Source organism: Cetorhinus maximus, chromosome 15 (assembly GCF_964194155.1).
Source record: "Cetorhinus maximus chromosome 15, sCetMax3.hap1.1, whole genome shotgun sequence".
In the NCBI taxonomy this organism is placed as follows: Eukaryota; Metazoa; Chordata; class Chondrichthyes; order Lamniformes; family Cetorhinidae; genus Cetorhinus; species Cetorhinus maximus.
This window is the reverse complement of record NC_135893.1, coordinates 39,111,326-39,255,504: the sequence shown is the minus strand read 5'-3', so window position 1 is coordinate 39,255,504 and position 144,179 is coordinate 39,111,326. Positions and strand designations below refer to the sequence as shown.

Genomic DNA, 144,179 nt, shown 5'->3' with positions numbered 1-144,179 from the left:
GTGGGGAAGTGGGTGGTGGAGGGGGGAGGGGGGAGTGGGTGTCCGGGGGAAAGTGCTGGCTAGCCTTGGAGGCAACCGTTGTCGGTAATGGGGAGGTCAAGTGCTGCCCTGGCGCTGCATCCCACGCACAGGCAATCGAGGTGGGGGGGCAGGGTAAGCGAGGGGAGTGGCCACATATTCGGGAGACCTGTATAAACTGACCATATCTCTGCAACTGAGGCAAATCAGACGCAGCCACAGTGATATGATTGGGGTCGGGCTCCTAGCCTGCCCACCCATGCAAGCAACATGGAGGCACCAAAGGGCCACCAATTGCTTCATATGTTACCCCCACCCCCCCGACCCTACCGCACCCCCCGACCCCTAACCCACCCCTGGCACAGACCTCAAGTCCACCACCACTTTATTGGACCACGGAGCAGTGGCACTGCACACGTACAATCTCCTCACCAACGCTGGCCATGTAGAGTCACTGCTGGAGGTGCTCATAGCCCCTTGCAATCTCAGCAACCCGGTTAGGACCTGTCTCCCCCATGTCGCAGGCTGACAGGGCAGCCATGCAGCGCACTCATCTCTGGCCTTCCGATGAGTGACCAGCACTCTCCGGGAAGCGGTAAGGGGCTGTCACACAGGGCCAGGAAAGGTGCGAAGTACAGCCATGATAACCACGTCTCTCTCTCTCCTTCATGCTGCAGGAGGACCACGTCAGGATCATGGATCCTGGTGACCTAGCTGTATACCTGATGGCCTACAGAGACTGTTCAAAACTGAGGAGAGAGCGACTGAGGCGTAAAGGCAGGAGCAGCAACCTCATGAAGCAGGGGCAGCAGGGGCCCCCACTCACGCTGCCCAGGAGTGACAGCGAGCCGTGGCTGGTCGGTGCCTAGCGACACCCAGCGTCTATAGATGCCGCCTGCAGATGATCAATAACCAGTGTCGCCGACGACTGTGTCTGTCTAGGGACCTGGTCGCTCACATCTGCCACTTACTGCAGGACTTGACACCAAGGGATCATGGAGGGCATCCACTGCCAGTGGCTGTGAAAGTGACCATGGCGCTCAATTTCTATGCCAGTGGCTCCTTTCAGGGCTCCACAGGTGACCTCTGTGGGATTTCACAATCCACCACCCACAAATGCATCCAAGAGGTCACGGATGCCATCTTCTCCATGGAACACAACTTTGTGCATTTCACCTGGAACCGGGACAGCCAGGATGCAAGGGCCATTGGATTCACCCTGATCTTGGGATTCCCACAGGTGCAGGGTGCGATTGACTGCACGCATGTGGCGCTCAGGTCTCCATCGCTACACTCAGTGGACTTCATCAACCGCAAGGGCTTCCACTCACTGAACGTGCAGCTGGTATGCGACCACCAGAAACATATCCTGCAGGTGTGCGCATGGTTTCCAGGGAGTGTGCACGACGCTTACATCCTGAGTCACTGGCAGATCCCTGGAGTCTTCCAGGGTCCACAGAGGCTGCAGAGTTGGCTCCTTGGGGACAAGGGCTACCCACAGAAGCCGTGGCTGATGACCCCCATGCGGTGGCCTCAGGCTGCAGCAGAGCGATGGTATAATGAGGCTCATGCAGCAGTTCACAGCTTGGTGGAGTAGTCTGACTTATGGCAGCACAAATACCCACTCCTCTCATTCCTGAGAATGCTCCTGTCATGGAGACACAGTGGAGGTCCTAATGGTCACTCGATCGCAGGAGGATAATGACAACTCGCAGTGAGGACACTCCATAGATCTTCCCATGGTCTCTAAGAATGGTTGACTCCTGTCTGGCTGAGGGCAGCTCACTTGCACTCCATGATCAGGGCCATCTCAGAGACGTAGCCATGAAACTTTAGATGCATCTGATGCTGTGTCCGCCTTCAGCACCTCAGGAGGTGTCAGCTGTGGCTCAGTTCATAGCACCCTCGCCTTTGAATCAGAGAGTTGTGGATTCATGTCCCACTCCCGGAAACCAAGAACTGTGATTGTACTCGAAAGAGTTGCAATCTGTGACTGTTGATAACTTGAAAGAGTTTCAGCACCTCAGCCCTTCAGGAGCTGGTGCACAGCATCACTGGTCGCAGATGCTGGTGTGATGGGGGCCATCCCCACCTTAAAGGTGTTGAAAGCACACAGAGAGAATGACAGAACTCTGTGGCACCTGCCCACCACATTCTGGCAGCAATGACCAGCACTGCCAAGGTGCAGGCATCAGTAATGTTTCCAGGGAGTGTGAGGCTGGACCATCACTTTGGTCTGAAGGCTGCACAGAGCACAGGGAAGAGGCCCTGGACTGAGACACTTGCCTTTATCATGTGCAGAAAGTTTTCACATCTGAGTGACAAGAACACTGCTCATCAGAACAAGGAGCCACAGGCAGGGAGACATTCTTTGGAGTTTATTGTCAATAGTGAACAGTAATAACAAGTGATCAGCACCTGTGCCCAGACTGTGCAACTACTTTTACTTAACTTTCCTAACCCTGCCGCTATGTCTTGGTGCTCCCCGGGCATCCACAGCAGAGGTGGAGGCAGCCTGCTGATTGTAACACCCTGTCTGTGATGAATTTGACAGGCGTCCTCTGGAGGGCCGAGACTTGGAGAGCCCCGGCCTGCTTTCGGGTTCCTGCTGTGTAGCTGTGACACCCTCCTCATCCTGTGAAGCTGAAACTGCGGAGGTCACAGGAAGAGGGAATTTGGATGGATGGTCACTCCCAGGGTCACCTGGGTGGATGGCCCTGGAGTATGCACCTGCCGATCCTCCTCCCTATGGGTGCCCAAGGGCCCCTGGCTGACTCCGTGAGTGGAAGGGGATGCTGGAGTGGGATCGAGCTGCCCAGCACTCCTCTCACATACACACTGTTAGAGGCCAACTATGGCATCAGCGATGAAGTTCAGCCCGTGCAACAGTGACGTCCTAGACCAAGGTCTCCATGGTGGCCACCATCCTGCCAGTGTTGACCTGGGTGCATTGCAATGCCAGCGCTATCACCTAAGCCTGAAAACGGACGGACTCCTCCCTCGTGCCTTGCAATCTGAGGAGTGAAGCGGACATCCCTTCCTGATGTTCCTGAGCTTGCCTTTGCAGCTCCAGCAACTGTGATATGACCGAGTCCAGAGGCTCATCATCTTGACCCGGACTCAGCAACGTTCTGGCCTCCAGCAGTCCTCCAAGTGCAGGGGACCTGGGAAGTCCCTGCCGCCGCCTGCTGTGGATCAGAGGGTGCAATGTGCTCACCAGATTGTGATCCCGAGGCTACTCTAAAGCTAGGTCCCACCAAGGTGTGTGTCTCTGCACTGGTGGAGGGTGTGGGTGAGCGCTGTGATGGGACTTCAGGGAGGTTGCCTCCAGATTCCTCTTCAGAGGTTTCTTCGGGGCTTGACTGGAGGCCCTGGGTCATTGGCTCCGTCGGCTGTTTCCTGGATGTGCCTGCGAAAGCAAGGGGAGATAATTAGTGCATGGCAGTGGTCTGTGAAACAGGACCCATCACTCACAGCATGGTTGTCTGATGGATGTGGCACTGTTGAATCTTCACTTAGTAGAGCAGCACCGACCTCACCATCAGCACAGGATTGGTCCCCGGTCATCGCCAGAAAACAGATGACTCGGTTTTTGAATTCTGTCAGAACTTTGATCTCTGGCATCCCTCCACCTGTCTGTGTCCTTTCCCTCCTGTTGTGAGCCAGTTTGTCCTGCATGGATAGAGATAGAGAGAGTGTATCAGGACGCCTGCCAGGCCAGATGATAAGTATGCCTGGCCTGTGTGGGTGGTGAGTGGTCCCATGGAACGGAATGAGGACAATGAAGGTGAGTGTGAGAGAGTGAATGGTGATGTCCCTTGAACTGGCAGTGAGTGAGGGCCCTGTGGGTGTGCGATGGGTTTGTGAGTGTGTGAGTTGACAGTGATGAGAAGAGTGACTTACCCTGGCGGAATAGAGGAGATCATTCATTCCCTTGCGGCACTGGGTGGCTGTCCTCCTCCACAGGGCGTTGGCGCTGACCACCGCTGCCACTGCCTCCCAAGCTGGGTTGGTGACTTTACTACTTATCCTGCAACTAGAGCAGGGGTAGAGCATACCCCCAACGGGCCTCCACGACATCCAGCAGTCACGTCGTTGAAGTGGGGGCCTGGAGTCTGTTTTTCTTTGCTGGCCATGTCTCCCAGGCAGCGGTGGTGAGCTGGTAGCGATGAGCTGGCAACTGCCTTTTAAACATGGCGGCCGGTGTGATGCAACAGCGGGGTGATGGCAGGCGGGCGAATGAGAGCCTGCCCGCGATGGAAATGGCGTTGTTTGCAGGAGTGAATAAATAATGAGGCAGGCTCGGGACAATACAGCGTGAAAACCAGCCATTTTTGCCGGTGGGTAGGACTCCATTTTACCCGCCCGCTACCGCACTGCAAATCTGGGAAAATTCCGCCCAATATTCCAGCTGAGGCCTAACCAGTGATTCATAAAGGTTTAGCACAATGTTTTCACTTTTATACTCTATTGGAGTAATTATTCTTTCCCTCTACCACACTCCATGATGGGCCAGAGAGGAACTTTATTAATTTAACAGTTGTGGGGTGCATTTCCCAGGACTCAGGGATCCTGGTAGCTGAAAGGAAGTGAGAACTGCAGCAGGTAAGTGCTTTTCCAGCACTTCTTGTGGGCCAGGAGAAGGACTGCTTCCTCCAGCTCCCCAAGTTAACCTGATGTCACAATCAACCTCCCTCAACACAACCTCTATACTTCCCCATAATCTATCTCCCCACCAATCTCTTCCTCCCTGTAATCTCTAAAACACAATATCTCCCCCTCCCATGATCTCTCCCTCCTCACAATTCCTCACGCCAATGTCTCCACCTGTGATCTCTGGCCCCCGTGATTTCTCTCTCCCCACATTCTCTACAGCTTCTCTGAAAACAGGAGCATAAGGAACATAGGAAGCGGTATAGATCTTTCAGCCCCTCGAGCATGTACTGCCACTCAATTAGATCAACATTGATCTATATCTCATCTCCATCTGCCCACTTTGATCACATCACCATTAATCCCCTTATTGGACAAAAATCTATCAATCATTGTTTGCAAATTTCCATTGGTCCTCAGCCTGAACATCTTTTTGCAGGAGGAAGTACCAGATTTCCAGTACCCTCTGTAAAATATATTTGCTACAACCACCCCTGAATAACCTAGTTCTAATTTTATTCTTATGCCCCTTTGCTCTGGAATTCCCCCAGGAGAAAAACTCTTTCATGTCCTTGAATTATCTTAAAACACCTCAATTAGATCACCCTTTAGTCTCCTATATGAAAGGGACTACAAGAAGTGATGGCTGTGGCACTCTAAGGACAGGAATTCTGGTCCATAAACCCAATGTGAGACATTGCACCTACCCTATGTGGCACCATGTAATACCTTGACATGGCAGCAGGGGGTAGGAACTGGGAGCTATACGTTAAATTTCTTCTGCCATGTGTCTGACCATTTCACCAGTCTGTCTACTCTCCCTGAAGTCTGTTGTAGTCCTCCTCACTGTTTACTACATTTTCGGGAGATAATGGCACGGTGGTAATGTTACTGGAATAGTGGTTCAGGCTAATAATCTGGGGACATGTGTTCAAATCCCATCACAGCAGCTGGTAGAATATAAATTCCATTAGTGGAATTGAAAGCTAGTCTCAGTAATAGTGACCATAAAACTATCAATTGTTGCAAAAATCCATCTGGTTCACTAATGTCTTTAGGGAAGGAAATCTGTCGTCCTTACCTGGTCTGGCCTACATGTGACTCCAGACCCACAGCAATGTGGTTGACTCTTAACTGCGCTTGGAAATGGCTGAGTCAGCCACACAATTAGGCGTGGGTAACAAATGCTGGCCCTGCCAGCGACGCCCACACCCCAGGAACAAATAAAGAAAAAAAAAACAAGTTGCCTGTCAACTGCAATATTTAAATCAGGCCCTGTTTAACCAAGCTCGGGTTATTAATATGCATCAAAGAAAGCAGTGATCCTAATCCCAACCACTGGGAACACCACTGTGTACTTCCCTGCAGTTTGAAATACAACTGCTCACCTCTCCGATTTCTGTCACTCAGCCAATTCTGTATCCACTCTGCCCCTTTTATCCCATGTTCTTCAATTTTGTTAGTAAATCTGTAATGTGATCATTAATCAGATTCCTTTTGGATAAAAACAAAAAACTACTGCGGATGCTGGAAATCCAAAACAAAAACAGAATTACCTGGAAAAACTCAGCAGGTCTGGCAGCATCAGCGGAGAAGAAAAGAGTTGACGTTTCGAGTCCTCATGACCCTTCAACAGAAGTTGATATATCCAACATTAACTGCACTGCCCTCATCAGCTCTCTACATTTATTTATCAAAGAATTCAATCAAGTCAGTCAGACATGATTTGCCTTTAACAAATCCATACTGGCTTTCATTTATTAGCCAATATTTTTTGAAGTAATGATTAATTTTGTCCCAGGTTGTTGTCTCTGACAGTTTCTCCACCATTGATTTCAGGCTGTCTGCCCTGTAGTTGCTGAATTTACCCCTTTGCCCTTTTTTCGAACAGGGATGTAACATTAGCAATGATCCACCACTCCCATGCCTAACGAAGACTGGAAGGTCGTGACCAGAGTCTATTTCCACCCTTACTTCCCACAGGGACATTGGGCCCATCCCATCTGCATTAGGGGACATTTCTACTTTGAGCACTGCCAACATTTTAAGTTCCTTCTCTTTACCTATTTTTATCCTATCCAGTTTCTGTACTACCTGTAACATTGTCAGCATTTTCCTGTCTAGTGAAGACAGATACAATAGTCATTCAGTACCTCAGCCACACCTTCTGCCTCCACAAGAAGATCTATTCTTGTCTCTAATTGGCTACTCTCCTCCTTTGACTCTCCTTGTAGTAGTTATACATTTTAACAGGCTTTTATGTTATCTGCTAATCTTTTCTCATACATTCATTAGCCTTCTTATAAAGAACAATATAAAATGTTAAGTAAAACAGAAGAAATTGATTAAATGAGAGAGACAGAGAGAAGAGAAGAGGACAAAGATTTTGAGCTTTAGTGGTAAGAGAATGATGAAATAATCAAAGTAGAAAAGAAAACCTGACTGGGGGAAATTAATAAATCAGAACATCTAGACTGACAAAAAATAATTAAAACAAAATGCTGCAGGAAGGATTATAAAATACTTGAGCTTTATTTGAGTTTATGAAAATGAATAATTAGTTCTGAGCTAATATATTTTCAATTAATTTATCATAGTTAGCCTTTGTTCCCAAATGAGTGTTATTCAGCATCTAGCTTATGATTTATTGTAGAATGAATTGCTATTAATCTGATTTCCTATAGGAGTGTGTTATTTAATGTGACTTATTAGACATATTATTAAAGTTAATTTGCCTCTGAAGAATGCACACTGAGAAAGGAATATATGATTTTATATGATTGGCAAGTAACCCAGAGGCTGCCAGCAGGACTCAGGTTAATAGCAGGAGTTGTGGGCTGAACACTCACGCCCTCTAAATCCACCACTGACTACTTTCAAACAACAAGTGCTGATCTTTGCCTTTCCCTCATATATAACAAACACTCACCGAGGGAAAATATAACCTGAGCTGTTACATAATTTCTACCCTTAACCCAAAGTAACGTATCTAAGATTCAAGAACATCTCATCAACAATAAACTTCACCTTTTGGTTAAAGAGGAAGGTTCCCCAGTGACGTGCTGGGTCAAAACCTGGTCTCACCACTAAGCCTTAGGGTCTAGAAGGTTCCAGGTTCCAGTTCAGTGCATGCTGGGTTGGTTGAGCTCAGCCAGGACACCAGTCGGGAGCTTTAATTGGCATCAGTGCTCCTGGGGCAGAAGGAATCAATGGTGTAATGCCAACATGCTATGTTATCACAGTCTTGGAATTTAACACAATGTATGCCATTGCTTCTTTAAATGGGTTATTTTTTCTGTCAATTTCAGATACTGGCTAGGGTTTGGTAGCTCCATGATACATGATCCAAACAGTCATTCTTCATGGTTAAGCGTCAAGAGTGAGAGCCAGCTGTCATAGACAGACAGTAACAGTGGAGCAGTCCTGTCATTTCACAACATAAATAGGGTCACTGCATACTGAAAGAGATAAGAAGGGACTTAGCCATAGAGTCATTTATGGCATGGAGGAAGGCCATTCGGCCTATTGAGTCTATGCTGGCTCTTTGTGGAGCAATCCAGTCTCTCTGACACCCCAACTCTACCTTGTGCCCTGCAAGTTTATTTCTTGCAAGTGCCCATCCAATTTCCTTTTGAAATCAGTGACCATCTCCACTTTCACCACCCTCATGGGCAATGACTTCCAAGTCAGTGCCACTCGCTGCGTAAAAAAAACTTCCCCACATTCCCCCTACATATCCTGCACAAAACCTTAAATCTGTGCTCCCTAGTCTTTATGCCATCAGCTAATGGAAATAGTTTTTCCTTAACTATCTTACCCAAAACTGTTTTAATCTTGAAAGCCTCTAGAAAAATTTTCTTCAATCTCTTTTACTTCTTCCCCTCCTTATCCTTTACTCTAACAATCACAACTTCTCCAACCTAACCTTGTAGCTAAAATTGCAAGATTATAGAAAGCTTTTCCATATTCTGTAACCCCTGCTTCCTTTAGAAACCCTCTCAATTTTCACCCCATCCATTACTTCAAACATTTCCATTTCTACTGATATTTTGTCAAATTCCTCTTCCTTAGTAAACACCAACACAAAGTATTCGTTAAGTATTCTAGCCTTGCCCTGCACCTCTAAGCATATAACACCCCCTTTTCCCTAATAGAGCCCACTCCACCTCATACTTACCCATTTACATGCTGGTAGAAGATTTTTGGATTCCCTTTTATGTTAACTGCCATTCTATTCTCACATTCTCTCTTTGTCAGTCTCATTTTCCTCTTCACTTCCCCTCCCAACTTATTGTCTTTGACCTGGTTCTCACTTGAAGAATTTACCTGACATGCATCATACATCCTTTTTCATTGCATCATATTCTGTATCTCCCTCATCATCCAAGGAACCCTGGCTTTGGTTCCCTTACCTTTCCCAAACTGTTCTGCAATAGGCCAGTCTGCAAAACTTAAATGCAGACCTCAGCGGCAGTTGTAACACTGCTACTTTCTACAATTATTACACCTGCATGGTCATGCATGGAAACATATACTACATCCTCACTCAAGCTGGTGTGTGCCAAACAAGGAAATGGATTCCATTGCATCATTTGAGTTTGTGTCTGGCACATGATGAAACACATTCTCGAGCCAACACAGGACAACTGGCAATGTGCATCCTGCTGCATCACTTGAAGAACTGGAGCAAATAAGCAGTGCAGACATACATTGGCCATTTGACACACTTCCTTTTCAATGTGGGAAGCAATTTCCAACATAAGTGCAATGACTTTGCAACTTAAAAAGCCTGAAAAGACAGAAAGCACCAAGGCTGACAAGAAAAGGAGCCTCTATGGGCGGGATCTTCCAACCCTGTCTGCCGCTGGGATTGTCCTGTCTTGCCGAAAGTTGGGCAGAATTTTCCCTTGGCATGTGGGATTGGAGGAGGCGGTCGGGAAGCTGACCACCACCCGCGATCGACAATGCACTGCGATTTCACAGTGGCGGGCAAATTAAGGCCCACCCAGTGTGATATGCGAGCGGCAGTACTGAGCGCTGCCTGTGCGGGCGGGGGGAGGAGAGCGAACAGGCCTAGCACGAACTTCGCACATGCGTGTGAAAGAGCACTGAATGATCTCCCTGAAGCATGGAGCTGCCTCAGGGAGATGAAGAAGATATTGAAAAAAATTAATAAACAGCAGAAAAATGTAATAATAGATGTCCCCACATGTGACTCTGTCACATGAGCAGGGACATGTTTTTAATTTTAAAAAATAATGTTTTCATTTGATTTGCATTTGCTTTTGGAAACCTCATCCCGCCTGTGGATGAGGTTTCCAAAAAATGCAAAGGCCACTTGGCCTGTTCGCCTGCCCGCCAACCATTAGGTTGAACGGGCAGTGAAAAATTAATGACAATTGATAGCTTAATGGCCTTAATATGCCTTTTAGTTGCAGCAGGCAGCTGCCGGCTCTGGCCCGTGCATGCCAACCGAACTATCGCGCGACTGTGCGATGACGTCAGCGCTCCCGCTCGCCAAGCTAAAAATTCTGGCCAAGGACTTTTGGCTGGGCCGCTGAATCTCCCGCGGTGGGACCCGCCACAGCGGAGCTGGGAAATCTCGGCCTATGGTTTATAAAAATAATTTGACCAGGACACATTAAAACATAACAACACCTCTTTAATGAGTTAGTCTAAGGCCTTAATGAATCCATCCAGAGATCAGGCCTTCTGGCATTCAAAAGGAAGCCTCTGCTTTTTGAGTAGCGATGAGATGGTAATATCAGATTTTTATTTTCTAATCATTAATGTGAAGTTCTGGCTAAGTGACATTACAAATATTTTCAGATTCTTCCTCTATAAAGAATACCGTTGCTCAATTTAAGTCAGAGGTTGTGTTACTGCACATGGTGTACTTGATAGAACCTATTTCAGCTTGGTTTAACTCCAACACCAACAGTCTTTCAATAACAGGTTACAATCTTTGAACAGTCACTCTGGGCTAGTATTGTGTTATGACCAGAATTTATGTCTTGTCTCAAAAAAAAACTCAAAACAATCTTTGTATGATGGGTGATGGAGCTGAGGGTGTAGTTCAGTATTCCCATGTCAAAGTCACAATGCTGCAGCAACGGAGCAAGTTCAAGCAGTTTCGTCTGTCTCCATAGCTTTAAGTGCTTGATCAGATGATCTGGTTTGTTGCCTGCGGCATAATGCTCCCACATCTGTACATATAGGTGCTCCAGATCCATAGTGTATTGTTTGGTGTTGAACAGGGGGCTACTTACTCTTTGCTTCCACACCTTTCCTCGGGGCTGGTGTCCTCACGAGCTGCATAACAAGGGAAGTAGAGAGAGTTTTAATGGGGGCAAGGGATCAAATTTGGGAAGATGTGGTAAACCAAAGAGTAGAGACAAGGCAAGAGAGAAAGGTATTAATGTGGGAAAGGATAAACAGACCCCCCATCACAGGAAGGGACAGAGAGTACAAATCTAAGAGTAAATCAGACAAAACTAAGGGCTCTGTATCTGAATGCACATAGCATTTGAAACAAAACAAATGGACTGACGCTCAAATAGAAATAAGTAAGTATGATCCGATAGCCACTACAGGAACATGGCTATAGGGTGACCTAGATTGGGACCTGAATATTGAAGAGTATGTGACATTTAGGATGGGCAGGAAGCTAGGAAAAGTTGGAGGGGGTGGCTCTGTTAATTAATGATGGCATTAGCACAATAGAGAGGGATGAGCTAAATTCAGGAAACCAGATGTAGAAGCGGTTTGGGTTGAGATGAGAAATGATAAAGGGAAGAAGTCACTTGTGGGAGTGGTGTACAGGCCTCCTAATTGTAACTACATGGAAGGACAGAGTATAAAAGAAGAGATAATGGGAGCTTGTCAGAAAGGTACAGCAATAACAACGGAGGATTTTAATCTACATATCGACTCAAAAAATCAGTTGGGCAAAGGTAACGTAGATGAGGAGTTCGTAGAATGTTTTCAAGAAAGATTCTTAGAACAGCACATTCTGGAGCCAATCAGAGAGCAGGCTATACTAGACCTGGTATTGATCAATGAGGTAGGATTAATTGATAATCTCATGGCAAGACAGCAATGATCATAATATGATTGAATTTTAGATTCATTTTGATGCAGAAACGAATGTGCCTAAGATTAGTATTTTAAACTTCAATAAGGGCAATTATGAGGGCATGAAAGCAGAGCTAGTTAAAGTCAACTGGCAAATGAGATTAAGGAACAGGTCCATTGAGGTTCAGTGGCAGACATTTAAAGGAATATTTCAGAATACACAGAATACATACATCCCAATGAGAAAGAAAAATTCCAAGGGGAGGGCCCACCGTCCGTAAGTTAAAGATAGTATCAAACTTAAAGAAAAAACCATATAATTATGCAAAGACAGGTGGCAGGTCAGAAGATTGGGAAGAATATAAAGAGCAGCAAAGAAATACAAAAGGATTAATAAGGAGGGAAGAATTAGAGTACAAGAGAACGCTAGCAAGTAATATAAAGATGGATATTAAGAGTTTCTATAGATATTTAAATACGAAAAGAGTTAACAAAGTGAGCATTGGTCCTATAGAAAGTGAGGAATTGATACTGGAAAGCAGGGAGATGGCAGATAAATTAAACAGGTATTTTGCTTCAGTCTTCACTATGGAAGACACAAGTGACATCCTGGAAATAGCTGTAAATCAGGAAATAGAAGGGAGGGAGGAACTTGGGAAAATTACAAACCCCAGGGAAGTGGTATTAAGCCAATTGTTGGAGCTGCGGGCTGACAAATCCCCAGGTCCGGATGGACGTCACCCTAAGGTCTTGAAAGAAGTGGCTAGTGAGATAGTTGATGCATTGGTTTTAATTTTCCAAAATTCCCTAGAACCAGTGAAGGTTCCATTAGATTGGAAAATAGCAAATTTAGCTTCTTTATTCAAAAATGGAGTGAGTCAGAAAGCAGGAAACTGCAAGCCAGTTAGCCAAACATCAGTCATAGGGTAATTGTTAGAAGCCACTATTAAAGATGTTAAAGATTATAGCAGGGCACTTAGAAAATTTCAAGGCAATCAGACAGAGTCAACATGATTCTGCGAAAGGGAAATCATGTTTAACCAATTTATTGGAGTTCTTCAAAGGAGTCACATATGCTGTGGATAAAGGGGAACTGGTGGATGTACTGTACTTAGATTTTCAGAGGGCATTTGATAAAGTGCCACATCAAAGATTATTGCGGAAAATAAAAGCTCATAGTGGGTAACATACTAGTATGGATAGGAGATTGGCTAGCTAACAGAAAGCAGAGATTTGGCATAAATGGGTCTTTTTCTGGTTGGCAGGATGTGATGAGTAGTGCGTCACAGTGCTGGGGCCTCAAATTTTTACAATTTATATAAATGACCTAAACGAAGAGACCGAAGGAATGGTTGCTAAATTTGCTGCTGACACAAAGATAGATAGCAGTGTAAATTGTGAAGAGCACCTAAGGCGCCTTTGTGGCCAAGGTGACATAGATGGGTTAAGTGAGTGGGCAAAGATCTGGCAAATGGAGCATAATGTGGGCAAATGTGAAATTGTTCATTTTGGCAGGAAGAATAAAAAAGAAGCTTATTATCTAAATGGTGAGAGATTGAGAGCTCTGAGATTCAGAGGGATATTAGTGTCCTAGTGCATGAATAACAAAAGGCTAGTATGCAGGTACCACAAGTAATTAGGAAAGCAAATAGAATGTTATTTATTGTGAGGGAATTAATTACAAAAGTAGGGAGGTTATGCTGGTGAGACGACATCTGGAGTAGTGCGTGAAGTACTGGTCTCCTTATTTAAGGAAAAATGTAAATGTATTAGAAGCAATTCAGAGAAGGTTTACTAGACTAATACCAGGAATGGGCGGGTTGTCTTATGAGGAATGGCTGGACAGGTTAGGCTTGTATCTACTGGAATTTAGAAGAGCAAGAGGCAACTTAATTGAAACGTTTAATATCCTGAGGCTTTTGACAGTGAATGTGGAGAGGATGTTTCCTCTTGTGAATGCGTCTAGGACTAGGGGTCACTGTTTAAAAATAAGGGATCACTCATTTAAGACAGAGATGAGGAAAAATGTTTCTCTCAGACGGTAGTGAGTCTTTGGAACTCTCTTCCTCAAAAGGCAGTGGAAGCAAAGTATTTGAATATTTTTAAGGCAGAGCTAGATAGATTCTTGATTAATGAGGGGGTGAATGGTTATTGGGGGTAGGCAGGAATGTGGAGTTGAGATTACAATCAGATCAGCCATGATCTTATTGAATGGCAGAGCAGGCTCGAGGTGCCAAGTGGCCTACTCCTGTTCCTTGTTCGTATGTTGATATGTACTTTTCATCCTTATGGAATGTACCTAGCCTGTAGCTGAAACATCGCCTCCTTAAAGATCACCCATTCTTTCACTGCAGTTTTTCATATGTGTCTTTGGCTCTATTTTACATTGGCTAGATCACTTCTCATCCCAATGAAGTTAGCCCCCTTCCAGTTTACACCTTCTACTTTATATTGTTCCTTGCTATTCTCCATTATTAATCTAAACCTTATGATACAATAATCACTCTTACTTAAATGTTCCCCAACAAACACTTGGTTCATTTGGTCCACCTTATTCTCCAGCATCAGATCCAGCAAAGACTGCTTTCTGGTTGGGCTGAGAACATACTGGTCAAGGAAGTTTTCCTGAACACCATTCAGAAACTCCTCCCCCTCCTTACCCTTTACACTAGCATTATCCCAATCGATATTTGAGTGTTTAAAGTCCCCCAATATCACCATTCTATAGTATTTGAATATCTCTGTGATTTCACCTATCTCTCTCTCTCACTATTTGGAGACCTGTAGAAAACCCCCAGATCATCCCCTTTTGGCTCCTCAACAATCCCCAAATGGATTCTGTCTTTGCCTCCTCAAGGACATCCCCGCTTTCCAACACTACAATGTCTTCCATAGTCACTATTGACAACCCACCTCCTTTCTAGTCCTTCCCTATCTTTTTTGAACAATTTTTACACTTGAACATTAAGGACACAGTGCTTACCATTTTTAAGTCATGTTCCTGTATTGCCACTACATCATACCCCTACATAGCTATTTGTGCATGTAGCTCACCAATTTTATTCACCAGTGCTTTTACGCACATGCATTGTAAACCTATCTTTGTATTCCTCATAGTCCTTCTTAGTCTGCATCTATTCAAATGGAACTATCCCCTTCTCTAGCACGATTCAACACTATCACTTCATCTACCTTATTCCTCTTTTCCACTTCTATATGCTTGTGCCCAAACCCCTGCCAATTTAGTTTAAACGGTCCTCAACTAGTGAACCTCCCAATGTGACATCGGTCCCAGTCCTGTTGAGGTGTCTCTTTTGAATAGGTACCTCTTCTCCCACAACTGGTCCCAATGCCCAAGTATCTGAAGCTGTCTGTTCTGCACCGTGCCTCAAGCCATGCATTCATCCTCCCTATCTTTATACTTCTACTCTCATTAGCGTGTGCCAGGACGACCCTCAAGGGTCCTTCTCTGGCTCCTGAAAATCTGACCTTAGGACCTCAATGCCTGCTCTTTCTATAATATTGGTGTTGACGTGTATCACAACTTCTGTCTCACTACCTTCCCCCTGCAGAATATTCTGCAGCTTATCCCTGGTGTCCTTTACCCTGGCACAATTACAGAAATGTCTGTCTCTCCCTATGGAATCTCCTATAATGATTGCATTTCTCATCTTTGTTGTTCCCTCCCTTGCCCATTGGTACCATAGTCTGTACTGCACTCATTCAGGGTGTGTCACTCCCAGCAGTCTCCAATGCTGGGCATCTATTTGAGAATAGCACACACCCCAAAGACTCCTGCACTTTCTGCCTCTTTCTACTCTTACAGATGGCCACTCTTCTAGTACCCGGAACTCTCACTGCCCGTGGGATGGCCATCTCCTGGAATGGATGATCCAGGACAATCTCATCCTCCCGCAGTGACTCTAGATGCCTTAAGCTTGGAAGTCCTGATCTCAAACTGAAGCAGCTGGTGGCACTTCCTAAACATAAGGTTCACCCAGGACACCTGAAGTTCCACGTGGCACAGGAATTGTAAGCAACAGGTCTCAGATGCCCATCGATGATCGGTAAAAAAACCCTCTATTCCCTTGTTAACAATCTAGTTAGTACCTTGTTTAAACTATTCGTTTTAATTTATGACTCTGAACCTGTTTTGTGCTTATACTCTTATTAATGCAATTAATATTATTATTATTATTATTGTAATTATCCCAGCTGAAATTTTTCATTTCCCTGTTCCTAATTTGAACAAATGACCTAATTTGGAAATGAAAAGGAGAAAAATACTCTCCATCCAATCACTTAACTGCTTCCCTGTGATGCCACACTGTGTCTTTTATGAATGCAGTATTTTGGCTCTGAACCCATGCACCCCCTGAGCTCTTTCATTTCGCTGACTTCTTGCATTTATATAGCATGTTTCACAACCGCAGGACCTCCCAAAGCACTTCACAACCAATGAGGTACTTTTGAAGCGCTGTTGTGATGGCAAAGTCATGGGGTAGAATTTTGCTGTCGGCAAGCGGGAGGCGGGGCCTACTCACCGACGCATAAAATTATGCAGGATGATGTCAGGCGGAACCCCCGACATCACCCCGCACCTTTTAAATTTTCAGGAAGGCGGGGGTGCAGCAAAATCAGCTGCGGGCCCGCCAACCTGTCAATGGTCAATTGAGGCCATTGACAGGATCAATTAACCAATTAAAGGACCTGCCCATCCAACCTTAAAGTTGGTGGGTCGGCCGGGAACCCCGGCAGCAAATAAATAAAACATGAAACCTCATCCACCGGCAGAATGGTGTTTCATGCAGGGTTTTAAAAATTGTAATTAAGTTGTTCTGTAAATTATTAACATGTCCCAGCTCATGTGACATTGTCTTTTCTCTATTTTTAATATTTTGAAAAGTTGAGGCGATCTCCCTGAGGCTGCACTTAGCCTCAGGGAGATGTGTGCTCTTTCGTGTGCATGCGCGAAAGAGCGCACTCTCGATTTTAGGGATTCCCCCCGCCCGCACAGCGAGCACATAGCGCTTCCCGGCGGAAGTCACCCTGGGTGGGCCTTAATTGGCCCGCCCACGCTGTGGCCCTGATCGCTGGCGGCGATTGGCTTCGCACCTGCCCGCGATTGGGTCAGGCCCACCCGCCCGACAAACGGAAAATTCTGCCCATGGAATGGGATAGTCATAAACAGGCATGAGATAACTAACTAGATAATTTGTTTTTCACCTATGTTTGTTGAAGGGTAAATATTTACCTTTATTCTTTCGTGGATGTGGGAGTCGCTGGCAAGGTCAGCATTTGTTGCCCACCCCTAGTTTCCCTTGAACTGAGTGGCTTGCCAGGGCATTCCAGAGGACAGTTAAGAGTCAACCTGATTGCGGTGGGGTCTGAAGTCACAGGTAGGCCAGACCAAGTAAGGACGGCAGATTTCCTTCCCTTAAGGACATTAGTGAACCAAATGGGTTTTTAATGACAATCAATGAAAATTCACATGGTCACCATTACCGAGGCTAGTTTTCAATTCCAGAAATATTAATTGAATTTAAATTCCATGATGGGTTTTGAACCCATATCACCAGAGCCTCTGGATTACAAGTCCAGCAATGCTACTACTCCACCACAATCTCCCCATATATTGGCCAGAGCTCTAAGAAAACTGCCCTACTCATCTTTGAATAATGGTTTGGAATCCTTTATATCCACGCGAGGGACCTCAGTTTAATGTATCACCCAAAAGTCAGCGCTGCTGGCAATGAAGCACCCTCTCAGTATTGCACTAAAATGTCAGTCCTCCCTACATGTTCAAATCTCTGCATTGGGCTTCAAACCATGAACTCCTGACTCAGATCCAAGGCTGAGGAGCAAGTGTGGTGGTTAATTTCTCCTTTCATTAAGGTAGTGGGAGTACTGCAGAGTACTGTACTATCCCCATCACAACCTAACTGAAAACAACAAATTCAATATAGACCGGAGATCAAACTTGTAAGGCCTTCTGATCTCCATGTCTGTGCGCTATACTGCTAATACACTTAACCCCTCGCCCATTAGGGGCGGTAATTCATTCCACGTCTTAAACAAATATGGTCCCATTAAGAAAAAAGTAGGACTCATCAGTCACAAAGATAGACCCCAGACATCCACCCCTGAAATTTCAAGAGCATGCAGAGTAGGATAAGTCAAAAAAGAAAGCATATGTCAGATGCAAAGAGCTCAATGTTGCAGGAATTGAGAAAATCTAGAAATTAGGAAGGAAATTGGGAAAGCAAAGCTAGCAAAATCAAAGAGAACGCAAAGATGTTTTATAAAGACATAAAAAGCAAGAGGCTAACTAAAAAAAGAGTAGGGCTAATTAGAGATCAAAAAAATAACATGTGTGGAATCGTGAGACATGGGCATTGTTCTTAATGAATACTTTAGATTTGTTTTAACCAAAGAACAGGATGATACAGGCCTTGTAGTTAAAGAGTTGGGATTTGAAATATTGGATAGGATAAACAGTGAGGGAGGAAATATAATTGGGTTTAACATCTTTGGAAATCACCAGGCCTGGATAAAATATATCCCAGGTTGCTAAGGGAAGAAATAGCAGAGGCTCTGACCAGCATTTTCCAATCACCTCTGACTACAGGTATGGCGCTAGAGGACTGGAGGATAACTAACACTACCAAGATTTTAAAAGGGAGGAAGGGATATCCTGAGTAATAACATGCCAATGAGCCTAACCTTGGTGGTGGAAAATTATTGGAAAATATTCTGCAAGACACAAGAACTCAAGAAATAGGAGCAGGAGTAGACCATCGAGCCTGCCCTACCATTCAATACAATCGTGACTGATCTTGGGCTTCAACTCCATTTTCCCGCCCATTCCCTATATCCTTAAATTCCGTGAAAGACCCAAATTCTATCCAACTCAGTCTTAAATGCATTCAACAATGGGGTATCCACAACCCTCAGGGGCAGAGAATTCCAAAGGTTCACAACTCTTTGAGTGAAATATTTTCTCCTCATCTCAATCCTAAATGATCAGCCCCTTATCCTGAGACTGTGCCCCCATGTTTTATACTCACCAACCTGCAGAAACAATCTTTCAATGTCTACCCTATCAAGCCCCTTCAGAAGTTTGTATGTTTCAATGAGATTGTCTCTCATTCTGCTAAACTCCAGAGAATATAAGCCCAGTTAACTCAGCCTTTAATCACAGGACAACCCCCTCATCTGAGGGACCTAATCTAGTGAACCTCCATTGCAATTGTAGCAAGATTTCTTTATTTTTGTATTCCAATCCCCTTGCAATAAAGACCAATGTGCCATTTACCTTCCTAATTGCTTGCTGCACCTGCATGCTAACTTTCTGTGTTCCTTGTACAAGCACACCCAAATCTCTTTGAACATCAACACTTAACGATTTTCTCACCTTTTAAAAAAATATTCTATTTTTCTTTCTTCCGACCAAAACTTCATTATGGTCCGTCTGCCACATTGTTGCCCACCCACTTAACCTGTTTATATCTCTTTGTAGCTTCTCATGTCCTCCCCACAGCTTACCTTCCCATCTAGCTTGGTATCATCAGCAAACTTAGATACATTACTCAGCCTCTTCATCTAAGTCATTAATATAGATTGTAAATAGCTGAGGTCCCAGCCCTGATCCTTGCAGCACTCCACTATTCACTGCCTGCCAACTTGAAAAAGCCCAGTTTATGCCTACTCTTTGCTTTCTATGCATTAACCAATCATCTATCCATGCTAATATATTACTCCCAACTTTATGAGCCCTTAACTTGCCTATTAACCTTTGTGCGGCACCTTATCGAATGCCTTTTGGAAATCAGTATAAATCATTAAGGCATGGATTAATCACATTCAATATGTATTTGTCATGTCAGACTAATTTAATTGAATTTTTGAGGAAGTGCCAACAGGAGTCAAAGAAGGTAGTGAGTTTGATGTAGCCTACAAGAATTTTAGCAAGGCTTTTGGAAAAGTCCCACATGATAGTCTGGTCATAAAAGTAAAAAGTCATGGGATTCCAGAGAAGTGACAAGTTTGATCCAAAATTGGCTTAGTGGCAGAAAGCAAAGGATTATTGTCAATGGGTGCTTTTGTGCCTGGAAGGCAATTTCCAGTGGCGTTCTGCAGGGCTCAGGATGCTCATGATATATATCAATGATTCAATCATAGGCCTGAATTTCCACTCCCAACCGGGACAATTCCAATCTCCTCAAACCCGATCCCAAGATACATACCCCAGAAGTTGATTTTCGGTCTGATGTGGAGTTGGGCTGGGGGGTGAGGTGGTGGGGGAAGGCAGTTGAAAATGGGGGTTATGGCGAATGGCCTGGAAAGAGTTCGGAGGTTGCCATGAGCGGAGGCAGGCAGAATGAAAGGCTGGCCTCGGTGCTCTGGCACTTTGTAGAAAATATGAAAAAAGGAATAAAACAAAAAAAAAGCCCTCCAGCTCTCATCCCTCACACCTCCTAATCCCCCCAACACACTCCTCATGCCCCATCCATGTCAACCCATGCCATACCATACCCCACCCCACCCACCCCTATGGCCCTTCATAACCCTTATGCCAAGCTATGCATAATATAATTAAGCAGAGTCAGCATGGCTTCATGAAGGGGAAATCATGCCTGAAAAGTGTATTAGAATTCTTTGAGGAGGTAACAAGCAGGATAATAAAGGGGAACCAGTAAATGTAATATATTTGGATTTCAAAAAGGCATTTGATAAGGTACTGCACATAAGGCTACTTAATAAGATAAGAGCCCATGGCGATGAGGGTGGTATATTAGCATGGATAGAGGACTGGCTAACTAATAAAAGACAGAGAGTTGGAATAAGGGGGGCATTTTCAGGATGGCAGCCTGTAACTAGTGGCGTGCCACAGGGGTCAGTGCTGGGGCCACAATTATTTACAATACATATTAATGACTTAGATGAGGGAAGTGAATGTACTATCGCCACGTTTGCAGGTGACACAAAAATAGGTGGGAAGGCAAGTGGTGAGGATGACACAAAAAGTCTACAGAGGGATATAGATAGGTTAAGTGAGTGGGCAAAAACTTGGCGGAGGGAGTATACTGTGGGGAAATGTGAGATTATGCACTTTGTCAGGAAGAATAGAGGAGTTGAATATTATTTAAATAGAGAAAGACTGCAGAAAGCTGTAGCACAGAGGGATTTGGGAGTCCTCGTGCATGAATCCCAAAAAGCTAGCATCCAAGTTCAATGGGTAATAGGGAAGGCAAATGGAATGTTGGCCTTTATTTCAAAGGGAATGGAGTATAAAAATAGGGAAGTCTTGCTAAAACTATACAAGGCACTAGTTAGACCACACCTAGAATACCATGAACGGTTTTGTCCCCCTATCTCAGGAAAGATATACTGGCACTGGAGGCAGTCCAGAGAAGGTTCATTGGGTTGATCCTCGGTATGGAGGGATCTTCTTATGAGGAGAGGTTGAGTAGGTTGGGTCTGTACTCATTGGAGTTCAGGAGAATGAGAGGCGACCTTATTGAAACATATAAGATTCTTAGGGGGCTTGACAGGGTGGATGCTGAGAGGTTGTTTCCCCTTGTGGGAAGGTCTAGGGCCAGAGGGCATAATCTCAGAGTAAGAGGGTGCCCATTTGAAACAGAGATGAGGAGGTATTTCTTCTCTCAGGGGGTAGTGAATCTGTGGAATTCTTCACCGTAGATGGCTGTAGAGGCTGGGTTGTTAAGTATATTCAAGGTTGAGATAGTCAGATTTTTAATCAGTAAGGGAATCAAGGGGCATGGGGAAAAGCCAGGAAATAGGAGTTAAGGATTATCAGATCAGCCATGATCTCATTGAATTGGCAGACTCAATGGGCAGAATGACCTACTCCTGCTATTACATTTTATGGTCTTATGGCCTATACTCCTCCAACCACCCCCTTTGCCCTCATACCCTCCTTGCCAATCTATGCCCCTCCACTCACCCATGTGGTCTTTCATAGCCCCTATGTCAACTTAGTGCCAATTCATGCCCCCCACCCACCACCTTTTGTCCTTACAGCCTCCATACTAACTCACTAGTATGCACCATGAGTAGACTTCAAGGCCCATGCTGAGTTTAAGTAAAGTTCTTAAATGTCTTTTGATGAATCCACTACTTAAAAAAGACACTCTCATTCATAAAAATCCATTAACTATGTTTAACTTCCTTCAAATACTTAATTGTTTATAACAACAAGCATTTGTATTCATAGTCCCACTTCAAAGACTATATAAGCACTTGGATCTGTCAATCAAACTGTGAACTGACAGACACCCCATTGTGATAATGATAGCTTTTAAAAAATCAGTCATGCAGCTCTGATTGTATAATGCTAACACTCAGACACATGTCAACAGAGAAAGTAAAATAACAAGCACTATTTTTAAAAACTGCAAACAGTTTTTTTTCAAATATTTAAGGGGCAAAGGATTTAAATCCATTGACAGCTTGACAGTTCCATTTGATATTTCCATCAGGTAGCTCAATCTGACAGTTCCAATGAGCTTCACAGTTCCAATAAGTTTGTCCACTTCTTACATGCATTCATGTCTAATTTTAACAATCCCAAAGGGCACATTACATCTCCCAAAGGGAATCTTCCTGCTTCCAAAGGTGTCCTAGGATCATATCCAAAAGGATACCCTACCTATCCAAATAACTCCACTAACTTTAGACTTTCTCCCAACAAGCCTAAAATGTACAAGTCATATTTTGTACATCCCACAAGCCAAAATCAGATTAGCCGGAAGGCAGCTGCACTTTAACATATCCAGCTGCCTCCTTAAACTGCAGATGTGCAATTTAGAACTCACGCCCATTCCCGCCCCACCCCCTGGGAAAATGGTGGAAGCCAGATTCGGTGGCAGGACCTCTAGATCCGGCTCTCCAGCGCTATTTTCACAAAGACAGAGAGCCATAATTTTTATATGGATTAGCGCAAAAAATTATGGCGTTAGTGTAGGGGTCATGATTAATGAAAATTGGCTGTGTGGTTGATAGCAAAGAGGATAGCTGTAGACTACAGGAATATATCAATGGTGAACAGAAAAGTGGCAAATAAAATTCAATCCAAAAAAGTGTGAGGTAATCCATTTGGGAAGGGCAAACAAGGTAATGGAATACAAAATAAATGGGAGGATTCAAAGCCTTGTAAAGGAACAGAGGGGCCTTGGAGTGTATGTCTAAAGATCCCTAAAGGTAGCAGATCAGGTAAATAAAGTGGTTCAAAAGGTATAGGGGATACTTCTCTTTATTAGCTGAGGCCTAGAGTTTAAGAGCAGGGATGTTATGCTAGAACTGTATAAAACATTAGTTAGACCAGTCTAACTGCATACAGTTCTAGTCACTGTCATACAGGAAAGATGTGATCACATTAGAGAGGGTACAGAGGAGATATGCAAGGATGTTGCCAAAAATGGAGAGTATTAACTATGAGGAAAGGTTGGATAGATTGGGGTTGTTTTCTTTGGAACAGAGGGAATTGAGGGGAGATTTAACTGAGGTATATAAAATTATGAGGGACCTAAATAGGGTGAATAGGAAGGTCCTATTTCCCTTAGCAAAGAGGTCAATAAGCAGGGAGCAGAGATTTCAAGTAATCAGTGGAAGCATTAGAAGGAGTTGATGAGTAATGTTTCACTCAGAGGATGGTGAAGACCTGAAACTCATTCTTGAAAGGATGTTAGTGACAGAAACTCTCATCGCATTTAAAATACATTTAGATATGCACTCGAGATGCCATGAGCTACAGGGCTAGAGACCAAGAACTAGTTGGTGTAATTAGACTGAATAGCTCATTCTTGGCTGACACAGGGGAGGTGGTGGTTAGTGGTATTGTCGTTGACTAGTATGCCAGAGACCCAGGGTAATGCTCCAGACACCTGGGTTTGAATCCCACCATGACAGATGGTGAAATTTGAATCCAATAAGAATCTGGAACTCAAAGTCTGATGATGACCATGAAACCATTGCCAATTGTTGTAAAAAAAACCCATTTGCTTCACTAAAACTGCCATCCTTGCCTAGTGTACAGATGACTCCAGGCCCATAGCAATGTGGTTGACTTGCAAGGGCAATTAGGGATGGGCAATAAATGCTGGCCTAGCCAGCAATGCCCACAACCAATGAATAAAAATAAACAGATGCAATTGGCTGAATTTATGCCATAAATCTTTCTGTAATTCTATGTTACCTAGGCTAGTTAAAATTAGTTAGTTTTTCCTTTGATTTGTTTCATATGGGCAGCATTTCCCCACCCCCCCCCCCCCCCCCCCCGTCGGGGGGGTTGTGTGGGAGCGGGCATGAGCGTGCGTGTTCCCGATTGGTGCCCCTGGTCGGGGGCACGCCACCATTTTACGTGGGCGGGCCAATTAAGGCCCGCCCAGCGTGACATGCGCCAGGAAGTGCTATGTGCTCCCTGTGTGGGCAGGGGGGAGTTACCTGAGCTGGGAGTGCGGTCTCTCACACATGCTCACAAAAGAGCCCACAGATCTCCTTGAGGCAAAGTGCTGCCTCAGGGAGATCAGTGTTACTTTCAAAATGGTAATAAACAATGAGAAAAATGTTATTGACATGTCCCCTCATGTCACATGAGCTGGGACATTTCAATTACTTTTATTAAAAATGTAACACAAATTTTAAACCCCTCATGAAACCTCATCCCGCCCGTGGATGAGGTTTCATGTTTTTTTCTGAAGGCCGCCTGGGCTCTTCGCCTGCCCGCCAACCTTAAGGTTGCACAGGCAGGTCCTTTAACTGCTTTAATTGCTTTTCAATAGGCCTTTGACAGTTCGGCCCGGCTGCGCACCCACCAAACTGAAAATCTAAATGACACGCAGTGACGTCGGGACGCCTTTCCGACGTTACCACGTGTCATTTTACGTGTCGGCGAGTGGGACCCGCCCTCGCTCACCGAAGGGAGAATTCTGCCCATAGAAACAAATCAGTTACTTTCAGCTCAAAAGTGTTTGTGCAATTTTTTTTTATTCTTTCACAGGATGTGGGCCTCGCCGCTCATCCCTAATTGTCCGTGAGAAGATAGTGGTGAGCCGCCTTCTTGAGCCACTGCAGTCCACATGGTGTAGCTATACCTACAGTTTACTTTCTGCAGAACCTATTTGTTGCTGAAGAATGTTATTCAGCTCGCTTTCCTGTTTTGGAATGTACATGGACTGCTGTTTAACAACAGTAGCTGCACTTCAGAAGTAATTCATTGAATGCAAATGTCTTGGAATGTCCTGATAGTGGGATAAGGAAGGTGTACAAATTCAATTCAGATACCTTTTTGGATTCTGTGGTGTCAATCACTGCTCTAGGTGATTTGAGCATCTTATTTTTATGAGCTCACTGTCTAATATCTTTCACATGTGTACTTCATCCCAAAATTCGTGAGTCACTTTACTTCACTGAAACCAAATTATGCCTCAGCAGCTGTTATATTAACATCACATAGTTAATATTAAAGTCTCATAAATTTAATGCAACTTCTGCATTATTGCAGAGCTTTATTCTAAAAACCACCTCTATGTATCATTTTGGCCATTCTGCCCTACTCTCTTCTAATCCCACAATTAACTGTGGAAAAGAAGCTACTCAATTTTTTTTATATTCATTCGTGGGATGTGGGTGTCACTGGCTAGGCCAGTATTTGTTACCCATTTCTAGTTGCCCTTGGGAAGGTGGTGGTGAGCTGCCTTCTTGAGCAGCTACAGTCCACGTGAAGTAGATACATCCACAGTGCTGTTAGGGAGGGAGTTCCAGGATTTAGACCCAGCGATGGTGAATGAACGGCGATATATTTCCAAGTTAGGATGGTGAGTGGCTTGGAGGGGAACTTCCAGGTGTTGGTGTTCCCATGCATCTGTTGCCTTTGTCTTCCTAGATGGTTGCGGTCACGGGTTCAGAAGATGCTGTCGAAGGAGCCTTAGCAAATTGCTGCTGTGCATCAGTGGTGGATGGAGTGAACATTTAAGGTGGTGGATGGGGTACCAATGAAGCAAGTTGCTTTATCCTGGATGGTTTCAAGCTTCCTGAGTGTTATGAAAGCTGCACTCATCCAGGCAAGTGGAGAGTGTTCTATCACACTCCTGGCTTGTGCCTTGTATATGGTGGACAGGCTTTGGGGAGTCAGGAGGTGAGTTACTCCCTGCAGAATTCCCAGCCTTTGACCTATTCTTGTAGCCACCATATTTATTTGGCTGGTTCAGCACTCTAACAGATTTAATAAAGGTTTACAAAAATGGAGGATTTTGCTTGAGTGAAAGACTTTTACTTCTGATGCGGGAGTTAATAATAAACAGGTCAGTCAGTTTAAACTCGGGGTGGAAAAGTTTTTTAAAAATGATAATTTGGGATAAAATTAACACTCACTTTGAGAAGAGCAGATTAAGGAAAGCTACACAGATTTGTTAAAGGCAAATTGTGTTTAACTAACTTGCTTGCATTTTTAGATGAGGTAACTAGAGACTGTTGATGAGGGTAATGTGTGATGTGGTGTACATGGACTTCCAGAGGCATTTGACAAAGTGTGGCACAACAGGCTTGTGAGCAAAGTTGGACCTCATGGTCTAAAAGGGAGAGTAACAACATGAATATGAAATTGGCTGATTGACAGGAAACAGAGTCATGGTGAATGCTTCTTTTTCAGTCTGGAGGAAACTTTATAGTGAGGCCCCCCCAGGGTTGGTGTTAGGACTCCCGCTCTTCTTGGTCTATATTAATGACCTAGACTTGGGTGTATAGAACAAATTTCAAAATTAGCAGATGACATAAAGCTTGGAATAATTATGAACTGAGGGTAATATTAAACTTCAAAAGGACTTAGGCTGGTGGAATGGGCCAACATGTGGAGATGAAATTTAATGCAGAGAAGTATGGAATGATTCACATTTGGAGGAAGAACACAGAGAGACACTATAAAACGAAGGATACAATTCTAAAGGAGTTGCAGGAGGAGATAACCTGGAGGCATACGTGCACAAATCATTGGAGGTGGATAGGGCAGATTGAGAGCGTGTTTGATGAAAGCATTCAGAATCCTTGGCTTTGTAAATAGAGGCCTAGAGTACAAAAGCAAAAAAGTTATGGCAAACCTGCATAAAGCACTAGTTTGGCCTCAACTGGAGTACTGCATCAAATTCTGGGCACTACACTTTAGGAAGGATGTGAAGGCATCAGAGGAAAAGATTCATGAGAATGGTTCCCGAGATGAGTAACATCAGTTACTTGGATAGATTGGAGAAGCTGAGGCTGTTCTCCTTAGAGAAGAGATGGTTGAGAGGAGATTTGATAGAGATATTCAAACTTGAAAATGGGTGCGGGCGAATCAGCAGCCAGGTAAAATGGGTGCTAGCGAATTAGCAACCAGTTAAAATGGGTGCTAGCGAATCAGCAGCCAGGTAAAATGGGTGCTAGCGAATCAGCAGCCAGGTAAAATGGGTGCTAGCAAATCAGCAGCCTGGTAAAATGGGTGCTAGCGAATCAGCAACCAGTTAAAATGGGTGCTAGCAAATCAGCAGCCTGGTAAAATGGGTGCTAGCGAATCAGCAACCAGTTAAAATGGGTGCTAGCGAATCAGCAGCCAGGTAAAATGGGTGCTAGCGAATCAGCAACCAGTTAAAATGGGTGCTAGTGAATCAGCAACCTGGTAAAATGGGTGCAAGTGAATCAGCAGCCAGGTAAAATGGGTGCTAGCAAATCAGCAGCCAGGTAAAATTGGCGAGCGAATCAGCAACCAGTTAAAATGGGTGCTAGCGAATCAGCAACCAGGTAAAATGGGTGCAAGTGAATCAGCAGCCAGGTAAAATGGGTGCTAGCGAATGAGCAACCAGTTAAAATGGGTGCTAACGAATCAGCAGCCAGGTAAAATGGGTGCTAGCAAATCAGCAACCAGGTAAAATTGGCGAGCGAATCAGCAACCAGTTAAAATGGGTGCAAGCGAATTGGTAGCCAGTTAAAATGGGTGCAAGCGAATCAGCAAACAGGTAAAATGGGTGCTAGCGAATCAGCAACCAGGTAAGATGAGTGCTAGCGAATCAGCAACCAGGTAAAATGGGTGCTAGCGAATCAGCAACCAGGTAAAATGGGTGCAAGCGAATCAGCAACCAGGTAAAATCGGTGCAAGCGAATCAGCAACCAGGTAAGATGAGTGCTAGTGAATCAGCAACCAAGTAAAATGGGTGCGAGCAAATCAGTAACCAGGTAAAATCGGTGCAAGCGAATCAGCAACCAGGTAAGATGAGTGCTAGCGAATCAGCAATCCCTTTCACATCGCTGCTGATTTTTATTTCTGTTGAAGTTGACTCTCAGGCAGGGCTTCTAACTCTGGCCTGGTGTATTCCACTTGTTCAAATAGCTACTTTTACACATCTTTCATATTTTTATAACTATTAAACAAAAGAGCCTCTAAGAAAATGTAAAAAAAACACATTTCTTTAAAGTGCCTGAATTTATGTCTCCCAAGTTTTTCATACCAGTGTTCCAAGAGATTCACCTTCACTTCAGGATAATCCGGAAAGGTTGGTGCTTGGTAAGGTTTCCCTCCGTAATCTTCCACTAGGGACCTTTCCCAGGAGGCGTGCAATAAGTGCAGTCGATGGTCACATTAATTTAAAAAGTTCAACAGATTTTCCTTAAATGAATCCTTAGAGGACATTGAGATTGAGGCTTGTGGTAGATTGTTCCAGTCTTTAATTAGGTTTTCAATCCTTTCCTAAGGCAACAACAGAAGGTTATTACAGAGAGAGAGGTCCTTGGAGTAAATACCTCACTCACTATTCTGCACTAAGTCATTCATCAACTTTTAGACAATGGCTCACAAAAGCTTTCTCCAGATTCTCAGGATATTTCTATTCCTTTAACCATGGTCCTCTCTTTGTGGCCTATTAGATTTTCCTGGGCAGCAGGAACAGACCCCTTCTGTCTGTTGTACCCTCCAGGAGCCCACCATACACAGGCAATGATCCCTGACCCAAACAAAAATAAGGGTCATAGGGCAGAATCTTCCGGTCAGTGTGCGGGGGCAGGCCCGGCACGTCAATGCATAAAATGACGCGCAATGACGTCGGGTGTACGTCCTGATATTTCGTTTGGCGGGCGTGCGCCAGAGCCGGCTGCGCGCCTGCCAAAACGTAAACGGCCTATTAAGGCCATTAAGTAATCAGTTGAGCCACTTGAGAGCCCTGCCTGTCCATCTTAAGGTGGACAGGCAGGCGAAAAGCCCAAGCGGCCTTCGCGTTTTTCAGGAAGCCTCATCCCTGAGCGGGATGAGGTTTCCTGAAGCTTTTATTAAATTAATTAATTGATTTTCATTAAAAAAAACAGGTCCCCACAGTCACATGAGGGGACGAGTTTAAACAAATTTTAAAATCAATTCTTTTATTATTTTAATATCTATTCAATCTCCCTGAGGCAGCTCCGTGCCTCAGGGAGAGTGCTGCGCTCTTTTGCGCACATGCATGAAAGAGCACTGGCCCTGACTCTCCCTCCTCCCCCCCGCCCCCCCACCTGCACAGGTAGCGCTGAGCGCCAAGGATTGTATATTATGCTGAGCGGGCCTTAATTGGTCCGCACTTGTGAAATGGTGGTGCAGAGCTCCGCCCCCGACCCCGCCCGCACCCGCTCAGCCCTCCCGCCATAGGAAAAGTGCTGGCCATAGTGGGATCAGAACAGTGTGTGGAATGTCAGCCCGGAAGCAAATCCAAACAGGATTACGGATGAACTGTATTATTGAGTACTGGACAACGGCAGACTAATTGCTGCTTGGAAAAGCTCAGTGGTTGAAACTAACCAAGACTTGCTGAACTATATTTTTTATCCTTTAAAATGAAACAAGACATAACTTCAGCCAAAGAGAAGAAGCTGGCCAGTGAGATCTAGAAAAGCTGGAACATCCCGCAGGGGATGGCCTGGGCAGGGAAGCAAATGAGGAAAGATTGCTGATGGGGGCACAAATATACTGACACCAATTGTAAGCTACAAACTCCACAGAATCCCTCCACTGTTACTATTCATATAGGCCTGTCCCACAGTGATTAGCCAAGGCGATTCCCCAACTTTGGCCAAGTCACATGATGATATCACTGGGTGCACAGGGAAGGTGGTCTGAATTGAAATACTTTCACAGAATCATAGAAACTTACAGCAAAGAAGGAGGCCCTTCAGCCCATTGTATCTATGGTTGGATCTTTGAAAGAGTAGTCATGCTTAGTCCCACATGCCCACTTTTTTGTCCATAACCCTGTAAGTTCCTTATCCTCAAATACCTATGCAATTAACTTTAAAATGATTGATGGATTCAGCTTGTACCACCTTTTCAGGTTGTGCATTCCAGATCCTGACAACACTCTGAGTGAAAAGAATTCTCCTCATTTCCCTGTTTGATCTTTTGTTAATGATTTTGAATCTATGATCTCTGGTTATCGAACCACTCACCAAAGGAAATAGTTGTCTCTACTTTATCACAACCGCTCATCATTTGGAAACCTCATTAGGTCACTCATAACCTCTCTGTTCCAAGGAGAATGTTCCTAACCTTTCCAACCTCTCCTCAGAACTGAAGCTCCTCATCCTTGGTAACGTCCTGCTAAAGCCCATCTGTATCTTTTTAAGGCATTTGAATCTTTCCTGAAGTGCATTGCCCTGGATTGTCCCACTGAGGCCTAACCAGTGATTTTCAATGATCCCTTTCAAATATAATGGAAAACATAATGGGCTCTGGTGAAAGTTTGATGTCAACAGGTCTGTTCCCAGCATGGAGCAGTCACCTCCATGTTTTTCTAATGGTGTAACGATAACTCAGAGAGAAAGTGTGCTCTGCAATCTGCTGTATGGTGAGCTGTTCCCAAAGCAACTAAATTAATATATATTTTAATATTTGTTTTTCTTATAAAAAAGATCATGATCCTGACGCATTGTGAGTGTGTTTAGTGTGGGCATGCAGCATGACATCTCACAAAAGGGATATCAGATTTTCAAAAATGGTGGAAACATTATTACAAAACATAGTTTGAAGGTAATCATTACCAAGTCGAAATGTTCACTATCATTCTGAGTGTGTAATGGGAGACTGAGATGATCAAGATTACAAATAGTCACATGGGATCATATGTTATATATATATATCATATATTATTATATATGTTATATATACATTATATATTATCATATGTTACTGCAAGCTCAATTGAGGCATTCAAGATGGCAATAGATGATTATTTGAATAGAAACAATGTGCAAGGGTACAGGGAAAAAGCAGGAGAATGGCACTAATTCTTGTTCTCATTTAGAGAGCTGGTGCAGACATGATGGGCCAAATGGCCTCCTCCTGCACCATGACAATTCTGTGATTCTGTGGTTCTGAATTCTCAGTGGAGTGTTTCTTTTTCCTACAATTTTTCAGTAAATTTCTTTACTAACTTTCTGCTCAATCTCTTTCTTGGAGGCCATTTCTTTCATTTCCACTCTCATCAAGCCACATCCACACGTCAGTTTAGAACAATGATTATCTCCCTCATCACAACATTGTTATGGCCACATGAGGGGAATAAAATTGGCTCCCCTATCGTACCGCTCCTAATCTGACCATAACAAGTGTTTTTTTGTGAATTTAAAAGGATGAAGGTATTTACTCAGTGTCTGTGCTTAACCATTTACACGCTGATTGCAAATAAACTGGCCTGGCAGACTTTCCTGAGTTTAAAACAAAGAGGGGTCAGTTTTTAGTGGTCAAAAACCTATTCAGATAAAGTTATAAAAATATTTATATTTAAATATAAACCCGTGTCTTGACCTTCACAATTCACATTCACACACACAAGCATGCAAAATTTTCAAGTTTTACTGTAGGTAGCTACTTTCTTAGCCAAATTAAAGTTCAGTGCTGAAAGGTTAAAAAAAAGGGAGTTCACTGTTTATGAGTCCTTTGCTGAAATCTGTGGCTGCGGCAGAAATTTTTTTACGATGGTCTTGAAGTTCCAGGAGTGGAAGCTCATGTATAACTGCTTTGCCAGAGACAATTTCTTTTTAAAATGTAATTCATCTTTTCCAGAAGTCAATGATTTCTGCACCTGATGGTCCTTTCAGTGGAAATTCACTATCTTTGTGCTTGATGTTTAAATGTAAAAAATAGGGTCTTAGCTTGGGAGAGAAGAAAAGGGAGCCTGTCACTGCTTCATTGGCAGCTGTTCCAAACTACCAACTACTTCTTAGCAGCATGCTAAGATTAAAAGATTTCAAAAATGATTACTTCAGTCTCATAATCTCTCTCTACCCATAATGATTTCAGAAGGTGTTTGATTAGCTGATGTCTGAACCAACGTGGCTGTTGTTTCATGGCTGGGGATGATTAGATTCCATAATGCCCCAAATATTAAACCCTAATCGAATCATTATCCATCTTGATGAGATAGGAAAACATCTTTCCATACATCTATTGTCCTAGTAGACTTTCTGTCTCCACTTGAGAGGTAGCCTTATAGATGTACAAATGAGGCCTAGTGCCATTTTCAATAAAGCCTTTTGAAGTAGTTCTTGACATAATCTTGGGGTGAAATCCCAGAGAAGGATGCCATGACTTGTCTAAATTGTAATTTAGTAATTCTTGCAAAGACCAGAAATCTGGTCAACTTATAATTCCAGACATCAGGTGACTTGTGGCAGCCATTTAAAGTCAGTGTCTTTTCCTGCTTTTAAAAGGATCTTTTTAAACAGCTTGAACACTACTGTATACCTCAAGTAATTCATTTAGACCAACATTAGCACTGCACTGTTGGAGCTGCTATCTTTCAGAGGAAATATTAAATTGAGTCCCTGCCTGCCCTCTCAGGTGGATGTAAATGAAAAAAACATTGGATGACATTATTTGAAGGCCTAGATGTTCTAAAGTAGAAAATCATTCAAGGATAAGCAACTTTTTGAAACAGCCTGAGGATGTGCAAGGCTCTAAATAATTTCAAATTCTTTATGCAAAGGAACAATTTGTTTTTCAATTTCATTCTCACTTTCCAGAAAATGGTGGAGTTCACCAGACATGGACAATTTTTCAATATCCCAAATATTCATTCTTCATTTATAGAGTCATATAGGCCTGGATTTTCATCCTAGATGTGGGATAGCGGGAGTCAGGAAAATTCCAGGCTCAGCCAGCCCACCTCGGGGGAAAGTGCCCGCCTGGGGGCAGGTTTAGGCTGGAGCCAGGCCAGCTACCCTGGAAGAGAGATCAGAGGCAGCCACAGTGTCTGCCAGGTGCCAAGACGTCTTGGTTAAAAGGCCCAACTCGGTTCTGTGGGACATTTCACTTGGTTGGATTCCCGCTTGAGGGATTCATCTGGAGGTGAGGGTGGAGGGGGCAGAGGGAAGGAAGGAGATGATGACATAGTGGTATTGTTCCTGGACTAGTGATTCAGGGTAATGCCCTGGGGACCTGAGTTCAAAACTCACCACGGCAGATGGTGGAATTTAAATTCAATAAAAACCTGGAATTAAAAGTCTAATGATGACATGAAAAAATTGTCAATTGTTGTAACGGTCGTGGGCAATTAAACAATTCACTCCTCCTCTTGAGCTCAAGCAGCCAGAGACATTTCCTACACTTGGTCCTCCAAAACACATGAAGGGCAGCATTTTTATTGGGAGTGAAAGGGGATCTGAGGCAGCAGGCATGTAATTTCACGCCACTGTCCATCACGCTGGTTCACCCTCACCATCCAGCACTGAGCTATTTTTGTGATGACTGAATAGGGGGAGGATTGACCCCCCTCCTCCCACTGGCAGCGAGTAACTTGCTAAGGTGATTAAAAGGCCGATTAGAGCAATTGATCATAAGGCAGGCTGAAATTTTCCACTTGGCCTGCAAGGGCTCCTGCAAAGTGGGAGTATAGCGGCTGCCTGGAGCCTGCTTCCCGGTGGCAGACCAGAGGACAATTTATTATTCTTGAAATGGTTTGCAATTGGCCAGCTTTTCGTTGCCCTGGTTGGTTCACCTATCAGTGCCCTAATTGGCCATTTCATTAAAATGTGCTCCAGGATGTTTTTGAGGACACCCTTGCCTACCTATACCTTGGCCTGTGGGCACCCTGTGGAGAATGGAAGCTGTGGCCAGTTCTTCAAATGTATTAAAAGTGCTGAGAGGTCGCCTCAAGGTGGAGGTGCCTTCTCCCTCTCTCTTACCAGCTCTGGCAGGATGAAGCTCCTCACATGCTGAAGGGCTTTCTATTGGCTTTTTGAGAGCCCACCCACCATTCTTAATTGGATGGCAAGTGCACCCTCTGGCCAATGGCTTGCTGCCCCTGACACAATGCCAGTTCAGTATTTGCATTTTGATTCCGACGTTGGGGTCCAGGCTCAAGTGCAAAATTCTGCTCCCAGTGTCCTGGAAATCCCACAAGGAACAGGAATTTAAAATAACTGGTCTCGGCTACTCATCCATGTTCCAAAAAAAAGTCTCTAATTCCTTGTTTTAGAATCTAGTTAATACTTTGAACTAACAATTTTAGTTATTGCTGCTGGATCTCAGCTCTTACTTCTCTCTATCTCCCATTCCATCTCTTGGACCTCCCCTTGTTTTTATTAAGCCAGAAAAGCATTACTTCCCTCACTGCACTGAATTCCCTAAGCTTAGCACTCTGTGGTAACTCCCTGCATGAGCAAAAATCTCCTATCTTTATTTTCCTTTGAGTTCTCTGCCTGAAGGCAGGGTCTGACCCATGAGTAGGGCAAGGAGGCAAGTCCCAAATCCACCCCAGCCAGAATGGGGATCAATCCCATACTTCTGACAGAAATCTAATCCACTGAGCCAACCGACCCCCTAAGGAGTTGCTGTGGCATCATGCACTATTACATTCATATCGTCAATATGATAGTTATGGGAAAGGAACCAATGTTCTTTCCACATGGCTGACCAAGAATCTCCTGCTCTTATCACCTGCCATTGGCGTATGTTGAAAGGATTGTCAACCTGTTTGGCCACATTGTGAACACACCTTCCTTGGCCATCAAATCCTGAGGCTGAAGAATACGCAGCAAAAACGAGTCTGGACTGCGCCCACGCTGATGTATTATTCAGTGCGATGATGTCTGGTCGTGTGCCCGACGTCATCACGACCAAACATGATAATACAATCGGCAAGTGGGCTTCAAAATTGGATGAGCCCACCCACCTTATTTAAATTCAATTTAATTGATTAATTAAGCTTGTTAATGAGTCAATTGGCTGGAATAATACGTGCTTGGAGCAAGAAAACGCACCGGTCAAACAAGTACCTAACTATTCTAATCCCATTTTCCAGCACTAGGTCCATAGCTTTGTATGCCATGGCATTGCAAGTGCACATCCAAATACTTCTTAAGTGCCTCTACCACCCTTTCAGGCAGTGAGTTCCAGATTCCCACCACCCTCTGGGTAAAAAAAATGTTTTCCTTACATCCCCTCTAAACCTCCTGCCCTTTACTTTAAATCTATGCCCCTGGTTATTGATCCTTCCACCAAGGGGAAAAGTTCCTTTCTGTCGACCCTATCGATGCCCCTCATAATTTTATACACCTCAATCATATCCCTCCTCAATCTCCTCTGCTTCAAGGAAAATAACCCCAGTCTATCCAATCTCTCCTCATAACTAAAACTCTCCAGCCCAGGCAACATCCTGGTAAATCTCCTCTGCACTCTCTCCAGTGCAATCACATCCTTCCTGTAATGCAGACTCCAGAACTGCACGCAATACTCTAGCTGTGGCCTAACCAGCGTTTTATACAGTTCCAGCATAACTTCCCTGCTCTTATATTCTATGCCTCGGCTAATAAAGGCAAGTATCCCATATGCCTTCTCAACCACTTTATCTACCTGTCCTGCAACCTTAAGGGACCGATGGACATGCACACCAATGTCCCTCTGATCCTTGGTACTTCCCAGGGTCCTACCATTCATCATGTATTCCCATGCCTTGTTTGTCCTGCCCAAGTGCATCACCTCACACTTATCTGGATTAAATCCCATTTGCCACTGATCAGCCCATCTGACCAGCCCATCTATATCCTCCTGTAATCTAAGGCTCTCCTCCTCACTATTTACCACCCCACCAAATTTCATATCATCTGCAAACTTACTGATCAACCCTCCTACATTCAAGTCTAAATCGTTTATATATATATTACAAACAGCAAGGGACCCAACACCGATCCCTGTGGAACCCACTGAACACAGGCATCCAGTCACAAAAACACTCCTCGGCCATCATTCTCTGCTTCCTGTCGCTCAGCCAATTCTGGATCCAATTTGCCAAATTGCCTTGGGCTCTTACCTTCGTTACCAGTCTCCCATGCGGGACCTTATCAAAAACATTGCTGAAGTCCAAGTAGACTCCGTCAAATGCATTGCCCTCATCTACACACCTGGTCATCTCTTCGAAAAATTTAATCAAATTGGTCAGACATGACCTCCCCTTAACAAAACCATGCTGACTGTCCTTGATTAATCCCTGCCTCTCCAAGTGTAGATTAATTCTGTCCCTCAGAATTGCTTCCAATAGTGTCCCAACCACTGAGATTAGACTGACTGGCCTGTAGTTCCCTGGTTTATTCCTTCCTCCCTTCTTGAATAATGGTACCACATTGGCTGTCTTCCAGTCCTCTGGCACCTCTCCTGTGGCCAAAGAGGTATTGAAAATTATTGCCAGCGCCCCTGCTATCTCCTCCCTTGCCTCACTCAACAGCCTGGGATACATTTCATCAGGTCCTGGATATTTATCTACTTTTAAGCCTGCCAGACCACTTAAAACCTCCTCCTTTTCTATGCTAATTTTTAAAATTATATCACTGGTAGACAAAAAAACACTGTTCCCATTAGCTGATGGTGCAAATATTAGGGTGCACAGATTTAAAGCTTTGGGCAAGAGATGTGAGGGAATGTGAGGAAGAGCATTTTTACGCAGTGAGTGGTAATGACCTGGAACTTGCTGCTTATGAGGGTGATTCAAGTGGAGATGATCAATGATTTCAAAAGGAAATTGGATGGACACTTGAGGGAAATAAACTATGGGGATGGTGGGGATGGTGGGGGTGGGGGGGTGGGACTGACTGAATTACTCTACAGTCAAGTGGAAAGGACTCGTTGGCTGAATGGCCTCCTTCTGCACTCTCTACTCCAGTCACCTGATGATTCTATACTGATGGAGCCATCAAAACTCTCCACAAATTCCTTCTTAAATTTCTTGAGACTTGTGGACATTTAATCCTACCCCTTTCTGAATTAACCATTATTCACAAAGCTCTGCAGGGTTCATTCTGCACCCAGGCGCTTCCAGTCGGGCTGGTATTCACAGAGAATGCAGATTGGGAAATCATGCATCCCAGGCCGAGCATTCTCCAACCCGTTCTCCCTGTGGTTTGGGCTTTTCTCTAGGAGTGGCCCATCACACAGCAAGTGCTATCTGCCTGATTGGTCATGTAGCCCCAACATCCCTCCACTGCGAAAACTGATGCCAGGAGCCCGCACAATGTTTCTGCCGCTCCCTAAGTTCCAACCAGTTCTGCCTCTGGTTGCACTTGTACATGAGAAACTTGGACAAAGCAGTCATCCAATATGATCACATGGCAGAAGTGGCAAAGATCAACATTTTCATAAGGCCTTACTGCAAAGGAATCATTTGCCTTTCTACAATGGCTGGACCTGCTGACATTCCTCTCCAACAATGTCTTCCCCATCCCCCCACCCCTCCATCCCTTCAGCCTCAGAACCAGCCTGGACTGAGTTTCAAAGGAAAGGTAGCCTCCCTCCCCACCTTACGCATGGGAAGTGAGTGCGGCAGGACTGGGCTTAGGAAGTGACAGGCCCTGGATAACTCACCAGCCTCACCCTCCACAATGGTGGACAGTAACTGGACTTTCCAACCACATAGGTCATTCCGGCAGCATGTCAGCGTGAGAGGCCAATGTCCATGTCACGTCACAAGGGGTTTTGGGTACCTAGACCCGTGATGAGTCAAAAACAGAAAATGCTGGAAAAACTCAGCAGGTCTAACAGCATTTGTGGAGAGAAAAACAGAGTTAACGTTTTGAGTCCTTATGACTCCTCTTCAGAGCTACAGAGAAGTAATGAGTCTATCACCCCAGGGGGATCTACTCTGGAAAGATGGCAAAAAATTCAGTGTGAACTTCATTCGAGAGCTGATAAACTCGTATAAAGCTTGGGATACAGTAGTAATGAGCATCAAGGTCTCATTTCAATATCCTTATTTAGAAAAATAAAGAGAAACAATTAGTCTAAATCCTTTGCTTAAGGCGTAAACATTCATTAAAAAAATATTGTTTCACCAATCATTTCGGGTGAAATGAAACAACCTTTTAATGCATACTCATTCTGTTCTGTCTACTTATCACTCTCATGTTCTTTCAAGAAACACCTTCAGAGTTTTCCTGCACAGTTGTGTCGGCCTCTGTATATTAACTAACGAGATTGAGATAATTTTAAACTAATTTGTCAGCTTATGATTCGATCTGTAATTAGCAAGTGGTGTAATCAAACCTTTTCCTGCTAATGTTTTCTATCTAGTATAATGGGCCAGGGCATTACTTTACATCAGAGAGGTGGAGCCGGCACTTATTTTGAAGTAATCATACCCTTGAACGACAATAATTGCCTTTATTCCGTGTCTAACATGGTGGATGTTCCTTGTGATATTAATTGCCTGTTGTACACACTAACCACAAACAGCTGCAATAACAAGCATTGATTCATCTCTGAAGCTCATTATTATTTCCCTTCCTCTGAACGCTGGAGGCTATGTGGATTTGTGCTTGCTAAGCTTTGTAATTGCAGCCTCTCGGTGCCACAGTAACCTTAAACTTGCGTTCTGCATGCAACCTTTTACTGTGTATCTACTATTTTTGTAGATAGAGGGGTCCTTTGGACTGAAATTCAATTCAAAGGCATGAAGAGGCACAAAGAGCGATGAAAGTGCTCAGATTAAGAACAGTGAATCAAAGAATCACTTTAAGGCAGTCGTATAAATTGATCATTGAAATAAAATGCCAGGTTTGAAGTGGAAAGCAATGAGCTCAGGAAGCAACACAAACTTCACAGCACAGATAAGCAGCAAAACCTGTCATCTAATTAGAACAGCTTTGAGAGGTTTTTTTCGCACGAGTTTATTTATACTTCTTGTTTTGAAAATCTGCAATTACAGAATCCCTGCTCCCAATACAGCAACTGCATGATCCAGGGATGGTATAATACAATAACTGCATGATCCAGAGACAGTGTAATACAACAACTGCATGATCCAGGGACAGTGTAATACAACAACTGCATGATCCAGGGACAGTGTAATACAACAACTGCATGATCCAGGGACAGTGTAATACAACAACTGCATGATCTAGGGACAGTATTAGCAGTGTTCGCATTTGTAGTGTGGGCTGGGTGGGAGGTGGTTCAGAAGGCCCGGGTGTAGGAAGATATTTACCAGGTGGGGGGAATTGGGGGGGGTTGCAGGGGTACAGAGATGTTTCTCAGGGTGGGGGAATGGTGTGTGCTAGGTTACAAGGATGTTTACTGTGGGTGAGGTAATCAGGAGTGTACAGGGGTTTGAGGATGTTGCCTGTGGGTGAGGTTTAAGTCTGTATAGTTTGGTTTTAGAAATTCTCCACATTAATTGCCAGTATTATTTGGCATTGAGTTGGATCTGTTTTTATTTGGCTGTCCTGTTAGCTAAACCACACTACTGAGTTTGATTTGTCACTCCAGCAGTGGATAGTTCAGGACAATGCAGGGGTTTCTCCTGCTGGGAATTGTTAGCCAGGGCAGTCATATTTAAGTTGGGCCAGTAAGTGTGATATAGGGTTGGATTGTGTGGGAGGTAGTGAGGGTGTCAGCTGCGGGCTGGAGAGCTGGCGAGACCCCCCCCACGTTGACTCTTTTCGGGAAGGGTCTCTGCATCTTGTGCTACTCAGGCACTTGACAGGCCACAGGAGGAAGTTCCAGTCATACTGGTACCATTTGGAACCAGTTCTGAACTGGGAAATAAAACAGTTCAGAGCTAATATTATAGTAGAAATGACCAGTTAATAGTGGTGATTGGACCAGTAAGCCAGATGGTGGTGCCAGTAACAGTGGCAGGTCAGTAGGAAATACCAGTGATACTAGTGATGTAGCTAGTAGTGGTCCAAATTGGTTATTTTTACAGTTTATTTGCTGTTCTACATATTTCGTTTATATTTATTGCTTATGTGCATTTATTTATCACGTTTATTGCTGGTGCAGACTTGAGCATCAACTGATGTCAATAACTCCCCCTTCCAATATGTATTTTTGGGTTGAAATGCTCAAGATTAGTAAACATGATTCTGCAGGTTGTCAGGATGAAAGTGTGCATAAAAACTGTGCAAATTTTATTGTGAAAAATGCCAAGCATACAAAATTAAAATTCCTCATTGGTCAAAGGTAAAAAAAAAACCTCAGAATGAAGGTTTCAGTAAAAGGTCAACAACTTTATTCCTGGAAAAGAAGTGAGAAAACAGAAATAACTCATGCACAATATCAAAATGCTGATTAATTTCAGGTTGAATTTGCTCACGGTTCAGATCTATTATTTTCTCTATTGTATAACTGATCAGCTTGCTTTGCTCCTTCGAGACCTTATCCTCGTTCAACCCCTCCTTCTTCAAACGATGAGTGAAGCATGCTGTAGATGGGAAAGGAAAAGGGAAAACATTAGGTTGGACTCACTGAAACTGTTAAAATTAAACAAATAGTGAGTTTATCCTCTGGCCTGCCACGCTCGCCCACTGCCGCTCACTGAGCTCCAGGCAGCCCTGCAATTGAACCTGTAGGGGGAAAAAAAGGAACATATCAGTGGGCCTGCAAACAAGATCTGTAATACAGACAAAACTACAGTGTACAGACTGCTTGAAGACAGATGACATGTATCACCCTCTCTGATGTCCATCACTTTTAAGGATGCTTTGTGCATGAACCTGCAAAGTTTTTATCTGGAACATGCAGAAAATCATACCTTGCCATCTATTAGAGTGTAAAGCATCTCTGCCCGTGTGCTTGCCCCGACCGTGTGAATCAGTGCAGGTATGGCTTCAATCTGTGCAGGCCTGGGTAGGGCTGTTGCTCTGAAAGACATGGTCATGGGCTGCAGTGCCCCACACATGATTGTGGTGGTCCTCAGGCTGCAACAGAAAGCGAGTGAAATGTTTATGCTTATATGAATGCTCAGCACTAAGATAGCTGTTGCTTCAGGGTTGCAGTTATCTAAATGCATATTACGCTGCATGCAGGTGCTTAAAAGTTGGTCCTGGAGCCTGCAGTTGAACCACGAAAGCTCCTCCAACCTTTCCTGGAGGCATTCAATTGATTCCGGAAAACTCCTTCAGCTTCTGCTTTGGAGCTGCCTTCTCTGCCTCCGGCTCCTGAATGGCCAATAGGTCTATTCAGTTCTGGGCGGGTTCCGCACAATACTCTAGCTGCAATGCTGCCCTGGAAGTACTAGCTTTATTACTCTTGGTCACTAGATGTTGGGACATCAGGCTTCTCGACTTCTTGCGCTGGCTGACATATGTTCAGGAAACCTCCTCCTTCTATCAGGGAAGAGGAGTTAGATATTGACGAGGCTGTTGGGATTTTTGGCATGAGCAGGCTGACAAGTTCCGTGCACTATTTGCTTAGGCAAATAATTGTTCGTGCAGGAGTGTGTGAATACAATATCCAACAAACACAATGATAAACAGTGAGCACAGAGCTGCACAAGTACCTTGGTCGCAGTCACACCTTCCAATGCACTCTTCACTTGTGGGGTTGTGAGGGGTACATCGTCAGCACTGCTGTCACTCTCTAATGAGGTGTCCCAAAATTTTATGATTTGCATGTGTGTCGATTCCTTCTGCTCCTCGAGGACTTCGTGAGACTCTACGGACGAAGAAAGAAAACCTCAACATGTCTCAAAGACATAATTAGTTTGCAACAGCCATGAGCACAAAGTTTCAGCTCTTTCATTGAGATTTACCTTGAGGCAAAAGGATCTGTGCCTTCTGAAAGACATCGTCCTCCAGCCAGTTCTCCTTCCCTGAATCGTAGTCAGTCGAGACGCCGACACTCACCTGGACCCACCTTATCTTCTACGCCTTTGAGTTATGGTGGCTCTTGGGATCAAACTTTTTAACGTCCTCTTTAATTGACACAATTCTGCAGACTTGCTTATCACCCAGGAATCAGACTTTAGCGGACTTTTCTGCACCAGCCATCCTTGGTTCCGAGAGATATGGATTGGATTAATTTAAGAAATCAGTGCCAAAAACAAGCCTTTTTCTCCGAGTTGCGAAAGCATGTCTCCATTGTCCCCACTCTATGGTCGAAATTTTCCATCCCCATTGGCGTCAGGCGTCATGGCGGGCATGAACGGAAAATATGGCAGGAAGGCCAAAAATTGGTTTCACGAGTTTGCGATGGTCCTCTCCGCCCCTCAATGGCCTTCCCCACTGCTGCACATTATGAACTTCATTGTAATACAGCTGCATCTAATTATAAGACCAGCTCGCTGGAATCACACCCCCACGTCAAATTTACCATCCACATCGGCAGGAAAGTGGGCCGGCCCACAGCACGCTTGACGAGTGTTACATGCAGAAGCTGGGACTTACCGTTAGGGTCTTGCTCAGATCACAGACATCCAAGGAGCAGAAGATGCTGGAACCCTACAGCTACTGGACCATGGAGGAACACTGCGTCGTGTGCTGGGCAGATTCTGAACAACATGGCTCCACCGCGAAGCAGCTCACAGAAGGTGGAAGGTCACCGTTGATGTCTGGGATCTGCTTTGGGACATCTGTCTTGGCCATTGTCTGCTACGGATGATTGTTGAGGGGGTGGAGAGGAAGGTCTAAGTTTGACTTAGAGAGGAAGGTGTACTGGGAGCGGGGTAACAATGGTGTCAGGGGAGGGTGTGAGGTGGGGGAAGGGGTATGGGGGGAGGAGGGTGTAAAGGGGGAGAATGCAGCAACTGAGGAGGCATGTGTAAGGGAATGAGTTCGTAGGGGGGAAGGAGTTCGTAGGGGGGAAGGAGTTCATAGGGGGGAAGGAGTTCGGAAGGAGAAAGGAGTTCGGAGAGGGAAAGGAGTCTGGGGGACGGGGTAAAGGAGTCCAGTGGGAGGAAGGAGTAAGGGTGGAGGAAGGGGTATGGATGGAAGAAGGAGTAGGGGTGTGATGTCCTGTTGAACATGCAAGGGAGGGGACTGTGGAGTTGATGACTACCTCCTGGAGTGAAATGCGGGTGAGCATGGTCAGAGGGAATTGTAAGAATGACCAAGTGCAGAGTGAGGTGGTAGGGTGGGAGGGTGAGGGTGCAACAGTCGCAGTGGAAGGGACAGTGAGGGTGGTTGGTGGGGACTCGGAGGCAGACACGGGCCCTGGTGGTGGGAAGGAAGAGGTCAGAGAAGTCACTGTGGATGGGGGTGGGATCCTTGGGAAGATGGTGAATGTGCACATTCACCTGGACATCCTGGAAAGAAAAGGGTTCTGGTTGGTAGGTGACAGTGGGGAAGTGTAAGGTGATGCCAAGGGAGTCAACAGTGATGGGTGGAAGGACATGGGTGACTGGGGAGAGGAGGGGACAGGGGAGCTGAAAACATACTTTACAACCACCATGCTCCTGAAATCAAAAGTGAGCAGAGCCTTGTGTTGGGCGGGCACAGGTGCTGCATGGGAGTGTGATCAGTGGGTGGGCGGAGATGCAGATCAGCTCAGATGGACAACTGAAAGAGAACCCCAGCAGGCAGCATTGAAAATGCTCAGGACATTGAGATGAGTGTGATGGAGGAAGGATCCACGTGCATGGGAGAGTGCTTGCTTGAGGCTCCAAAAGGTTCTACCAAACACACACACACACACACACACACACGCACTTCTCCCTCCAGAGTCACTCATGGTCCGGCTGCATGCAGCTGAACTGCCAATGAGGGGGCGAGGTGGGGAATGCAGGGGGAGGACTTGCGAAGCCTATAAATGCAGCTGAAAGACATCATTAAATATTATTCAGTAAAGTGAATATATTTTCAGATTATAAAGTGGCGAAATGTGTTCACCCGTGCAACCAACTGTGATCAGAAATTCTTAACTTTTCTAAGCCTACCACTTCTTCTAGGTGCTGCCCTGACATCCGCAGCAGAGGTGGAGACAGCCTGTGCAATGGTCGGCCCTGTTGCCTCTGATGACTCCGGCTTGTGCCCTCTGGAGAGCTGAGGCTTTGAGGGTCCTGGCTTGCTTTGGCTGTCCTCCTGTGGGCCAGCTGCTCCCTCTGTGGTGACAGAGGACAAGGTTGAAGGGGTCACAGGCAAAGGGGAGTCAGCAGAGAGGGAGGACAGCCTCTGAGAATCCTGAGTGGATTACGCAGGGGTGTCCACCTGCCCCTCATCCTCCCTTTGGGTGCCCAGGTGCCCTGGCCTGACTCCTTGAGGTGAAGGAGCACCTGGAGGGACATCAAGGTGCCCCGTTTCCCTCTCACGTTGCCACTGCAGGAACTCACCCGTGGCTCCCGCGATGGAGTGCAGGTCTGTGCGCATCTCTGCGTTCTGCTGGACCATGGTCTCCATGGCATCCACCATCCTCCCCATGGAGACCTCCATACACCCACACGTGGGCACCACTTCATCAGAGAGCAGGTGGGCACATTCCTCCGACTCGTGTGCCACTCTGTTGAGGGCTTCCAACAGCTCTGCATGATGTTCCCCCTTTCTGCTGACTCTCCACAATGAGTTGGAAGGTCGAATCCAGGGGCCCATCATCTGACTCGGACCTCACAGATGCCTCTCCCCCAGCAGTCCTCCGAATGTGAGGGAGCTCGGCTGAACCTGCTTCATCCTGTTACAGACACGTGTCCATGTGGTGACCACCAGATTGTGAACCCGAGCCTGCTCTAGATCTAGGGCCCACCAAGGTGTGTGTCTCTGTGCTGGTGGAGGGTGTGGGTAAGCGTTGGGACGGGTCTTCCAGGCTGCTTATTTATAGCTCTTCAATGGAGGAGGTGTCCTCTTCGCTGGAGCTGAGGGACTGGCTGGCTGAGGGTGTAGGTCACTTGGCAGAGCTCCCTGTGAACCAAAGTAGAGATAATTAGTGCATGGCAGCAGATTCAAAAGCAAGAGAGAGAGCACTTAGTGTTACGCTGAGAGAGGGATGATGTGGTGCAGGATCCTCACGTGGGTGTTTGCCGCCGACCTCACCGTCACCACAGGCACAGTCCATGCCCCCACCAGTCAGCGCGATGGCACGCTCCTCAAAGTGAGTGAGGGGCCTAATGTGGGCCACGCCACCCCCAGTCTGGGACCTCTCCCTGCTACTTTGAGCCAGCTACTCCTGCATGAAAACAGATGGAGAGAGTGTGAGCAGGACACATGGCACTGTGTGGAATGTTTGTGTGGTGAGCGGAGACATGGACAGGATAAGGACGCAAACTCAAGAGGGTATGAGCCTGATGGAGATGTGAGGATGTGTGTGAGAGTTAGTGGTGTTGCCCCATAAGTGAATTAAAAAAATATTAATTTATCAGGAAACTGACTAGTATACATCAACAAAACAAATAAATGGTTCAAGTAGTTATTTTAAAAAAGCAATTTTCAGCAATTTAAAATCAGGTTGGAAGATGGGACACCCTTTGTAAAATATTATTATTTTTGGTGATGAACCCATTTTTGACAGATTTACTAAATCCCCACCAATTTAGCCCTTTTAAATACATTAAAGAGCGCTTAACAAAAAAAAATCCCATTCTGTTTCACTGCTCAATTGCACTGGTTCATGGAATAGTTTACATTTGTGATTATGCAAATTAATTGTATCCGAATCTTGAACTTTAATCTAATCAAAGCAATCTCCCAACTTCACCCGAAGCAGAAATTCTATCCTATCATTTTTTTGTCCATTTGAGGAGTTGGACACTCCCTCCTTTAAATGGGGGATTAAATTATACAACTGCTACTTAACTGCCTGTTCAGCTATTTTTAAGTAAATTCATATAAGCATTTTGAATTTAAAATGGGGTCTGAAGGTGTCCCCATCATAGATGAGAAAGACCCTTTGGTGAGACCCGCTAAAATGGAAGCTAATCGCAATTAACAGCCTGGACTCTCTGATTTGGTAATCTGATATTTCACTGACATCTAATCTGAATCTTTGTGAGATTGATCGACAAGAGAGTTAGGAAGACCTGGGGCAGGGTTTTTAGGTCAGTGTGCAGTGGGCCTAGGAGCGGCCGGGGACTGCCCACCGTGATTGGCTCCCGACCTTGACTTCACGCTGGCTGGCCAATTAACAGCCTGACAGCATGATGAGCATGCCTAAATGCTCAGCGCTGCCTGGGTGGGGGTGGGAGGAGGGCGAGCGCTGATGTAAGTGCAGGCGCAGGCGAGCGCTGAATGAAAGCTCCCTGAAGGCAGAGAGCTTCACTGGCTGGGCCAGCATTTATTGCCCATCCCTAATTGCCCTTGAGAAGGTGGTGGTGAGCTGCCTTCTTGAACCGTTGCAGTCCATGTGGTGTAGGTACACCCAGAGTGCTGTTAGGGAGTTCCATGATTTTGACCCAGCGTCAGTGAAGGAATAGTGATATATTTCCAATTCAAGATGGTGAGTGGCTTGGAGGGAAGTTTGTAGGTGGTGGCGTTCCATGCATCTGCTGCCCTTGTCCTTCTAGATGGTAGCAGCCATGGGTTTGGAAGGTGCTGTCTAAGGAGCCTTGGTGAATTTCTGCAGTGCATCTTGTAGATGGTACACACTGCTGCTACTGTGCGTCGGTGGTGGAGGGAGTGAATGTTTGTGGATGTGGTGCCAATATAGCGCGCTGCTTTTTCCTGGATGGTGTCGAGCTTCTTGAGTGTTGTGGGAGCTGCAGTCATCCAGGCAAGTGGAGAGCATTCCATCACACTCCTGACTTGTGCGTTGTAGATAGTGGACAGGCTTTGGGGAGTCAGGAAGAGAGTTACATGCCACAGGATTCCTAGCCTCTGACCTGCTGTTGTAGCCACAGTATTTATATGGCTAGTCCAGTTAAGCTTCTGGTCAATGGTAACCCCCAGGATGTTGATAGGGGGGATTCAGTGAATGTCAAGGTGCGATAGTTAGATTCTCTATTGTTGGAGATGTCATTGCCTGGCAATTGTGTGGCACGAATGTTACTTGCTACTTGTCAGCCCAAGCCTGGATATTGTCCAGGTCTTGCTGCATTTGGACATGGACTGCTTCAGTATCTGAGGAGTCACGAATGGTGCTGAACATTGTGCAATCATCAGCGAACAGCCCCACTTCTGACCTTATGATGGAAAGAATGTCATTGATGAAGCAGCTGAAGATGGTTGGGCCTAGGACACTACCCTGAGGAACTCCTGCAGTGATGTCCTGGAGCTGAGATGACTGACCTCCAACCATCGCAACCATCCTCCTTTGTGTTAGGTATGACTCCAACCAGCAAAGAGTTTTCCCCCTGATTCCCATTGACTCCAGTTTTGCTGGGGCTCCCTGAGGCACACTTGGTCAATTGCTGCCTTGATGTCAAGGGCAGTCACTCTCACCTCACCTCTGAAGTTCAGCTCTTTCGTCCATTTGGACCAAGGCTGTAATGAGGTCAGGAGCTGAGTGGACCTGGTGGAACCCAAACTGAGCGTCAGTGAGCAGGTTATTGCTAAGCAAGTGCCGCTTGATAGCACTGTTGATGACCCCTTCCATCACTTTACTGATGGTTGAGAGTAGACAGATGGGGCAGTAATTGGCCAGGTTGGATTTGTCCTGCTTTTGGTGTACAGGAAATACCTGGGCAATTTTCCACATAGCCGGGTAGATGCCAGTGTTGTAGATGTACTGGAACAGCTTGCCTAGGGGCACGGTAAGTTTTGAAGCACAAGTCTTCAGCACTATTGCTGGGATATTGCCAGGGTCCATAGCCTTTGCAGTATCCAGTGCCTTCAGCTGTTTCTTGATATCATGTGGAGTGAATCAAATTGCCTGAAGACTGGCATTTGAGATGCTGGGGACCTCTGGAGGAGACCGAGATGGATCATCCACTCGGCACTTCTAGCTGAAGGTTGTTGCAAATGCTTCAGCCTTGCCTTTTGCACTGATGCGTTGGGTCCCCCCATCATTGAGGATGGGGATATTTGAGGAGACTCCTCCTCCAGTGAATTGTTTAATTGTCCACCACCATTCACGATTGGATGTGGCAGGACTACAGAGCTTAGAACTGAACCGCTGGTTGTGGAATTGCTTGTCTCTGTCTATCTGTTGCTGCTTATGCTGTTTGGCACGCAACTAGTCCTGCGTTATAGCTTCATCAGGTTGCCACCTCATTTTTAGGTATGCCTGGTACTGCTCCTGGCATGCCTTCCTGCACTCTTCATTGAACCAGGTTGGATTCCCTATCTGCCAGGCCATGAGGTTATGGATTGTGGTAGAGTTCAGCTTGGCTACTGCTGCTGTTGGCTCACAGCACCTCATGGATGCCCAGTTTTGAGCTGCTAGATCTATTCAAAGCCTGTCCCATTTAGTAGTACCGCACAACACAATACCTCAATGTGAAGGCAGGACTTCTTCTCCACAATGACTGTGTGGTGGTCACTCCTACTGATACTGTCATGGACAGATGCATCTTTGGCAGGCATGTTGGTGAGGATGAGATGAAGTATGTTTTTCCCTCCTGTTGGTTCCCTCACCACCTGCCGCAGACCCAGTCTAGCAGCTATGTTCTTTAGGACTTGACCAGCTCGGTCAGTAGTTGTGCTACCAAGCCAATGATGGACATTGAAGTCCCCCACCCAGAGAATATTCTTTGTCCTTGCCAGCCTCAGTGTTTCCTTCAAGTGGTGTTCAACATGGAGGAGTAATGATTCATCAGCTGGGGGAGGGTGATATGTGATAAGCAGCAGGATGTTTCCTTGCCCATGTTTGACCTGATGCCATGAGACTTCATAGTGCCTGTAATGTATGTTGAGGACCCCCAAGGCAATTCTCTCCTGACTGTATATGACTGTGCTGCCACCTCTGCTGGGTTTGTTCTGCCGGTGGAACAGGACATACCCAGGGATGGTGATGGTGGTGCCTGGGACTTTGGTTGTAAAGTATGATTCCGTGAGGAAGACTATGTCAGGCTGTTGCTTGATTAGTCTGTGAGATAGTTCTCCCAAATTTTGGCACAAGCTGCAGAGGTTAGCTGTTGTCATTTCTGGTACCTAAGTCGATGCCAAGTGATCCATCCTTATTGTCTTTGTAATGGTTTGATACAACTGAGTGGCTTGCTAGGCCATTTCAGAGGGCATTTAAGAGTCAACAACATTGCTGTGGGCCTGGATTCACATATAGTGTAAAGACAGCAGGTAAAGGACATTAGTGAACCAGATGGGTTTTTCATGGTCACCATTAGACTTTCATTTCTAGATTTTTATTGCATCTTTTAAATTCAAATTCCACCACCTGCTGTGGCTGGATTCGAACCCAATTCCTCAGAGCTCTCTGGATTACCAGTCCAGTGACAATACCACTATACCCTCGCCTCCCCTTTCCCCTTATAAAGGAACTTATAAAACATGCCTTAGAATCTTAGAAATTTAGTTAACTTGAGGAGCCTTCCCAAACCAGCACAGTGGGTGGAATCTCACAATTGTGACCTGGGGACGAGGCCATTTTGTGCGCATGCCCAGAAGCAGGCGAAGTGAATCTTGAATGATCCTAGAAATCACAAACATGAGCAGATTTGGAAGTAATTTTAAAAATTTCTGGTACATTTGGCCAATTCCATTTGAATCAGGCATAAAACTAATTGAAATTCTATCTTCCTGTTGTAATATGCCTTAAGGGATTGCAGCATGATATCACTAGAAGGGAAGTGTGTCATGCGATCCTGTTTTAGTTTCACTTTTGCTTCAGAGCAGAGCACACAGCAGATAGCTCTGCTGCTTTCACTCTGCATGTATATATGTTCTTGGTGTGCCCGGTTTAAATAGATGATCCCATAAAGTGGTTATACAATACCTTATGAGTGATTGGTACCTTTATATCATTATAAAAACACGACACCTACTAACTCTAAGAATGGAGCTGATCTCTAATGACTTTCATTTCTCTCCTTTCATGGACATCGTCTGGTGACAGTAGAGTTAATTTCCATCTTCCTCAAGATACCACGCTTTAAATTTTATCACAGGTATGTGTGGGACTCATTAGCAGAGAAAGATACCGATAGTTTTTCATTTTGCAAGGATTCTCGAGGCAAATGTGTTACACTTCCTTTTACACTGCAGAATGTTCCACAGATTAAAATGAAAGCCCAGTGTAGGTACAGCATGTGACTGGTAACTTCTGCTATGTGTATTGCCACTGATTAAAGAAAAATAAAGAACACAAGGCTCTGCTGTTTGGGATATAGGCAATCTCTTTAACGTTCATGTTTTGAATATTTTTCAGTATACGTATTTGTGCTTTGTTTTTCAATTAGGGAATCACAGTTCTAATCCAATCTGTTTGAGATTCTCGACTTTGTGGAGGGCAGGTGGAATGATAAATATGAGAGATCAATATCTCTTTCTTGCTGAATCAAAGTATACTCACACCATGAGTAATTGGTCCATTACATTAGGAACTGGACCAGGCAGATTTCAGGGGCTTCCTCACTGGGAAAGAAAGAGAACCAAAGTCTTCCACCCCTTACAACATTCCATCGCAGCCTGTGCACAAATTGGCTGCTATGTTTCCCTACAACTTATAGCCCTTGGAGATCCCAAAGGTAACAGTGCCAGGTAATTTTTGGGCTTTGATTAGATGGATAAGAATGGATCTAGGCAAGGGCATAATGGGGGAGAAGGTTTGGAGGAGGCTGGTGTGGTCTGCTTTGTCAAAGGTTGCAAAGAAGCTGAAAAGGATGAAAAGGGATGCCTTACCTCATTCACAGCTCCATAACATGCCCTCTGTGATTTTGATAAGGGCCATGTCGGTAGTGTGGCAACTGCAGAAATCTGATTGGAAGGATTAGGAACATAGGCGGAAACTTTCCCCTCGGGGACTAAGTCCGACGGAGGAAGCGGGAAGTCAGAGCGACTTCCATTGGACAGCGAGGTGGGAGGGTATGGCTGAGAGGCAGATGAGCCAAATCTTGTGTTGTTCACCTGATTAGTTATGCAGCTGCGAGGTTCACATCAAATCTCGTGAAGAGACGGGCAGGAAGTCACACGCTGTCCCGCCGTGTCTGGGCACCCGGACAGCCATTCAGTCATTGTGCCAGGACCTTCGGAAACCGAAAATGTCTGAGAGAAGTGCAGCAAGCTCCGGCTCCACACTTCACTGGTGCCTCCCTGGAGATTCTCCTCCAGGCCGAACAGGGAGGTCCTCTTCCCGAGGGGTGGGAGCAAAGGGTGCTCCCCTCTGACCACAGTGGCCTGGGAGGAGGTCACCAGCCTGGTCAGTGCCCATGGGGTCCAAAAGAGGAAAACCCTGCAGTGCAGGAAACTGAATGATCTCATCCACTCCGCTAGGATATGTGAACCTTCTACTCTCCAAACTCACATCAGCATTGATTTCTTTTTCATCTTTCACAGGATGTGAGCACCGCTGGCTGGGCCAACATTTGTTGCCCATTCCTAGTTGCCCTTCAGGAGGTGGTGGTGAGCTGCCTTCTTGAACCACTGCAGTCCATGTGTGTAGGTACACCCACAGTGCTGTTAGGAAGGGAGTTCCAGGATTTTGACCCAGCGACAGTGAGGAGACAGCGGTGCAGCTCCAAGTCGGGACATGTGGCTGGGAGGGAATCTTGCAGGTGGTGGTTCCTATGTTCCCTTGTCCTTCTAGGTGGTAAAGGTGGCGGGTTCAGAACACGCTATCTAAGGAGCCTAGGTGAGTTGCTGCAGTGCATCTTATAAGTGGTACACACTACCGCCACTGTGTTGCTGCTGAAGGGAGTTAGTGTTGAAGGTGGTGGGTGGGGTGCCAATTAAGTGGGATACTTGATCCTGGGTGGTGTCAGGCTTCTTCATTGTTGTTGGAGCTGAAACCATCCAGGCAAGTGTATTCCATCACACTCCTGACTTGTGCCTTGGAGATGGTGGACAGGCTTTGGGGAGGCAGGGGGTGAGGTGCTATCTGCAGGATTCCTGGCCTCTGACCTGCTCTTTCATCCAGCGTGCTCACACTCAATCCATCTGTCTTGATGCAGGACAAGATGGCCCACAGCAGGAAAGAGAGGGAGAAGATGAGAGATCGACTGGCGGAGCTGCGACACCTCACGCAATTTGAGGTATGCAGAGCTGGCAGGGGAGGACAGAGGCCATACCTGCACTGATGGCGATGTCGACTGCTCCCAACAATCCAGTGAGGAAGAAGAGATAACTTCGGACAAAAGCGTGCGTGATGTGTGTACTGTGCGAGCCAGCCTAGGCAATCACTCGTCCTCTTCCCCATTCCAGGTGCCAGCAGGAAGAGGGAGAGACCAGCCTCCTCTCTTGACAAAAGCCCCAGCCCCTAGCTCACCCCGGAGAAGGAAATGGACCCTTTCACACCTGTGGAGCCATCACAGCATTTATCTTCACCCTCCACCCGCGCAGAGACACACACATCGATGGGTCATAGATCAAGAGTAGGCTTGGGGTCACTCACTGGTGGTCACTGCACTGACATGTCTTCACAGCAGCAGGGGGAGGCAGTGAGAGTCAAGGACTCTGTCACTCGGAGGACTACTGGAGAACAGGCCCCTGCAGAGTCCGAGTCAAATGACGAGCCTCGACAATCGGCCCTAGGACATGTGCTGCAGATTCAAGGAGATGCAGGGGAACATCAGGCAGAACTGTCAGAGGCCCTCAACAGAGTGGCATGAGAGATAAGAAGAGTGCCACCGCATACTCTCTAATGCTGTGGCTGCGGAATGCAAGTGCCTCGAGGTCTCCATGGGAACGGTGGCAGCCGCCTTGGAGACCCAAGTCCAGCAAAAGACACAGGGCAGAAATATTCCCCCGTCAGGGGAGGGTTGTGTGGGGGCAGGCGGGGGCGGGGGCGAACTCAATCGGCGCCTCCGATCGGGGCCGCACCGCCATTTTACGTGGACGGGCCAATTAAGGCCCACCCAGCGTGACGCGTGCCCGGAAGCGCTGAGCGCTCCCTGTGCCGGCGGTGGGGTGGGGATTCACTGAGTCGGGGCCTGCGCTCTTTCATGCATGTGCACGAGGGAGCGCAGAAATCTCCCCAAGGCACGGGGCTGCCTCAGGGAGATTAAGTTCGGAATGAAAGTTTTTATTAAAGTAAAAAATTATTTAGACATGTCCCCTCATGTGACAGTGTCACATGAGCTGGGACATGTTTATCAAATGTTTGAAAATTCTTTATTTAATTAATAAACCTTTCATGAAACCTCATCCCACCCGTGGTTGGATGGGCAGCTCAGGTTATTGTTTTAATTGATATTTAAATGGCCTTAATAGGCCTTTGACAGTTTGGCAGGTGTGCAGCCGACTCAGCTGTGTGACTGCCGAACTGAAAATGTAAATGACGCGTGGTGACATCGGGACACCCGCCCATTGTCACCGTGCGTCATTTTACATATCGGTGAGCGAGCCCCACCCCCGCTCACCAACCCAAAAATTCTTCCCACAGTTCCTGCTGGATATGCGCTCCGACCTGCATTCCATCGCCCTAGCCATGGCTGCGTTTCAGCAGTGACTAGGCGAGAGAGGAATGGGGCACCTTGACCTTCCTCCAGGTGCCCCTTATCTGAAGGAGCCAGGGAGGGGCCCTCGGGCACCCAAAGGGAGGAGGAGCATCAGCCAGAGACACACGGGCCATCACCCAGGAAATTCCAAGGGTGTTCTGCTGCCCAAATCCCCTCTGCCTGTGACCCCATCACTGCAGCTGGTCAGGACAAGGAAGATGCATCTGCCCCATAGCAAGAGACCCTTAGCAGGCAGGGGCTCTCCAGGCCTCGGACCTCCAGAGGACGTCTGCCAAAGTCATCTGAGGCAACAGGGCATAGGCAATCAGCAAGCTACTTCCACCTCTGCTGCAGATGTCGGGGATGCACTCAGGCATAGTGGTAGAGTTAGAAAAATTAAGAGGTTTTGAATGCACACTGGTGGCACAGGTGGACAATCGGTGTATATAGTTTGGCACTTGTAAATATATATTAGTTTGCACTGACTGGAAGTCTCCTGGATTCATTCTTGCTGCTAGTTGCTTTAATGGTCACACGCACTCCATCCCCTTCCAGGTGAAGGACATCCTCAGGGGAAAGGACAAGTGTTCCTCCCCTAATAGATGCTTGTGCATGGAGACGTCGCATTTTGAGAAGGGTGATGAGGGACATATGCGAGAAGCCTTCCTCTCACACTATTCCGCTTGCCTCGATTGTCCTCGAGACCCCATAAAGAGGCCTTTGCCTTGCCACAATAGAAAGACTAACCACGTGTGCCCTTGTCAGGCATGGCCATTCCCCCGGGAGGATGGAGGTTTTCGGACACGACTTGGCTGTCATTCACCATTCAAGGCATCCACCTCCCTCCCTCCCTTCACTCCTAACTCTGACTGCAGCCAATGGTGAATGCCTCAGACAGGCAGGCAGATCTGCACCTTGCTGGGATCTCACGGTTGTCAGAACCCTCTGTGCCAGACCTGCTGCCTCGTGACCTTCGCCAGACAGTGAGGATTTCAAAAGAACAAAGCTCTCATACAATGTCCCCATGATTATTAGGGTTTCCCTTTAGCTGTCCAGTTGTGCTGAGCTTCAGCTCCACCCACCCGAGAGGACCCTCCTCCTGCTTCGATGTTTTGCAGTCGGACATCGAGACCATTGCCTTCCTGGTAAGTTTCCTTGGTTCAATGATGGCGCGTGTAACTTTTCAAACTCCACCCCCTCATAAGACACTCTTCCCCCAACCCCTTTCCCCGCTCATTCCACGCACACCAGCCCCCCACCATCGCCCCCCCCACACCAATCATGCCTTCCGCCCCAATTTGTGTCTTCCACCCACCCATGCGTACCATCTCCTGCGGTCCTCACCAATGGTGTTGGCAGCATTGACTGGCCAGTAAGCCCTGAAAGTCTCCCTCACTGGGTGCACACCATGTTTGTTAAGACGTGAAACAGAATGGTGTAAGTTCCCACTCGTGGAGGGCATGATCCATTGGGGCCATAAGATCCTGGTCTATTAGCCTGGTAATGAGCATTCATGAGATGCAAAATAGTTTCCCAATGTTCACCAGCAGGAAAGTCGACCCATCATTAGCCCACCATGAAAGTCGGGAGAACATGATTCCGACCTAATTTGCCGATGTTCGGAAACAGGTTTTTGGACTCCTGCCACATCTTCCGTCCCCGCCAGCCATGATTCCCACCGCTGGTGGGTGGGAACGATTCACCCGTAGAAACAGGGGTAGATCTATTAAGGCCCTCGAGCCTGTCCCACAATTCATTGAGATCATGGCTAACCAGTGACTTAACTCCATCTACCAGCCACTGCCTCATATCATACCTTTGGCTAACTGTTGGATCCTAGTCACCAGTTTGTTGGGACTTATGGATCTGGGTTGCACCCTTGTTCTGGGATGGCTGAGTGGGTACAATAGACAAAGTTGATCAGCAGACATTTCTTAGGTGGAACACATTCTGTTTATTTACCAAGGTACTCAGCAGCTACACTTGTGTGCTTTCAACTCACACCCTGTCTCCATGCTTCTGACTACTATCTACAGAATACTGACTACATAGGTAGCCTATGCTACTCCTCTATTGGTTACATAAGATCATGTGATCTTCCTTTATAACACCCTTCTTAAAGGTATACTACCTAAAATAACATAAAACCATAATTACTGCATTCCCCCCGCCCTTTAATCGAAAGCACATTTTACATTTACAATTTTCTCAAAACAGCAAATTGCTTACACAGATAAATAGTTTACAAATTCAGTCTTTCTGGGGGTTTCCTTATGTGTGTAGAATGTCTCAGCTCTACAGCTTCAGATGCTTTGTTAGGAGCTTCTTTCCTGGAGTTGTCTGAACATCAGGTTCTTCAACAGGCACCTGCAAATCTGTTTCCTCAACTCTTGCAAGTACAACAGGCACTTCAGGCACATCTGCACTCGGTTGTGTTCTCTCAACAGGAAACGTTGACTTGGCCATGAACATTGGTGGAGTCAATTCTTGGTGACCTGTTTCTCTCTTCCTTAGATGACCCACATGTCTCCAAATGACTCGGTCTTTCACCTTCACATGGTAAGATTGCGGTCCAGTCACTGCACTTATTTCACCCAGTAACCACTTTGGTACTTCTCCAAAGTTCTTTACACACACCGTCTCTCCTACGGTAAACTTCCTCTCACAACTATGCCAACCTTGTCTAGTTTTCTGACTTCCCTGACTCCTTTCCACCTTCCCCCCTAAATTCATCATTATAAAGCTCAATCTCGTACTGAGACAGCGGTTCATCAATAATTCCGCAGATGTGCCACCTGTTGTTGTGTGAGGAGTGGTCCTGAAATGAAAAAGAAAGCTTTGTTGCCAAGGAATCTCCAGTTAACATTTTCATGCCTGGCTTGAATGTTTGAACCGCTCTTTCAGCTAGTCTTTTTGAGAAAGGATGAAGTTTTCACATGAGTGGTACCGTTAAGGCTCTTAAACTGTTGAAACTCAACACTTGTAAATGCTGTGCCGTTATAGGATACAACTGCAAGTGCCCCCAAGTTCAGCGACAGAGCGCTGGGACTTCTGGACACCGTGGGAGAGCACCAGGACATCCTCTACTCCTGTGATGCCCGAAAGAGGTCCATCAAACTCACCACTCCAACTTGGGAGGAGGTGGCCAGGGCACCACACACCTCATTGAAGATCGGCCATCCAGTGCAGAAAAAGGATGAATGATCTCATCCATTCCGCCAGGGTGAGTCAACCTTCTCATCACTCTCAACTCACACTCTCACAAGCCCATCAGACACTCGCAGGCTGACACTCCACAGGGACCTCACACACTACCAGCACAAGCGACATCACCACTGGCTCTCTCATACACACCCTGGCATCTCCATCTGGGCTCACATCCTCATCATGTACACGGGTTCACTCAGCACCCACACCAGCCTGTCTTGGCATGTGCCCTGCTCGTAGTCTCCACCTGTCGCTATCCAGGACAAGCTCACCCACAATAAAAGGGGAGACCCCAGACGGGTGTTTGGCTGCCAGATCTCAAGGTCCTCTGTCCCTATGAGGAGTATGCTGCTGAGCACCCCGGAGAGGAACGGGACTGTGCCTGCAGCGACGGTGAGATCAGTGGCTCAGACTTAAGTGAGGACCCCACACCAGTTGATCCTTCAGACAGCGACACTGTGAGTGCATCGTAATGTTTTGAAGTCTGTAGCTATTCAATAATTCTCTCTACTCTCTTTGATGGGCACCGGTGTAAAATGCCCGAGGGGCACTGGGAGCCAGCCTCTGAGCCGCAGCCCTGAAACCGCCTCGGATGAGCATCCTGAGGACTCAGTGTGAGAAGATCCATCACAGTGCTCACCCACACCCTCCACAGCACAGAGACACACACCTTGGCGGAACCCAGACCTAGAGCAGGCTTGGTCACACAATCTGGTGAGTGCAGCGCTGATCCTGGTCCACAGCAGGTGAAGGCAGGCCAATCCAAGGTCGCTGGCACTCGGAGGGCTGCTGGGTGCCAGGATTCTGCTGAGTCCCGGTCAGATGATGAGCATGTGGGCTCAGCCCTAACACAGATGTTGGAGCTGCAATGATAGACACGGGAATATCAAGCAGGATTATCAGATGCAGGCAGCAGATTACATTAGATGGGGGAGTCTGTCACATTTGCTCTGAGGTCATAGCACCGACATGCCAGTGCAATAAGGTCAACACTGGTAGGACTGTGGTCACCATGGATACCTTGGTCCAGGACGCAGGTTATGTGCTGCTGCAGGAGCTGCACTCCAACGATGTGGGCATTGGTGGCATCTAGCAGTGGCTAAGCGAGAGGGGCCAGAGCATCTTGTTCTCACTCCTGGTTCCTCTTCTCCTCAAGGAGTCAACCAGGGGTCCTCAGCTTACAAAGGGACAAGAGCAGCAGCTGGGCACTTTGGGGCCATCCACCCAGGTGACTTCGAGAGTGTCCAGCCAATCCCAATCCCCTCTGCCTGTGACCCCGTCAGCTCCAGCTCCACAGGCCGGGAGGAGTGCACCTGCCCCACAGGAGACCCAAAACAAGCCAGGGTCCTCCAGGTCTCGGGCCTCCAGAGGATGCCTGACTCTACAGTCAGCAGGCTGCCTCCACCTCTGCTTTAGATGTTGGGGATGCACCAAAACATAGCGGTAGGGTTAGGATGATCAAGAAGTATGAGGAGCACAAAGGATGCAAGATGTACATAATTTCCAGCAACATAAATAGAGTTGCACCCATTCCACTTCTCCTTTTGTGTTTGCCTCTTCTGCCTGATGAGTTATTCTGTGGTCAATCAAGCACCGCACCATGTTCCCCATCCCTCCCAAATTCTCGCAGATGTCACATCATGTGCCTCTACTCAATGTTGTGGGCATCCATCTCAGAGTGAGAGGGATAGAGAGACAAGAAGATGTCGGGCGAGGGTCTCGACATCATCCCGCACACGCGCAATATTCAGATCGGCGGGCACGAACAGGAGTCGAAGCCCAATCCACCATCAAAAGGCCTCTTAACGCCATTAAAAACCCAATTGAAGCCGATTTTATGTTGCCCATGTGATTTTGTGCTCGCCGCACAAGCAAAACAGGCGGGCAGCCCACATTTTGCAAAACCTCGTCCAAGGGTGGGATAAAATGGGCCAACAGCATCGCCATTGTGAGTAGTGAGGAGTTTAGGGATAGTTTGCTGCTGGTTGTTTATTTGAACTTGAAAGCTTCATCTCTATTCTGAGCTTCATTCTTAGCATTTCCAGGCTTCATTTAAGGGCCCATTGAGGCCAGCCAGGCTGAGCCAGCCAGAGGGTTTGCAGTGATTGCTGGCTTCCCCCGAATCCAGGGTGCAATAGACTGTACACATGTGGCTATTAAGGCGCCAGAGGGTGAGCCGGGTGCCTTTGTCATCAGAAAGGGCTTCCACTCCATGAACGTGCAGAGGATGCAGATTCTGCAAGTCTGTGCAAAGTACCCTGGCAGCTCCCATGATGCTTATATCCTCAGACACCGACAGACGCTGAGGCTATTCAGTGCTCCACCCTGACTGGGTGGATGACCGCTGGGTGACAAGGGCTATCCATTGAAAAGGTGGCCTATGATGCCTCTCCGTCACCCAAGAACAGAGGTAGAGCAGCGTCATAATAAGAATCTTGCCTCCACAAGGGCGGTGATAGAGAGAACCATAAGTCTCGTGAAGATACACTTCTAATGCCTGGACCGTTCAGGGGGCGCACTACAATACCCCCCAGAGCAGCTGTCACTGATTGTGGCTGTATGCTGCGCTCTCCACAACCTGGCTCTGGCAAGGGGGGACCCACTGTTGAAGAGTCATACGGACTCGAAACGTTAACTGTGTTCCTCTCTGTGAAGGAATTTATACTGTTTAAGAGGAGCTGGAGCAGGTGAAGTGGATAGAAGGTCGGCAATAAGTGGGGGCTAAGGAGAGACTGACAAAGATGGCGTGGACACAAGACAGCGGGTGTGGTAAGGGTTAAAGAAATTGCTGAGAGTGGCAGAATGTGTTCATAGAAAAAGGTGAAAGCACAACATGGAAACAAGTGACAGATGGCCTTGTAGGGGTGGGTGACGGTGTAAGGGGGAAAGGATAAAGAAATGAATGAATAGATAAAAATAAATAAATGAAAAATAAACATGAAAATAAATAAGAATAAAAATTAAAATTAAAATTGAAATTAAAGAAAGAGTAGAGATGGAGGAGAGTTGGTCTGAAGTTGTTGAACTCAATGTTAAGTCCGAAAGGCTGTAAAGTGCCTAATCAGAAGATGAGGTGCTATTCCTCCAGATTGCATTGAGCTTCACTGGAACATTGCAGCAGGCCAAGGACGGAGATGTGGGCATGAGAGCAGGGTGGTGTGTCTGGGTCATGCTTGCGGACAGACCAAAGGTGTTCCGCAAAGTGGTCACCCAGTCTACATTTAGTCTCCCCAGTATAGAGGAGACTGCATTGGGAGCAGTGAATGCAGTAGACCAAACTGAGGGAAGTGCAAGTGAAGTGCTGAAAGGAGTGTTTGGGCCCTTGACGGTGAGGAGGGAGGAGGTAATGGGGCAGGTGTTGCACTTTCTGCGATTGCATGGGAAGGTGCCGAGGGAAGGGCATGAAGAGTTGGGTGTGATTGGGGTGTGGACCAAGGTGTCCCGGAGGGAATGGTCCCTACGCAATGCTAATGGGGGGGAGGGGTGGAGGGTGAGGGGGAAACGCGTTTGGTGGTGGCATCATGCTGGAGTTGGCAGAAATGGCGGAGGATAATCCTTTGAATGCAGAGGTAGGTGGGGTGAAAAGTGAGGACAAGGAGGACCCTATCATGGTTCTGGGAGGGAGAGGAAGGTGTGAGGGCAGAGGTGCGGGAGATGGGTCGGACACGGATGAGGGCCCTGTCAACCACTGTGGTCGGGGATGGGGTACTCTTGGTTCAGGAAAAAGGAAGACATGAGGATGTCAATGCATGTGCCCTCTACAGCATTTAGTGGGCCAATTCCATTTATTTTCATTTTTATTATTTATTTACTTTTATTTATTCATTCATTTTTAACTGCTTTTTTCCTCAATCTCTCCCCCCACAACTGCACAGTCCCTCCCCTTCCCCCCCTCCGCCCAGAGGGCCATTTGTCAATGGTTTCTATGTTGTGACTTCACAGAGCGCTGACTCTCGTTCTGCTATTAACACATTCTGCTATCTTACCTTTATACTACAATCAGCACCTTCTTTCATCCTTACCACTACCATTAACACTCACTCTGTCATGTGTCCATGATATCGTTGTGAACCTCTGCTTAGCTTCCACCTATCCCTGACCATCTATTTTGCCCCACCCATCCCACCCCCTCTTATACTGTATAAAATCCATCACATTTCTTACTCCTCTTTAGCTCTGAAGAAGAGTCATCGGGACTCAAAACATTAAACCTGTTTCTCTCTCCACAGATGCTGCCAGACCTGCTGAGTTTGTCAGCATTTAATATATTTTTATTTCAGATTTCCAGCATCCACAGTATTTTGCTTTTATCATCAGTGCAAGTTAAGCTTAATCAGCATGCGAGATCAGAGATTGCAGGAGTGCCTTTTGGTAAGGTGGCACATTTCATGAATAAATCCAAATCTCTACCAAGCTCTGTGGGATAGAGATGTCAAGTACCAGGGTTGGCATCTTGGTCACCTAGATCTGTGAGTGTGTGTCTCAGCTACAAGGCTGTATCAGCAAAAAGCTAGTAGCGCAGATGCAGCTTCAGGGCATGACAATGGCTTTCTGTGTGCGAGTGAGGATCTACTATATTTACTCAGTGTTCATTAATCTGTTACATCTATCAGTCCACAGGCAAAAGGAGGATTGACTAATGGAGTCAGTGCTCAATGCTGCCTTCTTGCCGACAGTTCTTCTAATTGAGAAGGAGGATAAGCTGCTGCCTAGCCCAGCTTCGAGAGGAGGCCCAGCCTCAGGTCCATGGTCCAGTGGAGCCTTAGCGACACCCAGAGGACAAGGAGGTTAGAGCCATCCCATGGAGGTGACTCACACGACCAAGAGTCAACTGTAGAAAATTTTCCTACCTGGAGATGAGCGACAGACAATGCTGTGCACGTCTGCACTTGTCAAGGAATCATTCTGCCATATTCTGCGGGAGCATAATGCCACAAGGAGTGGGAGATCATCACCTGCTAGTGCCCCTGAAGTCAACACCACGCTTAATTTTTTTGCCTGTGGATCCTTCCAGGGACCTACAGGGGCCCTATGTGGCATTTCACGGTCTTCAACGTATAAATGCATCAGTGAGGTGACAGATGCCCTCTGCAGTAAAGCTCATCATGATGTGAAGTCCACACTCAATGAAGCTAGCCAGGCTGCTAGATTTCCTGTGGAGACCTTGAGGCAATCGCATGTTGGAGCTACAACATCGTACGGAACACAGACGGGCTTCTCCATCTTTTGCCCTAGTCTGTTGGCTGCCTCTTGTAACTATCTGATTTTCCGCCGCCAGTCTTTGCATCTGCAGCATGTTAGGTATGGCCACTTGCAGCAGCTCATCACCTGACTGGGACTCAGCGGGCACTTGTTCTCTAGCAATCCCCAGAGTGCCAGAGACCTAGGCTGTCGCTGCTTCCGACTGCTGTGGAGACTGTGTGTCTGTGAGGTGTTCTGCAGAATGTGACCCCGAGCCTAATCCATGTCTATGAGCCGCCGGGGTGTGTGTATCTGCACTGGTGGAGGGTACAGGTGAATGCAGTGACTGTTTTTCCTCTGATGTATCCTCAGCATCCTCCTCTGGAGATCTGTCTGGGCCTGCTGGTGCCTGTAAGAAAGACAAGATAAATTTAAGCCATAAGCAGGCAGGATACAACATTGCACGTCGCTCACTGGCCTGAATTTTACCCTTGACGGGTGCGCAATTGGTGGGCCCGAGAGACATTGGGAAACGGACCGCCGATCACGATCAGCCCCCGACCACGATTTCACACTGGCTGGCCAATTAACAGCCCTGCCAGCGTGAAGTGCACACTGAAATGCTCAGCGCTGCTGGGGTGGGGGCGGGAAGAGGGCGGGCGATGACCTTTCCGTGGGCACAGGTGAGCGCTGCAAGAAAGATCTCTGAAAGCAGGCAGCTGCCTCAGGGAGCTCCAGACCTGAAAATCATCAAACAAAGTTTACAAAGCGGAAAAAAATAATGTCCATGCATCACAATCAGGCGCTTGAAAATATAGCTGTTAAAAATGCTGTCCACAGATTTTTACTTTTGTTTTATTTCACAACAGAAATCTCATCCTGCCCTTGGATGAGGTTTGATGAAAAATGTAAAGTCCGCCTGGCCAATTCACCAGCCTGACAACCATCATGTTGGACGGGCCATGAAAAATTGGAGACAATTGCGCCATTAAGGACCTTGATTGCCTTATTAATTGCCGGCAGGCGTGCTTCCAGCTTTCGCGTGCGCCCGCCGAGTGAAATATCACGCGAGTGAGTGATAGCGTCGGGACGCTTGCCTGATATCTTCTCGTGCAATTTTACGCCCGATCAAGTCCCCTCCACGGGACATAAAATTCTGCCCACTGTGATTATCAGGATGTGATCAACTCATGGAGAGCTCATCTGTACTGGCTTTCTGGGAGAGGCCGATCTCACCTTCCCCACAGGAGCGATCTTTGTGCTCACCTCCCAGCTCGAGGGCACCTTCCTCAAACTGGCACAACTCCTGGACGTCCGCCATCCCTCCTCCCATTTGGGATACCACCCTCCGGTTGTGTACAAACTTAGACTGCATGGGGACAAATGAAGTGGAAAGTGATGAGAAGAGATGGAGGAGAGGTTGGGAAGCATGCACACCTGCTGTGTGTGCTGAGCCCTCCCCAGTTAGGGCTGAGGATGGAGTTTGTGCAGCATGATAGATGAGATGCTGGTGATGTTAAAGTGAGACAATTAGTGCTGATGTCTCCCCCACTAATATTGTGTGAGATCCCTGAGCAGTGTAACCCTCTGAGTGCATGATGAGAGTGTGAGATTGGAGTGAGCTGAAGGTTGACTTACACTGGAGGAGCGGATGGGATCATTTATCCTCTTCCTGCACTGGATGGTGTTTCTCACGTGGGTGCCCGACAAGCTGACCCCCCTTCCAACCGGCTCCCAGGCCGGCAAGGGGAGGCTGGCGGGTCTCCTGGAGCCATCCCTCGGGTAGCGGACACCCTGGTGCTCCACGGATGAGGGCCTCAAGGGAGTCATTACTGAACCTGGGAGCAGCTTTCTTCCTCGGTGGAGCCATATCAAGAAGTTTCCTGCACACAGCTAGCCTGCTGAGAGGAATGTGTGTGTTCGGGTGGCGTTTAAATATGACGCCCAGACCTTTGACCCCATTAGGTAATGGCGGGGCAGATGAATCTGTGCCCACCCCGCCAGGTGATTCAGGGAGCTATTTGCTGATGTATAATTAACGAGCTTCTAAGCGTGAAATCGGGCCTGATTTCCCGCCTTGCCTCCCAGCAGGAAATGTGCCACTAAGCCCATCCACCACCGCACTTAGTCTCCAGAACAGAAAACTCAGCCCATTGCTTTAGTACGAGGGTCATAACTGTAGTATTTGTAAACCATGTGCCAGTGAAGACAGTCTCGATTGATAATCATAGCGAATCAGTCACCAATTGACACTCCGCCAATCATCTTTTATATTGAAGTACATGCAGAAGGAAATCAAGCAGAATGTAAAATCTTTGCTGGTTTGCCTTTGCCTGTCGTGCCTTGCTGCCCAATGCCAATTTAACACATTATGTTTTAATGACACCCCATTAGACAGGGATTTTTTATGCAGTCACTCATAATGTGAGACATATTTACCATCAAGAGTCATTACTGCTGTTAAGAATAGACCAACATAATTCAAATTTACTACAAAAAATATTCAAACGATTTCTAACAATTACATGTATGACAGAAATATTGAACTCCACGCATCTTCTCAGCCAATAATTATTGGTTACAATTACAGACTGGGAACTGAGGCAATCAGGAACACGCAACATTCTAATACTTGTGAATGGTCATGATTTTATTAAATAGATACATTAATAACAGTTTGGTGCTGTGATTCCCAGAGGTAAATTAGAATATTTTTTCTGTTCATTATGCAGAATGTTGTACCCTCAGTTGGGTTACAGTTTCGATGTGGTAAGCATGTGTTGCATACACTTAACACCTCCCCCAGCCAATTAATACTCACAACATGGTACCAAATTGTCATGGAGATGGAAATTTAGTTTTTCTATCACATCAACAGATTTCAAAAAATTATGCCAAAATTCTAATGCTGTTTTACGCATCGGAGAGAGTGGCATATATCTGTGTGCCGACTGAATATTGCAGTATGCGCCAGGCACTATCTGAGGGAGGTATAGATGTCAGGCACTGTCTGAGAGAGGTGTAGATGCCAGACACTGTCTGAGAGAGGTGTTGACACCAGACACTGTCTGAGAGAGGTGTAGATGCCAGGCACTGTCTGAGAGAGGTGTAGATGCCAGACATTGTCTGAGAGAGGTGTAGACATCAGGCACTGTCTGAGAGAGGTGTAGATGCCAGACACTGTCTGAGAGAGGTGTAGACATCAAGCGCTGTCTGAAAGAGGTATAGACACCAGGCACTGTCTGAGAGAGGTGTATATACCAGGCACTGTCTGAGAGAGGTGTAGACATCAGGCACTGTCTGAGAGAGGTGTAGACATCAGGCACTGAGAGAGGTGTAGACGTCAGGCACTGTCTGAGAGAGGTGTAGACGTCAGGCACTGTCTGAGAGAGGTGTAGACATCAAGCGCTGTCTGAGAGAGGTATAGACACCAGGCACTGTCTGAGAGAGGTGTATATACCAGGCACTGTCTGAGAGAGGTGTAGACATCAGGCACTGTCTGAGAGAGGTGTAGACGTCAGGCACTGTCTGAGAGAGGTGTAGACATCAAGCGCTGTCTGAGAGAGGTATAGACACCAGGCACTGTCTGAGAGAGGTGTATATACCAGGCACTGTCTGAAAGAGGTGTAGACATCAGGCACTGTCTGAGAGAGGTGTAGACATCAGGCACTGAGAGAGGTGTAGATGTCAGGCACTGACTGAGAGAGGTGTAGACGTCAGGCACTGTCTGAGAGAGGTGTAGATGTCAGACACTGTCTAAGAGAGGTGTAGACATCAGGAACTGCCTGAGAGTGGTGTAGATATCAGGCACTGTCTGAGGGATGTGTAGACACCAGGCACTGTCTGAGAGGGGTGTAGATGTCAGGCATTGTCTGAGAGATGTGTAGATGTCAGGCACTGTCTGAGGGATGTGTAGACATCAGGCACTGTCTGAGAGAGGTGTAGACTGTGCCGTCTAATTTTGGTCTCTCCCAGAAGGGGAAATATCCTTTCCGCATCGACCCTGTCAAGTCCCCTCAGGATCTTATATGTTTCAATAAGATCACCTCTCATTCTTCTAAGCCCCAATCTATCTAACCTTTCCTCATAAGATAACCCCCTCATCCCAGGTACCAGTCAAGTGAACCTTCTCTGAACTACTTCTAACACATTTATATCTTTTGTTAACTAAGGAGACCAAAACCGTAAACAATACTCCATATGTGGTCTCACCAACGCCCAGTATAACTGTGGCAAAACTTCCCAACCTTTATATTCCTTCCCCTTGCAATAAACAACAACATTCCATTTGTCTTCCTAATCACTTGCTGAACCTGCATACTAACTTCTTTGTGATTCATGTTCCAAGACACCCAGATCCCTCTGTACCTCAGAGTTCTGCAATCTCTCTCAATTTAAATAAAATGCTGCTTTCTATCTTTCCTACCAAAGTGAACAAGTTCACATTTTCACACATGATACTCCATCTGCCAAACTCTTGCCCACTCACTTCGCCGATCTATGCCCTTTGCTGACTCCTTATGTTCCCTTCACAACTTACTTTCGTTATCTCTCTTTATGTCATCAGCAAATTTAGCAACCATACATTCGGCCCCTTCATCCAAGTCATTGATATAAATTGTAACTAATTGAGGTTCCAGCACTGATCCCTGTGGCATCCCACTCATTACATATTGCCAACCTGAAAAAGACCCATTTATTCCTACTTTCTGCTTCCTGTTAGCTAACCAATCTTCTATCCATGCTAATATGTTACCCCTTACATCATGAGCTCTTACTTTGCATGGTAACGTTTGATGTCACACCTTGTCAAATACTTTCTGCGAATCTAAGTACAGCACATCAACAGGTTCTCCTTTAGCTGCATTGCTAAATAGAAATCCATGTTTCTAGATAGTGACATTGGGCTCTCAATGCGCCCACAATCTAGGTGTGCATGGTCATCTGTGTTCTCCTGATTGTCTTCCCATCACAGTTCTCATCTCAATCCCCTGCAGCAGACCCAAGGTGAGACCTCACCCTCTGGGTAGCTGGCTAAGGTTGCCAACCGAAACAAGATATATTCCTGGAGGTTTCATCACATGACTTGCCCCCATGCTCCAGCCATTATTTGGCCAACTCATCCATCCTTGTGAAGCACTGCCTTCTTTTGCCATTGGAAAGCAAAAAGATTCACTGGATGATGCTTGACTATCAGCTAAACTGTCTTTATTCCCCATTTTCAATATTTTTTTATCTGGTAGAGAAATGTTTAAAGAAAATGAAGAAAACAATCAATCTTTTTTAATGATATGTGATATTTCTCCACAATTGCACACAGCAGTGTCCTGGAAATTGCTCTCAGTTCCTGGCGACGCCAGGCCAATCCTGAAGGGTTGGCAACCCTATAGCTGGCACATGAACTATCCGTTCCCCTGGCCTTGCTGCAACCCACTCTGTCCTCACTGTGTGCCAACCCCAACTCTGTACCAGCCTCTAAAGATTACACAGCGCCAGCATCTGAGCTGAGGGCTGCATGTGTCAGATCAAGGGGCTGCATCTCTTCATCAGACTGTGTTCATGCTTGCCCCATTCACTGGGAAGCTGTACTGGCCAAACGGCAGTTAGCAAAAAGTAGAAACACAAATGGGAAAGGTTCGGGTAGGGAGGTGGTGGGGGGCAGGTTGCGGTGCTGATTGGCCATAAGCAAGACCTCCATGGTCACACAACTTGCAGCTTGTACTTCCTACCAGATATCAGGAAGAGGCTGAAGTCGGATTTGAGAAGGTGCGTAAGGCAGGAACATATCATCACCCTGAATGTCCTTGGTTACTCTGGGTGAAATGGACTCAGTAGCTGCCGGTCCCATAATACTGGGAAAAGTCTCCTCCAAAGGGCTCAGGAGGAATCGGTGTACCTGTCCTTCATCAGTTCTCAGAAACTCCCTCCAGACCTGCAAAGAAACATTGTGTGTGTGTGCATTGCAATGTGTTTGGGTGGTGTGCCTGTCATAGCTAGATGTTTGTAGTAGATATACTACATGGGTGTGAGACTTGCAGTGTTGTTAAATGTGAGAAAGTGAGGTGGAGCATCTGAATGTTAGGCATGACTCTTGAAAGCTGGAGATTGCTCATGAGCATGTGATAGGGCATTGAGCAGCTAGAGAGGTCGGGAGTGCAGTGGGCAGGAATGGAGATCCTTCACTGATCTTGATTATTCATTTTGACCTCTTGGGATAAGGCCTCCAGTGCCCCATCAGAGAACCCAGGAGCCCTCTCACTGGTCTGTTGTTCCATTGGCAGTGTTAGTCCTTCCCTCAGCACCTGTCACTAACAGTTCCACCAGCTGCTATAGCCTGAATGAATCTGGTCTCTTTAAGAGGAGCAGGCTGCCTTTAAGAAGGGCAAGCTAACTAACTTGTGTTAGCCACGCATACACCGGGGTTCCCTGCTGAGTGTGCAGCCAGTCAGTGGTGTGTCTCACGCTAGGCTGCACTCCACAATCAGTGAAATGAATAGACAGTGCAAAGTTTGCAATGCTCTTACCTACTTCCTTTAAAAGGCCATTTGGATAATCATGGCAATAAGTGGCTGCACTTAACCCCAAGCAGCAAGTCTAAGTGAGGTGAGAGTGACTACCTTTGACATCAAGGCAGCATTTGACAGAGTGTGGCATCAAGGAGCCCTAGCAAAACTGGGGTCAAAGGGAATCAAGAGAACACTCTCCACTGATTGGAGTCATAGCTAGCACAAAAAAAATTAGTTGTACTTGTTGGAGGTCAATCATCTCAGCCCAGCACAATGTTGCAGGGATTTGTCAGGGTGTCCTAGGCCCAACCATCGTCAGCTGATTTATCAATGACCTTCCTTCCATTATGATGTCAGGAATGGGGATGTTTGCTGATGATTGCACAATGTTCAACACCATTTGTGACTGCTCAGATACTAAAGCAACCCATGTCCAAATGCAACAAGACCTGGACAATATCCAGGCTTGGGCTGACAAGTGGCAAGTAACATTCGTGCCACACAAGTATCAGGCAATGACCATCTCCACCAAGGGAGAATCTAAACTTCATCTCCTGATGTTCAATGCCATTACCATCACTGTATCCCCCACTATCAACATCCTGGGGGTTACCATTGACCAGAAACTAAACTGGACTAGCCATATAAATACTGTGGTCAGAGGCTAGGAATCGCGTGATGAGTAACTCACCTCCTGACTCCCCAAAACCTGTCCACCATCTACAAGGCACAAGTCAGGAGTGTGATGGAATACTCTCCACTTGGATGAATGCAGCTCCCGCAACACTGAAGAAGCTCAACACATTCTAGGACAAAGCAGCCCACTGGATCAGCATCCCCTTCCACCAGATTAAACATTCACTCCCTCCACCACCAATGCACAGTGGCAGCAGTGTGAATCATCTACAAGATGCAATGCAGCAACTCACCAATTTCTTTCAACAGTATCTTGCAAACCCGCAGCTGCTACCATCTAGAAGGACAAGGGCAGCAGATAGAGGAGAACACCACCACCTGGAAGTTCCCCTCCAAGCCACTCACTATCCTGACTTGGAAATATATCGCCGTTCCTTCACTGTCGCTGGGTCAAAATCCTGGAGCTCCCTCCCTAACAGCACTGTGGGTGCACCTACACCACATGGACTGCAGCGGTTCAAGAAGGCAGCTCACCACCACCTTCTCAAGGACAGTTAAGGATGGGCAACAAATGCTGTCTTAGCCAATAAGGCCCACATCTCATGAATGAATAAAAAGAAAAATCAGCAGATTACCTGAGACAACAGATAGCCATGAACTGGTGTTACTTAAATCTACAACCCGAATAAGAGACTTCATGTATTCTATTGTGTGAAAAATGCCATCAACTTACTGGCAACACAGGCCAGTAGAGATCAGGAGACACAGGTGACTGTTTTTCTGAGCCCATGCCATTTAAATTGAATATTCACAAAATATTTCCTTCTGAGGTGAGTATACGTTATTGATTGCGATAATGTATTCTGTTGATTGAGCTCATAGCTGATTGTTTAAAATGAGTAATCTGGTAGCAAAACTCACTGACCATGACTCGACCCAAAGAGAGGGGATCTTCATGTGGAGACAGTGGACTTGGCTACTCTGCATCTGTCTACACAAAGTAGATGACGTGAAGGTTACATTAAAAAGTGAGAGGGAGTTGTCAACAGTATGGTACTGCTATCCCAGCTGTTTCACACTCCTCACTTCCTGAAAAATGGCAAGCTGAACAAAAATCTGCTAAGTGCAAACCACTTTCTCATATGAAGGCATGTAATAAGGGTGGATTACATCCCTGACCTATAATTTGTAGATTAAAAATCCCAGAAGGCAAACCAGTAAAACGTGGAAATGACTGGTACTGGTCTGAACTGGGGCTCCATTTTAAGGCATGAAAGACCAGTTCAGACCAGGAGCAATCATTACTGGTTTTTCTTCCTGGGATTCACTTTATGTATTAATTGAATGCATTTTGAGCCTGGCTATACAAGATTGTGGTTTCATTCCTGTAATGAAGTTGCCTAGTTTACAGGGTTAGATGGATTCTTCAACAGGAGGAGGAGGAAGGACATTTAAATCATGGCTCCCTCGAAGCTGCCTGGTCCTAAAGTCCTCTTTCTATTTGTGCTATTATTTGAAGCAGTTCTGCAACTGCTTCAAAATTCCACCCCTCCGCCCAGGTAACAAAAGACTTTTTTTAAAGAAGAAATCGAAACCCGAGTGCGCCCACTAGCTCTATGCATGCCTGATTCTTTAATAGTTTTGGAAAAAAAAAAATTTGCCTGGTTTGAACGGTTAGTTAAGGGAGCTCTGGTACCACTGCCTTGTTCTAAAATCAATTGAGTTTTAAAACTGACTTCAGGCCTTGAGCTGCTATTTGTATTTTCAGCAAACTGAAGCCATCTTCAGCTTCAGATGAAGCACACCAACAACTGAAAAGGAAAGCACTGAACTATGATCTCATTTGGCTCTAGTGTACTGTTGTAGACTGTGAGTGAACGCAGGCAGTTACCGAAGGGTTCTTGTGTGCTAAATCGAAAATGAAGGCAGTGCTATTTGTGTAAATCCCGTACTTTTCAAACCGTGCTAAAATGAAAATGCATTACTGGAACACACTTTAACCAGGAGATGTCTGCTATAGATAAAGATGGACTGAAAAGAATAACATTACTGAAAGTTGGTAAGTCACCGTATGGAATGCACCTTAGGTTGCTTAAACAAGCAAAGGTGGAAATCGCAGAGGCAGTGGTCACATTGGACACAGGAGTAGTGCTGAAGAACTGGAGGATTACCAATGTGATACCATTATTCAAGAAAAGGGAGAGTGATACACCAGAAAACTCTCATCCAGTGAGCTTCAGTGGTGGGAAAGCATTATCATGGACAAAATAGATTTGCATTTGACAAGGCAAGGTGTAATCAAGGTGAACCAACAAAAAATTGTGAAAGGACCATTCTCCCTGACTAACTTGATTGAATTCTTTGATGAGGTAACAAAGGATGTTAATGTAATTAGTGCATTGGTGTTGCATATATAGACTTTTGGAAGGCATTTGACAAAATGCCACATATGAGGCTTACTAAGAAGATGGAATTAAGGATAAAGTGGGAGATGTTTATTAACATCTTAGATTTGGGGACAAGGAACAGCATTATAAAGTTTGCAGATGATATAAAACTTAGCAATCTAGTAGGTAGTGATGAGGGTAGTTGTAGATTCCAAGATGACATAAATAGGATGGTGAAATGGGCAGAAAGATGACAGACGGTATTCAATATAGAGGTTTGTAGTGATGGACTTTTGGAGAACTAATATAGAAAGACTAAATACTCTAAATTGTACAATTTTGTAAAGTGTAGCTGAGCAGAGAAAACTTAGTGCCCATATACACCAGAGTAAGTTGATAATGTGGTTAAAAATATATATGGGTATATAAATAGAGGTGTAGAATGTAAAAGAAAAATGATCATGCTAGAACTTTATAACTCACCAGTTAGGCCCCAGCCGGAGGTAGTGGACAATTCTGGGTACTACACTTTAGGAAATATGTAAAGACCTTAGAAAGGCCCAGAGATAGGTTTACCAGATATTACCAGGAATGTGGGACTTCAGTTATGAGAAGAGGTTGGGAAATTTCAGGTTAGGTTAAGTGACCTAATAGAGGTTTTCAGGATGATGAGGGGTTTCGATAGAGTGGAGAGAGAAAAGAGATTTAATCTGGCGAGTGGGTCAATAGCTCGAGTCAAAGATTTGACATCATTTGCAAAATATCTAGGGGGAAGATGAGGAGAATTGTTTTTCCCACTCAGAGAATTGTCAGGATCTGGAATGTTGTACCTGAAAAAGGATGAAAGCTGATTCCATAAATAATTTTAAAAGGGAATTGTACAACTTGAGGATGAGGAACTTAGAGGTTTCTGGACAAAAAGCATGAGTGCAGGATTAAGCGTGACTGCTCTATCAGTGAGCCAACACAGTCACAATGAGCTGTGTTGTGGTCACTTTGACAAACGGACCACAGGAGTCTTAGGTACAGGTCACGATCATTTATTCGAGCAATTGCAAGGGGAGAACCATCTCAATGCAGCTTGAGATAGCACTCTGCTAAATTAAAAATGTTCAACATATTTATACATTATTGGTCACAGACAAGAACAGTTTCCAGATTCCGATCTCGTCAACATATAGGTTTACATTAAACAGACATCTCGTAACAGGTACATGCATCGTATGTCCCTATTTTCCACCCAGGCAGAGACCTTCCCTCCTATCTAAGCTGGGACCATCTGTTTTTCCCCTATCTGTTGAAGAGCACACTTAATCTTAGTTGTTATTGCCAATGCTCTGACTCCAGTCTGGCTCCCAAGGCCTTTCTGTTGTTTGCAGGCCCTAAGGCTGTGCAAGGTTCATCTGGTAACCTTTAACTGTTAATGTGCTTGGTAGCCCTGGTCGCCTGGAGATTTAAGTAATTCATTCCTTTTCAATAAATTCTCCCTTACCCTAAATTCTTACCTACTTTCTTCCCCCTAACAAGTGAATGATTGTTTTCTGTCTGTAAGTTTCTATGGGAAGAATTTTCCAGCCGGCGAGCGGGGGCGGGACCCACTCACCGATGCGTAAAGTGACACGCAGTGACGTCGGGCAGGCATCCCAACATCACTGCGCGTCATTTAGATTTTCAGTTCGGCGGGCGCGCAGCCGAGTCAGCTGTGCGCCCGCCAAACTGTCAAAGGCCTATCAAGGCCTGTTTAAAACTAATTAAATCAATTAAATGAGCTGCCCGTCCAACCTTAAGGTTGCCGGGCAGGCAAAAAGCCCAGGCGGCCTCCGCATTTTTGATGGAACCTCATCCACAGGCAGGACGACGTTTCATGAAGTGTTTATAAATTAAGTAAATTTTTAAATTAATGTTCCTTGATATGTCCCAGCTCATGTGACACTGTCACATGAGACAACATGTCTTAAAATATTTTCAATTCTTTATTTAAATGTTTGAACCTTAAACAAAGGTTCTGCATGCGCAAAATAATGCAGGCCCCGACTCAGGGTCGCACAGGGATCGCTCAGCACCTCTGGGCGAGTGTCACGCTGGGCGAGCTTTAATAGGCCCACCCACGTAAAATGGCAGCGCACACCCGATCGGAGTTCACGCTCGCTCCCGCCCGCCCCCACACAACCCCCACCGCCCCCCCACCCCCCCGCCCCCTGATGGGAGGAGAATTCAGCCCTATGAGTCTGTGCCTTCCATGTCACATTTCTTTTCAGGACATTGGTATCTGGTTTATTCCCTTTAAGGAATCCTGCGATGCTCTTGCATTGAGATCCCTCTCTGTAATCAAACACTAAGGTATTTCCTGGTGCTTGCGTTTGTTCTGCTATTAACACATTCTGCTTTCTTATCTTAATGCCACTATCAGCACCTTCTTTAGCCCTTACCACTAATATTAACAATCCCTTTGTCTTTTTGTCCATGACATCCTTGTCAATCTCTCCTTAGCCCCCACATATCGCTAACCTATCCAGCTTCACATGCTCAACCCCCCTTAAAGAGTATAAGTTTCATCACATTTCCACTTCTCTTTAGCTCTGAAGAAGGGTCGTACAGACTCGAAATGTTAACTCTGTTTCTATCTCCACAGATGCTGTTAGACTTGCTAAGTTTTTCCAGCATTTTCCATTTTTATTTTATACGAAGATACTCCTTCTCATTTCACCATTGAGCACTGTTTCCACTTGCAGGTAGTTTTCTATACAAAAATGAAGGAATTTTCATGAGTAGGTTTGATTTTCTTGGAGTGGCACAACACAGTTAGTGAGAATCAGAGAATGCAATACTCAAACAAAATGAAGTTCAAAATCAACAATTATTGACTCTCAGAGAATGAAGAGAACAATTGAAGACTAATCTGCTTCACTGAGTTCCCTAATTACATTCTTATTTTCTGCAACATCCACAGTCTAATGTCTGAAAGATATTTCACTTGGCTCCATGTTAGAATTACAGTTGCCAACGCTGTGCGATGATTATGGCAAAATAGTTATCCAAATGTGGAGAGCAATGGGATGCTGCATTGAGAGTAAGATCCTTCAGCCAAGGTAATTAATTTGGTATTTTAATTCTCATTTGTTGTGCAGGAAATTATTTAGGCTGAAAATACATACATGATCTTCAGCAAAGCTCTCAGATCTGTGAGGTGGTAAGAATAATGATAGAATATTCGATTGAATCATTGTTCAAAAGTGGACTGAATGAGCAGTAGGGAACAGGGTGCAAGAGTGACAGCATAAAGAAATAGGAAATAATGCGGGTTAGACAGAGTGCTTACACCATTGAGAAATTAGTTGGGAACACCACCGCCATCAAGTTCCCCTTCCCGCCACCATACCATCTTCAAAGCGCATCACTGTTCACTGGGTTGAAATCCTGGAACTCTCTTTCTAACAGCACTGAGGGAGTACCTTTATCACACAGACTGCAGCGGCTCACCACCACCTCCTCAAGGGAGACCAGGAATGGACAATAAATGCTGGCCTTGCCAGAGATGTCCATACCCAGTGAATGAATAAAAAGAAAGGCTGGAATTATCCTGCAAACCACCCCACCACCACCCCCCACCACCCCCCACCCAACGCAGGTTCCCCATGGTGGGGCCAGCGAGTCATTAAAATCCCTGTTCGCATTGGCGGGAGCAGAAGATCCTGCTGGCGTGAGGGGCTGGAAAATTCCGGCCAATAGCTCAAACTTAATCCAGATCTTGGATAAACTTTCCTTGCTCTACTGGTGCTGTTGGGTGTAAAGGTTTTATACATTATCAGTAGCTTTAGGACATGGGTACACAGTATAAACATGACTTCAATTTGGTAATCTGATAGAGGTATCATGTGATAGTCAGTGTAGGAAAGGGGCCATGATGTAATAAGGGTGGCCTTCTGAGTTATGACATGGTAAAGAGAGCTTCACTCTGTATCCAACAATGTTATTCCAAGCCTAGAAGTGTATGACGTTGATACTATGAGCCTGAAATGGAAAATGTACCCATCCTGTGACAGGGTGACATTTATAATCCTTATCTTGATAAGGAGGAATTACACAAGAAGGAAATTTTCTTTCCCCAAAATGAACTTGAGTCAATTGTTGCAAAGCTGACAAAAAGCGAACAAACTCTTACAGCGGAGTATTCCAAGGTGGAGACGGTGAGTCCACCAAAAGTTAATTGGCTTTGGCGGCATTGGTAAATCCCACTGGCAGACAGGATCGCAAGATCCCGCCATTAGAATACAGAATTAAAGATAAAATCAGAGAGGAATGCATATATTAATGAAAGGCAGTGGCTGGATTTGTGACATGCAAGTCTCCCTTGAGAAATTTAATGCAGTTTTTTGAAGAAACTATATAAGGTGAATGCAGTGGATATAATGGGTGGCATTTTCCGTGCCCATTGGTGTCGGGTGTTATGGTGGGTGTGAGCAGACAATATGGTGAGAAGGCCAAAAATTGGTTGCATGATGTTGTGAGACCAGTTTGTGATCATCCGCTCTGCCCGTCAATGGCGAGCTGCATTCCCTGCCGCAGGATGTTGGGAACTGCATTGTAATACATCTGCATATCACCGTAAGCCCAGCTCACCGGAATCATCCCCCCACACTGGATCATCCGAGCATGTCAGCGTGATTACACGCCGAGGTGTTTCACTACAGCATTTATAAGGCATGCACCGGGCAAGATGCACTTTGGGTGAAACTCGGAGGTGAGTGCACAGTAACATTGCATAGCGCTTGCGAGGGTCGCCTGTTGGTCTTCAAGGTTGAGGCACCACACAGTCAGGCGAGGGCACAGGCAAGTCGCTTTTTCCCGGGTGGCAGACAGTGCGGTGCTGGGACAAGGGCTGTCCTGTGATTCTGGCCCTGAGGTCCTTGAAGGCGAAGATGACGGCGATGAGGCCATCGCAATGGTCAGACGAGGCAGGCTTACTCAGGAGGCCCTCATAGCTGCTAGGTTTATGGAGGATGATGACGACATGCAGTGGGGACACTCCATAGATCCTCACATTGCATCTGTGAATGTTTAACTCCAGCCCGGCTGATGATAGATTGCAACTGCTCTGTGAACAGGATCATATCATGGAGATGCAGCAGGGAAACTTTAACTTCTCCTGATCCTATGGCATCCTTCATGAGCTGTGACCAGTGACAGTGAAGGCACACCATCAGTGTGCTGGGAAGGTTGCACAAAGCACAGGGAAGAGGCCCTGGACTGAGGCACCTGCCTTTATCTTGTGCAGGAACCAAGGTTTCACATCTGAGCAACACAAACACTGCTCATCAGAACAAGGAGTCATAGGCAGGGAGACATTCTTGAGAGCTTAGTTACAATCGTGAACATTATGTACAAGTGAGTAACACTCATGCCCAGGCTGTGTAACTACATCTTCTTAACTTTCCTAACCCTGCCGCTATGTCTTGGTGTTCCCTGGACATCCACAGCAGAGGTCGAGGCAGCCTGCTGACTGCTACACCCTGTCTGTGATGACCTTGTGGTGTTCCGCAGGGATCAGTGCTGGGACCTTTGTTGTTTGTAGAATATGTAAATGATTTGGAGGAAAATGCAACTGGGCTAATTAGTAAGTTTGCAGACGACACTAAGGTTGGAGGAGTTGCAGATAGTGAAGAGGATTGTCAAAGGATACAACGGGATATAGATCGGTTGGAGACTTGGGCGGAGAAATGACAGATGGAGTTTAATCCAGACAAATGCAAGATAATGCATTTTGGAAGGTCTAATACAAGTAGGAGTTATACGGTAAATGGCAGAACCCTCAAGTGCATCGACAGGCAGAGGGATCTGGGTGTACAGGTCCATAGGTCACTGAAAGTGGCAACGTAGGTGGATATGGTAGTCAGGAAGGCATGCTTGCCTTCATCGGTAGAAGTATTGAGTATAAAAGCTGGGAAGTCATGCTGCAGCTGTATAGAACCTTGGTTAGGCCACACTTGGAATATTGCGTGCAATTCTGGTCGCCACATTACCAGAAGGATATGGAGGCGTTGGAGAGGGTGCAGAGGAGGTTTACCAGGATGCTGCCTGGACTGGAGGTTATTAGCTATGAGGAGAGGTTGGAGAAACTTGGATTGTTCTCACTAGAGCGACGGAGATTGAGGGGGGACTTGATAGAAGTTTACAAAATTATGAGTGGCATGGACAGAGTAGATAGTCAGAAGCTTTTTCCCAGGGGGGAAGAGTCAATTACTAGGGGACATAGATTTAAGGTGAGAGGAGAAAACTTTAGAGGTGATGTGCAGGGCAAGTTTTTTATGCAGAGGGTAGTGAGTGTCTGGAATTCTCTGCCAGAGGAGATGGTGGAAGCAGGTACGATAGTGGTGTTTAAGAGGCAGCTTGACAAATACATGAATAGGATGCGAATAGAGGGATACAGACCCCGGAAGTGCAAAAGGTTTTAGTTTGACAGGCAATATGATTGGCACAGGCTTGGAGTGCCGAAGGGCCTGTTCCTGTGCTGTACTTTTCTTTGTTCTTTGTTCTTTGTTCTTGATGGGTGTCCTCTGGAGGGCCGAGATCTGGAGGGCCCCGGCCTGCTTTCGGGGTCCTGCTGTGTGGCAGTGGCACCCTCCTCGGCCTGTGGAGCTGGAGCTGCTGGGGTCACAGGAAGAGGGGATTCAGATGGGCCAGTCACCCCCAGAGTCACCTGGGTGCATGGCCCCAGGTGAGCACCTGCTGATCCTCCTCCCTATGGGTGTCTGAGGACCCAGGCTGACCACTTGAGGAGAAGGAGTAGCTGGAGTGAGATTGAGCTACCCCACACCACTCTCGCATTGACACTGTTGGAGGCCAGCTATGGCATCAGCGATGGTGTTCAGCCCGTGCTGCAGTGCAGGAGCGACATCCTGAACCAAGCTCTACATGGCAGCCACCATCTTACCAGTGTTGGCCTTGGTGCGTTGGCATGCCGGCGCTATCACCTCAGCCTGAAGGCAGGCAGACTCCTTCATCATGCTTTGGAATCTGAGGAATGCAGCGGACATCCCTTCCTGATGTTCCCGAGCTTGCCTTTGCAGCTCCAGCAACTGTGATATGACTGAATCCAGAGGCCCCCATTCTGACTTGGACTCAGCAAATTTCTGGCCTCCAGCAGTCCTCCGAGTGCCAGAGACTGGGGCAATCCCTGCCGCCACCTGCTGTGGATCAGACAGTGCGATGTGTTCAACAGATTGTCATCCCAAGGCTGCTCTAAAGCTTGGTCCCACTGAGGCGTGTGTCTCTGCACTGGTGGAGGGTGTGGGTGAGCACTGTGATGATTCTTCAATGAGGATTTCATCAGATTCCTCCTCAGAGGTGTATTCAGAGCTAGAGTCAAGGGCCTGGGTCATGGACTCTGTTGGCTGTTTGGCAGATGTGCCTGCGAAAGCAAGGAGAGATAATTACTACATGGCAGTGGCCTGTGAAACAGGTCACACCACTCACGGCATGGTTGTCTGATGGATGTTGCACTGCTGGACCCTCACTTGGCAGAGCAACACCGACCTCACCATCAGCACAGGACTGGTCCAGATCCTCGCCGGCCAGCTGGATAGCTTTGTTTTCAAAGTCCGTGAGGACCTTGATTTCAGGCATTTCTCCACCAGCCTGTGACCTCTCCCTCTTGTTGTGTGCCAACTTGTCCTGCATGAATACAGGTGGAAAGAGTGTAAGCGGCCTGCCAGGCCAGATGATAAATTTGGCTGGCATGTGTGGGTGGTGAGTGGTCCCATGGACAGGATGAGGACACGATCCGCAGGACAGATGAAGGTGTGTGTGAGAGAGTGAATGGTGAGGTCCCTTGAACTGGCAGTGAGTGAGATCCATTGAAAGTGATGAGAAGAGTGACTTACCCTGGCAGAACAGAGGAGATCATTCATCCTCTTTTGGCACTGGGTAGATGTCCTCTTTTGCAGGACATTGGCACTGACCACCGCTGCCACCACTTCCTATGCAGTATTGGCAACCTTGCTTGCTGGCCTTCGCCAAGACCATGGGTAGGGGACTAAGTGTTGGGCCTCCACTGTGTCCAGTAGATGCTCGAGGGAGGCGTTGCTAAACCTGGGGCAGCATGTTTCCTCCCTTTGTCAGCCATCAGTTCCCAGCAGCTTCCTATCCCTTGAAGAGTGTGGGGCGGCCTTTAAATATGGTGCCCGGTTTACTGAAGGCCTGATGTGACAGCAGGGCCGTCCAGTGACCCCATGAATGCATGATTAATGAGGCTGGATTGAGGCAATATGGTGTGAAAAGCCGCCATTGTGGCCGGCAGTAAAACATCCTTTTTCCCACCCGCTACCGCACTTAGTGCAAATCTGGGCCGATTCCACCCAATGTATCTGGATTTTTGGGAAGTGTTTGAAAGGGATTTTTTTTTAGAAAGATTCAAGCAAGTGGTGCAAGATGAAATGAAACAGTATGGACTGAAAGTTCATGTACTGGCAGCAACAGGGTCTTGCTCAGGGGGGACAAGAGTTAGGAATACAGCATCCCAGGTATTAAATGGATCAAAGCCAAGTGATGAAGTACAAAACAAAACAAAATGGTAGGTTTATTCACAGATTGCAGCATGACAGATCCCTAACTATTAACCCAGGGTCCCAACAGACTCTCCTTATAGGCCCTTTTGAAAAGCAAAATCATTTAAACTACACTAAAAATCAAAAGGGGGTGAGGCTGACTGCCCTTGGTAGGGCACTGCAACTAAAAGGAAAAAGTGAAAGGACACTTACACAATCAAACCGAAATGTCATTACCGGGGGTGATGATGCATCGCAGCCCCCGCGGTGCCCACCGATCGCGGAAGGCCTCGAGCGTGCCAGCAGCTACTGCATGCTCCCTCTCCAGGGGCTGTGAACATAGCCACGGTAGAGGGGCAGACAGTCCGGCTGGACGACCCCCTTGACCGCCCACTGCCTGAACCTGTTGATGGCCACCTTGGCCAGGCTTACACAGACTCTCTTTGTACTCTATTTGAAAAACAGAATCAATACATTAAACCAAAAATCAAGAGGGGCGGGAGGTGGGGGTGGGGTGGGTAAAGTGGGTTGGGGGGGGGTTGTGGTGTGACAGCCCCTGGTGGGGCACTGTAACTAAAACAAAAACGTGAAAGGAAACTTAAAAAACTAAACCAAAATGTCATTAGCGGGGGTGTTGATGCACCCCAGCCCCAGCGGTGCCCACCGATCACAGAAGACCTCTAGCGCACTAGTGGGCACTGCGTGCTCCCTCTCCAGGGCATAGCTGTGGTAGAGGGGTAGGCATTCGGATCGGACAGCCCCCTCAACTGCCCACTGCCTGGACCTGTTGATGGCCACCTTGGCCAGGCCCAGGAGCAGGCTTACACAGACCCTCTTTATAGACTCTTTTAAGCAAAACAAAATCAATAAATTAAACCAAAAATCAATGAAGGGTGACTGCCCCTGGCGGGGTACGGTAGCTAAAACAAAAACGTGAAAGGAAACTTACACAATCAAATCAAAATGTCATTTCTGGGGGTGATGGTGCACCCCAGACAGACTCTCTTTATATGTGCTCTCAGTCCTTAGCCAAGCAATGCCCATCACCTGTGTATCTTTAAAAACATAATCAACCTACCATTAACACCAGGCACACGTGTGGAATCCTCTTTGGTTCTCACTACCTAAAGATAAAGCTGACTAGGGCGCAGGGAGCACAATTTTGAAACGTGCTCTGGATGCAAAAGGAGACAATTTAGCAAACAGTGAGAGTGTTTGTAAAAGACTTCTCTAGAACATAGATAGATTAGTGGACCCGGCTCACAGATGGCAATAAATTTCATATGGGTGGAGTAATACATCGCGAGGGGAAAGGAAAAGAGAGACTTTCTCCTGTGTTGTAATCTCTGAGAGAGTTGTTCAGGTGAAAGGGTGAAAACAGGCACTAAAGTGGATGCTCTGCTAAAAGACACACCTGTTAAAAGTTTGATTTTAGCTGCAACTCTGGGGCTAATTGCTGATTGTCATGATTTAAACATGTCTGGAGGTGCGGAAACAGACATCTGCGCCTTTTGCACCCAAGTGCTGATCAGCAGTCATTTTCCTGGAGTGATGTATGTAGCCTCCATGCGTGAGATTTTTGAAAAGGTGTGGAGGGCGCTGACTGACATATGATGGCACATATCAGGATGGCTCAGGTTTTCCGATGTGACACCAGAGGTCCTGCTGGAAAAGGTGAAGTCCTCAGAGGATCTGTGGAATTAATGTGGATAGATTGTTGATGAAATCTTGACAGAGTGCCCCAGAAAATCTCCCACTGTGTCAAGAAGGTCATCCTCCAAACAAGTGTAGTCAGTTGATCTATATAAGCAAGTGAACAGTGAAAGTTCAGCCTGGCTTATTAAATATCTTCACCAAGAACTTCTTTACTCCTGTTCAGCTGGTCACCGTTGAGAGAGATTGTTAACTGCAGCACCCGTCAGCAAGCTTTAGTGAGAGCGAGGAGCCACTTTAATTGGTCTTCAGTGCTTGGGGGTGTGACCATTCCTAGAGCACACTTCAACCCCTTTATTTAGGTCATTTTGTGCTAAAGACAGGCTAAGCAGGTATTGCAGTTCAGGAAGTACCCAGGGAAAGTAGCAGCCCCCATGCTGTAAAATTCATGGGATTAGAACTTTTCAAAAGCAAAGTTATTTCAGTCTGTCAGGTTACATTACAATTTAGATGAAGCTCTCTGTACAAATATCATCTTCTTATCATCATATTGTGGTTAAATGTGGCTCATATCTGCGACTCAGAGTGATTGACAAAAGCGAATTAATATTTATTTCAGACTTAGCAGCGGTAAATCCCATGATTCTATCTGACCCTTTACAGTCTAGTCAGTGGAGTTGGTTTGAGGGCTAAACGTCCAGTTTCTGGTATCTAGTGTTAGGTATTTGTCCGATGTCTGGTGGTGATCTGATAGGATTAATTCTGACCTTTGAGATGGATAAACATCCCTGAGCCTAATGATGCAATGGCAGCAGGCGCAGTCCTGAAAGCGATATCAGTCTCTGGGTCATACGGCAAGATCGTTCCTAATTTAGTCATCGTATTTGTACATTTAGTTTAAAAAAATCAATTTGCTTCACTAGTCTCGCCACCTGTCCTGACTCCAAGATTTAGGTTGTGGTATGATTCCACTTGTGCAACTATTTACCCCTGGTGTCCAATCTTTATGTGTGACACCTGAGTGAGTGTTGACAAGCTACATGGAGGTATCAGCAGCATAATGGGTCCCGGCTCAGCTCAGCTCCAGGTTTGGCTGCACAACCCAAAGGGGTTATGAACAATGATCAGGATTAGGGGCCCTACCTGAAGTTTTCCCTTCACTAGTCCAGGGATGTTAGGGGCAATTAAAGGAGCCTTGTCCGAACCGAGATCAGCTAACAGTTCAAACAAACGCAACGCTCTTATTTTTAACCCATTCTTGCCCATTCCTTAAAATATTAGTCTCCTTATGCCCCTCCTTCCTCTCACAATATTTAAAAACACAATCACAAATTCCTGATTTACCTCAGCTTCTCCACTACTCTTTGCTACCTTGGCATAGTCCTGCACAATGGCCCATTGCCTGGGTTGCTCGATAATTATTTTTTGTGTAATTGCTGCATTTTTTGAAAACCTATGAGCTGGATTCCAGGTCTCCTTCATACAACCAGACCCACAGGAATGGGTACAGCTGGCACTTCCTGTGATCGTGGCATTTAACTGTTGATTGTCTTTCAATCTCTGTGCCACTTTCTGCCGGAGTCCACTGTGGCTGAACAATTCCTTTTGAAATTATCCAGATAAATGAAGTGTGAATGTCAATTTAAAAAAATGCAGCAAACACAGTGAAAGATGCAGCATATAGTATCATCCAATATTATTTTAAACTTTGCAAATTCCTGGCACAGTCTGGAAGGAAATACTCCTCTAAGTGCGGCAAATTGGTAATCCCAAATATAAATTCTTGAGGTTAAATCTGTATTATTTGCACATGTATCGGGAAGTTCATTAAATACATGGAACAGATGCTTCAAATCAACACCATGGTCCATAACTAAAAACATCAGTCTTAAATGGGTATTAACACGTTCAACATCGCATGACAAATCTGGGCTCCACATGTTGTAGTAAAGTGTTACAATAAACTCTTTGCACCTTCCAAATATATTAATTGATTTGCAGTTGAATCGTTTTGTGACTGTATTGCGAAGTATGCTGCATTAGCGCCACTCTATTCTGCAGCCTACCCCTCGCCCTTGCTTGCCTCTACTCTCTCATACAGACCATCCTCAGGGTCTGCTGTCCCTAATTCAAATCACATGAACACACTTGTACCATGACATGGGGCTGGGTTTTACCATCCCTCCAGAGGAGAGCTGGGAGGTGGGAGTTTAGTAAAATGAGTGGAAGGCATAGGGGGAAAGGGAGTCCGACTTCTCCCGGCCGCCACAGCGTATAACGAGATGGCCAATTATGCCAGTTAAGTGCCTAATTAAGGGCCATTACCGCCCCCCTCCCTCCATTTGACTGTGAGGTACAGCTGCTGCATTGAGAATCAGCTAGGTAAACCCAGGCAGCTTTCCAGCAGGTTCCCTGGGGAATGCGGGGTGGGCAGGAGCCCTCCATTTTAGCTGTTCCATGGCCCATGGAAGGGACCATAGTGGAAATGTCCAGCCCCAAGGCTCCCAGGCTCCCATACCCACTCCTCTAACCACCACCCCCAACCCCCACCCCCCACCCCCAACCCTTCACTACCCATATCTCCAGGCTCTGCCTGACCGGCTCTGTCACGCTACGGAGAAAAAAAAACTTACTTTGTCTGTGAGGGTGCCTCCACATGGAGGCCTCGCCATCTTCTTGCAGCTTCAGTAATTGCCACACCTAATGGTGGCGCTGCTGAGCTGCCCAACCTCTGATTAGACTGGCAGCTCTGTGAGGCAGACCGCAGCCTTTAATTGGATGGTGGGCCTGGTGGTGGCCTCTTAATGAGCTGCCACCGGTAAAATGCTGCCCAGGATCACGCTGCTCGCCGGTGTGGGGTCAGCTCCCAGCGGTAGGACCGTGAACCTCTCAACAAACTCAGCCCATTCTGTTTCTGCTCCTCCCTCCCTGTGACTTCGGGCAGGCTTCACACATACTCCAGCTTTTAATTATATTAGAACAAGCCCCAGTATCAATATCAACATTGAATTTAAACAATTTAATCACACAATTCCTACAAAGCTCCACAAGCAAATGGGAAACAGCAACAAGAAACAGTGTTTACAGTACATTAAAAAAATCACTTATAAGAAAGTGAATTTTTTAAGACACTTGGACAGAGATTTTATCACCAAAAACATATTTAAAGGGGTATTAAACTTTAGCATGTTGAAAATATGTTTTAATTAACTATAAATTCCTACATGGCATGCAGTGGTTTTAGAGAACGCTACAGTCATTCATATATTTATTGCGCTGCGGTTTATTTATTTTTGATGATATTATTAAAGTAAAATCAAGAATCAGAATCAAGAATCATATACAAGTACAGCTGAGGAAGGACATTCAGCCCATCTAGCTCATCCTTCATAGAAGTCCACAACTCATCCTCACAGCACTCAACTGCCTCTTGAATGGCTCCAAATGTTTTGCCTTAATTCCCTATCTGGAGATTTCAAACATTAATCACTCTTTTTGTGGAGAATGCTTCCAAACTTCATTCCTCAACTTGCCTTTTTTCCATTTGAACTTGTATGCCGCAGCCAAAGAATTACCTAGAATATATGGCACAGAAACAGGCCATTCTGCCCCACCAGCCTCAACTGGCACTTATGCTCCATTCGAGCCTCCTATCATCCTTCCTCAGCTAACGATATTAACATAACTCGCTATTTCCTTTTCCCTCATATGCTCAACTAGCTTTTCCTTAAATACGTCTATAATATTCACCTCAATCACTGACTCTGGTAGCCAGTTCCACATTCTCAATAGTCTACGGATGAAAAAAAATTCTTCTGAGTTCCCGATTGGATATCTTGGCGACTATCTGATGCTGCCTCTGTTTGATTGGTGCCAACACACTAGGGAGCTCTGCCTTCAAAAGGACTGCCGCCTTTTGTGCTTTTTTTTCTTGCCAGGATACATCCAAGATGTGACACTGAAGATGGAAATTATTGAGCCTCTTTTCTTGATAGCTGTCAGACCTCTATGTTTCACAGCCATACAAGGTCCTGAGAACACAGGCCTTATAAACCATCAGCGTCATCCTAAGGGTCAGCTTGATGTTGTTCCATGTGCATTTCATGAGTCATCCAAAGCTGGTAGCTGCTTTGCCTATGTGTGTATCGAACTCTACATCAAGGGACAGATTGTCCACCACTGCGGACCCAAGGTAGCAGAATTTGCTAACCACTTCCAGTGTGGTGTTATTTAGTGTGATCAAGAGCAGAGGAACAATAAGGGGAGGAAGTGGCATTGTGGTATTGTCACTGGGCTAATATTCCAGATGCCCAAGTTAATGTTCTAGGGACATGGGTTTGAATCCCACCAGAGCAGCTGATGGAATTTAAATTCAATTAATAAATCTGGAATATAAAGCTAGTCTCAGGAATGGTGATGTGGAAACCATTGTTTATTCTCATAAAAACCCATCTGGTTCACTAATGTTGGTCAGGAAAGGAAATCTGCCACCCTTACCTTGTCTGGCCTACATGTGACTCCAGGTCCGCATCAATGTGGTTGACTTTTTAATGACCTAGCAAGCCACTCAGTTGTATCAAACCCCTACACAGCCGAAAAGGAATGAAATCGGGCACATCAACCCAGGCACTGGAAACGACAACGGCAAACCCAGCCCTGTCGACCCTTCAAGGTCCCCCTCACTAACGTTTGGGGGCTTGTGCCAAAATTGGGAGAGCTGTCCCACAGACTTGTCAAGCAAAAGCCTGACATAGTCATCCTCACGGAATCACACCTTACAGACAATGTCCCAGACACCGCCATCACCATCCCTGGGTATGTCCTGTCCCACCGGCAAAGTGATGGAAGGTGTCGTTGACAGTACAATCAACCGGCACTTACTCAGCAATAATCTACTCACTGACATTCAGGGCCACTCAGCTCCTGACCTCATTACAGCCTTAGTCCAAACATGGACAAACAATCTGAACTTAAGAGGTGAGGTGAGAGTGACTGCCTTTGACATCAAGACAGCATTTGACCGATTGTGGCATCAAGGAACCCTAGTGAAACTGGAATCAATGGGAATCAGGGGGAAAACTCTCCTCTAGCTGGAGTCATATCTAGCACAAAGGAAGATGGTTGTGGTTGTGGAGGACAATCATCTCAGTTCCAGAACATCACTGCAGGAGTTCCTCAGGGTAGTGTCCTAGGCCCAACCATCTTCAGCTGCTTCATCAATGACCTTCCCTCCACATATGGTCAGAACTGGGGATGTTCACCAATGATTGCGCAATGTTCAGGGCTCCTCTGATACTGAAACAGTCTGTGCCCATATACATCAAGACCTGGACAACATTCAAACCTGGGCTGATAAGTGGAAGTAACTTCTGCGCCACTGAAGTGCCAGGCAATGAACATCTCCAACAAGAGAGAATCTAACCATCGCCCCTTGACATTCAATGGCATTACCATCACTGAATCCCCCACTATCGACATCCTGGGGATTACCATTGACCAGAAACTGAACTGGACCAATCATATAAATACTGTGGCTACTAGAGCAGGTCAGAGGCTGGGAATTCTGTGGAGAGTGACTCACCTCCTGACTCCCCAAAGCCTGTCCACTACCTATAAGGCTCAAGTCAGGAGTGTGATAGAATACTGTCCACTTGCTTGGATGAGTGCAACTCCTACAACAGTCAAGAAACTTGACACCATCCAGGACAAAGTAGCCCACTTGATTGGCACCCCATCCACCCTCTTCAACATTCACTTCCTCCACCACTGATACAAAGTGGCAGCAGTGTGTACCATCTACAAGATGCACTGAAGCAACTCACCAAGACTCCTTAGACAGCACCTTCCAAACCCACAACCGCTATGACTAGAAGGACAAGGGCAGCAAATGCATGGGAACACCACTGCCTGGAAGTTCCCCTCCAAGCCTCTCACCATCCTGACTTGGAAATATATTGCCGTCCCTTCACTGTCGCTGGGTCAAAATCCTGAAACTCCCTCCCTAACAGCACTGTGGGTGTACCTACACCACATGGACTGTAGTGATTCGAGAAGGCAGCTCACCATTACCTCCTGAAGGGCAATTAAGGATGGGCAATAAAAATGCTGGCCCAGTCAGCAACACCTACATCCCATGAGAGAATTAGAATTAATTAAATATCTTGTCCCATGAGACAGTCCTTGGGTCTTTGTAGCTGAGTGCCATGTGGCACGTAGGGAGGATGGAAGACTGGCACATACCCAATTAGAACCTTCTGTACTGTGAGGCTCTGTGCAAATCACAATCAGTGGGGTGCCAAAGGCTCTGCTTCAAGGAGCAAGGAAGTGTGACATGAAGGCCCTAAACATTGTCTATCGCACCTGGCAGTCACTAGCTGTTGAAAGAAGGAAATGGCAACACTTTCCATGGGCTGACGCATATCACCACGAAGACCAGTTGCTACAGCAGCCAGGCAACAGGCACAAATGCTGAAAACAGCAGCCCACAATGACACTTGGCAGCTTCACATGTGGTGCTTGTGGCAGAACCTGCCTCTCATGGATTGGCCTGTACAGCAAAGGTGCACCAAATGCACCCGCACCTAAGTGGATCATCTTGCTCATATTCACGGTTTCTACTTTTGCTTTTAACCCACAAATGGGAACATTCTGTCTGTGTCTACACCGTCATCAGTATCTTTCATGATCTTAAAGTCCTTTTTCAGTCTGCCCTCACCTTTCCCTTTCTAAGAGAAAAGAGATCCCGCCTGTTGATCCCCACCTGATAGATATAACTTTGCAATCCTGGTATCATCCTTGTAAATCCTTTTTGAACACTCACCAGTGCCTCAATATCCTATGGCAACCAGAACTGTATGCAGCACTCCATTTGCGGCCTAACCAAGGTTCGATACAAACTTAACATTACCTTTCTACATTTTAACTCTATTCTTCTAGAAATAAACCCTAGTGCTTGGTTTGCTTTTTTTTGTACAGCTTTATTAACCTGTCACCACTGTTAATGATTTGTACATTTGTACTCACAGATCTCTTTGCTTCTCGACCCCATTTAGATTCTTTTTTTCTAATATGTGATCTACTGACTTATCTTCACAAAATGTGCTCGTCTACTTTGAAATTCATTTGTCAAATGATATGTCCATTCTGCAAGTTTATTACTGTCCACTGTAATTTGTTGTAGTCCTTCTCATTATTACCTTTTCTCCCAATTTTGTGCCACCTGCAATTTAGAAATCATTAAGATAAATTGTGAACAATGGTGCTCCCAGATGAGATCCTGGTGAGAGCCCACTTCCCACCTTCTATCACCCTGACTAAACTACTCAGTGATTAAGATGGCAGAATATAAGAACCTGTTCTCAGCTTTAACCTTTTCTCACAAAGACGTAGAGCACTGTACAGGAAATCAATGTCTGCTTCGCCAGTGAGCTGTCTGGGGAGGGGTAACAGATGATTATAGTTCACCACTCTCACTGAAATGATACCTGCAGCCCAATTTTTGAGCCTTCAACCTTGTTCAAACTCAGGGACTGGTCCAGTGCAGAGACTATGCCAGTGCAGTGTTGGTTCCAGTGTGGTGTTTGTTCCAGTGCAGTGTTTGTTCCAGTGTGGTGTTTGTTCCAGTGCAGTGTTTGTTCCAGTGCGGCGTTTGTTCCAGTCCGGCGTTTGTTCCAGTGCAAGTATTTGTCCCAGTGCAGTGTTTGTTCCAGTGCAGTGTTTGTTCCAGTGCGGTGTTTGTTCCAGTGCGGCATTTGTTCCAGTCCACGTGTTTGTTCCAGTGCAGTGTTTGTTCCAGTGCGGTGTTTGTTCCAGTGCGGTGTTTGTTCCAGTGCAGTTTTTGTTCCAGTGCAGTGTTTGTTCCAGTGCAGTGTTTGTTCCAGTGTGGTGTTTGTTCCAGTGCAGTGTTTGTTCCAGTGCAGTGATTGTTCCAGTGCTGTGCATTTTCTGCCCCAGGTGTTCTTCTTGGGCTCAGTGGCCAAAATGGACTGAGGACTGAGCTTAGCACTGGATTGAACTGAGAACTTACCATAGCGCTGGACCGAGCTGAGGGCTGACCATAGCGCTGGACCGAGCTGAGGGCTGACCATAATGCTGGACTGAGCTGAGGACTGAGCATAGTGCTCGATTGAACTGAAGACTGACCATAGCACTGGACCAAGCTGAGGACTGACCATAGCGCTGGACCGAGCTGAGGGCTGACCATAGTGCGGGACCGAGCTGAGGGCTGACCATAGTGCTGGACAGCTTCAGTACAACACCTGAACTTTACACTCAAGTGACTTGAGAATATAACTCAGCATTCTGTTTGCTTCTCTGTTTGCTGTTCTGCATTAACTTGGCCAGCATAGTGGGTGGGATTTTTCACTCCCTTCAGCCATAACACCGGAGGTAATGGTGGGCGTAGTCATAGAGTCATAGAGTTATACAGCACAGAAACAGGCCCTTTGGCCCATCATGTCCGTGCCGGCCATCAAGCACCTATCTATTTTAATCCCATCTTCCCGCATTTGGCCGGTAGCCCTGTATGCTATGACATTTCAAATGCTCATCTAAATGTTTCTTAAAAGTTGTGAGGGTTTCTGCCTCTACCACCCCCTCAGGCAGTGTGCTCCAGATTCCCACCACCCTCTGGGTGAAAAACATTTTCCTCAAATCCCCTCTAAACCTCCTGCCCCTTACTTTAAATCAATGCCCCCTGGTTATTGACACCTCCGCTAAGGGGGAAAGTTTCTTCCTACCCTATCTATGCCCCTCATAATTTTGTACACCTCTATCAGGTCCCCCCTCAGCCTTCTCTGCTCCAAGGAAAACAACCCCAGCCTATCCAGTCTCTATTCATAGCTGAAGCGCTCCAGCCCAGGCAACATCCCGGTGAATCTCCTCTGCACCCTCTCCAGTGCAATCACATCCTTCCTACATTGTGGCGACCAGAACTGCACACAGTCCTCCAGCTGTGGCCTAACTAGCATTTTATACGTCTCCAACATAACCCCCCTGCTATTATATTCTATGCCTCGGCTAATAAAGGCAATTATCCCATATGCCTTCTTAACCACCTTATCTACCTGTGCTGCTGCCTTCAGGGATCTATAGACATGTACACCAAGGTACCTCTGATCCTTTGTACTTCCTAGGGTCCTACCATTCATTGTGTATTCCCTTGCTGTGTTAGTCCTCCCAAAATGCATCATCTCACACTTCTCAGGGTTAAATTCCATTTGCCACTGCTCTGCCCATCTTACCAGCCCATCTATATCATCCTGTAATCTAAGGCTTTCCTCCTCACTAGTTACGACACCACCAATTTTCGTGTCATCTGCGAACTTACTGATCATACCTCCTATATTCACATCTAAATCATTAATGTACACTACAAACAGCAAGGGTCCCAGCACCAATCCCTGCAGTATACCACTCGTTACAGGCTTCCAATCGCAAAAACAACCTTCGACCATCACCCTCTGCCTCCTGCCACTAAGCCAATTTTGGATCCAATTTGCCAAATTGTCCTGGATCCCATGGGCTCTTACCTTCTTTACCATTCTCCCATGAGGCACCTTGTCAAAAGCCTTACTGAAGGTCCATGCAGATTATATCAACTGCATTACCCTCATCTGCACAACTAGTCACCTCCTCGAAAAATTCAATCAAATTTGTTAAGCATGATCTCCCCCTCACAAAACCATGCAATCCCTGCCTCTCCAAGTGGAGGCTAATCCTGTTCCTCAGCATTTTTTCCAATAGTTTCCCTACCACTGATGTTAGACTCACTGGCCTGTAATTACCTAGTTTATCCCTATTACTTACTTGAATAATGGTACCACAATTGCTGTCCTCCAGCCCTCTGGCACCTCTCCTGTGGCTCCCCCACTGACACTTCTACCACTTGCCCAGCTTCATTCCCTAAGATTAGGTCCAGTGCCACCCCTTCTCTTGTAGAACTTTCTACGTGCTAGCTCAAAAAGCTCTCCTGGGTGCACTTTAAGAATTCCGCCCCCTCTAAGCCTTTCACACTAAGACTATCTCTGTTAATATTGGGGAAGTTGAAATCCCCTCCTATTATTACCTTATTATTTTTACACTTCTCTGAGATTTGCCTACATATCGGCTCCTCTATTTCCCCTGACTGTTTGGAGGCCAATAGTACACTCCCAGCAAAGTGATTGCCCCCTTTTTGTTTTTAAGTTCTACCCATATGGCCTCATTTGAAGAACCTTCTAAGATACCATCCCTTCTTACTACAGTAATTGACTCCTTGATCAAAAGTGCAATGCCACCTCCTCTTTTAACCCACACCGCCCCCACCAACTCCATCATGTCATGCCTGAAGATTCTATACCCTGGAATATTGAGCTGCTAGTCCTGCCCTTCCCTCAACCATGTCTCTGTCATAGCAACAATATCATATTCCCATGTGTTAATCAACACCCTCAATTCATCTGCCTTACTTGTAAGACTCCTTGTGTTAAAATAGATGCAATCCAGCCTTGCATTATTCCCTTGTGCCTTAACAGGTCTATTTTTGCTCTGCCTTCCAAAATGACTTAGTTTTTCTTCCATATTTGGCTATGCATCACCCCTTACTGTACCTCCACTCTGTATCCCATCCTCCAAATTAGTTTAACGCCCCTCACCCCCACAAAGAGCACTAGTAAACATCCCCGCAAGGATGTTGGTCATGTTCCGGTTCAGGTGCAACCTGTCCAACTTGAACAAGCCCCACCTTTACCAGAAACAGACCCAATGATTCAGGAAATGAAAGCCTTCCCTGCTGCACCATAGCTTCAGCCATGCATTCATCCTATCTATCCTCCTATTCCTATACTCACTGGCACATGGCACAGGGAGTAATCCAGAGATTGCAACCTTTGAGGTCCTGCTTTTTAATCTGCTACCTTGCTCCCTAAATTCTTGTTGCAGGACCTCATCCCTCTTTCTACCTATGTCGTTGCTGCCAATGTGAACTACGACCTCTGGCTGTTAACCCTCCCCCTTCAGAATGCCCTGCAGCCGTTCTGTGACATGCTTGACCCTGGCACCAGGGAGGCAAAACACCATCCTGGAGTCATGTCTAAGGCCGCAGAAGCACCTGTCTGCACCCCTCTCTATTGAGTCTCCTACCACTATTGCTCTTGCACTCTTATTCCTCCCCCCTTGTGCAGCTGAGCCACCCACAGTGCCGTGAACTTGGCTCTGGCTTCATTCTCCAGAGGAACCTTCACCCTCACCATTTTACAACACAGAAGAACAGTTTTTGAGTGAGATGCACTCTGGGGCTTCCCTGACTAGCTGCCTGCCTCCCTTCTTCTGGTGGTCCATTCCCTCTCTGACTGCACTTCCTTAAGCTGCGGAGTGACCACATCCAAAAACGTGCTATTCACGTAACCCTCAACCTCACGGCTGCACCGCTGTGTCTCTAACTGACGCTCAAGCTCCGAAACCCGTTGCTCAAGCTGGTCAGGCCGGTGGCACTTCCTGCGCATGTGGTCATCCAGATTGCCAGGAGTGTCTAAGAATTCCCACATGCTGCAGGCTGTACAACACACGGGGCTGAGCTCCCCTGCCATACTTTTTGTTTGTTTTGAATTAAAAGACTTTTCCCTTAAATTTAAGCCTCGCTGTGCTCACTGAAGTCTCGCTTTTTACAGCCCTGCTGTGCTCAGGGATGGGGCTGGAGGGCACAGGCCTGACTGGGGGACGGAGGTGGGGGGGGGGAGGTGTCAGTGGAATACTGGGGAAGGGCGCACTCAGACACTCAGATACATGATTGGTTGCGGGGTGATGGGCACGTCGTTGGGGCCAGAATGGGAAGTGCGACTCGGGCTAAAGCCCAAAAGCGAGTCGGGGCCAGAAAGGGTGGAGAGCCGAGTGAAGAAGGGCTTCAATTTCGATTGCTGAGGTTGCAAAGGCTGTCCTTGTCCCAGTCCGGGAGCAGTGAAGTGGGGCGGGGGGGGCGGGGGGAGGGGGGTGGGGGGGGGGGGGGCGGTGGTTGGGGGGTGGTGTTGGTGGGGGGCGGGTGGTTGCTGTCAGCCCAGTAGTGCCCAGCAAGGTGCACAGGGCCTGGTCACCACCTTACGCATGTCCAGGGATTTAGAGCATAATACTGGGCTGCAGAGGCAGACACAGTCCGGGGGAGCATCTGCAGCCTATAGATCAGGAACAGGTAGAGTAGGGGTGGGCACTCGATGGTCTCATGATGGGAGGGGTCTCTATATGTCACTGTTCAATAGGCCTCAAGATGGGGAGGGGTGAGGTCTACATGGGGCACAGGCACATCCTCCTCAAATGATCCAGAGGGTAAGACAGGGATATCCACCACAATGACAATGGGATGACGGATTACAGGGAGAAGACCGAGAGTTATTGGAGGGATGGAAACCTGTACATTACGCTCCTCCAGGGCGATGTGAGGGATTTCCACAGTCACACAGGGAGGGCCGAAGCAGGTCTGGTAGTAAAACCTCAGCACCACCATCTTGCAACCTGAAGCTATGGTGCAGTTGAACGTGAAACTGTGAAAACACTCTGGTGGGGAGGGCTTGTAGAGCTTCTGGGAGGAGTGGATCACTGCACTGGTGGGTGGCTGGCTTAACCCAACTACTACCAGTATTCCCAAATGAGGAGGAATGTATTGCTGAGACATTTTACAAGCATTTTAATCATAACAGATGCAACCAGGAGCCTTAATTTGTGAAGTGCATTCATGTGAAATTAATTCAGACTAATCGATGGAAATTCCCCAGTGCAGCCGGAGTGAAGGTTCCACCATGCCATCCCACAAAACCATCAGGATCAAGTGATTCCTCGCCAAGAAGATGAAGCAAAACCGGCCAATTCCGCATGAAAACCAGCAACAAGATCGGGTACAACTCCAAGAGGAGGCACTGGAGAAGGACCAAGCTGGGCCTGTAAAGAGATTCACCACCGCTGGCACATGGCCAGCAACAGCTGTCTCTCCCAATCTCTCACTCTCCCCTACAGAGAAGGGTAATGGAAGTTCAAATCTGAGCAAAAGCTGAACAGAGAAAAATGTAATTTTTTTTGTTCCATATTTTCTATTGTGGAAAATTAAACTGATATAAATCTCAATCAATAAATAAATAAATAAACCCAGAACCAGATGGGCTGCTGGACAAGCTGCAGAAGCCCATTGGAAGCTGCACCTCCAAACCTTGCAGCTGGAAGGTTCAGAAATGTGAAATCCCAGCCCCACCTAAAAGAATCTCATTCCCTCACTGAGCATTGCCCTCCAGTGTATTCCAAAGGGTGTAGCTGTAGAGTGCACTGGGTGAGGATTCCAGCGCTCAGGATAAAAGCAGCAGATCCAAGTGCCTGTCCAAAGCAACCTCACAGCATTAGGTCTTGGAATAAAAGGGTGGAGTGGAGGGGGGAGTGACATACTGTCATCCTGAAAACTGCCAAGGAGTTTTGTGGCACTGAGGTGTCTCGACTGAACTAACCCCTTGAAACCACAGTCACTTACTAGTCAGCAACAAGAAGAGTTATGGAGGCTGATGGTCACTCATGCTTTTCTTCAATGTTCCAGCAGAGGAGAAGGTGAGGAAGATGGATGGTGCATTTAACGTTGTCTTCATCATCACACGCAGGCAAGGAGGAAAGGCGGAGAAGAGTGCGATGTCAGCACCAGACTTGGCAAAGGGAGGTGCATCACCCTGATGAGCAAGTAGCAGCAGGGCCCCCCTCCAGACCCAGAGGATGAAGCACACACATCCACCAAGCGAAGGTGGCTCACAAGACCGAGGGTGTACAGAAGGCGCATGTCATCCCTCCAGATGAGTGAAGATCAGTGTCGCCGATGCCTCCACATGGCCATGGATCTGGTGGGTCACATTCTCTGGGTGTTGACACCGCGAGGACTGGGAGGACATCCATTGCCAGTAGTTCCCAAAGTCACCTCAGCTCTTAACTTCTATACGATTGGCTCCTTTCAGGGCTCCAATGGGGACATCTACAGGATCTCTATAGATTCCATTGGCAAGTGCATACAGGAGGTGACAGATGCCCTCTTTGCCAAGGCCCACAATTACATGCACCTCACTAGAGATCAAGCTAGCCAGGCAGCCCGAGCACTGGGATTTGTTGGTGTTTCAGGATTCCCACAGGTGCAGGGTGCCATCGACTACACTCACATGGCTATAAGAGCTCCTTGGCAGCAGCTAATCCAATACATCAACAGGAAAGGATTCCACTCACTCAATGTGCAGCTGGTCTGCGACCACCAGAAACACATCATGCAAGGATGCACAAGATACCCAAGGAGCTGCTATGACTCCTCCATCTTGAGTAGATCACAGATTCTGGACATCTTTGAGTGCCCGCACCACATCCAGGGATGGCTCCACAGTGACAAAGGCTTCCTGCAAAGGATGGGGCTGATGACACCCATCAGGCGGCCACAAACTCCATCTGAGGAAAGGCACAACAATGCTCATGTCGCCATATGAACATTGGTAGAGCAAACCATTGGCCTATTGAAGATGCAATTCCAATGCCTGATGGAGCTGATGGAGCTGATGGAGCGCTCCAGAACACTCCCCGGAGGGTCTCACAGATCATCGTGGCTTACTGCGCCCTGCACAACCTGGCACTGCAAAGGGGGAGGACTTACCAGATGACGAGATGCTGGAGCTGCACATCTCCTCCAAAGATGAGGACATCGAGAGGGCTGAGTGTGATGAGGGCGAGGAAGTTGAGACTGCAGGAGAAGAGGCCATAGCATGGGCCAGACGAGGCAGGCGTGTAAGTGAGGTGCTAATAGCCACCAGATTCCAGTGGGACGATGAAGAGATGCAGTGATTATGTCCTCGGGTCACTGGCCTCCCTGCTGCGCCCACATTGTCACCTGCATTGCTATCCTTCTCAATTCAACCACCTACTTCAATCAGAGAATGAATTGTTACACATTAGGATCACCACGTCCTCATCGTTTGAAAGATGATGCACCCTCAGGAGCATATTGTCGTGCAGAAATGTGGTGCAGCTTCTTCAAGCATCTCTCCAGGATCCCAGTCGCTATGGCATCCTACAAGAGGCAGGAGCTGGAATACAATCCTCAGTGTGCTCCCGGCAGCATGTCTTCAGTCTAAAAAGGTGCCTCAAGGAGACCAATCTCCAGCTATGAGACAACACCCTCTGTGTGACTTCGCTAGTGAAAATATGAGGTTAGATTTGGACCAAGCCAGGCGAGGATGCTCTCTAAGTGCTTGTGCCTGTTAATCCTCAGAGTTTTTTCAATCTTCATAACATTGACAATCGGCACTCTCAGTGAGGGATGGGGGGCTGCAGTCAACCAGACCTTTCACTGGGCCTGGAGGACTTCACGAGGAGCATCTTCAGACACCGCCTGCCACACAGGAACTTGCCTCCACTTCAACACAATCATTTCCCCCTGATGGCCAGCCGGGGCCCTAGCGATTACAACAATGCAGACAGACCGTGGAGCCCTCAAGGTTCAGTACCGTTGATGATAAAGAGCGCACATCAGCTGCATTCCAGCCTCGCTCCTATCCCATTTCCACCCTCAGCATTGCCATCCCATCGAGATAACATATGTGCATCGAGATCATGCTCAATAGTTCAAGTGACCCCAGCACATCACCATCTGAAATTAGCATCGTGGATCTCGATGAAGGTTTAGGTGAGGGGACGCATACCAGAACTTATGGCCCAGCGCTGCATCCCTACATGTCCATGATAGCCTTATGGGTGCAATGCAGACAACTCCAAAGTCACTTATGGTAAATGCTGCGGCTTGGAGCACCAGGACAAAAATGTGTTGGCAAGGGAAAGAGCTCAGGAACATTGGGATGGGAATGTGCACATGAATATTGGGGGGCTGTACAGATTTTCACTCAGAGAGTCGACAACAATGAAGGTAAACATGAGCACACAGGAGCTCAGAATGCAGGCTGGGAGAGTGAACACCCTCATGGCTGACAGAGAGTTCATGGAGATCAAGGAAATATTCCCCTTCTCCATGCACATCGACATCTCTCCTTCGACACCACACCTTTACCTTTCCACAATGCAGACGAGTGGGGGATTACATGAGCCTCCATCTTACACAGCCATGAATGAACATCACTTGAACCTGCAAAGCATGTCTAAGAGATGCCTTGCACGAGCACGGTGTGAGTCCTGATTGACCACTACTGAGCTCAGCATACAGAGGAGGCATACACAAGAGATGTGGAATGGGTGCATTTCAATTTATGGTGTTAGAAATTATGTACACCTGGTGAACACCCATGCAACTGTTATGCTCCTAGTATTTCTTGATCCTCCGAGCACTGCCGTTACATCCTGGTGCATCCCCGACATCCACAGTGGAGGCGGAGGCAGCCTGCTGACTGCTACATCCTGTCTGTGGTGACTTTGGCGGACGTCCTCTGGAGGGTCCTGGCCTGCTTTGCATCTCCTGCTGTAGGGCAGCTGTACCTTCCTTGATCTGTAGTTGGTGGGGTCACAGGCAGAGACAGTTTGAGATTGTCTGGAAACTTCCAGAGTCACAGGGGTGAATGGCCCTGGAGTGTCCAGCTGTTGGTCCTCATCTCTACAGGTGGCTGAGGGCCACTGACAGATTCCTTGAGGAGAAGGGGCATCTGGAGTGAGATCGAGGTGCCCTGGCTCCTACAGCCACTGCTGGATGCCACCAATGCTTAAAGCAATGGAGTGCAGCTCCTACAGTAGTGCACAACCTGTGTGCTGGACCAACATCTCCATGGCAGCCACCATCCTACCAATGTCGACCCTCAGTGCGTTGGCATGCCGGCTCAGTGGCCTCAGACTGAATGCAGACGGATTCCTCCATTGTACTTTGCAATCTGCGGAATGAATCTGAAAATCCTGCCTAATATTCCCATGTCTGTCGCTGCAGCTCCAACATCTGAGTTAGGGCCGAGTCCACAAGCTCGTCATCTGACCAGGACTCAGCAGAATCCTGGCACCCAGCAGCCCTCCGAGTGTCATTGGATTGGATTGGCCTGCCTTCACCTGCTGTGGACCAGAATCAGTGCTGTGCTCACCAGATTGTGACACTGTGGTTCTAGGTCTATGTCCCACGGAGTGTGTGTGTGTCTCTGTGCCGGTGGAGGGTGTGGGTGAAAGCTGTTACAGATCATCCAGCAGCACCTGGATCGTCATTTGAGGTGTCCTCGGAGCAGAGTTGAGGGGTTGGCTCCCAGCGTCCCTGAGGCGTTTGGTTGTGGTGCCTATTAAAGAGCGTAGAGATAATTAGTGTATGGCAACAAAGTACAAGACATAACATTGCACTCACTGTGCCGCTGCCTGAAGGAGCAGCTGGTGAAGGGTCCTCACTTGGGTCTGCGCCACTGACTTCATCATTGTCACAGGCAAGGTCCTGGCCCTCCCTGGTCAGCTCAACAGCACACTTCTCATAGGGAGTGACGGCCTTGAGCTCAAGCATCCCACCACCGGCCTGGGACCTCTCCCTCTTACTGTGGGCGAGCTTATCCTGCATAAAGACAATGGAGAGCATGTGATCAGCACCCATGCCAAGGCAGGTGATAAGGATGCCTGGCTTGTATGGATGTTGAGTGGAACCGTGCACGGGGTGAGCACACAAACTGCGCAGGATGTGAGCCCAGACGGAGTTGTCAAGGTGTGCGTGAGGCAGTGAGTGGTGAAGTCTCTTAAGCTGGCAGTGTGTGAGATCCCTGTTGGGACTCATCCTGTGAATGTCTGATGGGCTTGTGAAAGTATGAGTTGAGAGTGACAAGGTGGTTGACTTACCCTGGTGGCACAGGTGAGATCATTCGCCCTCTTCTTGCACCAAGTGGTTGATCTCTTATGGGCTGAATTGGTGCTCACCGCCCTGGCCACCTCCTCCCAGGCTGTAGTTGAGGGGTTTTTGGTCCTCCTTCTGCCATTACAGGGGTCGAGCGCCTGCTGGCAATCTTTGATGGCATCAAGAAGGTGACCCAGTGACGTGTCACTAAACTTGAGGACTGCTGTCTTCTTCCCTTTGGGCCCTTTGGGGGCCATCTCTCTGTTGCAGCAGTCCTGGGCTGCTGACATTGAGAAGTCTGTGCATGGGTGCGGTTTAAATATTACGTCCATTTCTATCATTCGCTTAGGTCATGGTAGGGCGGGTGAATCACAGGCCACCCGCCCGCAATACGATGTGTTCCCTGTTGATGAATATTTAATGAGGTGAGAAGCGTACAATTGGGCACGAAAACCCGCCATTGCGGCCAGCGGGAAAATCGTCACTTTTATCAGCAGACAAAGGAAAAGAAAGAAGCTGTGAGGCAGTTCGAGATAAAAACGGAAATCAAAAAATTAAACCTGAAAACCAATAATAAGAATAGGGATCAATGTTCAAGAAAATTGAAATTGGGATTGAGTTCCTATATGTGAATGCACAAAGCATTCTAATCAAAGTCAAAAAGTTAGAAGAAGTCTTGTTAACTTTGGGGGGACATGATGTAGACATCAGAATGGACGCATGGTAAGGATCTCGGATTAGGAAAATGTTCAGTGAGATAATAAAGGATCCGGGCCAAATTAACTGGACAGAAAACTTGGCAAACAAGTCAATCAATCAACATCTTTAAATTTGAGACGGATAGAATAAAAAAAACTCTTCTCTTCTGTAAGGTAGAAAGAAAATGGATCAAATGATAGAGTTCTGAGAGGAAATAAAGAGATTATAACCAAACTGAAATTTAAAAACATGATTAACCTGCTAAAGTTAGGGCAAACAACAGTGAAGAAATTCATGAATCGCACCATCAGACAATAGCACAGCACAGGAGGAGACCACTCAGCCCATCATTTGTGTGCCAGCTTTTGTAATGTGGGGGAGAGGGAGCTTGGAAGGATTGAAAGTCCACAGAGTCCAGAGAGTGGAAAATCCCACCCGGAGTCTCTCAGCATCACCTGTGCCTAGTTTGAGACTGTTCATTAACAATGTCATGATTGAAATTTTACTTCTTATTATATAATTGTAACAGCCCTAGTTCCTTTTCTATTATCTTTTCAAATTCACCTTCAATCCTTCCAAGCTCCCTCTCCTCCAGATTACAAAAGAGCTGGCACACAAATGATGGGCTGAGCGGTCTCCTCCTGTGCTGTGCTATTGTCTGATATTGCGATTCTATCATTCATGAATTTCTTCACTGTTGTTTACCCTAATTTTCTTTCTACCTTATAGAAGAGAAGAGTTTTTTTTAATTCTATCCATCTCAAATTTAAAGATGTTGATCGATTGACTTGTTTGCCAAGTTTTCTGTCCAGTTAATTTGGCCCGGATCCTTTATTATCTCACTGAACATTTTCCTAATCCGAGATCCTTACCATGCGTCCATTCTGACATCTACATCATGTCCCCCCAAAGTTAACAAGACTTCTTCTAACTTTTTGACTTTGATTAGAATGCTTTGTGCATTCACATATAGGAACTCAATCCCAATTTCAATTTTCTTGAACATTGATCCCTATTCTTATTACTGGTTTTGAGATTTAATTTTTTGATTTATGTTTTTATCTCGAACTGCCTCACAGCCTCTTTCTTTTCCTTTGTCCTCTGATATTTTATCATAATGTATTTCAGTTGAGTCTTCTATTTTAATTGCTTCTGATCTAACAGTTTTATTAATCTTCCTCACCCCTTGCCATATGTAATTCATCCCCCACTGCTCTATCCCCCTCTCCACTTGTTTCATTTTAATTCAGGTGAAGACCCTCACTTCAGTATATCCCCTCCTTAATCCAGACCTCGCTCCTATTCCCCAAGAACATGAAGCCATCCCTCCAGAACCAACCCTATAAGAATGGGTTGGCCTTCAAAACCTTTTGCACCTTAACCTGCCCAGTGTGTAGCATAGGAAGCATTCTGGAGATTGCCACCTTTATGGTCTTAGTTTCTAACCTAGCATCTAACTCCTTAAGTTCTCTTTACAAGACCTTAACTTTACTTCCATCTTTGTTATTGGTACCAACATGGATCATGATGTTTGCCTGCACTGATTCTCTTTGTAGATGTTTTTCCATCGGTTCCAATTTCCTTCACCCTGGCACCAGGGAGGCTCCATTCGAGACTCAAACATACCATTCACAACTGCAATAATGGTTATCATTATTCCAAACAATGGAGTCCTCTATGTTACTCAGGCCTGCCCTCCTCTGAGTCACTAACCATGCCTAACTCTATTTATCCATTGGACATTTCCAATAACTCAGGGGCTCCTTGACCCTGCCATTCTTGTCTCCCTATTATGCATTGTTACGCACTTCCTTCTCTCTGCACTCTCCTGGTGTCCTGAACTGCCTGGTGTTGCCTCTTGTGGGACCACAAGCTACACAGTGCGATCTAGAATCCCCTCCTCCTGCCTGGTGCCACGATTTGCAGCCAAATACTACTTAAATTGGAGACCCTCTACTACATAGTCTCCACTTTCTGACACAGAATAAGGCTGAGGCATCCATAATGACCGACATATCACAATCCACACCCTGCACAGCCATCCCTTAAGGGTCTTATCACCCACGAGCCACCAGCGAGCTGACAATACCCAAGACATGAGGGCATGCGAGGGAATCCCAGCAGATTTTGCTGAGAAATGAAGGACTATTTGCACGTGTACATTCAGCATGTAGCTGTATTGCCGATTGAGAAAGATAAGGGGTTAATAGTAGGGGTCTGCAATACTTCATGGGTGTCATCTATTGAACCGTGCATTTGGGGAAATCCAGCAACATAATCATACCAGACCACCTGATCAGTCCCTGTCTTGCTATCATGTCAAATTGGTTGAATTCCCCAAGGAGTATGCCAATCGTCTAATCAAGGTACACTGAGATAACCCCCCAGATCTACTGAGGCTGCTTAAGATGAGCTGGTGCTGTCGTCACTTTCATAGGGTAGAACTGGGTGGGCAGACAATCATGGCTGCAGATCTTCATGCAGTAGGTGATACAATCCCGCAACTGCCTCTTTGGTAAAGTGCCTGACGATAATAATATTCCCGACAATTGTCAGATGACCTGCATGGCTTGTGAATTCCTTGAAGGAGGTAATATCTTGTAGGGCACATGCTCCTTAAAAAATGTCTTGTTTTCCAACACTCCATTCAGTACTGCCCTTCCTCCTCCTCCCATCCAACTACAAACAATGGAAAGTCTTAATAAAACCTTTGGTACTCCGAATCCCTTTGTGCGGGTGGGGGAAAATATTTCCTGGTGGTCTCACGGGCCTTGTCCAGATTTAAGGTCAAATAAAAATGCTTTAGAATTTCTTCTATAAATCTAGCAATCAATCATCAAAGTTTCTGCAGGCTCCTCATGCCAAAGAAAAATACTTCTGCCGGTACTAGCTATCAGCAAGTTTAACTAGTGTAACTAGTATTATTCTTAGTGCAACAGGTGTGCATCAAACTTGCTAGAAATCATGAATGCAGTCAGGGCCTATCAGTCTACTCACATTCCAATTAAAATGTCAGGATAAATCTTCTGATCGGTCAGTTTATTCCCACCAGTGATCCAGACTAGTGGGTTGGGGAAATTGGCCAAAGTCTCATCTCACCAGACCACTACTCGACCCATGCATGGAGCTAGTTTCCACTTAACAGTTTGACTAATTGAGGAAGACAAAATTGGCTCAAGGCATTTTTTCAGACAATCATGAACAGCAGCTTAACCAAGACACTATAGTGCCCATGCAGCCACTATAGACATCTCGAAGCAGCATTAACGATGCATGTGCAATAGAGGTTGATAGAATTACCCCACTAGGGTATCCAAGCCCACTGCTATCTGCTCAAATTTGCTGCTGAGGGTGGCTTAACCATTGAGCAGTGGGATAGTCCCACCAGATGCCAATAGCAGAGCAGAGGATCATGAAGATATCCCAGCTGAAACAGAAGGGGGAATGAGCAGTGTTGTCACAGACCAGACTATATGACTCAGCTGCCCAAATTCTTTGACATACATTACAGCCCCTGAAAGGGAGCAGGCAGTTGCTCCATTCCCAGCTCTCTGCTGTCTTTTAGCTGTTGGAAGATTGCAGGGAATGACATAGATTTGTCCACTTTGTGGTGTTCCAACCCTCCCTATTGTAAAACATGGCCTGCCAATGATGGGCATTGTCCCACCTGCGATGATGCCTGCGGCTGGCGGGATTGGAACATCCCACCCTTTTGCCGGAATTTTCCACCCCTCCCCCCCGGCGCCCCCGTGGCGGGCTCCCCTCCCCCTCAGCAGGGCTGACAAGCCTTTGAAATCTCTGTTCACACCAGCAGGACTGGAAGATCCGCCGGGGTGAGGGGCTGTAAAATTCCAGTCCATACCTCTGCCTATTGTTTCTCAATATGCCTCAGTGAGGGCCAGGGATTTCTTGGGGAACAGTGATCGCTGTCGCTCCTCATACTTGTGATGCACTATAACAGAGCACTGGAATTCTAATAGCACTGAACTAAACACTGAAACAGGACAGATAAAGAAAACTGACCACAAATACATATTTAAAAATAGCTTCTATATTTATATAGACTTTTCAATCGGATAGAATAAGGTTCACTTTTGAATAAGGTAAGGTCTGGCATTCTGATGTGGAATTAGTGCTGTATTTTGCTGCTTTGCATTAGGAGTTGGCTGAAAACTCCACTGGTCTCAGAGAAATAAAAAGGCAGGACTCCATCATAATAAAACACACATTTCCTAATTGACTTGATACTGAAAAGTGATCTGTTCCATAAGGAGAAAATTCCAATATCATTTTGGACTGCATTCCTGTCAAATTCTTCCAGTGCTGCATTATTAACTTTATAATAACAATCCCATGAACCAGAAGAAATCTCTCCCAATGGGGCCACCAGTCATGTTTTGTTCTCTGAAGCCGACAATCTGACCAATTCTATTGCAGTTGTACTCACTAAAGATGTGTGAACTCATTTCCATCAATTTGGCTGTCAGTCTTCTGGTTCCCTCTCAAATGTGTTCTGAAAAACATGCAAAGCTTCCACTGTACCCTCATCTTCAAATTCTTCACTCTGGTCATCAATTGAGCATCTGTTACTCTCACCACACTGTTACAAGTTCCAAACTACCACAGTTTTGGCACCTGATGTTATAAGAGTGTAAAATGCACATAAATGTTCTTCTACCAGCATGTAAATAGTAAGCAGGTAGTAAGAGGAGGACAGGGTCCTATTAGGGACAAAGAGGGTGATGTATGATTAGAGTCGCAGGGAAAGGGTAGAATAGTTAATTAGCTAGGGGTTGGTTAGTTGGTTTGTGACGCCAACAGTGTGGGTTCAATCCCTGTACTGGCTGAGATCAACCATGAAGGCCCTGCCCTCTCAACCTTGCCCCTCACTCTCAGGTTAAACTCACCACCAGTCATCTCTCCCTAATGAGAGAGCAGCCTCTGGGACTACAGTGACATTCATTCATTCAATTAGCTTTTTTGATTCAGTGTTTACTAAGAAGGAGGAATCTGACAAAATATTGGTGGAAGCAGAGATAGTGGAGGCAATGGATAGTGTGAAAAGTGAAAGGGAGGGGGCACTGGAAAGGTTGCTCCTCTACATTTGTAGGAGCGGCGTGGTCAGCCCTGGGTTAGACTACATATAAACTTTGTAAATCCATTTCTAGGTACCATGTTTCTGGTGATTATCGATGCACATTCAAAGTGGATGGACGTGTTTGAAGTGAGATCACCTACTTCGTCTGCAACCATTGAAGAACTGCGCCAGAGTTTCAGTGTTCATGGTTTACCTAAAGTTATTGTGTCAGACAATGGTACTGCTTTCACTGGCACTGAATCCCAAAGATTCGTGAACCTAAATGGGATTAAACATGTCAGAAGAACGCCATATCATCCTTTGTCCAATGGGTTAGCAGAAAGGGCAGTACAAGCCTATAAAACAGGCAGGAAGAAACTATCAGAGGGAACATTAGAAACACAAGGTTCAAGATTTCTGTTCAGCTATCGCACAACTACTCATGTGACCACTGGTTTAACGCCTTCAGAATTGTTAATGAAGCACCAATTTTGTACAAGATTGAGTTTAGTATTCCCTAATTTATAGGAGAACGTGGAGAGAAACCAGGGAGTCAGAAAGTGAATCATAATGTTCACTGTAAAGGCCGAGAGTTTACTGTTGGAGGGATAGTTTTTGTAACAAATTTTGCAACTGGACCGAGGTGGGTCCCTGGTACAATCGTCTCTGAAACAGGACCTTTAACTTATCAAGTCGAAGTGGGAAACAGGATTGTTAGGGAAACATGTGGATCATCTCAGAAGTTGAGAAACCCTCCAACAACCAGTTAATCCACCTGAAATCGATGTCAAAACTTCGGCCTCTGAGGTGCCAGGTCGACAAAGAATAGACATACCTGATGTCTCTGCTGAAGTAAATAATTCTGAACTGCCATTGTCTAGGGATGTCCCTGATGCTGCAGCTCCTGTGCAAGTCGGTCCAATGGAAGAATCTCCATTTGTAGAGTTGCGACTCTCTACCTGAAACTGAAAACCTCCTCAAAGACTAAATTTATAACGGTATGAACCGTATATAATTGTATATAATATAGGTTAAGATGTTTTTGTAAATAAGAGGGTAAAACAAAATTAAAGGGGAAGGAATTTAGTAATTGTAAGTTAAACCATTTCTTACTGTTATGGGGGTCATGTGACTGTATTGGCGAATCAGCCCTAAGCGCAGGGAATCTTAGGGGGCGGAGCTTTTTAGCCTCGGCCTTGGAACAAGCACGTAGCCTCATCTGGAGTCTGTAAATAAAGTTTAGTGTTTCTTACAAGTCCTGCATTCCAAGTTTATTACAATGTAGTTCCAACACAAGAGATTTGTCCCAGGTGACCAACACTGTGGAAAAAAAAAACAGGCACTTTGACCAAGCTGAAGGAAGGGGTGTGGGGTGGTGTGGGAGGTGCTGGCAAGATTGTTGACTGGGAAGGGGGGGAGGTGGGGTGATTTCCTGGTGAGAATGTTGACTGGGGTGGCGGGGGGAGGTGTGCTTCAGGGGACAAGCATGCACAGCTTCGACAGAGTGAGGAGGACCAAATTGTCTTTGCAACGTTCCACATATAAAATACTTTACTTGCATTCTGCTTCCTGTGCACACTGCTCCCTCAAAGCTCCATGCTGTCCTTCAACACACAAACACGCAACCTCTGCCCAACCCGACTCCCCCCACTGACTCCCCCTCTCCCAAACCCCCTTCTCTCTGCCCACTGAGAAGCCCCTCTTCCAAAACCCCCTCCCCCACTCAATTAACAGAACTTCTCCACAGCTCCCCTAGCCCTGCCAGGCCAACCCGGTCCCTGGGCCTGCCTGACTTCTCCCCTCAGGCTACTTTTGTCCAAGCAATTGTTAACTTTTGTCCTGGATTATTGTTTCTCAAAGCTTTCCCATCACTGAGGGTAAACTGACTGGTCTGTAGTTGCTGGGTTTACCCTAGAACCCTTTTTTGAACAAGGACGCATCAATTGCAATTCTCCTCTGGCGTCACCCTGAGTCTAAGGAGGGATGGAAGATTATGGCCAATACTTCCACAGGTTCCCCTCTTACTTCCCTCACTATCTTCGGGTACGCCTGAACCTGCCCTGGTGACTTATCCACTTTTAAGTACAGGCAGTCTTTCTAATACCTCCCATCAATTTCTAAAACACCCAGTGCCTCAGTCGCTTCCTCTTTCACTGTGAATTTGGCAACATTTTCTCCGTTGGTAAAGATAGATGCAAAGTATTCATTTAATACCTCAGCCATGCCTCTGCTTCCATGCAGAATCCCCTTTGGTCCCTAATTAGCCCCACTCTTCCTTTCACCACCCATTTACTGTTCAAATGCCTGAAGACGACTTTTAGTTTATGTTGGCTGCAATTCACTTTTCAGAATCTGCCTTTGTTTCTCTTATTCCTTTTCTCACTTCCCTTCTAATCTTCCTATATTCAGCCTGCTTTTCACTTGTACTATCAAACTAATATCTGTCATACACACCCTTCTTCTGCTTCAACTTACCCTCTGTCTCCTTTACCATCCAGGCAACTCTGGTTTTGTTTGCCCTACCTTTCCCCTCTGAGGGAATGTACCTCGACTGTACCCGAACTATTGCTTCTTTCAAGGGCAACCCATTGCCCTCTTACAGTTTTGCCAGACAATCTTTCATTTCAATTGGGGAGGAGGTGGCCCAGTGGTGGAAAGAATGAAATGAAAATTGCCTTAGTCCCAGAGGACTGTAGGCTGCTCTCTCATCAGAGATAGACAACTGGTGGTGAGTTTAACCTGAGGGTCACCACACCTCAGGCGGGGGCGGGGGTGAGATTGAGAAGGCTAAACAGGTATGGGAATTGAACCCGTGCTGTTGACGTCTCTCTACATCACTGTCATGATAATGGAGGGCAAAACACCAAATTTCATCAGGAATATTGGACTTTAAAAATAAGACCTTTGTTTTTTAAAAACTCATACAAGCCACTGGCTGGAATGCAGCATGGTGATTCCCTAAGGGATAATGGAACCCCACCCTGTTGTCAGACAAGGTACTTCTAAAGGCATCCAGAAACTAATTGCTCCCTCCAGTAGAGACAATGGGACATAATGGGAGATGAGTATCATCTCATCAAGAAATTCTTTGAGCAATGCTCAGACAGATTTGTGAATTTGTTTCCCATTTGGAATATACAAAGAAGGGGTTAAGAGTGAACTGAAAAGCTGCCCCAGTGTCTGTCTGTTAGTGGGTGTTCTGAGAGAGAGCAAGTGCTGGAAGTTTGACTCAGAAGTAACAGCCACACACAGTGTCCCTGCAAATCACCATTTGGCAGATATCCTGATCTCTCTCCCTCTCACCAAATTCAACTCTACTGAAACCTCAAAACCAAATATTCATCTACCGGAGTCTATTCTACTGTAATCTTGAATCGTAACGGCTGCTATGCTCAATCACCTACTCCCCATGAGTCAAGGACTGTTCCGTATACCTTTTTATAAATATATAGATATGTGTGTATATATATATATATATATATATATATATTCAGTTACTTCAAGTTAAGTTCTTATGTTTAACCTGTATGGACAAAGAACAAAGAACAAAGAAAAGTACAGAACAGGAACAGGCCCTTCGGCCTTCCAAGCCTGCGTCAATCATATTGCCTGTCAAACTAAAACATTTTGCACTTCCGGGGTCCGTATCCCTCTATTTATTTAATTTAATTATTTAATTCTATTTATTTAATGAAGATCATCAGCTCTTTTTGCTGGCACCATGGAGTAGATGAAGATCCCATGGGTGATAGTGAATCGCCAGCCTGTTTTACATCTCCCCTCATCTTTCCAATGAACCCAATGGCAATAAAAATCATGAGGGATGTAAGATGGATTGCCAATTTGCTATAATCAATTTTACATTATTGCAGAAAGTTTAGATCTACTCCGACTGAAGTTTCTTCCAACCTCTGTTCTTACTTGATGCTTTCTAATTTTGTGTCTCAGCCTTCTCAGCAAAGTTGAACTATCAGAAGGTATTATTTTGTTTAATGAGCCTGTATGACCGTATATGCATCTGTTTTATCCTTTCTTGCTTTTAATCCTTTAGTAGTTAATAAACTTACTTTCACCTTTAACTCAAGAAAGTCTGATCAAATTGGCTCCTTCAAAACCAGAACAATTGGGTCTGGAAAAAAGATATTCGCAAAAGGGATCCTTTTTAGATTAAATCTTGTTGCGACCAACAGAAGGTGGGTAGGGTGGGGAGCAGTGCTGAATAAAGACAAGGGAGTCAGTATATTCCTCACCCGGGGCATAACAATTTGGGGGTGTCCCAGCCAGACAGTGACAAATTGAGGGGCCTCGCCTGGATCAACAAATTTGAGGAACCTCACCTGGGGGTGGGTCATAACAATCACAAACCTGCCGTCCAGCCAACTGAGCTAATCGACCCCCGACTCAGTGGTATCAGTGGACTAGTAAGCCAGAGGCCCAGGTTTGAATCCCACCATAGCAGATGGTAGAATTTGAATTCAATAAAAATCTGGAATTAAAAGTCCAATGATGACCATGAAACCATTGTCATCAAAGCCCATCTGGTTCGCTAATGTCCTTTAGGGAAGGAAATCTGCTGTCCTTGCCTGGTCTGGCCTACATATGACTCAAAACATTAACTCTGTTTCTCTCTCCACAGATGCTGCCAGACCTGCTGAGTTTTTCCAGCATTTTCTACTTTTATTCCCCATCCTCAATGATAGGGGAGCCCAGTACAGCAGTGCAAAACACAAGGCTGAAGCAGTCGCAACACTCTTCAGCCAGAAGTGCCGGGTGGATGATACATCTCAGTCTCCTCTGGAGTTCCCCAGCATCACAGATGCCTGACTTCAGCCAATTTAATTCACTCCACGTGATATCAAGAAACAGCTGAAGACACTGACACTGCAAAGGCTATGGGCCCTGACAATATTCCACCAATAGTACTGAAGACTTGTTCTCCAGAACTTGCCACGCCCCTAGCCAAGCTGTTCCAGTACAGCTACAACACTGGCACCTGCCTGGCTATGTGGCAAATTGTCCAGGTATATTCTGTACACAAAATGCAGGACAAATTTAACCCGGTCAATTACCGCCCCATCAGTCTGCTCTTGGTCATCACTAAAGTGATGGAAGGGGTCATCAACAGTTCTATCAAGTGGCACTTGCTTAGCAATAACCTGCTCACTGGCTCTCAGGTTGGGCTCCGGCAGGGCTATTCATCTCCAGACCTCATTGCCGCCTTGGTTCAAACATGGACAAAAGAGCTAAACTCCAGAGGTGAGGTGAGAGTGACTGTTCTTGATATCAAGGCAGGATTTGACCGAGTGTAGCATCAAGGAGCCCTAGCAAAACTGGAGTCAATGGGAATCAGGGGTAAACTCTCCACTGGTTGGAGTCATACCTAGCACAAAGGGAGATGCTTGTGGTTGTTGGAGGTCAATCCTCTCAGTTCCAGGACCTCACTACAGGAGTTCCTCAGGTTAGTGTCCTAGCTCAACCATCTTCAGCTGCTTCATCAATGACCTTCCTTCCATCATAAGGTCAGAAGTAACGATGTTTGCTGATTATTGCACAATGTTCAACACCATTCACAACTCTTCAGATACTGAAGCAGTCCATGTGCAAATGCAGCAAGACCTGGACAATATCCAGGCTTGGGCTGACAAGTAGCAAGTAATATTCATGCCACACAAGTGCCAGTCAATGACCATCTCCAACAAGAAAGAATCTAACTATCACCCCTTGACATTCAATGGTATTACCATCACTGAATCTCCCACTATCAGCATCCTGGGGGTTACTATTGACCAGAAACTGAACTGGACTAGCTATATAAATACTGTGACTACAAGAGCAGGTCAGAGGCTAGGAATCGTGTGGCGTGTAACTCACCTCCTGACTCCCCAAAGCCAGTCCACCATCTACAAGGTACAAGTCAGTGTGATGGAATACTCTCCACTTGTCTGGATGAGTGCAGCTCTCACAACACTCAAGAAGCTCGACACCAACCAGGGCAAAGAAGCCCGCTTGATTGGCTCCCCATCCACAAACATTCATCCCCTCCACCACCAATGCAAAGTGACAGCAGAATGCACCATCTGCAAGATACATTGCAGAAACTCACCAAGCCTCCTTAGACAGCACCTTCCAAATGCATGACCACTACCATCCATAAGGGCTGTCACTGTTACTGGAGACTACGCTGACTATCACTGTTACTGGCAGCTGTGCTGACTGTTGCTGTTACTGGAGGCTATAGCTGACTGTTACTGTTACTGGAGGCTGTGCTGACTGTTACTGTTACTGGAGACTGTAGCTAATTGTTATTGTTATGGAGGCTGTAGCTGATTCTTACTGTTACTGGAGGCCATAGCTGACTGTTACTGTTACTGGAGGCTGTAGCTGATTGTTATTGTTATGGAGGCTGTAGCTGATTCTTACTGTTACTAGAGGCTATAGCTGATTGTTACTGTTACTGGAGGCTGTGTTGACTGTTACTGTTACTGGAAGCTGTACTGACTGTTACTGTTACTGGAGGCTATAGCTGACTGTTACTGTTACTGGAGGCTGTGCTGACTGTTACTGTTACTGGAAGCTGTACTGACTGTTACTGTTACTGGAGGCTATGCTGGCTGTTACTGGAGGCTATACTGGCTGTCACTGTTACTGGAGGCTGTGCTGACTAGTACCAGCTTTGCTAGCTTTATTCAGCCTTTTCATGGAGCTGTCTTTGCAGTAAATGGCAAATCCTGCATTTGCAACGGTGCTGACTCAGAAGCTATAATGACAGTTCCACACAGTTATTGCCAGGGAGTTATGACTATATTAACTACAATAACCACTATTGAAGAAAGCAGGGAGACAGAAAGCAGGAAACTCAAGGCCAGTTAGCCTCTCATCTGCCTTTGGGGAAGTGCTAGAATCCATTATCATAAAGGCAGCAACAGGACATTTAGAAAGTCATAATACAATCAGGCAGAGCCAGTATGGTTTTGTGAAAGGTAACTCATATCTGGTAAATTTATTCGCGTTTGAGGATGCAACCAACTGAGCAGATAAAGGGGAACCAGTAGATGTAGTGTATTTGGATTTCCAAAAGGCATTTGATAATTTGTCACATAAAAGATAACTGCATAAAGTAAGAGCTGATGATGTTGGGGATGATATGCTAGGGCATTCTGGGATGAGGAGAGATTGAGTCGGTTAGGATTATATTCGCTGGAATTCAGAAGGATGAGGGGGGATCTCATAGAAACCTATAAAATTCTAACAGGGCTAGACAGGGTAGATGCAGGAAGGATGTTCCCAATGGTGGGGGAGTCCAGAACCAGGGGTCACAGTCTGAGGATACGAGGTAGACCATTTAGGACTGAGATGAGGAGAAATTTCTTCACCCAGAGAGTGGTGAGCCTGTGGAATTCGCTGCTACAGAAAGCAGTTGAGGCCAAAACATTGTGCGTTTTCAAGAAGGAGTTAGATATAGCTCTTGGGGCGAAAGGGATCAAAGGATATGGGGAGAAAGCGGGAGCGGGCTATTGAGTTGGATGATCAGCCATGATCATAATGAATGGTGCAGCAGGCTCGAAGGGCCGAATGGCCTTCTCCTGTTCCTATTTTCTATGTGTCTATGTTTCTATGCTAGCATGAATAGGGGATTGGATAACTAGTGGGAAACAGACAGTCAAGATAAATGGCCCATTTTCAGGTTGACAAACTATAACTAGTGGAGTGCCGCAGGGATCAGTGCTGGGGCATGAACTATTTACAATCTATATTAATGGCTTGGATGAAGGGACAAATTGTCTTGTAGCCAAATTTGCTGATAATACAAAGATAGGTAGGAAAGCAAGTTGTGAGGAGGATACAACGAATCTGAAAAAGCATATAGGCATGTTAAGTGTGTGGGCAAAATACTGGCAGATGAAGTATAATATGAGAAAATGTGAGGTTGCCCACTTTGGCAGGAAGAATGGAAAAGCAGAATATTGTTTATATGCAGAATGCTGCAGTACAGAGGGATTTGATATCCCTGAACATGAATCACAAAAATTCAGCATGCAGATACAAGAAGTAATTAGGAAGGGAAATTGAATGTTGGCCTTCATTGCAACAGGGATGGAGTATAAAAGTAGAGAAGTCTTGCTACAGCTGTACAGGGCATTGGTGAGACCACACCCAGAGTGTTGTGTGCAGTTTGAATCACCTGAATTAAGGAAGGATCTACTTACATCTAAAGCAGATCAGCGAGGGTTCACTATGCTGATTCCAAATTTTTGCTAGATAAAGGTACAAAAGGGCTTGGAGCCAAGGCAGGTGGATGGAGTTAAGATACATATCAGCCATGATCTCATTGTGCAGTGGAATAAGCTTGAGGTGTGAATGATCCACTTCTGTTCCGATGTTTCTGTAAATTGGGAGAACTGTAAGTGTTTGTTTTACAGGATGATTTAGTCAAATAGTGTTTGTCAAAAGTAGAAAAGAAAGACATTCAGCTATAATAGATTTAGGAGGGATAGAAATGATAGGAAGTGAGGCAGTGTTATAATATTAGGGAATACAAGCTCTCAAGAGGGCGGACGTTGAAAAGAAAGGGCTACTCACAGAAGCAGTGGGTAGAAACAAATCCTCACTATGCCCTCGCTCCCAGCAGAAAACTGGGGCAATGAGGAAAAGTGTCAAAGTTTAAAGTTCAGCACCTGAATGATGCCTGCATTATGGGCATCGGCATATTGGTGTAAACATCTTGTCAGGCTTTGGTGGCCCACCTAAGACAGGTGTTAGGCCTTTTACAAATACAGAGGCCTGTTTGAGGTCCTCCTGGTGAAGTTGGTTAACAGTGGAGCAAATGCCAGCCATGCTTCACTTAGGATTCTTTACAGCCTGTGAAGCCACCAAGTGCTTTTTTTGACTGAATCAGTGAATCCTACACTGGGGCCAACAGGAACAGGATTGCTTTCCCAACATCACAGCGCTTGTGATTGGTTCCCCCACCTGTTGTCACTCCACTCACCTCCCTACAGGGTCTGTCTTGATCTCCTGCCAACAAGACGAACAGCCCAATATTGATTTCTTCAGGAGTAGTGTGGAAAACAGGGACAGCTCACTTTCGAGCTCCCAATCAGGAGAGCTGAGCTGTCAGCACACCACTGGTTACACACCTGGAAATGGACCATAACCAATTTCAGCCCAGACTTTGCTTATTGCATTTATCAGGGTGTACGGGCCTGTAAACCATAGGAGGGAAATAGAAGAGGAAATTTGCAGTCAGGGTTAATTAGTAACAATAAATCTTACAAAATATGTTTACTTAAAAGTCAGGCAAGGAAGCTGGACCAGAGGGCCCAAATGGAAATTAGTGAAAAATAATTTTAAAACCCATTGTACCAACATTAGCAAAGAGGTTCTTAATTTTCAATCTATTTAAAATAAAATAGTTACTGTGGAAAATTCCTCAGCGTTGCTCCCATCCTGTAGCATAACTTCATAGGATGTACAAATGTGCCCTTATAATAGGTGCTCCAAGGAATTTCCCAGCCTAAATCTCTCTGTTAGGATGATAAATTCATGTGCCAGCTCTTTGAAATAGTTGTTCAACTAGTTCCACTCCCCATTCTTTCCCCTGAACCCTGCAAGTGTTTCTCCTTCAAGTATTTATTCAATTCCCTTTTGAAAGTTTTTATTGAATCTGCTTTCAATGCACTTTAAGGCTGTGCACTCTAGGTCCCAACAGCTTATTGTGTAAACAAATTTCTTCACATTTTCCATTTGATTCTTTTGCCCATTGCTTTAAATCTGTATTCTCTAGTTACCAGCCTTTCTGCATCCAGCCTTGGTCCAGTGGTAATGCTCTCACCTCTGAGTCAAAGAGTTATGAATTCAATCTTGAATCCAGTGTCTTCGAGGCTGGCACCTTGAGGGTGTGCTGCATAGTTGGAGATATGTCTTTTGGATAAGATTTTAAACCAAGGAGAGTGTAAAACATTTCAAAATGCTATCCAAGGAAAGGCATGGGAGTTCTCTGCGTATTCTGGTCAGTGTTTATTCCAACATCAATAATACAGATGATTTGCCTTTTTATCTTATTGCTATTTGTAGAATCTTGCTCTGCAAAAAGAAAATTAGCTGTCATGTTTTCTACACTATAACAGGTCACAAAACACTTCACAAAGTACTTCATTCATTGTAAAACAACTCAGGATGTTCCAAGGATGTGAAAGGTGCAGAAACACAAGCTCTTTCTTTCCCACTTTTAAGATAGGAAAAAAAGGGATTTCAAACTAATATTTAACACATTTGTATGGGAGTACTTTATCTGCTCATTCAGTCTTTGCATGCAAAGGCACATAGTTTGTAGTAACCTCTCCACAAGGTTATAGAAGAAATAATATTTGGGATTTTTAAAGTAAATGCCAGAATTGGGGAGTTAATATTCTTCAAGGAGGCAAAGGCATTTTAAGTCATTGACTTTCCTTATGTTTTCATCCCTGCACAAGCCAAAAGGAAGCAAAAACACATGGGTTGCTTTTATAACAGATTCATGTCTTTTACCTGATGTGTATTTTATTTAACAGGAAATGTACCCTGCTTTCCATTGTAACCAGGTTTTATTCACAGAATTAGCATTGAATGGAACAGCCTACCCTGTCTACCAGCTGACAGGAATTTGATTTCCCTCTTCATTCTCTTAGCAACTTGGGTACAAATTAGTGCGCACACCTACAGCTTCAGATTGTCACCCATCAAACACCCACCACAGCATCACATTCCCACTGCCACAGTTACACAGATACACACAGACACACACAGACATACACACAGACACACACACAGATACACACTCACACTCACCCCTGCACCATCAGATTCCCACCATTACACACACACACACACACACAATCACATTCCCACCATCACACACATACACACACACCATCACATTTCCACCATCACACACACACACCATCACATTAGCACTGTCACTCACACACACACACACACACGCGCACATGGACACCTAAACACACATATACACACACCCCTGCACCAAAACATTCCCACCATCATGCACACACAAACACACACACCATCACATTCCCAATGTCACTCTCACACACACACACACACACACACACACATGGACACATAAACATATGTACACACACACCCCTGCACCATCACATTCTCACCATCATGCACACACATACACACCATCACATTCCCACCGTCACATACACAGACCCACACACACACCTACAGTATCACATTCTCACCTTCACACGTACAGATACAGCAGATGGTGAAATTTGAATTCAATAAAAATCTGGAGTTAAAAGGCTTATGATGACCATGAACCCATTGTTGATTGTTGATGATGTCCTTTAGGGAAGGAAATCTGCCGTCCTTACCTGGTCTGACCTACATGTGACTCCAGCCTCATAATAATGTGGTTGATTCTTAAATGCCCTCTGAGCAATTAGGGATGGACAATAAATGCTGGCCTAGCCAGTGGCGCTCACATCCCATGGACAAATTTTAAAAATGCACCTAAGGCGTCACATTTCCATTCATCACATACGATTTGCTGCAAAGCGAGTCAGTAAACAAGCTCGAGTTAAACAACTTCTGACCCAATTTGAATCTGGTCACTCCACAGTTAATGTGTATCATTGTATTTCAAGACACTAAAACTCAACATGTGTTCAGGGTAGGATACAAATATTATCTCTCACTCCTCTCAGTGAGGACTTCCATTAGACAACCACGAAAGGCAAGCAGAGCTGCAATTTAGCAGCTTTGTCAGGAGATTGTAGTCTAGCATTCTTGCTAGATCTGTGAGTGTGTGTCTCAGCTACAAGGCTGTATCAACGAAAAGCTAATAGCGCAGACACAGCTCCAGGGCATGACAGTGGCTCTCTATTTGCGAGTGGAAGGTCTACTATAATTGTCCAGTGTTCATTAATCTGTTACATCTATCAGTCCACAGGGAGAAGGAGGATTGAATAATGGAGCCTGTGCTCAGTGCTGCCTTCTTGATGGCAGTGATCTTATTGAGGAGGAGAGGAAGAGCCCGGTGCTGCCTAGCCCAGCTTTGAGAGGAGGCCCCACCTGAGGTCCATGGTCCAGGGGAACCCCAGAAAGACTCAGAGAATGAGGAGGTTAGACCCATCCAACGGAGGTGACCCACACGACCAAGGGTCTACCGAAGAAGATTTTCCTATCTGAAGGTGAGGGACAGACAATGCCGCACCCGCCTGCGCTTATCAACAGATCTGCTGGATCATATCTGACAGATTCTGTGGGAAGATAACACCCCATGGACTTGGGAGAACCTCTCCTGCCAGTGCCTCAAAGGTCACAATCAAGCTCAATTTTTTTGCCTGTGGATCATTCCAGGGAACCACAGGGGATCAATGTGGTATCTCACAATCCTCAGCACATAAATATATCAAGGAGGTGACAGATGTCCTCTACAGTAAAGCTCATCATTATGCGCAGTTCACACTCGAAGCTAGCCAGGCTGCTAGATTTCTGGGGTTTGCAGCTATCTCAGGCTTCCCTAGGGTACAGGGTACAATCGAATGCACACATGTGTCTATGAGAGCTCCATGGCAACAGCTCCTGAAAGGGTTTCACTCCCTGAACGTTCAACAGGTGTGCGATCATCGGAAGCACATCGTGCATGTTTGTGCCAGGCACCCTGGGAGTTCCCATGACTCATACATCCTGAGTCACTCCCAGGTGCCTCACGTATTCAAAGGGCCTCAGCGATTACAGGGCTGGCTGCTGGGGAGATGGGGTACCTGCTCAAACAATGGCTCACGGCACCAGTGCGTTGTCCTCAGAGTGCCTCAGAGGAGAGATACAACGAGGCGCATAGCTCGACACAACCCATCACCGAGTAGACCATTGACATCCTGAAGATGCGTTTCGGATGCCTGGACCGTTCAGGTGAGGCTCTGCGGTACTCTCCACAGAGGATGTCCCACATCATCATGGTCTGTTGCACGCTTCACAACCTGGCACTTCAAAGGGAGGATCCCCTGCCAAAGGGAAACACGGAGGAGGCTGAGGGCTCCTCGAACAGTGAAAAGCAACAAGGGCAGGAACTTGAATTGGGAGATGAGAATCAGATGCCATCAAAGAAGCACGACGTGGAAGACATGCCTGTGCCACACTGAAAACCACACGGTGCCAGGAGGAGTAAAGTGTAGGTAACAGGACACGATCACTTTCCTTCTGTCCCTTAGTGCCATGCCAGTGCACTGAAATGCCTTTACAACCTGTAACATCGAGTTCAGCATCTGGATTTGCATCTTCAACCCTCATGATTCACCAGGCCCTAATCTTTGGAAAGGTCAGCGGCGAACCCTGTATCCATTCGCTCTAGGAAGGGAAAGTCGACACAACAGCCTGCTGACTGCTACGTCCTGTTGTCTTTGATGACTTTGGTGGGTGTCCTCCTGAGGGCTGAGGCCTACAAGGCCCCAGCCTGTTTTGGGTCTCCTGCTGTGGGCCAGGTGCACGCTCCTTGGCCTGTACTGGAGGTGATGGGGTCACAGGCCGAGAGGATTGGTATTGGCTGGACACTCTCGGAGTCACCTGGATGGATGTCACAGGGTCTCCAGCTGCTGGTCCTCCTCCTCCTTATGGGTACCCGAGGGCCCTGGCTGACTCCCTGAGGAGAAGGGGCTCCTGGAGAGAGGTCAAGGTGCCCCACCACCCCCACTTTCCCCTTCACGTATCCGCTCATGGATCCCACCAATGCCGATAACATTGGAGTGCAGGACTGAATGCAAATCTGGCAGGATCCACTGGACCAATGTCTCCAAAGTGGTCGCCACTCTTCTCATGGAGACCTCAAGGCGCTCACATGTCAGAGCTACAACATCAGAGAGAATGTGGACGGACTCCTCCATCCTTCACTCTAGTCTGTTGACTGCCTCTCGCAACTCTACCTGATTTCCCGCCTCCTGTTGTTGTACCTCCAGCATGTGTGACAAGGCCATTTCCAGAGGCTCATGACCTGACTCGGACTCAGCTGGTGCCTAATCTCCAGCCATCCTCTGAGTGCCAGAGACCTGGGTTGTCACTGCATCAGACAACTGTGGAGATGTGGCTGGGAGGTGTTCTCCAGATTGTGACCCCTAGCCTAATCTAGAACTATGACCCATTAGGATGTGTGTCTCTGCGCTGGAGGAGGGTGCGGGTGAATGCAGTGACAGATCTTTTTTGGATGGCTCCTCATCATCCTCCGCTCAGGCGGGTTGGGGGCCAGGGCTTATGTTGGCTCTGCTGTTCTATCTGGGCCTGCTTCTACCTGTAAGAGAGAGCAGATAGATTCAGTTCATGAACAGACTGAATACAACAATGCATGTCACTCACTGAGAATGGCAGGATGTCATCAATTCATGGAGAGCTCAACTGTACCTGGTTGTTGAGGGAGGCCAATCTTGCCTTCCCCACAGGATTGATCTCTATCCTCCCCTGCCAACTCAACAGCATCCTCTTCGAATTTAGAGAGCTCCAGGATGTCGGTCCTCTCTCCTTTCGTTTGGGATACCACCCTCCAGTTGTGTGCAAACTTGGCCTGGATGGAGACGAATGGAGTGGAAAGTGATGAGAAGAGATGGAGGAGAGGTTGGGAAGCCTGCATGCCTGCTGTGTGTGCTGAGTCCTCCCCAGTAAGGGCTGAGGATGGAGTTTGTGCCGCATGATAGATGAGATGCTGGTGATGTTAAAGTGCCCGTGAGGCCATCAGTGCTGATGTCTCCCTCACTAATATTGTGTGAGATCTCTGAGGAGTGTAACCCTCTAAGTGCATGATGAGAGTGTGAGATTGGAGCGAGCTGAAGGTTGACTTACCCTGGAGGAGTGGACGGGATCATTCATCCTCTTCCTGCACTGGATGGTGTTTCTCAGATGGGTGCCCGACAAGCTGACCCCACTTCCAACCACCTCCCAGGCCAGCGAGGGGAGGCTGGCGGGTCTCCTGGAGCCACACTTGGGTGAAGGACATCCTGGTGTTGGCGGTCTCCACAGATCAGGGCCTCAAGGGAGTCATTACTGAACCTGGGAGCAGCTTTCTTCTTGGACACAGACAATCCGAGGCATTTCCTCTACACAGCTGGGCTGGAGAGAGTGAATGTGTGTGTTCAGGTGGTGTTTAAATATGGCACCCAGACCTTCGGCCCCATTAGGTAATGGCAGGGCAGACGAATCACTGCCCACCCCGCCATGTCATTCGAAGAACTACTTGCCAATGCATAATTAATGAGCTTCTGGATGTGTAGTTGGACCAACACAAAGGTTACACAGTGGAAGCACTACTACAAGGCGAATGCAAGTACAAAGCCATACTACTGGGTAGACAGAGTCTACGGTCAATGCATAATTCGTCCACTATTGTCATGATAGCCAACATAGGCAATCCTAGTGAGCATTGTGGACGGTGCAGCCTCATACATGCAGCCAGAAAATGCCCAGTTTTTAATGCTGTACTCAAGGCACGTGGCACAAGAGGACGTTGGAAATGTCAGTTCAGAAAGCAAAGGCCAAAACAAGTGATTTCACATCAGGAGAAGCCACAACCAAAAGCCAGACAGGTACAGCATTCCAATCAACCAACAGCCTGTACCAAACAGCGTCATGACCAGATCCACAAAATGTCTAACCAAGCTACACAGTCAGAGGATGAAGATCACAAAGTGAGCCAACGTTCAGCATGGTGACCATCAGAGAATGTATTGGCACAGTGGTACCAACAGGAACTTTTGCCACCGTCCAGATTATATGCCCACAGAAGCAGGGTCAGCATAACCTATATGTAAAATTGGATACCTGTGCAAGTGCAAACATCCTTCCATGTTGCACTCTGAAATGTTTGTACCCACAGGAGTAGCAGGTGTTGATTTAACCACTGTCAAACTCACAACGGCTCAGAGATTTATGGGATCCATGACACTCCAACAACTCACTCTGGTCAGCCCAGATATTTTATGTTTGTGGACGCCACAGGTCCAGTGATCCCAGGCCAACCAGCATGTAAGGGCCTGTCCTAGGTCACCATCAATGGCATTGTCAAGACAATGACAAAGACCACAGACCACACGAAGTACAATCAGAAACATTGTGCTTACACTGGGAGAAGACCACCTAACCCTGCAATGCAGATCATCGGCCAACAGGCTACATGAAATTGTGTGAACCGAATACTAATACCCATTCCAAACATGCATACTTCACCACACTGCGGAACCAGTTGCTATTCGGCAGACAAGTATGGACAAATTTCCCAGTCATCACTCATTGATATTCCATGGGGAACATGATGCATTACTAAAAAACAGGGGAAGATGAAAGATGCCCATGGCTGGCATTCCAGTACTGAATTACCCAGCCTGAACATCAGACAGAAAGTTAGAGTACAGCACCCAACTGATGGCACCTAGATTCATGCTAGGGTTGCCAACTGTGATTAAAGGTGTTCCTGGAGGTTTCATCATATGCCTTGCCCCCATATTCCAGCCAACACATCCATCCTTGTGACACACTGCCTTCCTACACCAATTAGAAAGCCAAAAGACTCATTAACCAATTGGATGATGCTTGACTGTCAGCCAAATAGCATTTTTTTCCCATTTCCAATATTTTTATATCTGTTAAAGAGAAATGTTCAAAGAAATGACAAAAAAAATATTCTTTTTCAATGTTCCCAATGATTTTTCTCCAGGGGTGTACACAGCAGTGTCCTGGAGATTGATCTCCAATTCCTGGAGACAACAGGCCAATCCTGGAGGGATGGCGACCCTAACTTCAGCAGAAATTGTTAGCATATGCCCAGAACCAAGACTTACCAAGTATGAACACCAAACGGCATGACAGTGCAATGAAGCAAATGCCAAATCAGAACAATACCATAACCAGAAACACCAAGTCATCTTATTGTGACCAGAACACGGTCCAAGGCTCAACACAAACAAAGCAACCCTAACCAGAATTCTGAAAAAAATACAGCATCCTCCAGCAAAGATCAGCATAACTAAAGCTGTACGCATAAGCAAACTGTCATTGCATTTCAGCTGCTTGTAAATTCATTGCTCTGTGTAAAAGTACATTCAGACATAAATGTTATTTCATTTTACATCATGTAAATAGTTTGATTCTTTAAGGGTGAGCTATTAGTTAGAAAAAATGGTGAATGTTGTAATATGATGTGCATGTACCTTTAAGAGCCATATCTTAATCTACTATAAACTATTATCCACTACAACAGCATATTAGTCCCATGACTTGCTAATCAGTCTGTGAACAGCAATGGTAGAAGTCAGATGCACTCTACTTCGTGAACATGATCGGTAGATAGTCTTGTCTTCAAATAAAGAACCTATATTATTGTTTCACCAATCCTTGTGTACAATTGACTTGTTTATGTCAAAGAAAAGAAGAAAATAACATGGTGGCAATTTGTGGTTTCTGAAGATTTTTGATTTTCAAGTACACCGTTCATCACAAAGTATATATCCAATTCCCTTAGGAAAGTTATGATTGAATCTGCTTCCACTGCCCTTTCAGGCAGCATCTTCCAAGTCATAACAACTCACTTCATTACTAATTTCTCCTTCTTTTGCGAATTATCTTAAATCTGTATCCGCTGGTTACTGACCTTGCTGCCTATGCATTCTATCAAAACTCTTCTTAGCTTTGGACATTTTTTTAGCCTCTTAACCTTCTCTGCTCTAAGGAGAAGAATCCCAGCATCACTGGTCTCACCACATAACTGACGTCCCTCAGCCACAGCACTATTCTCATAAACTCCTCTGCACCCTCTCCAAGACATTGTTAGTTTTTAAATTTCCTTAATTCTTTAAAAAGTATTAACCAATGGATCAGGATAAAGCAGCAGTAAAGATTCCTAAAATTACATAATAGGATTGTAGCCTACAGATACTTTACATGTTCATTCAAAATTCCCCTCTCTCCATTATTTCAGCCGAATTTTGGCATTGATTTTAAGTGGATTACCAGGGAGAAGACGATAGGATAGGCATGTTAAGCACTTGCATAACGGTGTCCATTAGAGTAATTCAAAACCTTGTTTTTGGAAAGCATTTGATAATGTTCCAGGGAATTTAATAATTAAATATCCATTGAACCAAACATAAAGTTATAAATTGGGTTATTAATTGGCTAACTGATAGTAAAATCAATCTAACTGTCAATGGTGCTATTCTAATTGACTGCAAACAGAACAGTCCTGCAGAAATCATTTAATCACTGAATATTTATTAATAAGGCAGGTATTGCAGTGAGGAGATCAAATCTGTAGTTGGAATTTGGGAATAGACTGCTAAGGGGCTTAATTGAAGAATTCAAAAATAAATAGAAAATTCTTGGAATAGACCGGTATGTGTTTGGCAAAAATCAGATGAAAGTGATAAAAACAAAGAAATATTTGACATTAAAGTAGACGATTCAACTCTCTCTGCCTGCACTGAGTTGATCTCCCATGTGTGATGTGTGTGAGTCTTAAAAATGATCAAATGCCATAAATAGGGCAACTGACATGCTACAAGTGGTTTGCTTTAATTCAAATCCACTCAGGAAGCAGGGTCAAGATTTTACGCCCCTCCCACCCGGTAAGAGAGCAGAGTTCTGCCGAACTGAATGGAGATTTAAATGGCTCGCCACATCCACTGAGGGGAGACGCGCCGCTGTGGAGTCGTAACATCCCGGCCCAGCAGTAAATTGCCTCCAGGGTTTGTCATGTCAAACTGCAGGTGTTCGGCTGTTAGAGTAGAAACTTGTGGGGTTGGTTATGAAACCTTACACTGCGTGGCTATGAGGCCATTACCTCAGACAACGGGGGCCGGATTTTGTCATCCCAAATGAGACGAAATGGAGGCAGAATGGCACAAAATGGCCACCGAGTAGAATGGTCGGAAATCCTGCGTTCCGGCGGAATTTAACACCGGCGGGGTTTTACGGGCCTGCCAAAGTCAACAGGCTTCTGAGCGGCTTGCCGCATTTTACCGCCCCAGGCCCACGATGACTGGGTCATAAAATTCTGCCCAATTGTGCAGTGCGGGGAAGGGCACGGCTAGAAACAGGACCCCCGCCTGCTAATGGCCGACTTAACATTATTGTGGGCTCACTAAGAGCTGGCCCCAGCTAGGCTTTGTAATTTTGGTGAAAGCGGCTGGACTTCAGGGGCCTTCAGGGATCACGTTAGCCAGATGGAGCTGGGGACATGTGGCATGGAGGTGGACGCAGTTTGAATCGGGAAGCGAAAATGACCTTTAAAGTTTTAAGGGCTTAGCCCTTTGCAAAGGTCCCATTTAACCATTGTACACATTGAATACTTTGTCCAATTTCAAATATTAAACATGGTGGGGGGAATGGGGAGAGGGCTGGGAAAGGCTACTTGCTTCACTTATGGAAAGGGAATTGGGAAAGCTTTACACATCTGCTGTAACCCAGTTTAATTTTTGTCTTAGTTTTAGTGAACATCATGATGGCAAACTTAAGGGAAAAATGGAATCCAGAAAAAAAAGCTGATGTCATGGAAACTAAGTTGCAATAAAGCACAAGTAAGGCCCCAGACAAAATGGCAGTAATGTGTTCTTCAAGGAACCGGATCTGCATGAAAAATCTTAAATAGGATTCTTTTTCAGATTTACACCAATACTCATTATAATATTTTAAAAGGAAAACTCTTATTCCTTCTGTTATTATTGTTTGAGCAGAATGATAATGTTGCCCTAATGTCAGTGTAGCATGCTGCCTCCTAACCGAAACACACGACAGCTGAGAATTCCACTGATGTATGATAGCAGTTAATTTTATGCTGCTGCTTCTCCGTGCTCTGAGCACACAGCCTATTGTGGAAAGTAGGGAGGTGGTACTGAGAGATAGGGGAGTCGAGATCACACTTGAAGGAGGGTCACTCCCTGTGAAGTGACAAATCAGCGGAAAGGGGGTCACTCACTCTTGGGACTCATCTCAAAAATCAAAATAATAGCATTTGGCATGCCAGTAGGTTGGGGAGTGATTTAAGATGTCTGGATGGTCTAATAACGTGGTGTGTCATTGTTAGTTTCGTATCGGCTGGTGGGGCCAGGGTGCTGAAAGTGTGTCGGATTCTCCGGTCCTGCATGACGGCTGAACAGAGGCGGGCCTTTTAGCCTGCCCGCTCCTGGCCAGCCCGACTTCTGTTCCCACCTTGGTCTGCTGGAGTTGGCGGCAGACCTGCCTCCATGCCAATTAAAGCGCCGAGGACCTTAAAATTATGCTCCCCAGCAGCCTGGTGATGGAGGCAAGATTGCAACAATGAGGTTAGTCTCACCTCCCAATTCCCGCCCCTGACATGAAAATCCGGTCCCTGTTCTGACCTCCTTCCTATTTTCTAATGTAGCTCTAACAGTTAACAGAACAGTCCACATACATAAAAGCAACAATGTTAGCTGTTGGACCCGAAGGTAGTGTTTGAACCAGGCTCAGAGGCAGCAACGCACATTAACGTCATATACAACAGTTGGACAACGTTGGTTGGGTCAATTGAGTACCATTACATCAATTTACATTAGCATTTTAGGAATAAAAATATGATAACTTATTTTAATCCAAGGAAACTGTTGAAATTGCAGCAAAGGTTGTGATTCTGTTATCTCTGATGCAATAGTTCTAGTCCAATGTAACACCCATGACTTCGCTGTCTGAATCTCTGATCATTATATGAATATTACACCATGCTATCAGTCAGAAACTATCCCTGTTCACAATGTCAGCTTTTTTTAGAACTCAGTTTTGACAGTACTTGTTCATCTTTGCTCCACACTAAAATTAACAAGCAGGATTTGCAAATGAACACATTTGGAATGTTTTCTATTAAGCATTCATGCAGAGCTCCCTAAAATGGGTTTGTGTATCTGCTGCCATTTTCCAGTGATTCAATTCATTTAAAACCTGCTTCTTGCCCCACGCAGAGCTAACAGTGCAGCCTGAGAGATGTCTACAGTGTCCCTACATCACTCCTGAGGGTTACAAATCATCATAACAACAAGGGGAAACAAATGTTTTAAAAACATCAGTGAAATATTACTTTTCAGAACATTTTTCAACAATCCTGGCTACCAGAACCAGGCCTTGTTTATTTTACTGTTCATAACATTAGAAGAAAAGATCAATAATATATAAATTCAGGTTAGAAAATGGGGGAGATAATTGATAAACTAATAAAAATGAGAAAGGATAAAAAAACTCTGGTCTGGATGGATTACATCCACCCAGATTAAAAGAAGTTAGGGAGGCATAGCCTAGACATTGTAAAAAAATCATTAGAAAAGAAAACAGCCCCAGAGCACAAATGGACAGTCAACATAATTCATATGTTTAAATATGGACCTGAATTTTTGGGTTGGTGGGCGGGCGCAATCAAGGGGCCCGGGGTTGTTCGGGAAATGGGTTCCTGACCGCAATCAGCCCCTGACTGCGATTTCACGCTGGCTGGCCAATTAACAGGAGAAGCTCAGCACTGCCAGGGTGGGGGCAGGAAGAGGGCAGGCGCTGACGTCAACTTCTGCACGTGCCCACCAACCAAAATATCGCGCAAGCGCAGGATGATGTCAGAACTCTCGCCCAACATCACCTCGCACAATTTCACGCCGGATCAGGTCGGGCACATGCTTGCCTGACCAGCTAAAAAACTCTGCCCACGGAGATAGAGCAAGCCCAGAAAACCATCAACCAGTTAGCTTAACATCAGTCGCAGAGAAGCCAAGAGTGAAAAAGGCCTGTTTAGTCCACAAAGCTTACGTAGACACATTTTTACCTGAGTTAAATGCATATTAATCAGGGTATGCATGATAATAGAATCAGAGTAGAGATCAGACATGAGAATGGGTCATATCTTTAAACCAGATTTTTTTTTTTTGCAACTACTGGTAGAGGCCCTAAGGAAAAACCAGTTCAAAATTTTCAAATCCCAGTAAAAATCAGTAATACTGGCACAGTTCCATTTTAAGGTTTATAAGACCAGTTTGGACTGGTTTTTCTTGTACCGTTCATTTCCAAATTTTACTGTTTTTTTCCTTCTAACCAGCGTGTAATGGGACATGAGCCCCAGAATGTGGCTTTTGTCAGTTTCCTTGAGGAATGCATTTAAGAATCAAAGAAAGATAAAGTATGGAACACAAAAATAATACTTCAATTATGTGCCTACTCAGCACACTTGGCATGCCTCTACAGACTGATACAAACCATTTTAATATGGACTTTAGCTACACAGAAAATCCCCTGATATTTATCAACCTTCTTTGCCAGGGATTGTGCACACACAATGCATCATCTTTCACTGGGAATCTGGTCTGTATAGTCTGCTGAAAAAAAATTCCTTTGATCCGTTATTTCATTAAAGGCTTGTTAATTTCAAACTGCTGCCTTTCAATTCTTCTCTGATACTTATCATTTGAGTCAAATTTGCTGCTTATATCTACACCTGCCCCCATTCCTCTGCATCTTAAACAGCTGGGTCATGTTGGCTTTGAATCCTCTTCGCTCCAGTGTAAACAAGTCTGCTCTGTGAATCTCTGGTTATGAACGCTAGCCTTAAATCCTATAAATGCCTGTCATTGTTATAGGCATCCAGGCTAGAGCCAGTGGACGTTGAGTTGTTAATCTGTTTTTTGTGTTCTTTTTACTGGGTGATAGCTGTGAATGACTTAGGTTTCACTTCGTTAGCGATGGAAAACATTGGTGGCCACACAACAATACTCCTGATGGGTTTAAATTGTACTTATTACCTGCAGATAAAGTAAGATAACAGAATATGTAGACTGTGGCTGAACACAGGATCAGGAGTTGGGTGATACCTCGAGGCTCAGTCAGTCTGACGACACTGAACAGGGTGGCATCACTCTCATTGGCATTGGCAATAAATGTATTAATGTGTTGGCTACTAAGGGCCCTAGTGAAGTTCCACCCTTAAGCAATCCAGCTGGCATGGGGTCTGGCCCATTAGGCGAGATACTGGTGCTGCCCACTGAACTCTACCTGGGATGAGTCACCCCTTTGAAGCCAGAGAGGCAAGGAGACAATTAGAAGAAAACCAAGGGGAGAATATGTTCATCAGAGGGAGAGCTGCAAGGGAATCAAAGAATATAAGGGTAGGCAGGAAAGTAGAGACCACAATCAGATAGCCATGATCTTATCAAATGGCGGAGCAGGTTAGAGGGACCAAATGGGGAGGTGGTGGTATAGTAGTATTGTCACTGGATTAGCATTCCAGAGACCCAGGCTAATGCTCTGGGGGACCAGGTTCAAATCCCACCATGGCAGGTGGTGAAATTTGAATTCAATAAAAATCTGGAATTAAAAGTCTGATGATGTCCATGAAACCATTGTCGATTGTTGTAAAAACCCATCTGGTTCACTAATGCCCTTTAGGGAAGAAAATCTGCTGTCCTTACCTGGACTGGCCTACATGTGACTCCAGACCCACAGCAATGTGGTTGACTCTTAAATGCCCTCTGAACAAGGGAAATGAGGGATGGTTAATAAATTCTGGCCTAGCCAGCAACACCCACATAATGTGAGCGAACACTAAAAAAAAATGCCTACTCCTAATTCAACTTGTTCAGAATATGGAATTCTTTGAACTTGCTTTCTAAGCACTGAAAATAATGAATGAAGCTCCAGAACATTAAACTATTCTGCATGGAACTTTTAATGTTGGTCCCAGAGGCACCAGCATCACCAAACACACTAAGATTCCTCTGAGCAGGTTTCCTGAAGAGTCTCCAACCAGCAAAAGCAAACATCACCGTCACCAGCAGAGTTTACCCATCAACTCAGGTCTGGCTGTGGCTGGCCTGCACCTTAGTCGTTTACAGTTTGTACTCATGGTGTGGGTGACGCTGGAAAGGGTGGCATTTATTACCCAGTTGCCCTGATGAGGTGGTAGTGGGTCTTCTCCCTGCACTGCTGCAGTCCTTGTGATGAAAGTAGCTCTTACAACGGAGTTAGATGGGAAATTCCAAAGATCCAGGTTTCCAGAAGGAAAAGAAAACCAAGCAAGGTCCAGAGGTGAGAGCTGCCACTCCACCACATCTGACACTTGGTCAGGCTGCATCTGAGGAGAGGGGAACAAAGCTAATGGGCGGGATTTTACAGCCCCATCACGGCAGGGGCCGGTCCATAAAATACGGTGAGCCGATCAAAAGTCCATTGACTTCAGCCGAACCACAAAATTCCACCAGTCTAAAATCCCACCCAATGTTTCAGGTTGATGATCTTCCATCAGGAAAGGGAAAAGTTAGGAATGTTAATAGGCTTTAAGCAAGTGAAAAGAGGGAGGCTGGAAAAGGGCAGACGGAAGGTACCATAGATCACGGCATATAAGTTGACCCAGCGTATAAGACACCATTTTTTAAGTACCAACATGCATGTTTAGGTCTACACTCAGCATATAAGTTAACCCCCACTCCCATTTTTCAGCTAATAAATGCATGGTCCAGGTTATACTTACATTAGGAGTCATCCTCAATTTTTCAGCTCAGAAATATATGTTTAGGGTTAAGCTCACCTTATCAGTCAGTGCATGGGTTCAAGCAGGCGATACAGGTTGTGCTCCCAAGAAAATGCACGAGAGTTTAAGACGCGCCCACACATGTTCAAAATGGCAGCTATCTACATCAACACCAGCAGTTCACATTTTATACTTAGCACAAAAATAAACCCCATTTTTGAAAGGATTTTTTGAAGCTTCCAAAGTCAATTTATATATAGTAATCTATGGTATTCCATTGACCGTAGAATCACAGTCCACAGATTATTGCAGCATCTTTGTCTAGACTTGTTTGTATAACCTTTGGTTCTGTTTATCAGTGAATAATAAGCCAGTTCTTTTTTAAAAGGAATCAGCTGCTCGATAGGGCTTAATTCCATTGGGTAAATTTTCCACATGGCTCGGAGCTTTCGCTAGACATAATTATTGGGAATTTGTGTCTTGAGGTGAGTGGATCCCTCAGGAATCTCTGTCCATTAGGATGGAGATCGCTGTGTGCTGAATGACCTCTGAACCCCACTTCTCATTATGTGCTCTGTTGTTTAAAGCATTGTGACAGAAGCAAAAATTAGGAAAATCCATTCTCATGTTTCAACTACTCTGCAGGGAAAGTTGCTTCTAATTCCTTGCATTGCTAATTTCCTACTTGTGTCTTCCCATTTATTAACCTCTAGCAAATGAATTAAAGAAGACATGAGCAGAAAATGTTTATGCAGCGAGTCATTCTGATCTGTAGTGCACTGTCTGATAGAATGGTGGAAGCAGATTCAATAATAACTGTTTAAAAAAAAAGACATACACTTGAAAAGGAAATTTTTCAGGTTTATGGGGAAAGAGCAAGGGATGAGACTAATTGGATAGCTCTTCCAAAGAGCTGGCAAAGACATGATGGGCCAAATGGCCTCCTTCTGTGCTGTTTCCTTCTAGTTATAGCCAAGCACTACCTATTGCCTTGTTCGTCATCAAATTTTCCCAACCATGAGAGGTCTCTAAGCACAGGTGTTTATAGAGAGGGGAGACCTGAGCACTTTTTCCCAGACAACATACTGCACTGGAGATGCTCCAACTATGGGCGATGTCACATTCTTTTTCTCTGGCATAAGTGTACCAATCATACACAAAGACTGATGAAACAATAATTGGGTTCTTTATTTGAAGATAAGACTCTATACAGATTGTATTCACTGAGGGGCTAAGTACAGTACATCTAATCCCTACCACAGCTGCTTTCAGACAGGCTTCAAGTCATGGGGCTAATACCTCACATCCTATCGAGGTGTGTAAGGATTGACAGCAGTTCAAGGTGTGCACCCTTAAAGGTGTATGCACCTTATATCACAACAGGAAGCTGCAACCTCAAGATGTATCACACAGCTACCCTTCAGAGTTGATTCAAGACCTCTCTCTGGAGTTATACCATCACTTGTGAATCACTGTAGCAACCTCTCTCTGGAGTTATACCATCACTTGTGAATCACTAGCACAGGCATAACAATAATATTTTACCGTGTTTAAGCAGACTCTCATATTTAACAATGTTATCTATGGTTTTAAAATGTTAAAACAGAATGTAATTTTCTCCATTGAAAATCAGTTGTAATTCTGTGAGCTTTTCCCAAAGGGACTGGTTTGAAATGTGCGTAATGATACCCATAGCATCCAATGGAATTGGAACATGTAGAATGGGTATGGTAAGGAATGATTAACTGAAATGGAAAGTAATCCATCTGTAGGAAAAGGTGTTTGGCAGTTTCCAGAAGCATTCAGAAGTTTCTATATTAGCCAGGAAGGTAATGTGTGTTAGTTGAGTTGTTCTGTTGTCACTAACCGTGATGTGCACTGCTTTGATACCATGAAGCAGTCTTGTTGAAGTTACAAAAAAATCTTTATTAGCAATACTGAACTATGTACATATTTACAATCGAAGGTAAAGGTATGGAGAGGACCCCATTCTAGGTGCTTATATGTGCTACCTATCTCTAGATTGTCCTTAGCGCTAGGTCATGTGCCTTCTTACATCATGGTGTGAGCAGAACTATAATCAATCCCATGTTAACCCTTCATGTACTGGATCCTTCTACTATATTAGTGAGGCAGGAACAATATTATTTTTTACCTTGAGCAGGACAACCAACCATATAGCCAGTGTTCATTTATGGCAACATGCATCTCCTGTAGAGATGTTGCACTGGAAGGAATTATTTCTCAACCCTACTTCTGCACATGGTGGGGATTAAATTGGTTTTGGTTGGGAGTGTAAAAAGGAGGCTAGTGAACTGGCAATCTGTCTCGCTCCCTGCCTGTTGAAGTCAATCTGCTAGTATAAAAGAACATCAGGCAGGGTGGAGACCAGCTCATCGATATGCTGTCATCCGCTTCATGCTACTGCATGAGATCAATTTTAGCCCCACTGAATGAATCACATTGCAGGAAGGACAGAATTAAAGGCAATATGTTGACAGCTTTAATCAATTTTACACCTGGCTAACATTCTGTGTGTGAAACACACATGCCCTGCGATAGGAATTTTAATAAAATTATAAAGTAAACATCAGTATTTAAGAAACAAGAACAGTCTCACACCCAGCCGAGATGACGTGAAGGTCCAATGTGTTATTCGCCCATTGTGGCTTGTAACTAGTGTGTAATGTGATGATCTCAGAAAGCTTCCAACTTCCATCGGGTCTCAACATCAGCAGATTTTAAACCGAAGGTGACATTGATTTTATTATCGTGCTATAAAAACAAATTGAATCGCTGACTTGGGATCCATTGATATTGCACAAGGAGCAGGGAACATGCAGACACTTTACAACCAGGTTGGTGGTTTTTTTAATGTAGATGTTGTTGTTCTGGTAATTCTGCACAAGACATAGGCTATGTACCTCTGTTTTGATGGTGCTCTGTGGGAGATATTTTTATCGGTTTGTTATAGGAAATGGCTATTCACCCCCAAGACAAACATCCCAAAGACTTTGGCGTCGTCTCTCCCAGTTGACGCTGTGTGATGGTATCACCTACAGACCATCTTGGGCTAAACCTATTGTGCAGATTCTGCTGCTGCTGGGCTTTCTCCAGAGTGGTGCTGTTCTAGTCAGATAATGTAGCCATCCGGCTGAAACAACACAGACAACGATTGCCGCCAGGTACATCTGCAAGGCAAATCGTCACCAATCAGCTACTCCAATCGCTCCTACTTTAACATAAAGTCATTTAAAATCAATTTGCCTTTTACACCAGCTGTCCATTGTTCACCTTTGCCCTTTACCTGTGCCTTTAGGGCCTGGTTGTATAGATAGGATAGTCGGACCTGCTTCCTGAGATAATGGATTGGAATGACTCACTGAAATAAATGAATAATTAGCTGTGTTTTACTCAGGAGGCTTTGCCTAGTTTAACACGTTGACAGAATATAAATTGCTACAGCTTTAAAACTCATGCATGACTTTGGGAAACAACTGCAAACGATGGATGTCTTCTTTTTTTAAAAAAAAAGCAAATCTTTTCCCACCTGGACCTCACTGTATTGGCTTTTGTCAATTGTTCGACTCGGGATCACAGTGGCTGAAAGGAGCCACCTACAGGCCCAACAGATCCACTGCAGGATAAGCAAGGCTTTATTGAGGGCTGGGATTATAAACAGCAAACTGTTCCACTGAAGCTTCACTCTGTTATAAGTTTCAGAGGTCGATGTAAAATCCACTAAATACCACAAATTAAAAAATAATTTTTTTACAAAGCACTTATGAGCCATTTTAGTTATTTTGTGGCTTTTTATTGATGCTTATTGTATCTTTGTGGAACTGCTCTCTGTCAATCTGCAGCTTTGTCACATTGTCCAATATATCCCATCTCCCTGGTATTATAGAATTATTTCAGGTTGTGGTGCTTGCAATTCTGCTGCAGAACTTGGTGTTAGATAGTACAATAAAAGTTATGACGGAATCCCAGTTCATGGGGACTCTAGAATTTACATATATATATTATATATACATATATATACTACTGCACTGGTGCACAGTAGCAGCAGTGTTTACCACCTACAGGATGCACAGCAGCAACTTAATAAGGCTCCTTCAACATCATCTTCCAAACTTACGATCTCTGCCATCTCATGTAATATAAAAGGTGAACAGATGGAATACGCTAACATCTGACGTGGATGATGATGTATCACTGACACTAGTCAGTCATGTGTTAGACTTGAGAGAGAGAGAAGTTGGAATCATGCCTAAGAGCTATGTGCCTGCTCTGTAACCTGCTTAGAAGTAGCAATAATAAAAAAGTGTTAAGCAGATACCAGGGTATGTCTACAGTCTGTCTAATAACCCAAACCTCTCACCTAGAGTCCAAGACAGAAGGACCCATCTCAGGATATGGTGGCAGCTATGGAGACATTGATGTAAAAGGCACATCAGAGTTATCGAAGGAACTGCAGGGTGAAGAAATCTTTGAATTAAGCATCCCAAGAAATTTCAGCAGGATAAGGAGGTACACTGGGGAGAGGTCACAATGGCCATACCTAGTGAGAAGTCCCCGCTCTTTCCCCGACTATTTGACTGCCTCGAGGTCCCGCAGAGAGACTGGCAGTGGGAGTTATGGAAACACCATTTTCTCCGGTACCGAGCAGTGTCAGGTCTTCACAAAAAGGAGCCAAAGCTTCAAGTTAGTTCCTTTCTTTATGCAGCAGATCCAGTAGCAGACGATGTTCTTCTAAGACATGGGGTGCAGGAGTCCACCGTGGACTTTGATTCCATTCTTAGAGCCTTTGCTATCTATTTTAGCTCAAAGCAAAATTTAGTAATTGAACATTTTAACCAAAGATCGCAAAGATCGATTGAATTATTCCTAAATGACCTATATTGCCTAGCTAGTACTTACAGATACAGGGTGCTGAAGAACGAGCTAATCCGTGATAGCACAGTCCTGGGTGTCTGGGATGAAAAACTCTCCGACTTTCTGTAGGCCAAAGATGAGTTTACATTGGATCAAACAGTCCAGTGTGCCGAGTTTAGAGCATTTAACAGGGCTATAACTTGTGGCAATACTGAGACTTCACATGACTCCGTAGTTTCGATAAGCCCAGGAGCGGTGGCCCCACCCATATAAAAGCCCACCAAAAAAACTGAAAGGACAGGAAATGACACGCTGGCATCCATTTTGAGATGCTTGCTTTGTGGTGCGAAAACCCAGCATGGATACCTTGGCTGCCCAGCAAGGGAAGTGCAGAATGCTTCCAGTGTGTCAAAACTGGACATTTCAATAGTTTTTGCAAACCAGTAATTTTAATTGAATTGCAGACCAGCAAATATTTATGAAACACATTCCCTCCAAGAAATGGAGGTCCAGAAAAGGACAAACCTACAGAGTTCCTGGAGAAGTAGGTAGCCTTAATCCAGACTGCTGGTTAGTTACAGTACAATTTCAAGGCTTTGATACTGCTTCTAGCATTGATACTGGAGCAGCTGTTAACATATTAGCAGATGACTTTGACTAGCTTCAGCTAATGACCCTTCATCCATCAGACATCAAGTTGCAAGGGCCAGGAGGCATTGAGCTTCCAATTAAAGGCAGGAATATTGCTCCTCTTCGCTACAAATAGTGACAGATCATTGATTGTCTTTATGTTCTTCACAATCAACATACATTCTTATTGAGTGGTAATGTTGTCATACTTGTAGAAACCCTAGAAAAACCAGATGATGCTCATCATTTGAACGACTCATTGTCCTTCATGCAACAATCTTCATCCTTTTGTTTAGAAGCAGTGGAAATTCAGCTTTCAGGAGCTGAGGGAGTTTGAACACTCAGCAGTAAGCTCCTTTCTTTCACAGACATCATCCACTACGCTCAGGGCAGAGATTGAAGTTATGAATCTCTCAGTTCTTCATGGAGTAAGGCCAAAGACGGTCAATACTGAAGGCACTGCAGCAGACGGTGATCATCCCCATGAAGACCTGCTGGTCCTGAATTGGATCTTCTTAGAAAATGATGAGGGAGAATCCCTTACAGTACTGAGTGAACTCTTGGAGGCTGGGGTCCTAGAGAATGATTCATTTTTCCCATTGATGGATGCACCTTATGAAGTCTCTGTTGCTTTTTTAGAAGAATCAGCTGTGCTTTTAGGGGCTGAGCAGCATTCAGATATTAGTTCCCCTGAATTTACCAATGTAATGCCTACGTTATCTGCTGCTGTTCATGAAGAGTCTTCCACAGAGGATGCTTTGCCTGAGTCCAGGTTAGAGTCCATAGAGGATCACAGTGCTAAAGAGCTGGTACCTTCCCAAGGTGAAGGTTAGTTGCATCCATACTTCAGCCCCAGCCGGATGTCATCTTCTCTTCAGAGCTGGCGATCAACACAGAAGTTGCTGCAGAATCTTTACCATTTCTGAAGCTGCAGAATCCTGTACAGCAATCTTGTCCCCAAGTTGATTGTCTACAAGAAATTCCCCTCATTACAGGGGAATTTGTCTTGTCTCCATATTCCCAGCAATTCTTCCCATTGCCCATAGTGTACAGCAAGCAATTAAGAAGGCATATGGTCTGTTGGCCTTTGTTACAAGGAGGCTTGGGTACAGGAGTAAAGATGTCTTATTGCAATAATACAGAGCCTTGGTGAGACCACAACTGGAGTATTGTGTGCAGTTTTGGTCTTCTTATCTAAGGAAAGATATGCTTGCCATAGAGGGAGTGCAATGAAGGTTCACCAAACTACTTCCTGGGATGGAGGGATTGTCCTATGAGGAAAGATTAAATAGACCAGGCCTTCATTCTCTGGAGTTTAGAAGAATGAGAGGTGATCTTATTCAAAATTCAAAATTCTTACAGGGCTCAACAGGGCAGATGCAGGAATGATGTTTCCCCTGGCTGGGGGGGTCTAGAATCAGGCGATGCAGTCTCAGAATAAGGGACAGGCAATTTAGGTCAGGGAGGAATTTCTTCTCCCTCACTCAGAGGGTGGTGAATTTTTGAAATTCTCTGTCCCAGAGGGCTGTGGAAGCTCAGTCACTGGGGATGTTCAAGAATGAGATCGATAGAGTTCTAATATTAAAAACATCAAGGGATACCTGGATAGCACAGGAAAATGGTGTTGGAGTAAAAGATCAGCCATGATCTCATTGAATGGCTGAGTAGGCTCGAAAGGCTGAATGGCCTACTCCAGATCCTATTTCTGATGTTTATATTCTTATAATGGAGTAAGCTCACACAGAGTGAAGTGTGGCTCTCTTACCACTGCCTATAGACAGTAGACAGTCCTCCCAGGAAATCATTGGGAAATCATCTCATCTCCTTTTCCTGACAGTCTTACAGGAAGTTGGTTGCTTTTTGCTTTATTGTCTAAGTTCATTTGCAATATCAGATCTTCAATGCCTTTTCAGTCTTTGATACAGCGGTGGATGATACAGCTGTGATAGTCTTCCCTGGAGTTGAAGACAAGTCCTCTTCTGAAGTTTCTTACCACAGCCCTTTGAGGGAGCAACAAGTTCCTCAGGGTGTCCTGAGTTCTTCTCTTCTAGTCCCAGAGAGTCCAATGGTTGGTTCTCTTCAGTCTTCTCTTTTGGGTCAGTCTTTTGTTGCAAGGTCTTCAATGTCCTTGTAGTTTGGTCATCCTGAAACCTGCACTCAGCTTCCCAGCTATGCTGGCAGCAATGCTGATAAAGTGTTGTCCTATTCTGCAGATGATGATGTCAGATCCAGATACAGGAGAAAGCCTTCGTATCTCCAGGTCATCTTCCCAAACGGCCAAGAATACTGTGGGAGATTGAATGCCCCAGCACTGTGACTTGGGAAGGGGAGGTGTGGGAGTTGGAGCTTAGTAGAATCTGTAGTTGTAAAAAGGGAGTTACAGAAATGTAATGTAAATAGTTAAAGACATAGTTTCACGTTGCTGTTAAAAAATAGGATAGAGCACTTGGGGAGTGAGTAAAAAGGGTTAATAGCCATGATATGCCAATGTGTGACATAGATGATGATGTGCCACTGACACTAATCCATCATGTGTTAAGAGAGAGATTGAAATCAGGCCTGGGAGCCATGTGCCTACTCTGTAACCTGTTTAGATGTAGTACTAATAAACAAGTCTTAAGCAGTTAGCAGTGTCTGCCTAAAAACCAAGTCTTATGCCTAGAGCCCAAGACCAAAGGACCCAATCTCATAACACCTCAAACAAGGGCAGCAGATGCATGGAGACATCACCACCTGGAAGTTCCCCTCCAAGCCACACACCATCCTGACCTGGAACTATATCACCTTTCCTTCACTGTCACTGGGTCAGAATCCTGGAACTCCCTCCCTAACAGCACTGTGGGTGTACCTACACCCCATGGACTGCAGTGGGTCAGTGGATGTGACAAGCAGTAAAACTTCACACTAGGACTACCTGTGAACCTTTTCTGCCAATAAGAACTAAATCAAACCTCAGCTAGTGCTGATTCATTCCCCACGTAATTGGTTAGTTCCAGAGCTGGTGATGTTGCCAAAATTTCATGACAACCAAGACTGCTCAAAGCATTAAATGATTAGTTTGATAAGCCAAGACTCAAAAACGCTCCTAGAAATTATTAGACATTGATTTTCCTACTTTATCACACAGATAGAGAAGGTGAGAAACAGTTTTGTTTCTCTGTAGGCAAAAGGACATCAGTTGCCATCCTAGTACTGCACAACATAACTGAGAAGTGTGCCAGAAAGCAAGATGGCAAGAAATTGTAAATACTCTTTGTAGACTACGCAAAGACCTTTGACTTGGTTCACCAGAGCTACGGAAAACCCTGAGTGGGTTTGAACACTACACCACTTACTCTGGCTTATTCAGAGGCTTTATGGACAGGCAAAAGGTATGGTGCATGTACTTGGAGACATGACAGAGTCATTCAGCTTTGGTAAAGGAGTCAGACAAGGATGTCTGCTTTCACCTCTCCTTCTCAATGCCATACAAGAAAAGGTCATCGGAGAAGTCAGGTTACGTCTTAGGGTCAGTATCAATAGTCACAACATCTGGAACATCAGATATGCTGATGCCGCTACCCTAATGGCCAAAGACAAGCAAGAACTATTCATGATAGCTGAAGAGCTGAGAAAGTCATGTCTGAACTTTGGGCTGAGCATCCACAACAACATGACATAGTATTGCTGGAAAAAGACATTTTAGAACCATAGAACCATAGAAAAGTTACAGCACATGGACCATGCCAGCCGGAGAACACCCCCAAGTGCCCTTCCTAATCCAACCTTCCTGCACCCGGCCCTTGGCCTTGCAGCTTACAGCACTTTAGGTGCAGATCCAGGTACTTTTTAAAAGAGGTTAAAGTTTCTGCCTCTACCACCAACTTGGGCAGCAAATTTCAGACGCCCACTACTCTCTGCATAAAAAAAGTTCTTCCTCATGTCCCCCCAAACCTTCTGCCACTTATCTTGAATCTATGTCCCCTGGTTCTAGAATTCTCCATCAAGGGAAACAATTTTATCCTGTCCACTCTATCTATTCCCCTCATAATTTTATACACCTCAATCAAGTCACCTCTCAGCCTTCTTTGTTCTAAGGAAAATAACCCCAACCTATTCAATGCCTTCTCTCGAAAAACAGTATAACTGGGCCACCACCCAAAGTGAAAATTCTAGCCCAGCGACTTTTAGATGTCAAGGAAATAATCTGTTATCAAATCAGCCATCTCAAGAGGCTCAGAAACTGATCCAGCTCTCCCTGCCAGGAATGTTTGACATCTGATCAGATCCCAATGCTTGACAGTGTCAAGAACATATTTAACAGGAGCTATACATCTTAAATAGAGACAGATTTACTCAGGGCTGCTTTCAAGCACCTCAGAGCAGCCAGAAGAATGGGAGCACCTTGACCCCTCATCACATCAGGCTTGTGATCATTCACAAGAGATTTGTGCAAGAGATACAAAATTAAAGAAAGGTGAGTGCACTTTAAAGAGACATGGGAATAGAAAGGCTATGTTTATATGTACGTGTCACAAAGCTGCTCTTTTTAATTCTGCGAATCGCTGGTAAGGGCAGCATTTTATTGCCTATCCCCAGTCACCCTTGAGAAGGTGTTGATGAACCTTCTACTTAAACCACTGTGGTCCACATGGTGAAGGTACTCCAAGGTGCTATTAATTAGGGAGTACAGGCACTTAACCCAGTGTCGATGAAGGAACAACTGACATATGTTCAAGTCAGGATGGGCTGTGACTTAGGATGGAACATGGAAGTGTTTATGTTTCCAAGCACATCCCTGTTTTTGTCCTTCCAGGTGGTAAAGACCATGACTTTGGGATATACTGTTCTGGAAGCAAGGGCAAGTTGCTGCAGGGCACCTTGTAGATAGTAAACACTGCAGCCATGGTACTCCAGAGTTGTGTTTTGTTGAAGCTTTTTGTCTTGCACTCATCAGGACAATCGAGAGAATACCAATGTCAGGGGAAGCAACAACTGTATACTGCATGAGAAGCGAGTACTGATCGGTTGGCCAGTGGACTCTGATTGGGCAAGACATACTCAATGACAATTCAAGATGAGAGCAGTGTAATGATTCAGTCTGCAACCATTGCAAACATAAATCAAATTTCAATTTCTGGATCGATAGTGACCACAAATGGTGGAAAGCAGCGCTGAAATCAAGACGAGCCTAGCAATCATCCATTCTACAACTTGTCAGATGACTGGAGCATGGAGGGCATCCAACATCGGCCTTCACTTGAGAAAACAACTTGTAGAATCCTTGGTGTGGAGAATTTTGCTGTAAGTGTGCAACAGCTGGACCCTCAGTAAGGCTGATGAGAAAAGGATTACAGCTTTTGAAATTTGGCTCTGGTGAAGGGCCCTCCGAATCAGCTGCACAGAGTGAAGAACCAGTGAAATTGTCCGCAGGAAAATCAGAGTCCCAGTATCTCGTGGGCTTTTAGCAGAAGTGATGAAGTGGAAATTGAGAAAGTATGACCTTGGAAAAGGCAGAGTGAGAGCCTGGTGTTGGTGAGAATAGGAGGTGAAACATCAGGAAAGAACAGGCCAGGTCAGAGAAGGACTGGATGGGTGGACAACATCAGAAACTGGACAGAGGGAAGAATGGCAGTGGTGTGCAGAATTGCAATGAACAGAGAGCTTCCTATGGCCCTTCGTCAACTATGAATAGCTATGGATGGACTCCCCATATAAAAGGGGATTGACTGGCACTATATAAATGCAAAATATTCTTTTTCTGAGGTGATTTGAATGTGTGGTGAATAAAGGCACATGCCATTATGAGCCCGTAGTCTGTGTATTAATAGGGATGGTTGTTATGCTAATTAGAATTCACAGGCTAGACCTGTGAATACAAGAGTTAGACTGGATTACAGGAACAGGAGGAGGCCATTTGGCCCCTTGAACCTATTCCACCATTCAATGAAATCATGTTGAATATTCAATCTAACCCAATTTTTCGCCCTTTCCCCCACATTCCTTAATCCTTTAGGCTAACACAAATCTATCAAACTCAGATTTAAAATTAATGATTTATCAAGCATTAATTGCTGTTTGTGGAAGACAATTCCAAACTTCTACCACCCTCTGTGTGTAGAAATGTTTCCTAATTTCACTTCTGAAAGGTCTGGATCTAATTTTTAGACTATGCCCCCTTGTCCTAGACTCCCCAACCAGGAGAAAGAGTCTCTGTCCATCCATTACACTATTCCCTTTTATACCTTGAGAACTGTGATCAAATTGCCTTTCAACCTCCTAAATTCAAGGGAATACAACCCTAACTTCTGTAATGGTTCCTTGTAATTTAACCCTTGGGGTCCAGGTATCATTCTATACACAGGCAAACTGAACTGAGCAAAGGATGAATTTTTAGCGATTACTGAATCATGGCTTACAAAGAGGAAGGAATGGCAGACCAACATTCCTGGTTACAGGGTTTTCAGGCAAGACAGAAAAGGTAATAAATAAAGGAGGTTCAGCAGCAATATTGATTAAAGAAACAGCTACAGCCACAAGAAGGCTTGATCTGTTAGAGGTATCATGCAATGAGGCCATATGGGTTGAACAAAGGAACAAAGAAGGGGCAATCACACTGCTGGGAGTGTACTACAGGTCCCCAAATAGTCCGAGTGGGATAGAAGAGCAAATCTGTAGGAAAGTTTCTGACAAATGCAGAAAAAAATAAAGCAGGTTAAGTGGGGGGTTTGAGTCACCTTAATATTAACTGGGTTGCACTAAGTTTAAAAGATACAAAGGGCACAGAGTTCATAAATAGTATTTAGGAGAGCGTTTTTTAGCCGGTATGTGGTCAAGCACAACATGAGTGGGTGCAATTCTGAATTTAGTTTTGAGGCATGATGCCAGGTGGAAGGAGTATCAGTGGGACAGCAATTTTGTAGGAGTGATCATAATTCAGTTAGATTTAGCATTATTATGGAAAAGCACAAAGATAAGATAGGAATAAAGGTTCCAAATTAGGGGAAGGCCAATTTTACTCTGCTGAGAAATGATTTAACGTAAGTGGGCTGGAAAGAGCAACTTGGAGGTAAATCGGTTTCAGAGCAATGGGAGGCGAGATACAAGGGATCCAGGGTAAACATGTTCCCATAATAATAAAAAGGGAAGAGACAAATCCAGAGGCCCCTGGGCAACAATATTCATAGTGGGTAAGATAAGGTAAACAAGGGAAGCTTATGTCAGACACCAAGGGCTGAATGCTGCAGGGAACCTAGGAGAGTAGAGAAAGTATTGGGGTGAAATTATAAGGGAAATTAGGAAAGCAGAGAGAGGGCATGAAAAAATACTGGCAATAAAATCAAGGAAAACCCACTAATGTTTTATAAGTACATGAAGAGCAAGAGGGTATCTAGGGAAAGAGTAAGTATTAGGGACCAAGAAGGTTACATATGTATGGAAACAGAAGATGTGGGTAATGTTCTAAATGAATACTTTGCAGCTGTATTTGCAGTTAAGAAAGAAAAGGGTGAAATATTGGATTAGATAAACATTAAAGAGAGGAAATATTAAAGTTTTTGAAAATCAATAAATCACCAAGCCTGGATGAAATGTCTCTCTGGTTGTTAACAAAAGGAAATTGCAGAGGCTCTGACCATCATATTTCAGTTCTCCCTGGCTACAGGAGTGGTGCCAAAGGATTGGAGGACAACCAACATTGTACTGTTGTTTAAAAAGGCAGGAAGGGATAATCTTCGTGATTATAAACCAGTTGGCTTAATTTTGGTTGGGGGCAAATTATTGGCATCAATTCTGAGGGACAGTATAAACCTTCATTTAGAAAGGCAGAGATTAATCAAGGACAGTCTGCAGGGATTTGTTAAGGCAAGGTCATGTCTGACTGACTTGATTGCATTTTTTGAGGAGGTGACTAGTAGCGTTGATGAGGGCAGTGCAGTGGATGCAGTCTACAAGTATATAGTGATGTTCTCTGAAGGGGGAAGGAGTGATGGTGGTTTGGTGTTGGGTCTTCTGCTCTTTTTGATATATATTAATGACCTGGACTTGGTATACAGGGCACAATTTCAAAATTTCAAAGTTTGACACAAAGTGCAGTAATGTAGTGAACAGTGAGGAGGAACAGGCTTCAGGAGGGTATAGACAGGTCGATGCAATGGGCTGACACATGGCAGATGAAATTTAACTCAGAAAAGAGTGACGTGATAGATTTTGGTGGGAAGGATGAGGAGAGGCAATATAAGCTAAATATGAAAATGGGTGCAGGAACAGAGAAACTTGAGCTGGAGGTGCGGTGAGGGCGTTGGGGGGTGGGGGGGGGGGGGGGTGTGTGGGAGGGGTGGGGGGATGGCTGGGGGGGTGGCGTAGTTATGCACAGGAATCTTTGAAGGTGGAAGGACAAGTTGAGAAGAATGTTAAAAAGCATATGGGATCCTTGGCTTTATTCATAGTGGAATGGAAAACAAAATCAAGGAAGCTTTGCGAAAATTTTATAAAACACTGCTTTGGCTTCAATGTTTTTTTTTATTCGTTCATTGGATATGGGCATTGGACTAGGTAGGCCAGCTTTATTGCCCATCCCTAATTGCCCTTGTTCAGAGGGCATTTGAGTGTCAACCACATTTCTGTGAGTCTGAAGTCACATGTAGGCCAGACAAGAAGGACAGATTTCCTTCCCTAAAGGGCATTAGTGAATTAGATGGGTTTTTACAACAAAAGCAACAACAATCTTGTAGATGGTCATCATTAGACTTTTAATTCCAGAATTTTATTGAATTCAAAGTGCACCATTTGCTTTGGTGGGTTTCAAATCCAAGTCTCCAGAGCATTACCCTGGGTCTCTGGAATACTAATCCAGTAACAATACCATTATGTCACCACCTTCCCTTATGGCCTGAGCATCACACTTTAAGAAGGATGTCAAGCTTCTAGGGAGGGTGCAGAAGGGATTTACTGCAATGGCATTATGGATAAGAAGCTCCAGTTATGTGGAGAGGCTGGAGAAGCTGTGGTTGTTCCCCTTGGAGCAGAAAAGGTTAGGAGGAAATTTGATAAAATCAATGAGCCTCCCAATTTCAACTTTACTGAGCAATGAGCAATATGACTAGGAAAAAGGAC

The 144,179-nt window shown here is 45.6% G+C and overlaps 1 long non-coding RNA gene across 1 annotated transcript; it reads right to left on the bottom strand.

Moving 5' to 3' along the window:
- Window positions 1-40,150: 40,150 nt before the first annotated feature.
- Window positions 40,151-129,872, bottom strand: LOC144690615 (uncharacterized). The gene is made up of 3 exons (XR_013578919.1): window positions 129,639-129,872; window positions 41,520-41,674; window positions 40,151-40,442 (listed from the first exon to the last, which is right to left on the bottom strand). It is a non-coding gene; the product is annotated as an uncharacterized LOC144690615 (long non-coding RNA).
- Window positions 129,873-144,179: the final 14,307 nt, after the last annotated feature.